Source organism: Sebastes umbrosus, chromosome 13 (assembly GCF_015220745.1).
Source record: "Sebastes umbrosus isolate fSebUmb1 chromosome 13, fSebUmb1.pri, whole genome shotgun sequence".
In the NCBI taxonomy this organism is placed as follows: Eukaryota; Metazoa; Chordata; class Actinopteri; order Perciformes; family Sebastidae; genus Sebastes; species Sebastes umbrosus.
The window spans coordinates 17,083,778-17,194,734 of record NC_051281.1 but is presented as its reverse complement, the minus strand read 5'-3'; the positions used below and the strand labels follow the sequence as shown (position 1 = coordinate 17,194,734).

The following is a 110,957-nucleotide window of genomic DNA, read 5'->3' as shown; positions in this document are numbered from 1 at the left end:
AAGAAATTGTTGACAGATATAGATCCATTTCTTTCATAAATACAAAGAAATTAGGCTTTTTTTTGGTAAATTTACACTTGTGAATGTGGAACTTCGCGAGAATTAAAATGAAATTAATAAGAAACAATGCATTACTGTCTTTGTCACTGTAATTATAGCAATCAAATATAATATTTCTATAGTACAGTGCAAAATCTGAGGAAATGTTAACAAGTATAAAATTATTGACATCTTTCCACAATTCACATGTAAATTTAAAGGACCAGAATAAATGAGAGCAAGTTTCAGGATGTGATTCGCAGAAGGAACAATTTACGTTTATGTCACTCTTTAACTTTTGTAAGAAATATTTCACTGGATAGAATCTGTGGATCAACTTAAATGACACCTTTTACCTTATTTGTTAGAAGGAACTTTTGCTGTAAGGACCAAACTTTCTTCCAGTCAATATCATAAAGACTGGAGCATGTTTCATTCATTCATTCATTCATTCATTCATTCATTCATTCTCACTGTGCAATATCATTTTCCACTCGTGCAATTTTGTTAATAGTCTGTTTATTGTCAATACTGTATATACTGCTCCTATTTTTTATACTTCCTTCTATTTAAATGGTTCATATTTTGTTACACTTTGTTTAGCTCTTTTTTACTGTGTTAGCTGATGCATCTTGTTTTTTGCAATATCCCCTTTGATGCTGTACACTGCAAATTTCCCCATTGTGGGACTAATAAAGGAATATCTTATCTTATCTTATCTTATCTTATCTTATGATGTGCTAATGTTGAGATAGCACATGCAGAGTGTTGTAATTTAACAACTGATAGGCCCTAATAATAATAATAACATTAATTATAATAGTTATTATAGATGAAACAATTTCTATATCAATCTATCAGTCAATCATCAGAATATTAAAGGGGGTTGTGCAGCAATTTAGTATCAGACTCCCATTGGTGTATTTGTGTGAGGGAAAAGGTCTAAATAAATGCATTAGATGCTGAGATATTCTGATTTATTATCTGTATGGCTTAAAAATGCTGGATCCTACTATTTTCAATCCAGGCAACTCTTATAGTATCTTTCATTAGACCCTCACTACCTGGTAAAAGCTCACTTCTTTGGATCTCCATGCACCCAGCTTGTGAAGCAGGCTTTTACAAAACCTTAAGTTTTCCAAACCCAAGCCAAGATAACACCAATAACATCATAGGGTAATTTTGGAAAGATCCCTCCAAAGCCACACTCCTTTAAATTTAATTTTGGTGTCATTTTGTAAAAACATTCTCTATTTCATATCAATTGAAACTTTTTGCAGTTGGCCGCTATGAAATGACAAAACAATATGAAAATAAATGCAAAAATAATTGGTACTGCTTAATTAACCAAAGAAGCTGTAATGACAGAAGACCATATGACATAAAAAATAAATTAATTTAAAAAAAGATAGGTAGATAGATATGCCAGTAAGGCAATACACCAATATGTTATGGTTCCAATGGATGTGTGACTACTGCAAAAAGGATAAAGACCAAAAAACAAAGTTAAATGAAATAAAGAAAAAGAAAATAAGATTTAAAAAAATAAATTAAAATTAAATAAATAATAATAAATAAAGTACACATTGACAGTAATGATAATTATAGGATAAATCCCAAACTAAAGATAAAATAGGTTTACAAGCTTTAGCAAATGGACAATTTAACTGTTAGTGGTCGTTTCTGTTTACATAAATCAAACTTTATGATGTCATACAATTGAGCTGAGGGAGAGAAATAGTGAGTAGCCGTAAAGTGGGACACCGCCTAATGTGGGACACCCAAGCTCCAGTGGGTGTAGGTCTTCCTTAAACAAATAAAAGTCAATAAAACTATTGATATTTGATGTCTTTCTATATGCCTAAATACTTCAAAACTATTATAATCTTTATTTATTTATTATTATTTATAGTCTTATTGTTTGTTTGATGTTGTTCGATTCTCCATGTAACATCCACACATAAGCCTAGATTTTGTAGCAACAATAATATGCTAAGTGGTAAAATTACTGAACATGTGATTGAACATTTAGCCATGAATGTTTCCTACATTAACTAATGTGACTTAGGCCTTTTAACAGGGTGTCTTTTAACAGACTTTTTAGTGTCCTTCATTTCGGACATGACTGTCCCACATTAGGAAATAAAGATTTGTCTGAGAGAACTTACACTAAGAGTACTGATACCATTTCTTTTATGTGTGTGATATCTGCATTTTATTTTTTGGTTTGATTATGACACATCCTGAGGATGTTGGAGTGGTACTGGGTTTGTATTTGTATTGGCTTCATATTGCAAGAAGTCTGAAATGCAAAAAATGTCCCACATTAAAGGTCCCGTATCGTGCTCATTTTCAGGTTCATACTTGGATTTTGTGTTTCTATTAGAACATGTTTACATGATTTAATGTTAAAAAAAACTCTTTATTTTTGTCATACTGTTTGCCTGAATATGCTTGTATTTACCCTCTGTCTGAAACGCTCCATTTTAGTGCATTTCAACAGAATTGCAACGGAATTGCGTCGCTATGCAACAGTTTGTGTCCATGTTTACTTCCTGTCAGCTGATATTATTTACATACATTACAACAGGAAATAAATTGGGACACATTTAGAATGTTTATGTTTAAAACCGGGTAAGGGTCTATATATTGTATATTTGTGACATCACAAATGGACAGAAATTTCAAACGCACAATTTCTGAATACGGGCTGTGTGTGTTTCTCCGTATATTGAATGTTTTGATAGTTTAACAGTATTTATATAGCACTTAAACCTGCTTTATAATATAAAAAAACTCACTTTTTTACAATATGGGACCTTTAAGCTAATTCGCCCCTATCTCTTCAATCATCAAAGGTCACACTGGGATGAATGCACTTCAAAAAAGTTACAGGGGATTTGATATTTATATATATGGTTAATTGTCCATATTGTCTCTCAGTTCAGTGTCCGTGTGCATGCTTCTGGCTTTAAACAAGATTATAAGATAAGATAAGATAAGATATTCATTTATTAGTCCCCCAGTGGGGAAATTTGCAGTGTACAGCAGCAAAGGGGATAGTGCAAAAAAACAAGATGCATCAGCTAACACAGTAAAAAAAGAGCTAAACAAAGTGTAACAAAATATGAACCATTTAAATAGAAGGAAGTATAAAAATAGATAGATAGATAGATAGATAGATAGATAGATAGATAGATAGATAGATAGATAGATAGATAGTAACTTTATTGATCCCGAGGGAAATTCAAGTTTCCAGCATCACAGTTCCATAGTGCAAAACATGTTAGTAAAAAGGCAGTAAAAAAGTTAGTAGTGCAAAGTACAAAGTACAAAAAAAATATACCAGATATAAAAATACAGGGAGATGAAGAAAACTGTTAAAACTGAATATAGTGCAGGGTAACAGCTGTGATACACGACTATTAAGAAAAAAGTGAATATAGTGCAGAAGAGACTGTTAAAAATGAATATAGTGCATTATTATCTGTCCTGCAGACAGGAGAAGTATACACAGTATTGACAATAAACAGACTATTAACTAAATTGCAGCTGCAGTTACAGCTGCAACAGTACAGTAATGTACCCATTAATGTATCAATAATAAGATAAAATAAGCTAAGATAATATATTCCTTTATTAGTCCTGCAGTGGGGACATTTGCAGTGTACAGCAGCAAAGGGGATAGCGCAAAAAAAACCAAGATGCATCAGCTAACACAGTAAAAAAAGAGCTAAACAAAGTGTAACAAAATATGAACCATTTAAATAGAAGGAAGTATACAAATAGGAGCAGTATATACAGTATTGACAATAAACAGACTATTAACAAAAGTGGGAAATGATATTGCACAGTGAGAATGAATGAAATGAATGAATGAAATTCCACCTGAACATATCAGGTTATGGGATGGGATGTAGAGTTATCCAGCCCAACCAGGACGACGAAAGAGGTAACGCATATGTGTCGGCTGGGATGCAGCAGCATCAGCATCAGCATCCTCAGCATCAGTACCAGCAGCATCCTCCTCTCTAAAGCTGCTTCAGCACAGTCAGTCAGACCGAGGAGGATGTAGGATGCAGCCGGAGGAGGATCCAGCCCAGTCCAGTCCGAGCAGCGGCACATTTCTGCAGAATTACCACCGAAATGAACCACACTGCGATTTAAAATAGATAAAGAAGCTAAAAAACTATCATCAGCATCCTCATTTTGAACTTCAGACACCCGGACTATGGGAGTCGTCTGCGCGGATGCAGCAGCTCATCTACTGTACAACCGGCTCCAGAAGAAGTTGGGACAGCCACACATCTGAATGCCATGACTCTTGACTTTGGACTAGATTTCCAGCGCAGTGCAGAAAAGGTGGACTTCCACATTAAGTGCATTATCTGATCAACATGTGGGAGTCTTTCTGAGGCATGCATGGCTATTGATCCCATAGGGGTTATTTATTTATTCACAGTAATGGAATGAAGTGCACTATCTTGAAATAATGGATGATAGACCCAGTAAGCTCATCTTGGTGCCTATCTTAGCTGTCCTCTTTGTTATGATAGGTTACCAGTACATATGTCCAGCTGGCAGCAATTCGTGCTACTTTAAGGCTGGGGAGAAATTAAGTGGTGTGAGCTTACTCTACCAGGACAACAGCGATGATTTCTACAGAGATCAGGACCTGGAGGATGACAGCCCTCCTTACAAGCTGCCGTCCAAGTTCAACTTCACCGAGAGAGACCTGGACAGACACGTGGAGTTCAACATCAAAGGGGACGACGTGATCGTGTTTCTGCACATCCAGAAGACAGGAGGGACCACTTTCGGGAGGCACTTGGTGAGGAATATCCGCTTGGAGCAGCCGTGCGACTGCAAGCCCGGACAGAAGAAATGCACATGTCACCGGCCGGGCAAAGAGGAGTCCTGGCTCTTCTCTCGGTTCTCTACCGGCTGGAGCTGCGGACTGCATGCAGACTGGACCGAGCTAACGAACTGTGTGCCTGTCATTATGGATAAGAAGGAGGCCCAGAGGAATAAAAGGTATATGCATGTGATTCCACCTTGTTTGCATGTGTGTGTGAATGCAGATATGCTGAAATAAGCTCCAAACCACATCAATGTGGCATGCAAGACACATGCACTGCTGGAGTCCCCATGATACATTTCATTTTGTCCTGGTGTTAGTTGGCATAGCTTTCAGTCTTGAACAGTAAAAAGTGAGCTCAGTGATGGATGAGATCCCACTGGAGTGATATACTGTAGGGGAGACCGGGGGCAATGGTAACATCTCAAATTGCACCAATCAGAAACAAGACATGGTCTGTGATGATCACCTCTCTGCCTGCCAAAGAACAAACTTCATATAGGCGCAGTTTGAACTTTAAGGTTTATGATACATTTAATTTTGTCCTGGTGTTAGTTGGCATATAGCCTTCAGTCTTCTTGAACAGTAAAAAGTGAGCTGAGTGATGGATGAGATGGTGCTCCCACTGGAGTGATATACTGTAGGGGAGACCGGGGGCAAATGTAACATCTCAAATTCACAAAAAGCCCTTCTAGGGACAGGTGTTGCAAATTAGCATCCACTATGAGCACTATGATACTGGCATCAGATAGCTGTTTTTAAGTTGTCTATGTACATTGTATTGGTCCCTATTAAATAAACCATGAAAGAAAGAATTGCACCAATCAAGAAACAAGACATATATGCTCATGGTCTGTGATGATCACCTCTCTGCCTGCCAAAGAACAAACTTCATATAGGCACAGTTTGAACTTTAAGGGTTGGTGGTTCACGAAAAAAAAATCGAGAGGGAATGTGGGCATGTCACGGTGGTCGGTGTTACCGGTGTTACACGGTTGTCGGGCACACACCGATTATATTACGTGTTGGTTTGCTTTTTAACAGAAATAAAACCCATTTAGTTCATTTTGGAGTATCAGCGGCGTGATAACAATAGATAGTCAGATGACGGACGCTACAAAAGTGAAAGCGTATGCTCTGTACTGAGTCTCAGCTCAGAGTGGCAGGTGTCATATTTCTCACACGCGGGACGAGAGAGAGTTGACCGACCGAGAGATGGCGGAGGATTTGGTGTCGAAGCGAAAAGCAAAACGCATCTATTTTGCAATATTTCAGATTCAAACCTTATTCTGTCAAAGAAGAAGACACAAGAAAGGTTGATACTATTCATCATTACAATTATTTATTAGTTCTGTGTTATTTAAAAAAAAAATATATAGATAATATTTAAATCCCTACATGCATTTTTGGCTACTGCCACTAGGGGGTTCGGTGAGCCCCCTGAACCAACGCAAACTGTGCCTGTCACATTTATGTCTCATACTTATCAAAGTTTGTCTGAAAGAAATTCATTGTTCAATGGATTTTAAATAGTTTTATCTATATTCTTGGTAGTTTATTGTGGACTTTGGTATTTATATGAAGGTATTACGTGTGTTGTTACAATCGCCCCTGCATGTGGAGGCAGATGTAACATTTGACGTATAGTGTTTCAGTCAATATTGTGATTCTAACTAGGGATGCACCTATACCGATACCGGATCGGATATCGAGCTGATCGTTACTCAGATAGCTGGATTGAATATCGGTGACAATGGAGCCGATCGATTCAATTCAATTCTATGTTTATATACTGTATACATTATAGACTGGGAATTTTAATTCTAAGTTTTTACCAATTTGTTGCTGCATTAAAAGGTTTCCATTTGATGACTGTTAACAAGTAGAACAGAAATACAAGTTGCCTACATACATTTTTTTAATCCAAATAGTTCAAGAGGTTTTTGAGTAATGACATTAAAACCATAAATTGTTACAATTGCCTCCCCTAGTCAGGAAGTCAGGAATAATACTTACACTGATTGTAAGAAGGCAAATAATTGCAATCAATCACCCAGCATCAGCTCATTTTGTGGGAGTGCACACACAAGTGTGTTAGACTAGGGATAATGTAATAGTATGAACTGCCATAACAACATTTAAGAGTCTCTTACTTTGCTTGACGTTCAGACATGTAAATCGTCTGTATTTGTCCTTTGTGTTCACATCAGCTGCTCACAATGAACTTGTTCCTGCCCAGCTGTGCCAGTGCTGTGTGAGTTTTATGAAAGTGTGCATACTCTGAATCCATAAGCATAAGTTAAAGGGTTAGTGACTGATTTTTTTTTTTTTTGCTGAATTGTCATCCCTTTGATGAATGCATCTCTGTCGATTAAATTGTCCAAAGTTGGGGTGTATCGTACTCCATACACCAGTACACACTTCTCCCCCTGCATCCTTGGTAGGGTTGCCCCTTCTTAGTAAATTAGTCAATTCATTAGCCACTTTGGTCTTAGTTTACTAAGATTTCTTTCGTCTATTAGTTGTTTTTTATGATTTTTTCATGCCGAATGACTTATTTCAGGACACGTATTAGCACATCTCTGGTAAACACAAGATTTAAAGTGGTGCTTTTGAGTGATTCTTTGTGGAGAAACTCAGTTTCACAGATCTGTTGATTAAATCAATGAGTCGATTCGTCGTCAAAATCGTATGAGTGTCAGTGGACTAAGAATTTCTTTGGTCGAGGACAGCCCTAATCCTTGGCCTTGTGTCTTGTGTGATAAGTAGCTTTAAGGTGTTCTTGATGGCTTACAGAACAGATGCACTACAAACGTCTTTATATTTGATGCCATTTTATCCCAGGATGTACAGAAGTTATCTGAGAAGAACCGGTTAATTTAATATGCATTATCTCAACAATATGTTCCGTTCTAATTGCAGTAGAAAATACCTTTTACAATTGCTTGTATACTGTGACTAATGTGATAGAGATGCAGTACAATTACTAAAGGGAGGACACATTGTAATGAACTAGTCACTGCTTGAGCAATACTGTATGTGTGTGTTTCCACTCAGCAGAATGGATTTGTGTATTTTTAATGCAGTTTGTGATTCTTTAAATTGCATTACAGTTTAGGTTATTCATTAAATTAGCACATTAAAAGTTTATTACTCCGTTATATATATATATATATATATCCTCAAAAATACTTCCACATGTAGAAAAAGCATGCATTGACCAAATATCTTGTCACACAAGCACACAAGAGTTCCCTTCTCTGTTTTGAAAAATACAATCTTACACTGAAGCACATGATTTATTTCTGCTGTGCCAAGTGTTTCCGTTGCTCAGGAAAGTGCTCACTGGATGCGACAGCTCTTCATTTCACAGCTGCAGCATCTATTCTGCACTTACTAGTCCTCCCGTCCCTTGTTCTTTAGCGGGCTCCTCCCGCAGCATCTATTCTGAGATAAGTCTGCCTCGACCGAGACTGTTGGCAGACACACTACGTTAGACCCCCTTCACTAACCAGCCACTGCACAATGCATCATTTACTAAGTGAGATGACTGCTATGCAGATTTCATCCTCATAATCATTTTGTGTATGAACAATGCCTTAATTAAAATATCTTAAATAAGGATAAGGTCAAAGTAAAAAGCACCCTCGTATAGTACTTTTTTTAAAATAAATAATCCACTTGTTACAAAAAAAATCTTAACTCCTCCCTGAGGGTGCAATGGGGAATACCAATCGTTCATCACTGCCAAATTCAGATGGCATACCCTTGTTTTGCGGTTGAGAGCCTCTCAGATGGAGTGGCTGTCTCTCCGCAGTCCCAGGCATTCACCTTGCCAGCTCTTGAGATGGCAGTAAGGAGGGGTGCGAGGTGGGCCGCGATGGCAATGGCAGTGCCTGCGTGGCATTGTATGGCCTTTCCAGCCGGGGCAGGGCGCGCCGCACAGTGAGCCAGCCGTGCGGCCCAGGAAAGGTCAGGCGTGTCAGACTGGATCAGTGTGCGTGTCCCGCGGCGTGGCTCCTCTGGAGTGTGCTGTCAGTCAGGGGAGAAGTGGAGCGGGCGAGCATGCCTCTCTTCAGGGGATTTTTGGAGAAACATACCTCTAAGTGCTGTCCTCTCAAGTTGCTTTGTGGAGAGCACCATGGCATTACCTTGTCGGCTGCATGAAGATGGCTTGTTGAGCAGGTTGTTTTCCTCTCAGGCGATTTCAGAGGCCTGTGCTGCGGAGAGCTGCTAGAATTATTTCTGATTGTTACACGTTCATTAGCTAACTGTTTCGTCTGGAGGTACTCGGGTAAGATATATTCAATGTGACACTGGGGCACAAAACAAGGAGCTGATTTTTTCAAAATGTATACTTGCATAAAGCATGGGCTGAGTAAATTGCGTCTTCAGAATTGTTTTGCATGTGTAGTAAAAGGTCGTTGGTCAGTATCCGAGAAATATTTGATGTTGCTTTCCATCTAAATAAAAATGAGCTCATTCAGATTCTCACTTCAATATTATTTTCCATCGTGGTGCAGCCAGAATCTCTCTCACTGAGATTAAAAAAATAACAATATCACAGCTTTATTGTTACGGCTACAGGTCTGGGGTGAGGAAATTTGATTATCAAACATACAGCCTGAAGTCCTTACAGTGAAGCATACATTATACGCCCTGAATAAAGCAGCAGTGTTACACTATAAACGTATTATCATTTTACTTTTATCAGTTTTAATAACAGAATATTTGCTTATGAGCAAATACCATCCATCCATCCAACCATCATCTGTAACCGCTTATCCTATGGAGCTGATCCCAGCTGACATTGGGCGAAGGCGAGGTACACCCTGGACAGGTCGCCAGACTATCACAGGGCTGACACATAGAGACAGACAACCATTCACACTCACAGTCACACCTATGGGCAATTTAGAGTCTGAGCAAATACCAGCAACACTTATTTTAAAAGGGACATATCATGAAAAAATCACATTTTCAGCGCTTGTACACATACATTTGGGTATCTGGAGTGCCTACCAATTCACAAACCAGCCGATTCGACTGTTATCAGGCCATTAAATAGGCGTTATTGATCGCTATAAGCACCATAGATGTGGGTTATTAGGGGCTTACAGCGAAACTTAAAAGCAACACGTTCTAGCACGTTGTAAAACTGAATGAAACGTTAGGTTGTGAACACAAACAAGATGGCTTCTTTAGTTTTAGGCAACAAAACTACAACTGCTTTAGGTTCAGGCAACCAAAACACTTAGTTAGGTTTAGGGGAAACATTGTGTTTTGACTTAAAATAAAAAGTCAAAGTGAAACTTAAGGCATGTGATGCCTTTCAGATTTGATGCCATTCAGATTTGGCTCCCCTTCCTATGTCACATGCAGGCTCATTACAATATACCACCCTCCATCTGAGTATCTCCACCCACAGTTTGAAAACTACCTTTGCAAAAGTGCACCTAACTTTTCTCGCAAGCCAATCAAAGCAGACTGGGCTTTTTTCGGAAGGGGGTCTTAAAGAGACAGGCGCTAAAAAGGAGCGTTTCAGACTGACAGTATGAGACAAATAATGTGTTTTTTGAACGTTAAAAGCATGTAAACATGTTCTAGTAGAAACCAAAAATACAAGTATGAACCTGAATACGAGCATGAAATGTCCCCTTTAAACATCCCCAGCAGATGATATACCTGTAATATTGAATACTGATATGTCGCATTGTCATTCATACAACAGAAAGAGAGACTGCTTCTTCAGCTGAGGTGACAACTTACTCTTGGTGCCCAGAGTGTGAGCTTGGTTTGTTTTCAAGGAGAAGACAAATAATTCACTGCTGATTCCACCTGAGCATCTCATTTATTCCACATTCTTCTTCATAGTTTTAATTCTTCACGGCTCCCCTGAAAATGTGTTTTAATAGCAAATCAAAGCCTATATTTCATAGGTGGTTGACATGCATTGAAACACAGGGGTGGAAACTGGAAGTTTTGTTGAAGAAATGAGAAGAATTAATCAGGGTTATCCTTTTTGTAATGTGTTGCTGCTGTTGACAATGTCAGCATCTCTTTACAGTATGCAGAGCCGGCCATGACCAATTTGGTGCTCTAGGCAAGATATTAGCTGGTGCCCCCTGCATAGCAGCAAACCAATCACTGTGTTCATACACTCACACAGAAGCTGTGTAGATTTATGTCCTTGAAATTAAGCTATGCAGATCATACTTCAAAGAAAAACTGTATTTCTCAAAATGATGTTGTAGGTTATTCCCCAAACAACTGAATGCTTCTTCCAACGTTCCCTAATGAATTTAAGGTGGGAGTAACTGACGTTAACTCTAGCTATTTATTAGGTTGATGCTGCGGGCAACCCAGAAAATAGGACCTTAAGCTACACTGTTCGTAGCTATACATATGAAAAGTAATGAACTGTAATTTGTGTATATCCCACAAAATCAGTTTGTCACATAATCGTGAACCCAGAAATACAAAGAGCAGCGAACGCCACGTAGGGAGGAGGTTGGGGTGGGTCAAAAAATACAGGACTTTTGCCCAGGAGAGAGGCGTTCATGTCCCATGTGAAATCAGAAGTCAACGTTCATTTATTCATGATATGGTTATGTAACTTACGTAGTTAAGCAACGCCACTTCCAGAGGGTTTTTTTTTAAGCCAAACTACGATCTTTTCCTGAACCTAACTAAGTAGTTTTGTTACCTAAACCTAATTAAGTAATTTTGTTGCCTAAACCTAATGAAGTTGATCGTTTCCTAGACCTAACTGAGTAATTTTGTTGCCTAAACCTAACCAAGTCGATCGTTTCCTAAACCTAACTAAGTGGTTTTGTTGCCTAAACCTAATGAAGTCGATCGTTTCCTAAACCTAACTAAGTGGTTTTGTTGCCTAAACCTAATGAAGTTGATCGTTTCCTAGACCTAACTGAGTAGTTTTGTTGCCTAAGCCTAACCAAGTTGTTTCCTGTGAAGACGGAAGTTTATTTTTAAAAGACTGTGTGCATGTAACGAGCAGAAATTGACACGTGTTGCTGGACATTCGTAGTAAAACGAACGAAAATGGAGGAAGAACTTTTTTGTAAGATATCATACAAAGCGTTATATGAGAATACGTTCCATATTTATGTTATTGTGGGCTTTTTTGTAATATTTCTAAATAATAGTATTAAAATATTATTAGTAAAAAATAGTAAAAGTTATAAAAAAAAAATGTCTTCCCTCATTCGGGGTGCGCCTATGGATGGACGGTGTCCGTAGCATTCGCCAATACTGCCTAATGCCTGGGGCCGGCTCTGACAATATGTGTCTATAGAGGCTGGACGAGACAAGAATTGTTGGCTGAATTAAGAGTTTTTTTAGCTTACAACATTTCTAATGTGGTGTTTTGATGACTTAATACCACTGAAGTGGTGTTGAACTGATTTGAATTTTATTCATATATCTCTCCTCCTTTCACTGATTCCTTGAAATGTAGCAAAGCAATGTCTCACTTTGGTGGAACATCAATTATTTATATTTGTTTGAGTTCAAGAACGATCAAGAGCCAGCCCATTACTTATGAATTCACTACAGATATTCATATTTATTTTTAATTCATCAGAGTCTTGTTATTACCTCTGCCATGGAGGTTATGAGTCCAGCTCTGTTTGTTTATCTGCCTCTCTGTTAATTACGAGATATCTCAAATAGTACAAAACAGAGTTGGATGAAAATTTATGTCATGGGCCAAGGAAAAATGTTTTGGTGTGAATAGGGCCACCATGACTCATGAACTGTCAGGCATAAAGCCAAAATACCTTTTCCCCTTACCTGGATTCCTTAATTCTATTCAGTTCAATTCAATACAACTTTATTTATCCCTGCACACCACCCAGTTCAACAAATACACATGATAAATAAGGGGGAAACACTGTTAATCACAAAGCTAAACCAATCAAATGCTAATGGCTAAAAACTATTTGTGAAACTCTGGTAATAAGCACATATCTCTCTAAAAATGCTGCTCCTATTTCAGCCTGCATAATGTGCGTTTGTGCGAGAGTGCATACCTCTAGTTTTCTACAGTAGTTGCAAATCCTTGTTTCTGTGCCTTCAGCTTTATTCAAAAACACAGCTTGGCACATGTGTTGTTAGAAATTCAAGTTGGATTTGAAAATACAAAACAAAATTGACTTGAATTCATGAATCTGAGGCAGTCAACACTAAAACATGCTTATTTGTTTCCCCTGGAGTCTTGTTTCTTGCCTCATCCACTCTCTACATATTTAGCAGGTACATTCATTTATGATTTGGATAAAGGCTATAAACATTCAGACCAATACAATTGATATACATTTTTTAAGTCTTTAAAGTGTTGGACTGTACAGCTTTTTTCCCTGTTTCATTTCATGTTAGTTGTTCCCCTTTTAACTGTGGCCTCATGGTAATGTTATGCATATGCTGATGCTGCAGTTTTTATCAATTATAAAATCTTCATTAGCAGCTTTCTTGTTGCTTATGCATAATGAATGCTCAGTTCAGAAGTACAAAGAGACCAAAGCCAAAACACGAGTACAGTATGGGCGCTCTTTGATGAAGCGTAGAGAGACAGAGAGAGAGAGAGAGAGAGAGAGAGAGAGAGAGAGAGAGAGAGAGAGATGTGCCTACAGTATGTAGCAATGACAGAGGATGTCCTCTGCTGTGATTCTGGATAATGATGTTTAGATCACTGCGTCATCAAGGTTTTTATCTTAAGTTGTGTATATAGAACACAAATTGGCAACTACTGTAAACCCATAGTGTTTCCATACTTTACTGTATGTGTAGTGTTTACCACTTTGGATTTAAAATGTGAGGGCGTATCCACAAAGACCCTCCGCCGTTTTCTACTTTGTCGTTTTGGCCGGTTTGTTTTGGTTGACGGATACGGAACGGGTATGAGGTCACGTTAATCAGACTACAACAATAAAAGCGTTAACTTCCTTCTACCTCCGCCTGGTTATGTCCCAGTTTTTTTTGGATCACCAGTATCACCATTACTGGTTACTCTAGCTTAGTTGGAATAGTACCCAATGAATGGCGGGTATTACAAAACTATTAAAGCTAATTATGTTTTTTCTACCAGGCATAAAAAATAACATATTCACATTCCCTTAGTTTCTACACCAATCCTACGGGAGCGGTAATAGACTGTTATTACTTACATGGCACACCAATGACGTGCCCTAATCTTTTGCTGAATAACACCTCACATCATATTTTATTCATAATAAGTGATGCAGAGAGGGCTGCAATTACTGCGTGGTCGTTACCAGTTACAGCTCGGATCATTGAACCATGCATGTCTCACTCTATCTACTACACTCCTTAATAATACTTTATTGAGATCATACAAAGGGGAAGGGAGAAGTTATAATGAAATATAAAGGGGAGGCACACACTTCATGGTGAGACAATGCCCACAAAATACATCTCACAGACCTACAATTGATCAAGTGCCGAGGTGTGCATGATGTTCTTTGTCTGTTTGGTTCAGCTACAATTAGTTTGAACACCGCATCACTATGGTGACTTGGTGAAGGACCACTGCAAGCCTTGTCTGCCATATGGTTGTTACAACGGATATATATTATCATCCAATAATGCTGCAACTCTATCAACTACCTGCACATGACATCTCCCAATGTTGGGCATCTCCCTGTCTCGGCATGTGGGAGGGAGTCTTTGCCAGCCCAACACAGGTGACCTTGAACTTGCAGACAGCAGTTATATTTTACATTTTGCCAACACTGATGTAGATTCTTCATTTTATTACACAATATTTGGGCACTTAATGGGCACTCTTAGAATCTGCAAACATGTTTAATACATATTTAAAGGACCAGTGTGTAACATTTAGGGGGATCTATTGGCAGAAATGGAATATAATATTAATAACTATGTTTTCTTTAGTGTAAAATCACCTGAATTATATATAGAGTTATATCTACCTAGTGATCGCCATGTTTCTACAGTAGCCCAGAACGGACAAACCAAACTCTGTTAATTTTTCCTGCTTTGGCTGGAATCAATAACGTTACTCGCTCCCGCCGTCATCGCCGCCGCTCTCTCTCTCTTACTTCCCCACTCACTTCCCACATACACACACACTCTAATCACTGGCCAGTGTTTGGTTTGTCCGTTCTGGGCTACTGTAGAAACATGGAGGCCAGCTCCGCGGAGAGGACCCGCTCCCTATGTAGATATGAATGGCTCATTCTAAGGTAACGAAAACATGATTCTTATTATCAGGTGATTATACGCTAAAGAAAACATACTTATCAATATTATATTATATTTCTGCCAATAGATCCCCATAAATGTTACACATTGCTCCTTTAATATTTGTCTAATACATTTCTTTTCTGTTATTTCACATAACTAAGACTATAGAAGTGTAAAAAAATAGGCTACGTCAAATTAGCCGTGGGTGGGTCATTGGCACACAGGGCCCATGTGCTGCCACTGCTCAAGATATGTGAATGAAAATGGGTTCTATGGGTACCCACTAGTCTCCCCTTTATAGACATGCACACTTTATGATAATCACATGCAGTTTTTTGAATGCAGTGTAAATGTGTTATTTTCACCTTTTCTAAAATGGTGTATCTGAATATTTCTGCATACTGGGGTCTCTAAACAGTCTTGGAATTGCATAAATTGGGTATCACTGTAAAGCTGAGACTCTTGTGGATCCAATGAGACCAATTGTATTCATGTGTGATGATGTTAGTCCCCATAGGAGCCATTTCTTTTTTAAATTTGACCTCGATGTATAAAATGACCTGTGGTGACCTCTAGGATAATCACAGCCTCATGAAACTTTGGAGCCACAAACTAGAGACCTAGGGCATTCTGAGGATGGATGGCTTTCCTAGCCGGATGGACAATAAGGGGGTGTCTGAGCACTTTTTAGAAAAATAAAAGTGTTCGCCATCCAATCGCCGAAAAATGCTGTCAAAAGTTTTTGATAGCAAATCACAGCATGGCTTTTTCTATGGTGTTCCTCAAGGTCTTGGTGTCTTAATGTGGTATTTTGGAGTGATTTGACACAGTGCTGAGCTGCATCTCAGAGGGTTAAGACTATACGGTACTGTAGCTCACATTTTAAACTTTTAAATACAGTATTACCAGTAAATTGATAAATTCTCTTTATGGACTTTTTCTTCTGTGTACTCTGAAGCCTCTCGCTCAGTGAAAAAGAGAAAGCGCACAACCTCCATGAGACACAGTAAAGCAGCAGGGTAATGGATGCCCTCCAGACACAGATGAACTCGAAGGAGGAAAGTTGAGCAGATTTACAGTTCTGGTCGTATCTTCAGATATAGGAGGCAAAGTGCTCATCACAGTGATAGGGTGTTTATTATGTGTGGAGGTGTGGGTGCCCTGCAGGCCTTGGACTTCCAGGGCGCGGAGATTGCTTTTCATGTGTCATTAATTCAAGTCGTCATTGCTGGCAAGCCTGAGCAGTAATCCAGTTGGTTTGATAATTAAGTGTTACCTCTGCGGAGAGTGCAACAGCATATGTCAAGCACTTGTTCAGCGTCATGACAAAGAAAATGAAAATGGTCAAGGAAGTCATTAAATGTGATTCAAAAGACTATATGCAGAAGGAAAAGAGTGCTTTTTAATAGAATAGAAACTTTGAACAGTTTCCATGCAGAAAGACTTAGCTAACATTAAGACATTTCCAAGTAAAGCAGAGCAGCCAGTATTCCCTATTCATAACACAGTTGTCCATTTTCAGTTCATTAAATTGTACTCTTACATCCAATTAAAAATCTTGTTATTGTACTCTAAAGTTATTACATTTACTGATGCTGGTTGTCATCATGCAATACTGATATCATATTTCTGCAAAAGAGAGAGAGGTGATGCTTAACTTAACCACCTCAGATTGTTGGTTAGGGCTCAGAAGTTAATGCTTGACTAGATGATTGATACTATTAGTGGAGCATTTATCAGCTAAAGAGGAAGTTACTTCCCTCAAGAGAGTGAATATTGATCATACATTTATCAGGTGACCAGAACTATGTCTCCAAATAAATGCTTATGCTGCTCCATATCTGCTGGATGTGTAAGCAGCCAGCTGTTTGCAATCACATTTAGAGCTGCAACAATTAATTGATTAATCAATTGGTTGTCAACTATTAAATTAATCGCCAACAATTTTGATAATTGATTAACCAGTTTGAGTATTTATTTTTTTCTGTGTTGTTAAATTATTTCCAATAATAAATATATACATACATTTGCATAAAGCAAGCATATTTGTCCATTCCCATGTTGATAAGAGCATTAAATACTTGACAAATCTCCCTTTAAGGTACATTTTGCAAAATAAAAAATTAATTTGAAATTAATCGCGATTAATTATGGAGAATCGTGATTAATCGTGATTAAATATTTGAATCGATTGACAGCCCTAGTAAAAATGTTTGTTTCGTTCATGATCATTTTAGCTGTGCAAAGTGCCCTTAAGTTCTTGAAAAGCGCTATATAAATATATATATTTTTTTATATTAGAAGTAGTAGTAGTATTAGTATTATTATTATGTTTAATCATTTAAAGTCCTGCTTCCTGGCAATAATAAACTGACTATTATTATTAGTTACACTGTTTATTCAGTGTTGAAATGCCAAATAAACAACTTTAAAGTAATAATCTTGAAGATTTCGATTTAAATTACTGTCACTATCGGCGAATGAAGTAACACACTGGTGATTAAGCCTGTGGCCCACTGATTAAAGTATTGCAATATTAATATATTTTAGAGCTGAAATGATTAATTGTTTAGTTGTCAACTATTAAATTAATCATCAACTATTTTGATAATTGATTAATCAGTTTGAGTAATTTTTTAAGAAAAAAAAGTCTAAATTCTCTGATTCCAGCTTCTTAAATGTGAATATGTTCTGGTTTCTTTACTCCTCTATGAAAGTTAACTTGATTTGTGGACAAAACAAGACATGTGAGGACGTCGTCTTGGCCATTGAGAAACACTGATCAACAATTTTCACCATTTTATGACATTTTATAGACCAAACAACTAATCGAGTAATTGAAAAAAATCAACAGATTAATCGACAATGAAAATGATCATTAGTTGCAGCCCTAATCACATTCCTCATCTTAACTTTATAATGTCAATGCTGTGTTTACAGCTTGTTGTACGTCCTGCAAGTGGCCAAAAATGTATTATTGCAGGTTTAGATAAATAGTGATATGTTTAAGTTAAAAAAGGGTGTAATACAGAAAGTTGGCTGTAGAAGTTGAAAGTATAACATGGGTTAGATTTTTAGGATGAAATCATTTATTTTTTCACTGCTTACTTTAATACAGCTTGAAAAAGGAAGAAAAAAAGATGGAAGACATTATATTCCGATTATGTGACAAACTAGGACCTACGAGTTAAAATAATCTTTGCCACTGACTACAATCTCTGGGATCTTCTCTGCAATTCTTATTTTATCACACAATGCTTATCTTAGTAAAGATGTGTAGTACTTTGTGTGAGTGTGTACCCAGTTTTAAGAAGTTTTTAATCACTTTTAGGAAGATTATAATTTTTTTTTTTTGCCATGTGATGTCTCTTCTATTGGAAAGGGGATTAGTGTCCCAGTTCCATGCGGAAATCTGCAGCTTGATACATGATGCGCCAAACAGGGAGGCCCAAGTTGTCTTCACACATCATTGTTCAGTACACGTTGATTGAATAACTGAGCCCTTATAGGCCTCTGGAATTTTTGCATTTGGAGAAAAATGAAAAGCTTTGCATGTGTCTGTCTTGTTATGGATATTTGTCATTGTCCATTTGGCTTGGAGCTGTTCGAGATGTAGTATGGATGGAGCTTACCGGCGTTCTCTAAAAGCCACTCTAGGTAATGAAAGCCATGCGGCTTGCCAGAGCAGACTTGTAGCTTCTCTGATGCTGCTGTCAAATACTTGCTGGTCCGGCAAATATGAATCTCCAATTGTCTGATTCAGCTCTTATAGTGTGATTAAAGTGTGGCATTTGGTCGAGTGGCTGGCAAGGACCCTCGTGTCACCGTTTTCTGGAAGCTGGTTTGGGTAGACTTAGATCCTCCTGTGGAAAAGAAATGTGGAATCACTGCAATGTAGCACATTTGCTTTATTTTTACGGCACAATTTCCTCACTGAAAGGAATGGCACTGTGAAGATTCAGCCGTTAAACTGTTTCAGCTCGAGTCAGAAATGTTGATTTCTTAATTTGATCCATGCCATCGCATATGATGAATGCCTTGTTCTAGCGCTGAGCCGCGTGCCTTTATGAGCTCTCAGATCCCTGGCGTGCTGTCGCGGCGCTGAACTCCTACTTCCCAGTCAGCTTTTGATCAGTGTGAGATCACACCCCAGACTGAAGTAAAAAAGAAGAGAAGCAAAGCACCTCACACTGATTTAGTTAAATGCAGTCATCAGTGTGATGAGAATGAGTCAGCTGGTGCAGCGATTCAGAGATTCGGTGTTTAATGTCCCCAAGAGGCCTGCTCAAATGCTCCTATTATCAGAGGGGCAATTAACTTTGGCTCTGTTTTCACTCTAATTGAGAAAAGAACATTCTAGTTCTCTAGTATAAACAGTCCATAAAAAAAAGTAATTGTGCAAAACTTGAAGATTTTCACCATAAATTCTTTAGTGTTTGCTGATCAAGAGCTGCCTGATCAGCGAGTTCATGAATATTGCTTTGAAGACACTGGTTGTTGGCTTTATACAGCCTTTTTGTGCTGTGTTGCAAAAACATTTGGCTGGCTCTTTTAACCAGTTTAGCTTTAAGTGTCACCCAATAAGACCCAATAAAATGTGTGCTATATATTATGATTACAGCAAGAATCACTGCAAGAGAACATAGAAAATAATGAACAGAAACAAAATGTTCAACAATCATGTAAACAAGGCAGACCTGGAGGCTGTTTCACAAAACCTAGATAGCAGATTAAGCTGGGATTTTCCAGTTATTCTGACTCATTTTAGACGTAACTTGGTTTCATGAAAGCAGTGGCACATAAATTACCATGGAGATTTATTCTGTGCAGTTAGCCTGATCCAGACCAGGCTAACAGCCAGGCTTGATTAATCCTGGTGCGTTATCTTTTCAGTCACTCCGACCATGCACAATTCCTGCTGCGCTAATTGATATGTGTTTTACAGAATTCACAAACTGTTTAGATGTCTGTACAGCACATGTTTGCAGAAGTGAAAATCAAATATCAAATAAAAAAAGTCCATTCCCTTACACACTTATCACCTCTGCATTGATTTATTTAAAAAGAGTGGACCTTTAAAATCACATATGGAGATAAAAAGAAAGACATTGAGGAAATTAGAAAGATAAGTGTTTATTCCAATGCACACTGTAAGCATGTCTAACGCAATGTTATTATTTTATATATATATATAATGGTTGTAATATTCTAGCATTGTGGATTAGTGTTTGTAATTAATCTACATGCTAAATTTCCTGAAAAACATATTTCCTTCCACCACTCCACTTTTTAAAGCAGCAGTTGGTAGAAATGGAGCAAATATGATTAAAAAAACTAGGCAGCGCTGATCAAATATGAATCAATATTCTGTTACTGTAATGCTTATTTTTCACCTCAAATGTTTTCAGAAACATCTTGTAGTGTACTGTTTAGCTGTAAAATTAGAAAGTTTGTGACACACAGCCAATAGGAACGCTCTCTCTCTGAAGTGACCTGTGATTGGCCAAAGTCTCCCGTCACGGGTTAGATTTTTTAAAGCCTGAAAACAGAGCCATGAGGAGATGCAGAAGTCTAGTTTTTCTCTCAGAACACTTGAATTACAATATGCTCAAAGGTTATTATGGATTTTTTGCCAAATGATGCCAAAAGCATGCTGCCTACTGCAGCTTTAAGGCAAAGAGACAAGAAACTCCTTGAATGGTATAATTATGACGGTTTCAGTTTTATTACAGCAGCCGACGGCCGTGTCGCCTTTTTACATATTCATGCTTTACTTCGTCGAAATCTTCCATCAGTAGATGTTTTTCAATGGGTTTAAAGTACGCGGAACGCGGATCCATTTCAGCATCGGTAAATCTATGATCTACCTCGTGGTCTGTTGAAGAAAAGAGAGAACACGCATCTATCCGAATTACTTACACCTGGCTCAACTTAGTCGCACCTCCTCAGCCTGGCTTGGCTAACGTGAAACCTATTAAGACAGGATGCACTAACTAGACCAGCTCGCCTTCTCTGTTATCCTGGATTTCTTAAATCTGCTTTTGTGAAATAGCCCCCTGGTTAGCCTCATTGTCAATTCATATAAAAGGACGTCCTTGCCTGTGTGGGTGCATCGGTTTTGTTCATACCCGTGTCTTTACTTGACAGATTGACATGTCAAACATGTGGAAAATGGCAGCAGAGGAGGTGCCTGGCTGTGTTATTTCTCAATTGATACCTGTAAGGCCTGACGAGAGGGCCGCGCCAGGAATAACCGCCTCTGGAGATGATTTATTATAACAACCTGGAGAAAGGTCATCTGTCCTTATCTGGGGCGAGCCGGTGACAGGTAAGTTATACTGTGGGGAGGCTCGCTGAGGCCGCCCGCCTCACGCCGCTCGCCCAATTTGAATTCAGAGGTTGACTGAGCACCTGGCACACTTAAAAGTGTAAGCACAGGTAGAGTCACCTTCACACGGACTAATCTCCGCTTGCGAGGGTGTGCACCCCCAGCGTCTCTTGATGGGATAAAGCCCTCGATGTTTGGGTGTTGTTGTGGGCTGTGTTGGCTGGCGATGTGGGGAAAAATATCAAAATTAAACACTTCAGAATGGCTTCCCTACAGGGAGCATTGAGGTAAAGATATACCAAAATCAGCGACGACATGTATGTATATAATAAACTGGTAATCCATAGAATATATTCAATCACTAAAATCTTTACTGCTGGTGTCCTCTGCATCTTCCCCGTGCTGCAGCATCAGTCAGACTTGCTGCGAGAGAGATTTGAATAATCTCACTGAACAGATTGCAGTCCAGATTGCCTCTTAAATTCCTGCATTTATAAATAGGTGCTTGGTTCTGTTTTATTTTACAAAATCATTATAGATATTTGATCAGCAGTGTACATGATTAACATCAGACAGACACTTGTCTTCATTAATGTTCAATATATAATTTAATATAAAACAATCCAGAGCTGCAACAATTAATCGAGTAGTTGTAGAACTATTGAATTAATCGCAAACTGTTTTGATAATCGATTAATCGGTTTGGGAAATGTTTTGAATTTTTGAACTTAAATGTTAATATTTTCTGGTTTCTTTACTCCTGTATGACAGTAAAATTAATATCTTTGAGTTGTGGACAAAACAAGACATTTGAGGACATCATCTTGGGCTTTGGGAAACACTGATCAAAATTTTTCACCATTTTCTGACATTTTATAGTATAAATAATCTATTTATCGAAGAAAATAATAGACATATTTATTCGATAATGAAAATAATCGTTAGTTGCAGCCTTAAATCTAATGAAACAATATTAATTACATAACAAAACAACTCTTTAGAATTTAGGAATTCACATCTATCGTTAATTACAGGGCTGTCAAAGTTAACGCAAATTTGATTAACGCCACTAATGCATTACCATTACATCACATTTATGCTCAGTTTTAAAGCTGGGTGACGATACTGGTATCATATGAAACTAGGAAAACCTAAGGAATCCATTGGTACCTACCATGTGATACCAACTTGTCAGGAAGGAGGATATATAACGCTCCAAACTTGCACTAAATTTTGGGGAGGAAAAACTGGCATGGCCATTTTCAAAGGGGTCCCTTGACCTCTGACCTCAAGATATGTGATGAAAATGGGTTCTATGGGTACCCACAAGACTCCCCTTTACAGACATGCCCACTTTGTGATAATCACATGCAGTTTTGAAGTCAAAGTCAAGACACAATGACACTCTGACAGCTGTTGTTGCCTGTTAGACCTGAGTTTGCCATGTTATGATTTGAGCATATTTATTATGCTAAATGCAGTACCTGTGAGGGTTTCTGGACAATATTTGTTATTGTTGTGTTGTTAATTGATTTCCACTAATAAATATATACATACATTTGCATAAAGCAGCATATTTGTCCACTCCCATGCTGATAAGAGTATTAAATACTTGATAAATCTCCCTTAAAGGTACATTTTGAACAAATAAAAAATCTGTATTAATTTGCGATTAATCGTGATTAGATATTTTCATTGATTGACAGCCCAAATATTTTAACACCCTCTATATTTTGTGATTAGTATAAAGGCAGAGAACATCAGACATGATGTGTTTTGTTGTACGTTAAGCCGACTGAACAATCGTTTATTTCCCACTGGAAAAGGATTTCCCTCTTTAGATCAATTTCTGTTCACCACCACCTACAATATATTGCAGTATAAATTGGGTCCCAGGCCTCAGTATAATAAGTATGGATTGAAAATCTGTCCTAACAACGGCACGGCACTAGAGAGTAGAGTAACATCTTGTGGCATCACAGAGTGCTGGTGTGGAACAAATAGCATTATGTCCCAGCACGTGTTGCGATACAGCACATCAACCTCATCATAGGAATCCGATGTCCCTCAATGCGAGTCGGCCCTCTCGAGGTGCCAGACGAATGGCTACAACACAGAGCTCTGAATCCCACTTGCAAATCCAGGGATCACTTAACTTCTCATCAGTCCCCATTCTGCTACGGACGCTGGACTTTGCTTCATTCATCATTCTGTGTAAGCCTCCCCTCTCATGTAGGGAATCGGAGCTGCGGATTTATTTACTTTCTTCTCGAGGCCGGTGAGAGAAGAGGAAATCGTCCCAACACTGGAGGCATTTTGTTTTGCTTTTAATGCAAGGCATGTCTGTGAATCATAACGAGTTACGGAGGGAGGAACAATGTGAAGTGTCTTTGAGTGCTTCCTTTTGAACACTACGTATGAATTATCAGCAAATGGCTTTTCCCTCTCGCTAGTCATCAAGAAGCAGATTATGCCTTTGTTAAATATTTCAAGATGGAGCATAAACCAATGCATATTAATGCCATGTGACATACATTACACACCTATAAAAGCCAGTGTGCTGCGAAAAGCCAATTTGTGAGCTTTTAGCAACAACGTGCAGAGAAGTTGCAGGGTCGTTTCTGGCCCGGGAATGCAATGCAGGGTGCCAACATGACTAATGGGCCTAACCTGTATCCTCTATCGACTTGCACAGAAATACTCAGGGATTGATTTGACTGCTTATGCCACTGCCATAATCTCCCCTCCAATGATACGGTTTCACGGCTATTTGTAAAACTGCTGTCGCAGCCTTTTTTTAATGTCGGCCGTAATATCAAATCTGATCATGCAGGGCTGCTCAGTGTGGAGCCATGTGTCGAGTTTTAAATTCAACCTGCCTTGTCACCTCAGCGTTACAAGAGTGGACGGATGTATTCGTTCTCTGGATGGTTTGGAAGTGGGTGGAACAAAGGTCTATAGGTTTATAGGGATTTAATTGTTTTTACTGATATAACAAAACATGCATATAAGATATGATGATTATTGAGGATGCAGCGTTATTTGATAAATTTCTCTAGTGTTCTTCTTTCACATGGCTAAGACTATAGATGTGTAACGAACAGGCTACGTCAAATTATTCCACGGGACATACATGACGGGGTCCCCTGTATATTCTCTCTCTTGTAAGGGCAAAAAAAAATGTCTGTCCTAAAGAGTGAAAGGAGAGAGCTGAGCTCTAAGCAGCTGTTCCAGACTGTGGCCTTTCCATGTAGATGATTGATTCAGGTGCGGTGAGGAAGGAGAGGAGGGATCAGGCTTTGGGCTGTGTCCGTTAATCACACTGTATTACCACACAGGAGGCATTTATCACCAAACACCAAAGGCTTCAGTCCACGGGGAACACTGAAACCAATCTCATCGCTTACATGCAATCCATCCAGGTCCACGAAAAGCAGCCTTGTTGAGCGCTACCACATCCATTTTCTCTGTAAGAGGGGGGATGTTCCACAGAAAAAAGTAAGAGGCAAAGAATAAAGAGGAAAGGAGGGGTTTGAAGAGACTTTGGGATAAGTCCTTCGGAAGCCCTTTGTGGGCTTTTTTTGTTGTTGTTTTTACCTCATCCAATGTCACTGCCTTGTGTGGTGTTGGTGTCACATCATGGAGTGCAAGCATCTAGCTCCTAAAACAGCACTGCGTTAAAACAAGTGGCTACGTTGGTGCTGGTTTGTTGTTTCAGACACAGGTGAGACGATAAAATACATTTCATTTTATCTTTCGATGCAACAAAGGTAGAAAACGTTGTTCACGTTCAGTTGATTGGACTGCTATCAGGCCATTAAATGTGTGTTATCAGTCATTATAGGCCTCATAGATGTGGGTCAGAAGGGGCCTGCTACACCCACTAGTAGGTTATTATCATCAATTCACATGGTCGATCACCGAACAACTGAATAAAAGAAGACGACAGCAACCGTAGTAAGTGGTCTTGTTGCCTAAACCTAAACATGTTGTTTTTTACTTTCACTTTGACGACTTAATAAGCCCCTAATGATCCACATCTATGAGGCTTACATTTAATGATAACAGTCAAATCGGGTGCCACGTTGCAGAGTAATCTACCAGGAATGTGTGCTTGCACTCCTCTCTTGATCGGCCAATGAAGTGCCTTGGTGCCGCAAGATGGGTACCCCATGCGTCGGTCTGCGATACCGAGGGGCACCGACCCAGCGGCGGTATTTTTGACGAGTTGGTAGTGCGAATGCGTTGCTCTTTTGACAAATGATTTTTGATGATTTAAATCATACTCCATGGGGGATGACACTTACTCTGACTCTTTAAAGAGATAACCTTGTGTGAACTAGAAAGGAAGGTTACAAGATGAATCGATGCTCAAAGCTCGTGCTTCTTTATACTTCCACAGGCGTCTTGTTTCTTCTTGGCCGTGATCACGAAGCCCCCATCCCGAGTTAACTAAAGAGCAATTTTTCTAGACTGTGCACAAGGTTTTTAAACTTTTAAATTCCACATAACATTCTCCCTGATTACCGGCTCCCAGGATCCACATGCACAGGCTGCACTCACACCCTCTAACAACTGACATTAGCCTTGATAATGGTTTTCCCAGCAGGGGGTTGTGTTTAAAGGCTGTGAAATAATGTGCCTTTGTGCAAGCGGGGCTCTCCTGTTGTCCTGAGTGAAAGCTAAAGTAAAAGCTTAATATACACTGAAAGCTACAATTATTGAAGAGATGATAAGTTGGAGAACGTTCAGCAGCATATGAGATTTGTATAATTGCAGGTGCATTTGAGTGTGTGCAGGTATGTGTTGATTCACAGCTTCATTTTGGATCAGTTTGTGTGAGCTCAGCTGGGGAAGGAGCTTCCTCTCGGATGGAGCCATAAGGAGGTTATTATATATAGTCTGTTAATTAACATCACTTTATGCCTGTTATTCTCTTTGAATCTAATCTGTCGCCACTGTATGAATGGAACGTGAAAATCTGCGCTCTGGAGTTTGTCCAAGGGGAGTCTTTGCACAAGATGTATCCGTCTGACATTTACATTGAAATGGAAAGTGTGACCGAGCGAGGTTACATGTCTGACTCCTGGTATAATTGTTTAAAAGCGAAGGCACACAACCACACTCTCCCTCAGGACCTTAGCGCCGATGCTTGATAAGTTAGAGCAAACAGACGCCTGTTTATACGCGGCTTTGATGAGCGGCTGTGTTTTGTCACATTAAGAAGACAAACAACGTCTAAGCGAGGGTAACCACTGCTGTTTTTAATTAACGCACCACACTTGCAATCACAGCAATAAATTTGTCTGCTTTGTTGTCTGGCGAAGTAGATCAAAGTCAAAGCTGTGCCAGCAGTGTGTTATTTGAGGTGTGCTTCTTTTTTTTTTTTCTTCCTTTTTTCTTTTTAAAGTGAGAGCTACAGGGAAATATACAGTTGCAAGCTTTTTAATGTCACCCAGCATTTGGAGGCCTCAGCTCAGTGGAACGGTAGCAGAATGAAATTCCCCCTTGTGTTGATGAGAGTGGCAGGACGTCCAGAAATTTATATTCATGGCTGCAAATGGAAAGGGAACAACCGAGAGGGGTGTCCGTCGGCAGTGCCAGGGCCAGTTATTGATGTGCAGTGGAGGGGAGAGAGTGACATTTAACAGCGAGAGGATGAGCGGCCTCTGACCAGCTTGAATACTCTGCAGCAGATGACCTTGCACATATGCACTAGAATCAGGCAACAGTATGGCTTGTCTTTATAGGGGACTGAGGCGAGCTGAGAGGAATGGGCCTCAGAGCGGAGGGAGTCATTTCAGCTAGCCTCCACCTTGCCGCAGTCAGGGGAGACAAACAGGAAAATCAATACTCGCACTCAGGACAGTTCACTACAAGGGCCTTTCTCAACGCCGCTATCTGTCAGAGTCAGTCCCTCAAGCGGGGTGGGATGGGAACTGCTGACAAGGAAGGTGTCAGGGCACACTGATCACACTGTTAGAGAGCGACTGAAGTCTTGTTCAGCACCGCGGACAGCTCTGGATAGACAGTGACAGAGGGCGAGGGCAAAATGTCGGCCCCAGGTTTGTCTGCCCTTCTTCTTCACTCCTTTAAAACTTGCTCTCATCAAATTCCTGGCAGCATGAATTTAGCAAGTGTACAACAGCACCTTTGTCATATAACATCTTCTCTCTGTGTGATTGATAAAACAAATCTTTCACTAAATAGCCTTAGTACGTTAGGACCGTAGAATTATTAGATTCAATCTAAATTTCAATCAATAACACTTTATAATAACAATAGTATTGTAATATAATAATAATGATAGTTAATTAAAATGTATGTTATTTCACTGTTAACAAACTATGAAATTATAACTAATAATGTTTACTAATTATTAGTAATGCTAGTTATTTTAACAGTTTATTGTTGTACACATTTTAATCTTTTTATATACTATACATATCATTATTTTATTAGTGTTTATGAAATGATTCGTAAACCTTTAAGAAATTGTTGGTAAAACATCTATAGACATTACATAGACACTTGTAACACATTGTTAATGGTTAATAACTGGTTTGTGAACCGTCTATAATCATTATTTGGCTGACTATTATTATAAAGTTACAACTGATGATTATAATACCTGTTAAACGGTGAATAAATACTTTGTAAAGCATCTATAAACATTATTTCAATAGATACAGTATGTAATACTTTGTCAATGGTTAATTATTGGTTTCTGGTCTATCTGTAATGTTTATAGATGTTTTACAAACAATTTCTTAAATGTTAATTATTTAATAATTATTAACAAACATTTTATATGGTATATAAAATGTTACAATGTGTGCAATAATAAACAGTTAAATAGTTTACTAATGTAATCAGAATGTAATTGTTATTGTCTTTTATCAGCTATGATACAATATTTAATTTATAAACTAATTATTTCATATTACACAAACTGATAAAATAACAGAAATAACAGAACAGGTGTCCCTCTGATATAGTTTTTTATTTAATTATTTATTTAATAATTCCTTATTTATTTACTTTATATGATATCGAACCCTTTTATATGGATGTTTTTGGAAAAGAATCATTTTCAACAGGGGCCAAGTTATTGACGCTCAAAAGACGAAGACGACACCAGATAGAGCATTGGGAATCCAAGCACACAACTAGCAGTGCACTTTTTTTGATACGTCCATCCATTCCAGTAATAGCCCTGTAAATGTGTGGGAGACAGACCCACTGTCACGTTTTATCCTCAATACTGCTTTCTGTGTGTGTGTGGAGAATGAGAGGGGCAATCAGTGAGTGCTGCCAATGGTAATGAAGCCACCACTATAAATGGGCTAGTCATTCATGATTAACTGGCGTGTCATGCCTGAAGTAATTGCCTTAATTAGCTATTGAACAGGTTTCAGGGTTAATGGGACAACAGGTTGGCACTGAACCTGATTTACTGTTGGAAGTTAATGATTTTACTCTCATCTTCCCCTCATTCCTCGAAATGATTTGATTAACAGTATGGGAGAAACAGATCCCCTTGTTTGTTAATACAAAATCAATTTCATGGCTGGCTGAGCTATCTCTGACAGTGTTTTTGTTGGGCGAGCAAGGTCTTCAGTCAGCCACTGGAGACAGGACAAACACAGCGAGGCCTGTAGAGGAGCGCAGACGGTAAATCTGCCTCTCTGAGTGCAGTGCGTGTTTGGAAGCTGGCAGCTCTCCCAACCCACAAATTTACCTCCACTAAGCTTTTCTGTCATGACTAGCGGCCAATCCGGTGTGTTTTCCCTCAGACTGTGTCAGAGGAATAAGCCTATGCGAGTAATTGGTAAGCAGGTACCATAAAGTCTCCCCTGTGAGGCAAGATCAATCTGTTTGGGAGTGTGTTTCGTGCGAAAATGCCAGAGGGGAGAAAGTGTAAAGATATTGTCCTCAAATCCTCATATGCCAAGGCCACTTAATTGGCAAAACCTCGGCCCCGTTATCGAATAGAGGTCAAATTATAACAGCCTTTTTACTGTTACCCTCCATTCTTCTCACTGAAAACAGTTTAGATAAACAATTTGGCTCTGCTTCTTCGTGGCATATTGTGCCTGCAGCATGGCTCGGGTAGTTTGGCAGAGCTCGCACGCTGGTTTCAGAGCAGTAGCAGGACTATTACAGCCTTTGATTTTCTTTTCTTTCTGTGTCACAGATTGCTTTAGCTTATAAATACCCGTGATTAGAATAGGTTGGTAGCCGCAGTATGCATCCTAGCCAGCTGTGGTTTAAACAGTGATGCAGCAAATCAGTTCACTTTGTCTCACCGTTATACAGATCACGATGAAAACATAAAGTGCATGGAAACAGCCGTTTGTACCGACTGTATTGAAGTGTGTAAACCTCCTTGTTATTTCTTCTGTGAGCCGTGAAATTATTTTAGTGAGGGCCGTGTTTCTACAAACACTTTATAAGTTGCTCAATTTCTCTATGCATGTGTTGTAGTGCTATGATCATTTTCATTTAGAGGTGCAACAATTAGTTGAATAATCAATTAATCAACATAAAATTAACTATTTAGATAATCAATTCATTATTTATTAAGTCATTTTTCAAGTAAAAATGACCCAAAATACCCTCTACCTTTTCAAATGTGATGATTTGTTCCCTTTCTCTGTTTCATATCATATAGTGAATTGAATCTTTGCGCTGGTTTAATGACATCATCTTGGGCTTAAAGTAATTATGAGTACTGATTATGATTTCACAATTTTCGCGCAGTCCATAGACCAAATGCTTAATTGATTAATAAAGAAAAAAATCACAATAATAAATTATAAAAAAAATAAGCTTTAGTTTCAGTCCTTTTCCATCATCAATTAATCTAAAAATTATATTTTTTAAATAATTGTTTGGTCTATAAATTGTCAGAATAAAATGGTGTATAAAATGTTCAGTCTATGTAATGTCTGAAAATAATTAAAATACAGTTTCCTATAGAGTCCAAAGCTGACTCTTGGAAACTCTTCAAGTGTCTTGTTTTGTCCGACTGTCCAAAGATATTCAGTTTACAATGATATGAAACCCAGAAAAGCAGCAAATCCTCCTGTTAGAGAAGCTGATACTGGAGTTCTTGCTTGAAAAATCACTTAAAGGATTCATCGATTCGCAACATAGTTGCAGACTAATTCTATGTCAATCAACTAATCGATTAATTGACTATTAATTGACCTAAAATGTTTTTAGAAACACATTTCGGTGAATTATTTTTGTAATATGCAAGAAAAAAGTTTCCAAACAAGCCGCCATGTTGGTTCCTGTTTGAAAGCTAGGAGCAGCAGCCCACAAATGAAAGTGTTCATCCAATCAGGTGCCTAGTGCATCCAATCAAGCGTGCAATGCTGGGAAGCGAGGGAAACCCTCCAAAAACGCCAATGTGAACATGTACCATAATTCCCAGCTAATCTAAAAATGGGCAAAGTGGTGGATCGTCGGTGGAGTTGAGGCGGGCGCTGGTGACAGCTAGCAGCTAGCGACCTGCAGTTTTTGGCACTTCCGCGTCGGCCTCATATCTCAGCACCAGAGGTTGCCGCTTGATTTGCACTAGTGAAATTGCCTTTTGCAGTTTTGAGTATTCTAATTCATAAACTCGTTCAGAAATCCTTGCTGTGGTGACTTTGACGTTTGCTGATACAGCCCTGGTACATATGGATTAAAGGCATATAGAGGAGCAGTAAAAAATGTAGGGAAGTTTCTGCTGAGCTGCAAAAAAGCAACTTTTGCACTTCCCCATGAGAGTCACAAAGGCGCAGCCACAGTAGAGTAAATGAAGTGTATTCCGTGGCTTTACTCGGGGTTGGAGATGAACAAGGGAGGAATAGGGAGGACGAGGAGTCATTTCCGTGTTGTGTTTCCTCATGTGAAGTGTCACGAGAACAGCAACAAAGATTATTTCATGCCCCCTTCACAATATTATATCTATCAGCCCGGCTGTTTGTTCAGCACTCTTGAACAGTTACGACTCCGCACACGGCCGACTTTGAGCAGTATTCGCTTCACAAGAACTGAATGAGAGGTTTGCAGCGGTGACGTGCAGCATAATTGAGACAGCAGTGTGACGGAGAGGAGGGTTTTCCTCACGGGGGAACGGATATAACCAGAGTGTCAGTGTTCCCCAGTTGCTCCGAAGATGGCAAGTCCTGCATTATTTGCAGCTGACGAAGTTTCATCATCTGCAGAGCAACAGCGAGAGGATCAGACACTAGTGAGCAACAAAGATACTATACAGACATGTCAGTCTCCTTCTCTCACTCTCTCTTTGTTTCTTTCTCTGTCTCTTCCTGTCTTTTCTTCTCCCTGCAGCCCTGTGATCAGCTTGCCACCGCTGCCGACGCCTTTGTTCATTGCGCAAGTCGTTCGGCTCAGATTGTCAATGAAACTTTGTGTCTGTGAGCCAGCTAAGCACTCAAAGTCCCGCTCATCTGTCAGACACAGCAGTTACACTCTGCCGTCTGATGATAGCGAGGCGGCTACAGCCATTCATGAGTAATTCATTGTGAAATATTTGATGTGTGTTGAGCAGATAGAGCAGTACAAATATTTGGGCGTACGTTTTGACCTGAACTTTAATTGAACCGGCCGTGTCGGTATATATGCCCACGAATCAAAGCCTACCTTGTTATTGAACAGAAATGCGCGAGGGTTTGGTTATTAACTGGTATTGATGTAACTGGCAAAGTTTGCAGCACGACTGAAGTAGCAGATATTAAAGAGCAAGACATATTAAATTGCAGGTGTTGGCCTTTGCGTACTTGCAATACTGAAATACAGTCTTTTACTGATGTGTGAAACTGTTCTCCAAGGTGGCAAACGAAGCAGGGATTGTTTGTGAGGCTTCGGGTTTTATTAAGCGGTGTAAAAAAATAGTGTAGTGAGTTGTTGTAGGGTAATTACTGTTAATTTGTGTGATGCTTTCTTATTTTAGATTCTGTATATTTTTCGAGTTTGTTTGTGGTTAGTATACAGGGTAGAGCAGCTATGTGTCTGTTGCTCCACCACTCTGGCCCAGACTGAAATATTTACCCGATTGCCATGAAATTTAGTACAGGCATTCATGATCCCCAGAGGATGAGCCCTACTGACTTTGATAATCCCCTGACTTTTCCTCTAGCGTCACCATGAGGTAAACATTTGACATCTTTCTCTCTTTCTTTCCAACTATTGGATGGGTCACCATGAAATTTGGTTCAGATATGCATGTCCCCCGTGGGTTAGGTGGTTTTAAACTGTTGAATGCTTTGGTTTATGACCAAATACCTTTAAAACAAATGACATTCCCATCAGCATTACTTTGTGTTTAGTGTTAACTAGCAAATGTTAGCATTAGGGCTGTCAATTGATTAAAATATTTTATCGTAATTAATAAACTAAGATGGTGAACGTTATAAACATTATACCTGCTGAACACCAGCATATTAGTATTGTCATAGAGTTGCAAAGTGGAAGGTGGTATTTCGGATGCCCCTAATTCCCTAAATTCCATTTATTTTTTTACCATAGACAATGTTACATAACTCACAGTTGGAGCGTTTGTACCATAGACCACATGTATATAAAGATGGACGACATGACAGCAAAAGCGAAGCCAAAGCATCTTGATCGCCCCCTGGTGGCTGGCTGCAGTGTAGGTCATAAAGCCCGCCTCCTCCATGTTGGTGGAATGGGACGTGGGCCAAACTAAAAAGTCAAAGTAAACGTCAAAAAATGTTTCCCCAAAGATGGTTTATGTCATTTTAGGTAGTTCTTTTCATGCTGATGTATGTTTAAGTGTTCACCCTATGATAAGTTTGGTTTGAATGACATATTTGATGCTAAAAAAAAAGGGTGTGAGACGTCATGATTGACACCTGTGGCCTCAGCTGCACTGAGTGAAGTAGTTGGGCAGCCGGAGGCTCGGAAATTGTACGAGAGAGGAGATGTAACTTTAACTTTCGAGTCAGGAGTCTATGTAATAGAACATGTGTCAATTTGATCCTAAATTAGTTGGCTCGTGATCGGCTCGGGCGGGTGTGTGGGCGGGACCTCGATACCGCGGCTCCAGCCCCCCGATCCTTTCTGCGCAGACTCTGGCTCCAAATGACGTCAAAATCTCAAGATTGCAGCTCCCATATCCGGGATATTTTGGCTTCACTTTTGTACAGTGAGAGGAAGTGGAGACGCGTCGTTCATCTATATATACATTCTATGGTTTGTACAGTTTAGATGGGCATGAAACTCTCCTGGTGTAATCATCAGTCCAAAATGTGAACAACTGCGTTAGAAAATATCGGGTTCTTTGATAAAAACTCAAAGCCTGTGTACATAAAAACACCAGAGAACAAGTTAACTACGACTCCCCCAGTGCATTTTGACAAGAAACATCCTATCACAGAGCTTAATGTTTTGTTATGTGCTCCATTAACTCATGGCTGAAACTGATGGACAGTGAAAGTATTAACCCCTTTCATACACCGCAATGTTGCTATTTTTCTTTTTTAGTAGCATAGTGTGAATATTTAAATAGACTAAGATCAAGATTTACATTTAACTTCTCCAACTCGTGGCACTCCATGCTATCCTCTCTTTGCCAGTACAGTATAGGTTACATGTCTGGGATGCTCTTTGAAGCTCACCCTGTAATCAGAGCTGATCGGGCTGCAACAAAAGCCAAATGAGCTGTGGGGCTGTCAGCTCAGGGCATGGCTGCTGTCTCCCACTAGACTTTATTTTAGCAGCATGACATGAAGAGGATAAATCATGGATGTTATCAGGTTAAGATCCGGGGCTACGCCGGTGCTCCTTTGCTCCCTAGGTGATCGGGAAAGTTGAATTGCTCTGCTCCTCAGAGATGCCCTAAGCTGATATCTATAAACGCTAAGGAGCACCAAGCAAAAGCAGCTATCAAATGCCGCTACGCAAGACTGAGCCCTGGCTACATTTGTCTGATAATAATGGTCAGAAAGCTCCTATCTCTCCAGTCATTCTCTCGGCGGATGCCAACTGTCCACGGCAGAGCGGGAGGCAGGAGGAGGATCTGACACCGGCATCACTCCAAATAGTAAGAGCTGTGAGAGAGAGATTCGCCTGACCCTGTCAGAGCCCCCGACATACTCCACAGCTCCACTACACTAACAAGCATCACAGCCCTCAAAACAAAACAGGATCCATTTGTGGCCGTGCTGGAGGTGTCAGACATCTGCTGAGCGTCACAGCACGCGCTGCCTCTTTCAGTTTTATTGTTTGTCATATGTGAGATGGCGACGAATCTGTGATTTACAGGCAACTAAAAATCTAATTCTGGGATTTGGAGGGAGAGATATGATAGACCGAAGCATGACGCGCTGGCTGCCGACTGAGCCGATGGACTAATAGAACGTCGCTGTGTCCATCTGTGGGTCCATCTGGTGTGACGGCGAACGAAAGCAGAGCTAAGAGCGGCCGTCTAATTGAGGACGCCGAACCCAAAATCAAGATTATGCACACGACATGACCTGACACACGAGATAACACAGAAAAGCACACAATGGAATAGCTGATCTGGATGTGTGACAGATTTAATTTCAGGACAGTTTAAGGAGCATTATCTGTGGTAGATATGCAGTTTCTCAGTCTGTCTTTGAAGTAAATGCCTGGCGAACTGGCTACAGTGCAGAAGCCCAATATCTCCCCAACTCTATTTCTGTGGATAAAATGTCAGTATTGATTGAACGGTTGAGGAGAAGCTTCACTATTTGTGAAGTATGACCTTTCTTATAGTGTTGCATGATGGGATCGATTATAGCTATACACATTATATCCATTAAGCACACCGTTTATTTTCCTCCTTTGGTATTGATCTTGTATCGTTTCAAGAGAAAGTAGTGAAATAAACCGGCATGAGGATTTTTATCTTCAAGACATTACGCGGGTCGATGAAGAGCAACTTACAATATTATATTTCATCTTTAACCAGACGTTTCAGAATACCTTTCTTTTGTTGTTGTCTTTTTTATGAAATGGCAACATAGCAGCACACAGGAGAACATTTTTGTTTGCCTCGGTTGATAACAATAAAAAGTGCCAATTAGAGCAGTCCCTGTGAGTCGTGGGGAAAGGTCATTTTGACAGTCTCATATTTTCACTTCACACAGTGCGGGGCGCAAGCAGGAGACCGAATCTTCTCACAGCAAGGGCAAAAGCATAATGACATTTTAGTGCAGTCCAAGGGCATGAAATGATGGTTGTCAGTATCAAACAAACCTGCACTGATAACAACACGAGCTGTTGAGCAGCAGATTGTATATTGGTTAGATTTTTGTGTGTGAACATTCACAAGAATAACGGTGTAATTAGCACCAGACACAACAACAAAGCAAGACAGCAGGTGCCCAACGGGCAGGTGTGTGATGAATTACACCTTTTTGTACAAAGAAATTAACACGCTGCTATATGGGCTTGTATGTCAGAGTTTCTGAAACCTTTTTTATGTCACATAAATGGACCGACCTCGTGGCTGACTATGCCATCCCTTGAGCCACGCAACTAGAAAATGATGCACCAATAAGTAGAAGAACATTTCATCTTTCTCTGGCCTTTCACCTCAACAGCTTTGCATTTGTATTAGAGGTTGTACCTGGAAACGTCATGCTCTTAACAATAAGAAATGGATCTGACAGTCTCATTGTCTACCACTTTGCTGGTGACGGCAGGAACTTAACTACGCACTGCCCGAAGGAAAATATTTTACTATTCATCAGTGTTTTTTCATTTCTCTTATTCTATTACATTTCATTTTCTCCCTTTTGTGTTTTTCTATATTTATTTTCATTCAACTCACGGTTAAAAAGACCACATTTGCATAGATGTTGATAAAGAGAAATAACAGATACACAACAAAAGCACCGGTTCAAAGGGATTTCAACCCAAATAAAAACCTGCCCAAAAAGAACTCAGGACATTTTTGCTTTTACTTGGCAATTGAAATATCAAAAAACAAACATTGCTCCCATACGTACTGCATTCAGTTCAAAGTTTCCTCACGCAGAAATGGTTTTACTGTAGCTGGACACCGAAAAATCCATGAAGAAGCATCCGGTGAGTATATGATCGAAAATCAATTATTTATCAAGTTCCAAAAAAATGAAAGTAACACTTTGGATTGAGTCGACATCTCTGCTGTAAGCTTACAGTATAATGGCTGTTTTATGATCTCTTATGCCAAAAGTCATAAAGCGTGATCATACTTTACATAGTTAAGTACCACAGTCGCCCATCACTCCACCCATTTAGCATAAAAGGTCATAAGGTTTTATTTCAGTAATGGTCCTCCCTGTTGCTGTAATGAAGGGAAAATGTGCTGGCCATAACACGTTCGTGGCAGCTCACTGACTGCTTCAAGTGGAGTAAGGGTCTATTGATATACATTGAACGCACCGTAGAGCTCAGACATACCACCATTATACTGTTTGTTGATTCCACCTTCACAATCCTTCAGAGAGCTCAGCAGACATTCATATTGGTGTCGCAGCACAGAGCGAAGAAGAACTGCTGCAGCTTTGTTGATGGAACATCTTCAATTGAGTTGGAATAATGTCTCAGCTGACCCCAGACACAACATTTTATATGTTTCATGTTTCATATCAGATTTCCACACACGATTATCATGGCCAAAAGAATTCACAATCATGATATTATCGCAATATCTATAAATTTGATCAGTCAAATTCATCTTTACCTTTGTTTATTGTGCATTTTGTCTCTTTTTGGCAAATTAATTACACTCAAAATATGGGTGTAGGGAGGTGGAGAGAGAGTCTCTAACCATAACTGTATATATAAAATGACTCAAAAGGCGCTGGATTATTTACATAATATTATAATATGTGTATTATTAACATAATATCAATATTTTATTTTTTAAATATCACGGTTATCGTCAATACCGGCATATTGCGACACCCCTATTTCATGTAGTACCCTGCCAATTTTGTTTACATATTGTTTCTTTGATATGTATGTCCGTTAACAAATATATAGTATCTCAAAATATGGGCTGGTTCAATTATCGCTGGTGTGTAACGTTTGTACAAAGAACATATATTGCTAAGAAGTAAAAGTCAATTATACGCTCCATTGCAACGCCAGGGCCCAGCAGCAGACCTTCTCTTCCGTCATTTTGGACGCCAGTAAAACCTCCGCCAACAAAGTGCATTACAAAAGTAAAACAAAATAATTTCTCTGCTAATGTCATAATTTTAATGTCTCGACCATAATGGCCTGTGTTGAACAATACAAACGAGTATAAATATACATACTAGCATAATTATTTACTTACTTACTTGTTTGTTCATTAAACTTTTTTGCCCCGGCCGCGTCCCAGAGGAGCATTAAGTGAGCGATGGACATAAATGGAAGTTAGAGAAATCCAGCACACAGATTTTGAGATCAATCTCAAACGTTTACATGTCAAGGACATCCAAAATAGATGTCCAATAAATCACAGACCATGGATGTAAAATAGGATGTATCCTGTGCTTTTGCCCTGCATGTAAGTGAATAACCTAAAACTACATTAAGTTCTGTTTATGTCATTCTACTAGCACTACTAGCTACTGGCCGATAGCCGGTTGTTTGGAAACAGACACGTTAATACATCCACCACGGTACAGGCTTACAGCACACAGCCCATGAGTGTATTATAAGATAATAAAAGTGATGAATTACAGCCAATATATCCATTATTACAGCCACATACAGCTAGCAGGAAGCTGGCAGAACCGGATATGTCATATGAACGTGCAGGGCGGTGCAATCCTGTAGTTCATTATGCCGAGGAAAATAACTCTGGATTCAGCTATTATAATTTTACAACTTTTAAGACATAATGATTTAAATGAGGGCTATTTAAGTGTTTGTACTGGGAAGTTGGTTTTACCTAAAAAAAATAATATTCTCTGATTTACAGACATCTCTTTATACATTCATGGCTTTGGACTCATTGGCGACATGGAAGTGAAAGTTGTTGCCATAAAATAATCCTCTACCGATGTGATTGTGTTGAATATCATTTTGCAGCTCAGTGGTGCTTTAATGACAATGTGAATTGCAGCTGGACTGAGAGAGATGAGCTGAAGCCCAGCTGCTGCTCACAGCTATGTGTGAGGCTTTTGACAAAAGTTCAATACCGAATAGAAATTTGTTGAGTCAGAAAAATACAAATAGGGACAAATCTCTGGGTTGCGATTATCCTGGCCATTAATCTGCCTTTTGTTTGTATTGTATTTTGGTGCTTCGCACCATGGCTCGCTCTGTTCCCATGCAGAGTGTATTGAGCCCTGCAGAGGGACCAGTGGACCACATCCAGTGTGCTGAGCACAGGCAGGGGTTATCCCTGCTGAAGTTCAGCTCCTTCCCAGCTAGCTGTGACAGGGTCCATGTGGGTCAAAAGAAACCCAAACTCATTTTTTCCACTCAAACAGAGAGCCAAAACAACAGGACATTTTGCATTCATTCAGTCAATAAGCAATAAAAGTGACATTGCATTGAAATATTGAACACACAGCAGCAGAATTGCAGCATCAGCGAATATTCCACTATAATACATAATGATCTCTTTGTTTTACATTAGTGAATGTGTTTTATTTTGCTCCGATCCCCGGCTCTAAGGCCCAGTTTTTACTATAATGTGCTGCAGAGCTTGTAGGCCAAGCTGGTGAAATCCTCTACACAGAGCTCTCCCCAGACTCAATCAGCACTGCTCTCCTCCACAGTGGTAGGGGTTCATGGCAGTAGCATATCAGCGATTGGCATTTGATATCGCCGCTGCAGAACAGAGTCACATAATCCAGTTTGTGGCCAAAAAAAGAATAAAAATGTTAATTCAACTGCGGCCGAATAATCCCCTGAAATAACAAGCTTAAAAGCTAAAACCCTCCATAATTTTATCTGGAATCTTCCAAACACTGACACCACAATGACATCAAAGCAGGACAGGAAATGCATGGCAAACAAATCAATAGACAGAAGAGTCGCATTAAGGCTTAATTCGTGGCAAAGTGGAGCTTTAGGAAAGCTGTGGGGTTCAGCTTGGCTCGAGTACGATGCAGAGAGAGACTGAATCAGAGAGATCTAGCCTGCTGTGCCACTCATCCCATTGTGGTCTGGGGCCTGAAGCTGCATGTCAGAGAAAAAGTAGTTTTACACTTCAACTGTTTCTGTTTTATTTCCTCTTTATAGAGAAAATGTTAGGAGTCAGAGAGAGTATGCTTAACAAAAAATGCATGCGAACACACTAAACCTAAGACGAAAACACAAACTGTATTGAAAGGACAACCAGTATACCACACATACTGAATTATAAATACTTCATCCCTCTAGCTCATTTTTCACATCTCTGCTCACTCAACATTATATATGATATCATGAAATCTCCCAAGTGACTTAACATAGTGGCCTTTCTGCTCATACCGTCCTCACATAAATATAATATGTAATACCTCCACACACACATCTCTTTACACGTTCATGCTCACAACATGATGAACCACTCTAAGACTGCAAAGACCTTCATTTCGATACAATCCTCTGGTCAGTTACTACTTCACTTCACTATGACTGCTACATGTATACAGTAGATAAAAACTACTTTTGTAGGCTATCTCAACTTGTATTTAAAATATTTTATATTTCAACAGTTTGCTTTTTCTTTTTTTTAACAATGATTATTATAGCCTCACTATACAGACAAAATCTTGTTTTCAAGTAAAGTAAGTGTTACATTTCTTATACCACATGCAAGTTTTAAGAAAGTGTTATTACGTTAAGGGAAATATCATGGTTTTGGATGAGAAGATCAATACCACTCTCGTGGCTTGGGCTGCAACTAACATCTATTATCACTGTCGATTAATCTGTCGATTATTTTCTCAATTGATCGATTGGTTGTTTGGTCATTAAAATGACAGAAAATGTTGAAAAATGTTGATCAGTGTTTCCCAAAGCCCGAGATGACGTCCTCAAATGTCTTGTTTTGTCCACAACTCAAAGATATTCAGTTCACTGTCATATAGAAGTAAAGAAACCAGAAAATATTCACATTTAAGACGTTGGAATCAGGGAATTCTTACTTTTTTTTTTCCTTAAAAAATTACTCCAACCGATAAATTGATTATAAAAATAGTTGGCAATTAATTTGATAGTTGACAACTAATCAATTAAAGGGACTATTTGTAACTTTCAGAAATGCTTCTTAACAGCGACACCAGTGGCCGTGAAATCAACGAAAGTCAGCGTTGGGCTCGCGCTTGCTCGCTCTAAATATACCTGAACGAGCATCGCTCAAAACAGTGAGGCGACACACGTCAGCTAAAACCACAATATCACTCTATATTTCAGCTGCTTGGCAGTAATGTTAGCTGACCATATGAAGGTCTCTCCATGAATCACTGCTGATCCTAGTGTTGGCTTTTACTGCCTCAGCGCAGGCTGATGCAGCGGGGCTCTGCAGCGTGTCTCCCTGCTCTCTCCGCCCGCAGCCGGAGAGAGCAGGGAGACACCGGCACCCGGTCGGTAACGAGACGGTAACGTTACTAGCTGAGGAGCTCCGTCACTTCAAAAGACACGGGAAACCTCTGTTGGTCTGGAGGAGCTGCAGCAGTTATTTCTGCAAAAACGTCAACTGTACATTCACTAGATATTCTCAGAGCTAAACTAACTCTTCTGCAGTGTGGAGTGAGCGCGCGTTCACGTCTAGAGGTGGAGCGAGCTGAGAACGCGCGCGCTCTCTGAGTGAAGGCGAGCAGGCAGAGGAGGAAAGGCAGCGGCCACACGCGAACGCGCATATGCGAGCGCGCATGTGTGACGACCCGCTACATTTATGCGCGTACAAAGTTACAAATAGTCCCTTTAACCAATTAATTGTTGCAGCTCTACTTGTGTCCATGCACTAAATATGAAGCTACAGCCAACAGCCATGTAGCTAGTTTAGCATTAATCTTTGAAACTGGGGGGAATGGACAGGAATACACAAACAAAATATTAATATGTTAATTAGTCAGCTTTAGAGGTCTTAGTTTATGATGTTGTTTACTTTGTGACAGAGTCAGGCTAGCTGTTTCCCCCTGGTTCCAGTCTTTATGCTAAGCTAAGCTAACCAGCAGCTGCCAGCTGTAACTGTATACAGTATTTACCGGACAGATATAATATAACGGAGGTATCAATTTTTTTATCTCACTCTCGGCAAGAAAGTGAATAACTGTATTTCCTAAAATGTTGAAGAACTATTATTTTAAACGAGTGCCAAAACATAACGATAAAAAAATGTGCTAGTAATCATGCTTTAGCTGCTATACGAGCAGATATTGTCGGGAAAACAAATGAAATACATTGACAATAAACATTTAGTTACAGATACATTTAGTATCAAAGTTTTGTGATTTGCTTCATTGATTAACATTTCCTCATTAAGTTTATAATAAATAGTGGCGTAACGGACCGTAGTTGATCTGTGATCTGTACGGATCCCCCCCCATGGTTCAGTACACATGTGAACCGCTGATTGATTACACAGGTTAACCGTCATAGTGTGAAATAAAGTTTTACTGCCAATCATTATTGGACAATATTCAGTAAAAAATATGCGATCGGGAGATTGGCATTAATGCTTTCTGGTCGCTGATCCCTGATAATGCGACATTATGAACAACAAATCCGTGTTGAAATCAGCAGGAGGAGAGCTATAGTTCACATTGGCAGCACCGGAGCAGCTAACGTACAGAAGTTACATTATGGTGCGTTCATGCGCTTATTCAGTAAAAATTAGTATTGGGTGAAGGTAAATTGGTAATGTTATCATGATGTGTTCAAATGCAATCTTGTAAAATGTAGTTTTTGGCGAGAAACTTGAATAAAACCAGTTGTTTGAAGGAGATTTTTTCACAGCAATATAAAATAGATAATAGAGAGGGTATTATGACCTGTTTAACTTCCTAACGCTAGCTCTAAGCAGCTTATAATACATCATTTGAACTACTATTGCCAAGATTCCTTTTATCAATAAAAATACAATCTTTTCTTATCATTTGAATTGTGTGTTTTTATGCAAATAACCACTATTTTTGACTATAACAAAGTAAAAAGATAACATTTAAATTGAAAAACAACAACGAAAACGATCCGTATCGGCTCACTGACGATCGGCAATCTGTATCTACGGCAAAAAAAACGTGATCGGGGCATCTCTAAAAGTTATATTTGCTCCCTTTTTATTCTGCTGATCCGATCTTTGACTCAAAACCGTGATACGATCTGAACCGTGAGTTTTGTGATCCATTGCACCTCTAATAATAAACCTAATCCCTGCAGTATCCCTCAAAATGCAGTAATATAGTAGCCTATATAATCATAATTTCTAGGTGACGGGTTTGGCAAAAGACATTAACCTTGCTGTTGAAGACACAATCTCACTGAAACAACTTGTTCCCTGGGTAATTTATTGCCCAGGTTTTTCTGACAATAGTGGTATTTTTACCTTTTGAATGTGTCAGTGCTCGTGTTGATACCTCAGCATTTTGCAGAGAGAAGTGTCAAACAGAGCTACATGGTCTCAATGTGGTAATTAGCGATGGAGGGCTGTAACCCTGCCTCACTCAAGGACACAACACCCACAGTATCACCAGCTCTCTCTCTTTCCACCTTTATAAAACGCCTCCATTGCTCTCCCTGAATGTTGCCTGGGGGACATTGTTGTGAAATGGAGCTTCATTATTTGATTTTTATCTGAATGCTACATCGGTCCATATTGGATCTGTCTCCATGTAGGCGCTGCAGCAGCACAGAGGAAATGAGTGATACATTACAGTAGGTCATTTCATCCTTCACCTCAACCCTCCTTATGGCCCGTTATGCTTTACATACATATTCAAAGCACATGCTGAAATGGCTTTTGAGGCTGAAAACAAGAAAACTGAGGGAGATAGTAGAAGATTAATGTGAAGAAATCCATGCATTCTCATGAATACGGTGACAACCTTTTTCTCCAGGACGGTGAGATACGGTGTGCAGCACATACATCAAAAAAAAGGATCCGAATTTTGCTCATTTTGCATCTGGTCCCTCAGAGGACTGCTCTAATAAGACTGAGCGTTCGGCACTTTGAGCTCCGTGTAGTCTGAGGAGAAGATGAGGCATGAGGAGATGGATTAGCTGGATGTTTGGCTACACAAGAAAGCCTTGTCATCCTGAGCCACGGCTGGCAGAGACCTCACATCCTCCCAGAGACTGCAGTGGTATACAGTACAAGTAGTAATTGGCTGAGGAGTCTCAGATGCTAGATGGCAGGGCGGGCTGAGGTGAAAGGAGAGGCAAACATGGTAATAAGTCAAAGCTATTATTCCAATCTCATTACTCCCTTACCTCCAGTCCTGCGGAGTCAATTTAAGAGTCAAAGAGAATATGTCGACAATTGATTTAAATATAGCTTTGCTCATTATGCCTCAGCTTCCAAGTGTCATGTTGTTGCTTGAATATATTTTGTCAAGCAAAAATATTCTGCTTTTTCTGCAAGAGGTTGAATTTAATGTAATTGTTGTGATGTATTTTGTGAGAGACACGAAAGACCCACTTTTGAGAACAATTGACAGAAACATCAAAACTGCATTTCAAGTTTGCAAAAGCATGCTCCAAATTGTGTAGTGTACTCAAAGCTCTCAATACAATCAACACAAATCACATTGTGGTGTCTACAAAGAAAATGGCCTCACAAAAAAAACTATTAATTCAAGACAAAAAAATAATAATAATAAATAAATAAATAATAAATGAAAATAAAACAGTACATCAAATTGTGAGAAATAGAATATTTCTTTCTTTCCAAATATTTGTTATTGTTTTTTTTTATTTTTGCAGACATAGCAAAGGTCATCAAATCAAATGCAAAACATAACTGAGTGTCTGTGATAAATAAAAACCCTCCCCTCTACACACCCCAGGTTGGTCTTGGTCACACGACAGAAACGAAAATAAAAAATAACAGAATAAAATAATTTTAAAAATTAAAAAAAAAATAATAAGAATAATAAAAGAGAGAAAAAATATATTAAATGAAATAATAGATTTAGCTAAAAAAAAGAGGAAATAAAATTAAGTTAAGTGTAATGTTTAGTAAGAGTAAAATAGTAAAGACAATAGTATTGGTTGGAATTAAGGTAAGTGAGCTGGAGAGAGACAGTGTTAGTGTTAGGCCATAATTAAAAAGTTGGAAAGGAGTAGTGAAGATCCTTCTCTCCTCTCTCGTCTTTCTGTTTCTGTGAGGGAGAGTAATTCCCTTTGGTGGGAACTTTGGGCTTTGTAACTTTGCAGACCTTGTACATGCAGAAAAAACTATATAAAACACTAAAGGAAAGGGAGAAAGCACAAAAGCATAAAAGGTCCTCTTTAAGATTATCAAGCTAATATATCCAGGGTCAAGAATGAACTTTTAAGCTCAATTCAGAGGGGGTCCAAAAATAAAAACTAATTTTCAGATGCACTTATGCCAACTGTGCGCCAACTCGACAAATAAAGTGAGACTTCAAATGCTTTCACTCGACATCTGTTGATTTCTGGTTTTCCTCACTTAATCTGGAAACATTTACTGTACGACAAGTGAAGGCAGTGAGTGCAGTAGACTTCTGCTCATAATCTTGTAATGAAGAGAAATCTGCTCCGACCTGCTCTATTGGCTCATTCACTGTGTGAAAATATGCAGAGGCACTGCATAATCAGGATGAAGTGTCATGTGAGCAGACACACAAGGTTGGTTACCGTTATCACTGTGTCTCATAGAAAGGGAGCAGGGAGGGAGAAAATGCAACTGTGAAGCATAGGGGTGTGTGAATACATGCACATAACTTTGTTATATTGGAAAATATGAGGCTTCATCATACTGTAGTGCAGCAGCTGACATTCATCCACAAATACCTCATGTCTATCTGCATTCATTAAAGTGAGGAAATTGATGAAAATAGCGTGGTGATGGAAGGTAGACAGTTATTATTTATAGTTTCTGGTGTGTTCAGGGATGTAACAGTATACTGGTATCAAGGTATATCATGAAAGTTGACAATTATCATACCGTGTACATTTGCTTAAGGTATTGATTATAACTGACATACAGTAAGTGAGTATGTGAGTTGAATATACAGACAGGAGTAGTCTTGCTGCGCTGTCGCACACTTACGGTATATGTTAAGTTTTAATGATCATAGGACATTATCTTAAAAGGTCACAGCTGATGTTATTTTTCATTTAGCAGTTTATTAAATGCTATAGCACTGCTGACATGTAAACTAACATGCTTCAGTTATATAACATATTATAGTTGCATACTATTTTTTTATCAGGTTTATAATTATGTTTATTATAATTCTGTTATCATATTTTAAGGGTCATTGTAACTGATAATAATAATAATAATAAGAAGAAGAAGAATAAGAATAAGAAGAAGAAGAAGAAGAAGAAGAAGAAGAAGAAGAAGAAGAAGAAGAAGAAGAAGAAATAGAACAATATATATATATATATTTTAATTATTCATTATTAATTATGAATAATTATTACTGAGCCTTTTGTTTCTAAAAATCCAAACAATAGAAGATTTTAGACAGTCTATTTACAGCACTATATGTAGCCGGCTCGGGCCGTGGTCTAATTTAGCTTGGAGCTTTGAGTTGCAGTGATCGTCTATGTTCGAACAACCAATACAACTGTACAAAACAATTTAAAATGGGCAGTGATTTACTTTAAATCTGTTATATATATATATTTCAGATGCCCTCATACACACTGCAACAAGAAAGAAGAGAGGGGTATCAATTGTTAAAAAAAAAAGTGCAAAACAACCACACACAGACACAATTATGGGGCTGTGAATTACAGGTGAGGGGAACCTATCACAGCCGAAACCCCGACTCGTAGCGTGGCCGTTCGCACCGCTTGGACTGCAGTTCTCGGGAAACAAAGGAAAATGTGGTCAGTTCGCAGCATCGATTAGTACTTTCACCACAGGGCACAAAGTACCATTAATGATGTCACTATCACATAGACTAAACAATAAAACTCTATAAAGGGAAGATGTCAATGAAACCAAGACAATGTGGTTACTTATATACTGTATTATAACAACTATGGTGGCTTAAGAGGGACATTTTCACTACTGGCCACATACAGTATATCTCGTCTGTCACTTATATCAAGGCATTGATTTCTCCCTGATCAAACACCTACAGTATCAAACTAACAGGATGTCATAAAGTCAGCCTTTACATTAGTGCTTTCATTGAGGAATGGCAAGTATGTCAGAAAATAAACCATAGATAGTCTGAACCCGCTGCACAGGTAACCAGCCTGGTACATGTACGTCTCCTTCGCATGGGACTTCATACTGTTTACGGAGTCAAGCGTTTTGTAACTCTGCATATTTTCACACTGAGAACGAGCTGACACAGCAGGAGCAGATTTCTCATCACTGTGATAAAACTTGAGAATATTGTCTCCAGATGACTCAATTTAAAATCTCCACTTGTCTGTACTTGAGGTAAATGCTCTGCAAACTGTGACTTTCTTTGTAATCGTTCTGTCGAAAGAAAAAACGAATGCATCTGAAGTTTTTAATATTGCATTTGTAGGATTAGAACAAAGCTGAACAATGAAGAAAATGTGGCTTTCTACAAATTAGTATCCAAAGAACAGGATCAGGGCACAGTGTCTATGTTAGGGTTGCTGCTAATGAAACATTATCCATCGACTAATCTATCAACTATTTTATCAATTTATCGATTAATGTAAACGATTAATTTTCCTCCCCGAAAAATCTAATTGAACATTTAATTTAAGTTAATTTATTTTGCCAAACTGTATGTCATTGTGTAATACAGCACAAAACAAAATGTAATCAAAGGTTAACTTATTAAAGTCCAAAACTGTAGGTTGATATGCGACATGCAAAAAAATATGTTCCCCATATTCTTACAGTATGAAGTGAGTAGTGGTGCAATATAAAATTATTCTGTAGTGAGAGCATTATTTGATATTGGTCTATCAAAATACGCTACCCCTGTTATCTTAGATAAATATATTATAATAGAATATCAAAATATGCTCCCCATATTCTTACAGTACACCCCTGATCAAAATCAATAGACTCTGCTATCGATTCGCGCTACGGTAGCATGGCAGCATAAATCGTGAGAACATGCCGGCAGAGATTTGGGCGGCAATTTAATGTAGTATAATAATTTTCTAAGGTAGGAGGCAGACCACTTTATGGCGTTATGAGTGTATTTATCTCATAAAGCCATAAATATTCCGTATTTCGGTTTAGGATATTGATGTCAACGCATTTTCAGTGTCAACATCATCGATTACAACGGCAAATCGCGGCAGCCTTAGTTTATGTTTTACAGTGTCCCTTGCAGTGCAATGCCCCCGCAGCAATATGCCTTGCTCAATGGCATTCATTGTGGCTAAATAATCCTACCCAGTAAACAAGTTTACAGCAGGATTAGTGCCTGCTGTGGAGTTTCAGGATTAAGAAAACCGCTCTTGTCAGTGGTCAGCTTTGCTACTTCTACACCAAACCAGAGGGAGATAATTTAACAAGCCTTGAAGTAACCCAAAAGGCATATTTCCTAGGGGTGTAACGATACAGTACGTTTTTACAACGATATGACACACATTACTTTCCATGGTTCTGATACGATTCAAGGGCGATATTTGGCTCATCTAGAGCGATACGATACGATTCAATGACTTGAAATCGATTTAGTAACTTTTTTTTGGGCCAAAGATTCAATCAGTGTGACTATGAAATAAACACCTTGATACTGGACAGTGCAGGTCAGGATTCCTCAAAGATTTTCTTGTAAGGGAATCAGGGATGAATTAATTATGGATATAAACAAGTAAACACAACGATCAATGGCAAATACATACACCTTTCATTTGAAAATAATAAAAAGTGCAACTTCAGGACCCGCTGCTTCACTTCTCAAGATACAAGGCAGTGCAATATTTAACAAGAAATATAATAAACCAACTTCTGTTCAAGTAAAATGAATGGTGGTTTAACCTGCTGCTTCAGTTCTCATTTTCAAAATAAACGATAGAGCAATACCAAAACCGAATAGTGGGTGCGTAGAAAGACTGGTCGTGTTGCCGTTGTATTTTATCTGGCCTTTGCATACTCTGCAAACAGCGAGCGATTTATCAAGGCCCTTTTTACAAAAGCCAAAATGTGAAGGACAATTTGCCGAGTACCTGTCGATGTAGTTGGATCGTGAGAATATAAATCGACACATCGATGTAGTAGATGAATTGTTACACCCCTAATATTTCCTGCTAAATAGTCCATCCATAACGGATCTGTTTGTTATGATGTATTCCATAGCGCTGAGCAGAGGGGGAAATATCCTTGAACACAATTTAAGGTAAAGAGCTGGAAGAAAATAACGCTATACGCAGACATTAAATATGCATCCTGTCATTCATCCTAGCTCATCAGTCTCACTGCAATGCAATAAAGACAGAACAATCTTCATTTCACCATGATGAGCCTAAATAATTGAAACAGTAGCGATTTGTTTCAATCTGGCTTCTACTTTCTCAATTTAAGTCTGGGAAATGTGCTGTGACAGATACGTAGCTCACATCTCCTGTTAACTGATAGCACAGCAGAGCTATATTTGTAACATCAATAATACAGCTAGAAACTGGTCTTCAAAGGCTTATTGGACTCATTAACTCTGATATTGAAATGTAATGGAAAATCGTGTACCAAGGTTGCTCTCTCATTCTTAATGTCTCCATACCTGCTGTGATATATTTGGAGAGACACGGGGGGAAGTTTCCAAAGTTTAACAGTAATTTCAAGATATTATTTTGATGATGATTTATATGCAGATTGGAGTTGTGGCGGGATATTTTATTATTATTTTTTTCCTGTTAAACTGAGCTTTTCATGGCATCCAGTCTTCACTACTGTTGTAGTCCAGTCATGAAACAACTCTCTGCACCTTTATATGGGCTGAAGCTAGCACCTCTAATAGTTTTTGTAAGTGCTTCCACTCTGATTTACAGTACAGTATGTCCAAGACCAGTGTGTCAACATACTGTTGAAACTCTCAAAGACAGAGCAGTTCCACTCCTGCGGCATTTGACCGTGCTTCGGACATGTTCCCCTGCACCCTGACCCACGCTGACACCCCTAGAAAAAATACAGCAACAACAACAGTGACAGCAGAGTCAACCCAATGATGAGGAGTTTAGCACAACAGAGGGTTTATCGCCTGAAAAACAACCCTGTCTCCTAAAAAAATATGTTCCCATACAACGAAACTGCATTAGGAATTATGTTTCAAAAAAAATATATTTTGTCGCAGATTACGTTTGTTTTAAATTTCCATGTGTAGCTTGATAATGTAACAAACACAGCCCTTTAAAGCCAAACCATGATGTTCTTTTATTAAACCTAACCGAGTAGTTTTGTTGCTGTTTGTTTCGTTTCAATTTCATAGTCATTTTAAAGGACCAGTGTGTAACAATTAGGGGGATCTATTGGCAGAAATGGAATATAATAATGAGTATGTTTTCTTTTGTGTATAATCACCTGAAGTCAGCACACTGACACACTGACAGCTGTGTGTTGCCTGTTGGGTTTGAGTTTGCCATGTTATGATTTGAGCATATTTTTTATGCTAAATGCAGTACCTGTGAGGGTTTCTGGACAATATTTGTCATTGTTTTATGTTATTAATTGATTTAAAATAATAAATATATCCATACATTTGCGTAAAACAAGCATATTTGTCCACTCCCATGTTGATAAAAGTATTAACTACTTGACAAATCTCCCTTTAAGGTACATTTTGAACAGATAAAAAAAGTGCAATTAATTTGCGAATATCGCAATTAACTATGGAAAATCATGCGATTCATTGCAATTCATATTTTGATTGATTGACAGCCCTGGTGTATATATACTTTATACACACATACTAATTAGGTTATGCACATAAACAGTCTCGTGTACACACCTCATCTCATCTACATTTAAAAGTCAGTTCAGCCACATCACAAAAACATATTTTCCCACTTACTGTAGCTTCAGTGGTTTTTGCTGTTTGAGATTTGGGTTTTCTGCTTCCAACCCAACATAATGGAGGTGAGTGGAATTTCGTTAGTGGTGCTCACAGCATTGAAAAATTATATTTAGAAAAAAAAAAACATTTTAATTGGAACTTCTTTCTACTGAAGAGACGGTTCAGATGAAAACTGTTGACAGCACGTTCTGTTTATTATCCAGAGTAATGGGGGAAATATGATTTTTCTCATTTCGGTTTGAAATCATTCATCTTGCATCTTTATTATTTTCTTAAATTCATTGGAATAGCAATTCCGTATTTGCACATTTGAAATACAATAAATCTGTGCAGAGGAAGTCTCTCTCTTTGGAAACATTTATACGACAGACTGAGATTAATTCCTCTCATTTACTCTCATTTGACCATGGGCATTCATATCCGAAAAGACCTTGTGTGTTAATTATGAGTTGAACACAGCTACAATGTGCTACTCCTGTATTTGTTGATGAAGGCATTTTCCTGGTATTGACTCCTAATAATACCCGGGATCTTGATGATAATGAGTAAAAATTGATTGTGGCACATATTGATTTCAGAGGCTTCATTTCACAATTGCGGAGTCTTGAAAAAGCTGTGAGACGTGGGAACAGATAGAGAAGCCATTTAAAGCCCTGATAACACTTCTTACAATCAATAGAATTCCATTTACAAAACAAGAGATCGGTGCCGCAGTTAATTTCATCATGAAAATACAATCTACAGTTGTCAGTCAATGTGACAAAATCAACCTATGTGGTTATAATACCCCAAAAGAATACCTAAACTCTACACACAGGATTGAATGCACATTACAGCCTCAAAAACTGATGTTCCTCGATCCTGTTTCTGTTTAAAGATAGTGTTAGCACAGTCGCACTAGTAACACTGATCATTATGACCATGTTTATTCATGTAATATTAATTATAAACCAAAACCAACAAACAGAAAGCAGGCAGAATATAGTTCAAAATGCTGGAACATTAGCATGTGATGCTACAAAGTCACAGATTACTGTGAGCGGGGAACTAACGCAGTTATTTATTTAAGAGCAGTTTAACAGTCTGACTTTCATTTCTAATGATACACACTTTCCACTATGAATGAAACAAGCAGCACTGCAGGGGACGAGGCTCATTAAAGATACAGAAATGTCTGCAGGCCAAACTATTTTTCTCTTTTGCAAAGGAGTTGTACATGAGTACAAACTCACTGCAGCATTATTGGAACAGCAAGAGTCTGTAAAAATACTTTATTCTTGGTTTGAGTATGTTGATATAGTTTTCACTTTGCCCAAGCAGCCTTAAAGGGATAGTTTGGGTGTTTTTACGCCCCCAGTTTGGAGAAGCAGGCAGGAGTTACCGCACAGGAGCAAAGCAATGTACCGCTGTGGACGGGGGCATCAGCAAAACATATTTTAGCCACCTAAAAAAAATCGATATCAGTTTAAGTGTACGCTATATTTAGAATATTTTCACTGCTTTATCTTGCCGTCAGACAGCTCTTTCGGACGGGGAACTGAACTGAAAGTGAAACTCATCTATACTCTTTTCAAAGCCACCAGACTCCGTTGACAAAAACAATATCGATAGTTTCACTTTCAGTTCAGTTTCCCGTCAGAAAACATTCTAAATATAGCGTACACTTAAAGCTGCAGTAGGTAGAAATGGAGCAAATATGATTAAAGAAAGTTATTTTTATAAAACGGTCACTATATCCTGACAGTAGTGCATGAGACAGGTAATCTGAAAAAAATCATGTGCGTCCGGTGTCCTCCGATTTCACAGACCGGAGACAAACAACCAATCAGAGCCGAGCTGGAGTCTGCCGTCTATCAGCAACTGTCAATCACTTGTGAACTCACAGAAACATCTTGTAGTGTACTGTTTAGCTGTGAAATGGTAAAGTTTGCTCTGGCTGGTGGGCGGTGCTTGGTATTTCCTCAACTGATCTCAACATGGCTGCCGGGTTACAAACTTTCTCATTTTACAGCTAAACAGTACACTACAGGATGTTTCTGAACACATTTTATGCGAGAAATAGGCATTACAGTACAGAATATTGATTCATATTTGATCAACGCTGCCTAGTTTAACTGTTTGATCAGAGTTCGCGAGTGATTTACAGCTGTCTCTGTTGAATGAACAGCAAATAGGAACGCTCTCTCTCAGAAATTACCTGTGATTGGTCAAAGTCTCCCGTGAAAAACACCCAAATCATCCCTTTAACATCAACAATTACCTCCTTTTGTGTGCTCAAAAAATAAGTAGGCCTACCCAAAATCTAATTGTTACTGAAACCTTTTATGATCTCTTCTGAAAAGCAACTCTTTGGAGTTTGCTGTCAGAATGTCAGAGTTAGTCATGCTAAGTTTGCGAATAAGTACTAAACACAAAGTACGGCTTTGGTCCTAAACCAAAGTTATTGAACACATTTAGTTTTGACCTGATGATGGCGCTAGATCTAAAAGTCAAAGCATCACCAAAGTGATTACGATTCATCCTGAGGAGCACATGACTGTGTGTATCAAATGTCATGGCAATCCATCCAACAGTTGGTTTAATATGTGTTTGTATGCTAACATGATGCGGGTCAGTCACAAGACAATGTTCTCAAATAATGAGAAGTGATCTGCATGTAATAGAGTCTTAAAAAGAAAAGCTACGTCCATATTAGATGTTTCCCACGTGACAAAGAAAGTGAAACATTCAGGCTTAATAAGTAGAGCGGTATTCTACCTGTGAGTTGTAAAGGATTGACAGTAAGATGGGTGGTGAACTTGTGCGGAGCTATGGTCCACTGAAGCTCGGTGGTTTTTGGCTGATGGAGTCAGTGGAGCAAAGAGGAGCGTTGAGTCTGCCCGGCCGTCAGTCTTGACACCGCACATCAAAGCCTGTATGAATAATTGCTTAATGTGGCAGAACCGCACTACTGTCAAACACGCTGTCTTCCAGACAAGATCAGTGTTTTCTGCCTTTACCGGCATCATTTAATAATGAACAAATCAGCGAAAGAAATAGTCAAAACGGTACTTTCACTTCACCGCTTAAGAGTTTCTCTGCGAAAAATGCTGATATGATGATTTTTTTTTTACTCACAGTCAGAGGCCAAGTGTATCGAAAAACCCCTCGGACCTCACTGAAGTAAACCTGTTGAATATTTCATTAGATAACAGACAGTTATTTCCACTTGAGATCCTCTTGCTTTTCCATTTCATTCAGTGCTTTGCATATTGCAATGATGATATTCTCATCACTGTGATGTGCATTACAGGATGTTGCTGTTCTTTGGTGTTTTATGTGTTTTATTGCTCTCTAAGAGCAGGCTGCTATAAACAGTAAGCACTGAGATGTCTTCAGGCTTTCAGAAATCTTGAGCTTGTAATTCTAAGATTTCGAGTTTGGTTAAAGGTGCTCTATACGATATCCAGAGAATTCATAAAGCAGCAATCAACTATTCGCTATGTAAGGATATACAGTAGAGGAGTAATGTCTACCTGAGCAGAGAATTAAGTCGCTCTCTGTATGTGTGTTGTAATCCGAACTTCTCCATGCTTTGTCGACATAGTCGGGCCAGCTGCGCGTGCCTTTTAGTGCATGTTGGTGCATCTGCACTGCACTCATATGGCGGTTACAGCTGATAACGCCGTCCTGACCAACGGCACTGTAGCTGCTAGCTGCCGGCTCAGCCGTGATTATGTTGAGAGCCGTGCGGAGGCAATAGATCCCAATCTCACATTTAGCACCTTTAAAAAGGAAAGTATTCATCATAGAAAGTTTCTTTAGTCTTATCTGTTTGTTTGATAATATTTCTGGGGTTTATGTGTGCTGCAAGAAATGAATAATGCTCACATAAGGCACTGCCCTTGTACAAATAGCTTCTCAAATCTACTTTAGACAATCACACTGCCCTTTAGAACCCTTTCTGCTGATAACTCAAGAGGACTTTTGAGTATAATGATTAAAATTAATGAACTTAATTCCAACCAGAGAAGAAACATATTTTCCATCCCATTGAAGAGACACACGGCAACTTTCAAGCCGACACACACACCATGCCACCACCTTGATCTCTAACACTGCCAGCTCTCTTCAGAAAGTCTGTCACTGTTGTGAATAATTTATTCTTCTCTATCTCAGATCCAAATAACTGTCTGTTGTTTGATTAACCCGCTGATCTGACGGACTGAAGAGGAGTTCTCTGTCTTGTGTCTGTAAATACAGGCCTAAGGCCGCTGCTTTTGCACAGGATGGGAGTCTCAGCTTGCACATCCTGCTCGTTCAGTGCCAGAAAGAACTCAAGAGGGCAGCTGGGCACGAAGCCATAACCAAGCTTTTGTAGATTTTTGTGTCACTATACAATACTGATTTAATTAATCCCTGGTGTTGAATTCAGAAAAGTGGTTTAATCTGCAGAGTAATGTGAAGAGTTTGAACGGGGAATTATCACTATCATGGTGGTTGCTACTCATAATTTCAATTAGAAATATGATGACGATTGATTGGCAAACAAATATGTAGAAGCTTGTTTGAGTTGTAGATCTTGTAAACTAACATTGTGCAGTAATGCATTACTTAGTAACACGTTACTTTTTTTCAGTAAGGGATTACAGTTTGAAATTTAATAACATTACAATACTAAGTAAGGGATAATGTACAGAGAGCTGGTCATTGTTGTTAAATAAACCACGACAGGGCGATGCGGTTTATTTCACAACAATGACCCGCTAGCTGTACATTATCCCGCTTATTACACGCCTACTTACTTAAGAAATCAATAATTTGACACAAAAACGGTCCGCAAGAGTCCGACATCAGAACTGTACCCATAGCAACGGTCTGTTACACATTGCAACAGTCTGCTATAAAGAAATAACAGACCATTGAACGCTGTGATTGACCAATCAGAATCGAGTATTCAACAAAGCTGTGTAATGGTTCCATTTAATGCTGCGTTGTTGTTATTTTGGGGGTCAGTTCGCTGTGTATGATGGAGGGTATGATATGAGCTTTGTCTTTGAGCCTTCAGGGGACAGACGACTTGTCACCAACATATTAGCTTTGTGCAAATGTGGTGAGTACGCCATTAGCCTCCGTAAAGACAAAAGGTAACGCCAGCACTCCATGTCACAATATTTTTATTGACTACGTTTCAATCCTACTTGGACCTTCATCAGGTCAAAGTGTTTGAAAAGTGGAAACCCCACCCATACTTATACATACAGCACACCAATAGGCAAACAAGCTCTGTGATGGCAGGTTTGGTTCGTCCAAAACTACAGCGTAATAAAACATCCACAAACAATTAACAAGTTAACAATTTGATAAAGTACCTAAAAAAATACATAAAATCAGTAATACAGAAGCCATACTTCTAAATGTTATACTTAGGGGAATATACATGGGTGAATCAACCCCTAATTGATCTTGTTTGTTGTAATTTACAATCAGAAAATTCAGAGAGATTTTCAAATGCATATGTCAAAATTACAAAGAATTAATGAAAAGCTGCAATGTTAAGATAATATGTTTTACAATATGACGTTTGTATATTTGTGACTACAAATCAGTAATTACACCTTATTAAGTATCTCAGCTGTTGGGAATGCAAGTTCCACCATGAATTGTACCTTCATAGGAAGTGAAGGAGGACCCACGCAGAGCCACAATCTGCATGTACAGTTCATAGTTAAACCCATCTCATGCCTGTTTCAAGTTTTCATGTCACGATAATACCGGCCGTTGAGATGATGGAACAAATGTGTTTACATGCGTTTCCTCGTCGGAATGATCAAAAGCTTTTACAGAGTTGGCTGACAGAAACAGTCACTATTTGATCATAGCTATGGTTCCTTAAACACGAGAGCAGCGATCGCTCCATGAATAATTTACTCTGCAGTTATCATATTAATGATAAAAGCAAGATCTGAACCATGAATCTAAATCCTGAGAGTCTGTGATAGAATTGCACAGACACAACGGCGGGTATGCAGCCTCACTACATCACCGAATACAGTCCTCATTAGACTAATAAGTAGCTATAGCGATGTGTGCTGAACAAAGCAGGCAGAGCTTCTGTCTTATCTATCTTATCTATCCGTGCAGTAATTAGTACAGTAACACTTTATTCCCCTATTTAGCATTAAGAAGCAGTATACAAACGTTTAGTTCAATTATTCATTTGTAAACATTTGTAAGTGTTTATTAATGTATAGTATACTTCTCCTATGAAGACATTTTATATTATTACAACTGTGTTTTACCATATTGTCATTTATTATCTGTTTACACACCAGTCTCCATTTATGAATGCCCACATTACAGCTACATTACAGTGTGTTATAAACCATTTATTAAAGGTTCATATACTGCTTATAAATGCTAAATGGGGGGATTTAAAGTAAAGAGTTGCAGATTAATGTATGGATTATTTTCATCACAATAGAAAGGCAAAGTCACGCCCCTTCTGGTAGACCGCCATGCGACCTAACTTAAGAAAAAATATAAATGGTAGTCAACGGCGAGAGACAAATATTATTTTTTATCTCGTTTGAATTGTGCCATGAATCACACACATTGGTGTTTGTCAATTTAAAACATAATTTTGCAAGTCAAGAAAGTCTGTTTGTTGTAAAACCGTTGAAGTATAAGACTTTGAAAATACGTAATTAGAAAGACTACATACCCAACAAGTCATGTAAGTGACGTCTCTCTCTCTGAAGCTATGATGCCTGTGTGTTTCCTACTGGGATGTACTCACACCAGCAATGAGTCTCGCTTGTTCTTTTGCTTCCCGGCTGATAAAAAGACCAGGAGTCGCTGGATAAAACACATCAGGTAAGATGATGTTTCATTTGTGCGTGGTCATAGCTAAGTTAGTTAGCTAGATAGTTTCGGTGACGTATATTGTGCGAGACGAGAGTTGTAGTTCACTGAGCGGTTACACGCAAAATTAAATGATACTACAACAAACAGGCACTTTCTTGACTTGCAAAAATATGTTTTAAATTGACAAACATCATATGTGTGATTCATGGGATCAAAAAATTATTTGTCTCTCGCCCTTGACTACCGTACATATTTTTTTACGAAATAAGATCCCATGGTGGTCCACCGGAAGGGGCGGGACTTCGCCTCTCTATACCCCCGCAAACCTGAAGTGATGTCTTCAAATTGCATGTTATGTCCAAGCAATAGCCCAAAAATGATCAGTTTACTGTCACAGCCAAATAAAAAATGCACATTTGAGAAGTTTTATAAACATTAAATAAATAATTAAAATAAGAACGTTCGGTATTTTTACTTAAAAACTGACTTATTAATCCATTCTCAACATAGTGGTCGGTTCATTTTTCTGTGGATCGACTCATCGATTAATCAACTAATGGTTTCAGCTCTAAATCTATCTGAATTAACAACAGAACCAGTGTTTTACACCTTTAACGTTTACTACGTCTTCTCATTCTCTATTTCCATTATTTTTATTTAATATTTTTCTACCCAGCATCCTTTCCTCTCTAGCCCTCCTTGTTTTTCAGTCTGGCATTCACACACATACACACACACACACACATTCTCTCTCTCTCTCTCTCTCTCAGCAGGGCAGGGATTATAGCCGTGGTTAAAACCTTTCCAGTGCTGCTGGCTTGATCCTCTGTGCCAAGCAGAGACTAAAATGAGCTTCAGAAAATGAGATAATCGGCTTCATCTACATGACTCTCTCTCAGCTATACTAATATTATTTAAGCGGCACTCACTTCATTATACTGTACAACTTCAGGAACCACCTGGATGGATGTTTAAGGAGACCAAATCTTCATTTAAACACTGAAAATCAGTAGTTTTATAAGTACAGTGTCCAAAGTAGTAGCTTGTGGGAGATGCAAATATCCGTTCCTGGATAACGTGGAAGAATCAAGCAAAAGTAGACCCAATTCAATATCAGGCCTCTTTAGTGCCGGGAAATGTTTCCACATCAATTTCCCTTTAATTTGCTCAACATGGCCGTCAGCTAAATTGGCAGAGGAGTCCGTCCATTAGAAATGTGCATTAAAGGAAATTAAAACTTTTATGTATCATGATTACAGCCACTCTATAATTTGGAAGAACCACATAAAAGTAATTATTGAAAGAGCAAGTTTTATTGATCGTAACATTATGGTATTTGCGAGAATAACATGGAAATATTTATTAGTCGTATTGCAGTCTCCTCCTCACAGAGGTCGTAAGCTCTCGGCCGGCGCAGCTCAAAGAAAGCACAGCACCCCAGTCTCTTAGGGTAAAATAATATGTTCGTAAAATCAATGCCGGCTCCATTGTTCTCTGATTAAATACATTCATTATAACTTATTCTGGCTCAATAAGCAGGAACAGTAAAAGCGCTTCAGATTGTGGAAGTTACTCATGAAAAGTCAAGGGATAATCAAAGTTATTGCTGAGTACGACATGAATGTCGGAACCAATTTTCATGGCAATCCATCCCGTAGTTGTCGAAACGTTTCACTAAAAAGCTAAAGTGTCAACCTCGTGGTGGCGCCTGAGGAAAGGTCAGGGGATCACCAAAGTCCTCTGGGGGCCTGTACCAAATTTCATAGCAGTTGAGATATTTCAGAAGTAGAGGTGTAAAGGCCTCTGCACACCAAGTCTGTATTTTTCGTATGCGTCTTTTTTAATCCGTCATCCGATAAAAAAACGTTACTCACAGAAACCTTGCACCCTGAATCCAATGCATTTCATTATTCTATTCATTGTGAAAATTCACAATCAATACACTTCTACAATCACCTGCCACAATCTATCTTTAAATTTTGCATCTCTGTATTCTTTTATTTCTTTATTGTAAGGTGCTTTGTGCTGGGAGACAAAGCGAATGTTTATTATGCCATTGTGGATGATGACGTTTGCACGGACGGTGGCTCTGAGTGGTCAAACAACCCTCTTTTGCCTATCGATGGATGCGAAAAAACGCAGAAAATCGAACCTGCTCCGAAAACTTTAATGACAGATAAAGGTTTTTGAGTCGGTGTGTAAATGTGAGTGGCACAACGTGAGGTTGTATATTTTTTTTTACATGATAAATATGAACTTGGTGTGCAAGGAGTACCTAACAATTCTGTTCTCTTCTAGCTGTCTCCTCAGTGGACAGCCTGTGTGCTAATTTACTTATTACTTAAATTACTGTCGCTGTTTTACTTGTTGGATTTTTTCACTGTGAAATATTACCAAATGGTTGACCTTTTCCTCGCTCTCACTGCACCGTTGTTGTTTGCTGTCGTCACATGACAAACTACCTGCAATCAGTCCTTCTTCGCTGCTCTAAAACAGCAGTTGCCAGTGACAGCCATGATACATCCAGGGCGACAGCACAGTGAAGGCTACTGTTTTGGAGCGGCGGAGAAGAATCGATTTCCGGTTGAACAAGTTTATTTTTTTCTGGGTTAATAAATTATGGTATCGGATCAATTCATAAACTGACGTACTTGCCGATACCAAATTATGGGCAGTATCGGACGCATTTCCGATACTGGGATCGGAATAAATCGAATCGCAATATATTAAAATATATTGAATCGTAATCCCTGTACCATGATACATATCACATCACCAGATTCTTGCCAATACGCAGCCCTATTCAGAAGTGGTGGACCGACAGAATGACATTAATTCCTGCCTAAAAACTCTGTGCAGAGATACAATAACAGGAGCAAACAAGACGTAGTATCACTAGATAGTATTTGTATGTTGGTGCTTGTGGATAGTTGCTGATATCATTGATAATTCCCTCATCCCTATTTCTTTTCACTCATCCAGAGGGAGATAGCTACCTCAGCATTTATTGTATTGCTCCTGCAATGATGATGGTGATGATAATAAAATTCCATAATGAGGATAAAAACTATTACTGCTTGAATTTAGATGATTTTTTGGGCGACATTATAAAGTAATGACTGAACCGAGAGGATAAAAAAGTTGTGTGTGCGTAAAAGTATCGGAGACACTCTCATGGCAGCATGCAAAGCTCTCAGTGTCTCCGGCTCTGTGTTATGTGATGTGACATGTGCTGTGGTTTCCACTGCCAGCCTGTGTACTTGCGTCTCTCCTCTGGCTGTATTATTAATTCATAGACCATGCGAGTACACGCCTTGTCTCCTCCTCCTCCGCTGTCTCTTGGAAAGATCTTTGAAAGAGAAAGATTAAAAGGAGGGCATAATTAGACAGTAGGATTTTCACTATCAATGTAATTGAAGCAGTGCTGTCATATTATAATGTCTAATTGGTCTCAAATTACAGAAAAGCAATTACGACAGCAGGGAGCCGCTTACCAATGTAAAGGGACATTCAGATTTCCTGTCCAACCTATACGTCTTGTTCAGTTATTGTGCAGTCATTTCCCCTGTAGAGACACTTGTACCCAAGCACCGCACTTAGAAGTGGCAGTAAATAAGAGTTGCATTTGTGCATTTCAACTATATCGTGTCATTAGGAGGTATCATGTGAGATCTATTGTGATTGTTGCACAGTTATGGAGCTGCATCAACACTGCTTAAGTGCCACTTAAATCTTTGTTCTCTGCTGCCTGAGAAGCAGAGGAGGTCAAACAGGTGTCGTCCCAGCAGCTGAAACGAGATGACAGATCTGATTAAAGATACACAGCCGTTCAGATTTGAGTGAAGACGGTGCCGTCCCGGAGCTGCATCCTCAGCTGATTCCTCTAGAGGTGCATTCATCCTTCCCAAAGCTTACAGCTTGTAATTTAGGTCTTGCCCCTGGTAAAGATGTTTTTTTCCCTCCCTACTCTTATATGCTGCTGCTCATTGCGGCAAGGTTACATTTTGTGTTTGTGAATCAGAACTTCGTGTCAGACTGCGGGGCGCGTGAACATCACAGAGAGCATAAAAGGCAGGAAGGCCTGCTATGACCCGGCTTGCAGTGTATTTCATATCTAAACAGTGATTTCACCTCCAACGACATTTTATTTCGGATAAAGCAGTCGGTTACCCGAGACTTCAGTCCACACTCACTCACTGTGTTCAGGCGGTACATGGCTCTGTTTATCTTCGCAGCCAGCCATGAAGTGGTTTCTTGTGTCTTAGCTCAGGGAGATTTTTCTGTGAGCTGCAGCGTAGTTGTCTTAGCAGAAGGAAATGTTCAGTTTGCATTAGCAGTAACTTAATACAGCATTTTTTCGGGGGGGATGTCGCCACAGACACCCAGTTTGTTATATTGTAAATATATTATTGCTGAAACTAACGATTATTTTCATCGTCGATTAATCTGTTAATTATTTTCTCAATTAATTGATTAGTTGTTTGGTTTATAAAATGTCAGAAAATGGTGAAAAATGGCGATCAGAGTTTCCCAAAGCCCAAGATGACGTCCAAAATGTTTTGTTTTGTCCACAACTCAAAGATATTCAGTTTACTATCATAGAGGAGTAAAGAAAATATTCACATTTTATCAATTATCAAAATAGTTGGTGATTAATTTAATAGTTGACAACTAATCGATTAATTGGTGCAGCTCTAAAATATATCAATATTTAAATACTTTAATCAGTGGGCCATAGGCTTAATCACCAGTGTGTTACTTCAATCGCCGATAGTGTCTTAACAGATAATTATTTAAATCAAAATCTTTGCAATTATTACTTTAAAGTTGTTTATTTGGCAGCCATTTGCTACACTGAACAAACAATGTAACTAATAATAATATTCAGTTTATTATTGCCAGGAAGCAGGACTTTAAATGATTAATCATACATATTTTAACGAGGGCTGTCAATCGATTAAAATATTTAATCGCGAGTAATCCCGATTGTCCGTGATCAATCGCGATTAATTGCAAATTGCAGCTGACTTCACCGTGACTTACCCCAAACTGCATGTGATTATCATAAAGTGGGCATGTCTGTAAAGGGGAGACTCGTGGGTACCCATAGAACCCATTTTCATTCTCATATCTTGAGGTCAGAGGTCAATGGACCCCTTTGAAAATGGCCATGCCAGATGTTCCTCGCCAAAATTTAGCGTAACTTTTGAGCGTTATTTAACCTCCTTCCGTGATAACATCAGTATCATCATGGTAGCTTTAAAACTGAGTCCGCTACAACCTCCGAAAGATCGATTGCGTTAATGCCTTAAAGAAATTAGTGGTGTTAAAACAATTTTGCGTTAAGGTGTTATTATTGCATTAACTTTGACGGCCCTAATTTTTACTAATTTTACAAATGTGCCCCCCTTCTTTAAGATTGTGCCCCAGTCTGGTTGGTCCCCCTATTCAAAAGTTTTCTAAACTCGCCCCTGGCCTCAAGCAGAGAGGAGGAGCAGTGCTGGTAAGCTCACGTATTTTTAACTCCACACCCCCGGATTTAATTTTTTATTTTCAAACTTGTAGTCTTCAGCTCCAACTGACGTCACTTGACTTTGCGCAGCTCCCTCTGGAGCCACAAAAAGCTTGCAGCAGCACTCTCCCAAACCTGTAAACAGATTCTGATGTGTAAAATTGGCACTATTTCCTCTTTAAATAGTGTTTCAGGGTCTTTAATGACCATTTGTGTGAGAAATGTTTACAGTTATTGTATAAGTGAGCCATTCCCTTAGATATGTGACGTTTTCCTTTTATCCGGTTTCCGTGGTATGAAAGAGATTGAAATGTTTCCCGTTTTGAAGGGCAATTTCTCCCCTTGTTGTTATCTGCCACTCCTGGCACAAGCACTCTCTGTATGCACATCATGTCAAGTGCTAGCAATGCCAGCTTCCTGACAAGTAAATGAAAGGTCCCATCGTTCTTCTTGTTTCTTCCCAGGTGACACCCACTGTCCCCATTCCGTCACCATCAAAAAGTCGAACAAGATGCCGAGAACCTCAAAAACGGTCCATTATGGGCTGCCGGGGGGAGCGCAGACACCATTAAGGAATGGTATCGGTTACAAATAATGCATGTCTCCAGTCTCATTCTCATCTTGTCTGAGAGAAACGGGACAGCGCCGAGATGTACAGATGCACCGCAGAGACCTTGCATGCTGAGTAACGCGCTCGCTCTCACAGACCAAGGACATCTTCTCACCAGAGAGATGGTGGAGAGAGGATGCAGGCAGGAGCTGGCCACATAATCCCACTCTAAAGCCATTACACAACTGTATGAACAACTGAAACAAACCCACGGTATTGACGTTCAAAGCACATCACACCGCGTGTTCCCCGTTTATTATTAGCATATGTATGATTGTTTTTATTTTCCTGCTTTTGGGAATGTTACCGTTGATAAAGGAGAGTCCTCATGAATCTCAATCCCTCTTTTCGTGACTGCTGAAATTATAACCCTAGCGATGGAGGAAGTCATTGCCTAGAGAAGTCATTGCCTATTTAAACATCTTATCACATGGTGTATGGTGCAGCACTCAGGGTTTTTTTTCCACAAGGTTAAGCACATAGCACTTACTGTAGCATCTCTAAAGTGGTAAAAGATGCACTAATCAAGATGAATTATAATCAAAATGCAGTTGTTAAAGCTTCTTGTACACCGTGAGAGGCCAACCTGTTCAGAAAATTCTCCCCACAAAGCTTCACTACGCTGCATTATCTCCCTGTGATAGATTTTATAATGAAAGGTGCAGATAACAAAACACAACATGCTGCTTTGTGGTTGATTAAGATCACAATCACTGATACGGGTTCACCTCCTATCGCCCTTACATTATATCTTTGCAGACACAATTAAAAGTTAAAAGTAATGCCAAACACCTCACACAATGTCTGAGTACCGCAGAGCTGCACGGATAAAAAGCTGGATGACAGCGAGCTTGTATTGTTGGCCGTTTTCATTCAAACGGCGATGAGAGTCGACGCTGAGCCGATACCAGCCCGTCCGCTTTTATGCGCGCGACAATCTCAAGATGTAATCTCAAAACTGTAAAGGCTCACTCCTCTACTGTGAGATGCCATTAAGTTCTAAGGCGTTTATGTCTTTTTAATGAGAGAGCTAAATTGCCTTCATACGCAGTGATTTTTGTGCAAATGAAAGCCTTGCAGACTATGAATGTCAAGTAGATAACTAAATGTTCCTGTGCACATTGTGGGGCCACGGGCTGCAGCATCAGGATTCACACTGACGACCACGTGATGAAGCCAAGCAGTACTCTCTGCTGGAAAATATTTAAAATGTAATGAACAAGATGCAGAAGTGCGTGTCACAGAAATGATCTGGATGGCAAAAAAAAATTTGCTTCAGTGCAAGCCTAGAAAATATTCATACTGGTGTTTTCTCTTGATCAAGAATGACTAGACAACTGCTGAAGATGTCTGATGATTCCGTCGGTGCGAGTAATATCAGAAACTTCTTCAGACGCAGCAAGGATTGTGACAGTTACTGCAGAGCGTAGCAGTTATTTAACACTGGTGCATATCCCCAAATCACCTCTCTACACTTTTCACAGCTATATGTAGCTACATCTATTTGTCTGATAGCAACAACATGTACTGTAGGGCTGGAACGATACACCTATCTCCCAATTCGATACTATCACAATACTTGGGTGCCGATTCGATATGTATTAGGATTTTGATATATTGCGATTCTACAAGAATTGAGATACGATACTACTATTTATTGCGGTTCAAGGCAATTTTTTAACGCTAGACCATGAGAAAAAGTTCAATCATACACTTCTAGGGACTTTTACTTTGGAAAATATCTAAATTGATACAGTAAAAATGTTTGATATTCAGCATGTATGTAGTCAGAGATGTCCTGAAGTCAAATATATCAGTAATTGTCAGGAATTATAATTTTTTTTCCAGCAACGCAAAATCAAAGACTAAAGACATTTCCCTCACAAATTAGTGGTATTTTCGCTTTAATTTATAAGGCACATGTAATGTTTTATACTTCTGGTGAATATAATCCAATCAATCTTATTTCCATATATGTATTTTACATGTACAGACTCTGTTTTTCCTGGCAATTAGTATACTTTACTGTATTTGTAGGGTTTACCACTTTGGATTTAAAATGTGAGAGAACAGGTGGTGTCCATGCCGACCCTCCTCCGTTTTCGGCTTTTTTGTTTCGGCTCGCTTCGGCCGACTGCTGTTTGTTTTGGTTGACGGATACGGAACGGATATGATGTCACGTTACTCAGGCTACAACAATAAAAGCGTTAACCTCCTTCTACCTCCGCATAGACTCTAATGAAGCAAATATTTATATATCAATTCTGGCATTAAAAAATTCCTTTTGATATCATCACCGTAAGTGTTTAATGAAGTCGGTGCCGTTTCTTCATCGTTTCGTCGTAGTCATGGAAAAAAAAGGTCGTTGACAAACCTATTTCGTCAGAGTTTTTGTTAACAAAATTAACACTGGTTCAGGGGGCGTACAATTCCATCTCGCTGGTACAAAAGACATAACATGCAAGATCTATTGTTTGCATACAGCAGGTGTAAACCGGTTGGGTATGATGTGCTGGTCTTCACACAAAGCAAAGCTTCCACCTCAGCAATGTAGAAGTCCACAAAAGATTTTAGAGGCACAAAAGCTAAACCTCACATTCATTTAAAAGCGCACAGGAGAAAGGCAGCTTCAAACACTTTCTTTTTCACACTAAATGGGGCGTCATAATTAGCCGCTAAATAGATTAGAAACATTCATCTATTCAAAAGTGTTTTCCTTTCTCTTCTACGTGTAGGCCCGGGAGCTTCTGTCAAAACTATAGAAACCAAGGTCAATCTTTGTCAGAGCTCATAATTACCATGAGGTTTGCTTTCCATTTACATCGGGGCCATATTGGCTACAGTAAGCGTCATGGTGTGTAGGGTTTTCAATTAATTTACAGCAATACTTGCTGAGTGTGGGAAAAAGGGAGTGAAAGGAAATGATCAAGAAAGGGGGAGAGGAGTCCATATGCAGCCAGATATTTTCAAAATAAATTAAATGCATCAGTCAAGCATCCAAAAAGTGAAGCCAAAACATCTCGATCGCCCCCTCTGGTAGCTGACTGTTAGTTTAGGAAGCGCTTGATTTGATATGCAGCGGAGTTTTCTATGAACGGAGCACGCATTTTAAACGTCAACATCGGAGTCGATCATGTTCATTTAATTGTGGGAAGCCAAAATCGTGATCACGAACACTATTTGATTAATTGTGCAGCCCTATGTTGTATCTTTCGTAAAAGAAAAAAATTCTTACAAGACCTTGAATATTATATAAACACGAAGCAAACAAAGTTCTGTTTTGTTATTTTGTAGACATTTTCAGATGTGAACAAGATAAACAGCTTAGTCTGATCATTTGTCCTTGGCACTACAGTGGGCAGAAATGAATGATGAATAAAATACAATAAAGGATTGCAGCATCTGGTAGGTAACACATGACTTTTAAAGGTTATCCTTTCTTTCTCGGGAGGCTGTAAATTGAAACTTCCTCTAGAGTGCCGTGATCTGATTGTTTCCTTTGGTCTGACTGGTTCTGCTTTTCCCTACGGAACAAAAGGGTTCAGTGCCATGGCTGTATTAGATCTTAAAATACACAATCAGATGTGGGTGTTCGCCATTTTGGAAGGTGTTTCAGCTATTTGAGCTAATGTAAGAAATGGTTATGGCTGTTTGGCATGAAGGTGAATGTAACCATTATTCTCGGTCTGCTCATTATTTGCACTTGCTGATTCAGAATAGGAGGCAGGAGAGTATATTCATAGTGCCTCACCCCCGGTAACATGGTCACACTGATGGTAAAACTACACCATAAATACCCTTCAATACTGGCAGAGCAAAAAGCACTAGAGAAAGTATTTATGTTCTTGTAACATAAAGCTGTAGCGGTAAGTCAAAACATCATGCAGTCACACCTGCTGTGGAACAAATTTCTTCTTCATGATTCAACCTGTGTGTTACGTAAGACTAGAACAGTTTGTCCTACACCACCCTTTGAAGCTTCTGCTTCAATGATGAGTGCTAATAGATAGTGTACATCTATATATACATATATATAGATATATACAGTATATACCTGTGTACAGTTGTTTATCGGTTAAAGGAGAGCACTGGGGCATCTCTCTGAGAGCTGAGGTAGTTTAGCTGAGGGCAGTGCCACTGGCATACCCATATTCCTGCTCTGTCCTGCTGTTGGCTGCTAACAGTCGACTCTGATCAGATGTACAGCTCAGATCATGTTTGAGGGCTGTGGGGCAACATAACCAGATACTACCTGTTGGATATTTTTAGCTTTGTGTAGAAGGTTTAACCGTGTCTACTGGAAATTACATTTATATAGCACTAGACTGTTTTCACAACTACATTGTGGTAACAAACGTAATCGCTGCATGGATTTTGTTTATAGACAACATTATGAAACGCTACATTTATCTACCGCATCACAGTTGCATTAGGGGTGTGAAGTAAAAATTGATTCACCAATGCATCACGATTTTTATTTTTAATGCCAGAATTGATATATTTGTTTCATTTGAGTCTACTTGGATGTAGAAGGAAGTAATCGCTTTTATTGTTGTAGTCTGAGTAACGTGACGTCATATCTGTTCCGTATCGTCAACCAAAACAAACGATCAGCATTGGAAGTGGACTTCCTTTCATTCCTATAAGAGTTGCTCAGTGGCGCATGAAGCCAAAATGGCTCGAATGCCGAGTGATAAACTACCCGGATCTTCCGGCGATCTTCCGCATCCATTGGGCCCATAAAGCAGATGCAGTAGCGTTTCCATAAACTCCGCCTCCCAGCCCGCGGTCTAGCCTCGGTCTGGGGCTCATTCACATGAACGGAGGAAGGAAAATAACTCTGGATTTGGCTGTTAGTGCATTTTACAACTTTTAGGACCTAATGATTTAAATAAGAGCTATTCAAGTGTTCAAACTGGGTAGGTGATTTACCTCAAAAAAGAAATATCCACTGAGTTACAGACATCTCTTTCCCAATGTAAGTCTATGTGAAACAGTCTTTTTTTGGCTCAATGGCATCACATGACAGAAACAAAGGTTGTAGTACCTCCGTTTGGGCACTATGAAAATTTGTATCAAAGCTCGGCGCTCTTCCTGGGGGCTTGACTTGAATAGGATGAAATAATTGAATCATGTGGCTCTTGTAGACTTTCCAAATGTTATCGGACTGAATGGATCAAATTCTGATAGTGAAACAAGTAATTTCACAAGGGTTGTTGTGACGCAAAAAAAAAAAGTGTCCACTGTTTAACAGCCACTCCTTCTCTCGTGCAACCCGAGTCAGACCTTCAGAAGCAGTTCGCACTAGCAGGTAGGAGAGTCAACTCAGCCAACGAGTTAGTGGAGATGGAGATGTCAGTAAAAAGAATCGTTCATTTTATAGGATTCACTCATGACTCGCACATCACTATTACCCAAGTGCTATTTCAAGATTGGATATTTCGTTGGAAAAGAAATTAAATATGTTGTCAGTACAGATGGACATGCTTGCGTCTTGCCAGATAACGTTAATGAACAACATTCCCTCATTATATTGATAGAAACCTTGCTGTTGCAAATTAGTTGTATAAACATACTTACATAGACAGGGTTGATATCGTTTTATAAACTGTCGCTGTGCACTCAGTAGCCCTGTTTTGTAATACACTTCATGGTCACCATGGTTTTTAATAAAAAACTGTTTTCCTCAGCAGCAGCTTGCATCATGTTCCAATCTTTGATTTCATATCTTAAAATACAAAACTATACCAGCCTGAAATTGTTTGTTGAGATACAATCAGACATCACCATGTTGCCTTCCTCTCTCATAAACTTTTATCATTACCATGATTTACCTGAATGAGGAGTCTCTTGGAAAAGGCTGTAAAAAACAAAGAGTGAAGAAGGAGAGCGATGGTTGTTTATTATGCAGTGTCTCAAGTGGAGGGCAGCGAGGAGAGATGATGCACAGCATAGCGAGAGATAAACACAGGAGATGCAGAGGGAGATTGACGAGTGAAATCAGCAGCGTGATTAATGTGACAACCTTTAAGAAAAGGTTATGGATCCGGAGGGAACACTAATGTCTAACACTTATGTAGGACATGGAGGAGAAGCAGAGTGGAGAAAAGGTCAGGAGTCAAGTGAGGTGCAAAATTACAGGAATGCTCTCAGTACTCATTCTCCATGCGTACTGTGCTCTGTGCTCCTACAAACCTTTGGTATATATTGCCTCTTATGTGATGATACTGAATGTATGAACTACAATTCATTTAAATAACATTCAGTCATAGTATGTTGTAACCAGTGTGATATAACATACTATACTGCATACTGACTTGTGCGTAGGTGCACTAAGTTTTGTCAGATATCAAACAGTAAAGTGGCCCTGGAGAAATGTAATTAACGATGGCAGCATTTAACAGTAATAGTTGTGAAGATGGACTTGTTTAACATATAAGGATGACAGTTTTTCTCTTTAAAGCCTTTGAAAACTTTGTATCAAGTCATTAAGTATTCCTCTATAACATTAAATATGTATTACTCAAAGTGCAATAATCAAGGTTAAAGTGTGGGTGAAAAACATCCTAAGGCATTTATTGTTAAAGGTCAACTCCTTCTGCGTGACGTCACCCATTGGTTTGTGGACTATGATCGTGAAGCCTCAAGTTCGGCATTTTGTCCGTTGCCATCTTGGTTTTTGTCCGTTGCCATCTTGGTTTTTGTCCGTTGCCATCTTGGTTTTTGTCCGTTGCCATCTTGGTTTTTTGCAACCAGAAGTGACACGAGAGGGTGGAGCTAAGTACAACCGAATGCTGAACATTGATGACAATGTCAAAGACAAATTGATGTGTGAACAAGACATTTTTTGGCGACCAAAGTGTTACAATTAACTTTCATGAGCTGAAAACACCCTGTGAAAGAGTTACGGATGAAAACGCTGACAACTCCCAGACCGGACAACGGTCAATCACAAGGTAGCCACACCCTAAAGCATATCCTGCTTCATGGTTTATTTGACTCTAAATGGGACCATAATTGACTAAATGAACATCATGCTGTATTGAAGAAGACTTGAAACTAGCAATTGAGACCATAAACTCATGTTTACAATGTTTACTGAGGTAATAAATCAAGTGAGAAGTAGGATCATTTTCTCATAGACTTCTATACAATCAGACTTCTTTTTGTTTAAGGCGCTTCCACACTGGCTTCACTTTTCAGACACGGAAATTGCCGACTGGTTGACACAGAAACTACGATGGTGGTTGGATCAGTTCACGTTTTTCACATAGCTATAAGAAATAGGATTTTTATTTTTGTAAGTCAACTTGAACAACTGCGTCAATCTCATCCACAATTTTTCTGTTGCTACAGTAGTTGGTTAGCTTGCTATGTAGGAAGATGACATCCCCGTAATTAATCATGCCTACTATCTGATCGGTTGACTGTTTCTCTAACCAGTGAAAACAGCCGCCAACGAGTGAAACACCAAACCTATTTGGTTCGCTGAACAAATCAGAGATGTGGGCGGTGATTCAGAGGTCTGGGACCCTAACCCACAATTGTCATCACATTTTTTATGCCTCTGTTCCGATGACAGCTGTGGCCAGAGGCATTATATTTTTGGGTTGCCAGTCCATCCGTACGTCCGGTCCATTCTTATCTCAGGAACGCCTTGAGGGAATTTCTTAAAATTTGCCACAAAAGTCCACTTAGAACTGATTAGATTTTGGTGGTCAAAAGTCAAGGTCACTGTGACCTTACGTCCGTCCCATTCTCATGATATCTCAGGAATGCCTTGAGTGAATTTCTTCAAATTTTGCACAAACGTCCACTTGGATTCAAGGACGACCTGATTCGAATTCTGAATTCTAGTTGATTTAAATGTTGCTAAATCATGATTGAGTTATACGTATGTGTGGCAAAAGCAGTGAGACGAGCACAGACAAAACAGCATGTGAAATACCAAAAACTCTGTTTTAGCTGAAAATTGTGTGTCCATGTAGCACTCCATTGCCCGTAGTAAGAAGATGATTGAGAACATTTGTTTTCAGTGCCTGTAATGATTCTTAATTGAATTAATAGTAGAATCCTGGGGCGTTACGGTGGCTAAGTGGTCTAAGACGCATAACCCGTAACTGTAATGTCTCTTGTTTGAATCTGACCAGGGGACCTCTGTTGCATGTTACGCCGCAAAAATGGCAAATCAAATCTCTTTTAAAAAGAAGAAAAACAAAGGAATGTATAATGCTGAGTCTCAAAATGCCAGTGGGGAAATAAACAACACAGAGTATACTGTAAAGAAAGCAGTTAGACCTTTAGCATAAATATAAAGAATAAACAGCAACAACAGAACATAATTAAAAATACCTTAATTTCTATACACTCATTTATAGTCCTTACAGCTTCCTTTGAATAGATTCACATGAATATACTGCGTATGAATCACAACGTGATTCTAGTTGTTTAGCAGCCATATAACTGTGATGTTATATGTCATCCGCAGTCACGCCTGTCTCTCTCGACTGTGACTGTTGTACTGTATAAAGGCAATAAGCCCAGAAAATGACAGTAAAAGGTGTTTAAAAAATGTTTTTCTTAATGCCTCTGAGCTGCAGAGGAGCAATGGAGAGAGATCAAGGCTGTTACATTGTGAGGATAAATCAGAGAAGTCGGCAGACTGTAAACAGGTCGAAATTTTACACGATACAAAAGCAGCTGCTTCAAACTCCGACTCCACACACACACACACACACAATGTCTACCACACTACATCCCAACAACATCAGTCAGTCCCATTGTTGTACTGGGACATGGTCTGTCTTTACTTATTTACTGCTCACTGTGTTAGCCTTTGCTCTCAACAACTTTCTGCCCAGCTCACAGAGATATATTGTTTTGCTTTTCCCTATTGTGTAGCCCACCCGCGAGCACCTGCAACGATATCCAACTCCCACACATGAAAGTGTTGATGAGTGAATTCAGTACATCTGCTTCAAAACGCCATGCACCCAGGCTGAAAGTACAATGTCCCTTATAGCAGCCTTGCAATCAGGGTGAAGCAGTGGGCTGGAATTGTGTCATTGAGGCTAATAACAGGCAATTAAAAGCGAGTTGTCTGTTGCTCTGACATTGGCTGAGGATAAAGCTGTCCCTTCGCGGGTTTAGGGGCTGTTTTGGTGTCGGTATTCACAGGGAGCTGGCTGTTTTTTAGTGATAGAAGTGGCGTGGCTCTAGGGATTGAAATGTCAGTCTGTCTATCGTAGTATTTTTTCAATGAGCAAATGAAGACACAGATTTCTTGAGTTCCTTGTCTGTTTATTGAGAGAATGAAGCTCCCCAGTCTGCAGAGTGAGAGTAACCTAACCCTTGCATTTTACATGCTCTTTTTAAACACTTTTGACATTGTCTTATCTATTCTTTCACTCCTTAACCTTGAACCATCAGAGACCCATTCAAATGGTTATTTTCTTCACACAAAACAGACAGAAGCCCATGAATGGAGCTTATAATTGAAAAATATACTTGTTGTTTTAAATGAATATCATATCTCTTTCTCAGCCGTTGCTGTTTTTCAAATGTATCAGTCAAAAATAGCTTTCGGGCATGCTGTATTTATCAAACTCTTTCCAAACGACATCTATTTACTGTAAATTACACTATAGCCTTCAGTATTACGCTTCAGTATAGTCTGCAGCAGCTCCGTTCCTCTGCTCCCCCTCATCATTCCTTGATTTATTTTCCATTTTTATCCACACTTTTGAATTCCTCTTCGATCTCTGCTCAATGGCCCCTATTTAGTTTGTGTTCCAGTGAAGTCGGGCTGCTGGTGCTGCTGCTTTAGAGATGAGTATTCTGGGGTGGAATGAGTTGCAATATGCCTCCTATCCATTATTGATCCATGATTAACTAGAGTTCAACAGGGTTCTTGACTCCAACCAAGCGTGTAATTGCAGTGGGGTACAGGGGTCAACCCCCCCCCCCCAAATATTTATAATGACCAGTCACCAAATGCCTCCAAATGGTAAAAGAAAGCTTTTGTCCCTCCACCCGCTGCATGTTTGGTATTTCCTGTCAACTAGTGAGCACAACAGCTTTGCACGACTCGCGAGCCAAAGTTCCTCCACACACCACGCAAAATCGCAGCATCACTGATGGACATGTTCAATATAAACCTGGTGTTGATAAACACATCTGGTCAGGTGTTTTCAACAGGGTGGAGGATGATCCCAAATTGTGTCTGTAGTCGATTTGTCACTGAACTGTGTATTAACCGACCAGATTATCATGTGTTGTTGGTCAAAGCGCACACACTCACGTGTCGCAATTCTGAAAAGTGTGTGTGAATTGTCTGTGGCACACGGCCCTTATCGCTCTGTATGCGTGTGTTCAGCGTTGCCAGACATCTCTATAGAAACAAGCACAAAAGACGCAAATCCCCCCCCCCAAAAAAAGCCCAGAACAAGCAACCTTACCTAACCACCACAATATGAGAGAGAGAGAGGCGGCTGCTTAATCACTTCATATATATATGTATGAATTTATTTTGGATTGCATGCATTTTATTTCTTTTTTGCACTATATTGCATTTTTTATCCATTTTTAGCTTGTAACTTTAAATTTTTCTTGTTAAGAAGTTGAACATTTTATTTCATTTTGTATTTTATTTTTAGCTTGTAACATTTTAGCATTGTAAGTTTTCTTGTTTTTTCTTATCTAACCAGATCGGCATGATATGCTCATAAATCACACTTACAAAAACAGCAAACTGCCTTTGAATCGTCCCCCACTTGAGGGAGAAACCAATCTAAAAGTCCTCTTTTTCCCAGTCTTTGTTATACTTTTTGCCATATTTCGCCCACTTACTATCTGCCATTGTAAGCTAAACCCCATCAACCTCGCAAAGATTTGTCTCACAACAACACTCTGAGTGGCTTGACAAACTAGACCAGTATAGAGGAGCGAGACAGGAGCAAGCTACACTTTAGAAACAAGCTCAAAAAACTGCAACCCGCGACTACCAATATTTGTACGCTACTTTTCAGGAAAACGAGCCCAAAGTCGCTTATAATAAGCAAACTTGTCAAATCTGCACGTGTTCTGTGTTTTACTGACACATCTAACATTTAGCTACTGGTTAAAGACTTGATATTGAAAATACAGAGAAATAGTGTTTGATCGCTTTACAAAACTTGCTTTTTCTTTGAAGATTTTGCTGACGATCTCACCCGATTTAACGACTCCAACGCACTAGAATATTTTTGGGGAAATGTTGGGATGTGGCTGTCACAGCGCTGCCATACGAGACAGTATATTATCAACATGTCTAATTCTAGCTTCTTCCTACAGTATGTGCTGTGCTTTAACTTTTCACAGTACTTTTGAAAGTGATTGTGAATTGACTGTAAGAGTGACATTGATGATAACGCAGGCCAGAGGTAAGAGAAGCCTTATAGCTCGCCCCCTCCCCCATCGACAGCCATCTGTATCACTCAGGGAAAGCCTCCTCTCGACAGCTCTGCAGACCCGCTGATCCTGATGCATTTTGACACTGATGGTGCACACAACTGACCTTTGGGCTGTCGAGTGCACTCAAACAACACTTGCTGCATGTGTTTATGTCCCAGAGACAGTCTAATGAGGATGTATCTGCAGCCAGCCAACTCCAGGAGCAAGTGCCACCAGGGCTGTAATCACAGCTTCTTGCCTGACTCCTATCGTCTAACTTTATCAGCGGTGGCATTGCTATAGCCCTGTTAGGACAAATCTTCCCCAGATAAACTCAAGACATATTTTTGGCAATCTTGTTCAGTCAGATACAGTAATGTTGCTATTTGTGAACTTGAATACACTCAAAATGTTTTCCTGTTTTTCAGTTTGCATTCATCTCAAACCATGTTTGTGTGATATCAGCCCAGCACGGCAGGGATTTGCATCTCCATTAAAACAGGGATGTATATTGAGGGTGTACCATGAAAGAAAAGGAGCAGCAGCAAAACGATGGTTAAATACCTTTCATTTCCTGTATACTTCACAATAAAAGTCCCGTTATTTTTGCTACTTGTTCCCTTACACTGCTCTCTGCAGTATTAGACCTGTTTTTATTAAGAATAGCCACTAAAGATAAACATTTAATTTCCTATACATTTTTCACAATAGAAGTCCCTGTTATTTTATTTGAAACAGCAAAGTCACAAAATGGTTTTCATCAGCAGTTAATTAGCGTTGCCTTCAAATGAAACTCGTGAGCTTGTGTTTACAACATGGGAAACGGCAATATTAACGTTACTGTCGGCGTCTAGAAGCCACAGAGGCTAACAATTAAGCGAGCTAGTAAGTGGGTAACATAATGCAGGAAATGCAAAGGCATAATGACAAAGGACAAAGATGAGACCGTTGGGAATATCAACATTTTCCTCAGACATATTATAAAATTTCAAAGAAAAACAATATACGACTAAAATTACAATATATTAACTTATTATGCACCGAAAAATGAACTTCCGTGGCCTCCGCCATTTCTGACAACGTCAACAAACACGTCACAACTCGTGAACTCAGAGCTTTCAGAAACTTTACACTTGTCGAGATTGTGAATACGACAAGAGGGGGGCGTTCATATGGACTCTTCTCGTGAACATGGTAAACACGACCCCATTTGAAGGCACAATAACACAACTCCTATACAGCTGAGAGCGAAACAGTAAAATGAAGGAGATATAAGTACAAACAGGGACGCAGGAAAGAAACATTCCCATTCTCTATTGAACCTGGTATGCCAGAATTGAAAGTATGTTTCCATATTTCACCTCAACATCCCATCCACAGTGTTACTTTACACCTCATTGTCAAACTGTTTCACTTAATTCACACGATTGGTATGAGAGCAGGTTCACTCTTTGCAATTAACACCACATACAGCATGATTTCTGCAGTGAGGAAGTGTCCTTGTTGATATCTGACAGCCATGTCTTCACCACCTGACATGGCAGCCATAAAACATAAATGTGCTTGATTTTTTTTAAACATTTAATAAAATATTCCTTTATCTCTTGGAACTGTTGGAACTGACTGCAACTAACAATTGTTTTCATTAACAGTTAATCTGATTGTATTTTTGATTAACCAATTACTTGTTTAGTTTATCTGACATCCTCCAATGTCTTGTTTTGTCTGACCAACAATAGAGCTGAGCAATATATCGATATTATATTGATATCGATATGAGACTAGATATTGTCTTAGATTTTGGATATCGTATTGCATAAGTGTTATCTTTTCCTGCTTTTACAGTAAAGTGATGTCATTTTCTCAACTTACCAGACTGTAATAGCTGTTCACATTACTGATAATCATTTATTTGGGATGCACCGATCCAACTTTTTCAGTGCCGATACAGATAGCGATACCGAGTACCGAACCGATACCAATGTTTAATTAATAATCTGTATGCCTCACTGTGTGGAAGTGCCTGGGATCATTCTTTTATGTGTAAGGCAACATAAGGCTTAACATAAACATTGCTTTCCAAACAAAATGTAAGAAATAAATACAAAAAATTCTGAATTGTTATTCATTATTAAAATAATAAATCGTACTCCAGCAACTTGATAAAAAATCTTCAAAATCAACAGGAATTACAATTCAAGTGTGAACTTTGTTAATGCAGCAACACATTGATAAAAACTTAAAAAGGAATTAAAATTCCAGTATATAATGCATATAGTATATAAACATATGAATTGAATAGATCGGCCCCATTGTCACCGATATCCAATCCAGCTAATTGAGTCAGTATCGGCCCGTATCGGTATTGGTGCAACCCTATTATTTATCAAAGATCTCATTGTGTAAATATTTTGTAAAATCAATAGTCAATCCTACAATATCGTTGCAATATCGATATTGATGTATTTTGGCAAAAATATCGTGATATTTGATTTTCTCCATATCGCCCAGCCCTAACCAACAGTCTAACACCCAAAGATATTCAGTTTACAACAATATACAACACAAATAAATCCTCATATTGGAGAAGCTAGAGCAAGAGAATGTTTGGAAAAATGATTAATCCATTATCAAAAAAGTTGCCGATTAAATCAACAAATCGATTAAGTCTAATTGTTTCAGCTGTAGAGCAGACTCCTGGCGTCATCCCCCTCCATCCTGATCAGTGAAGCAGACTCCGAGTCTGGTAATGGCCGTGATGTAATCTCAGTGTTAGAGCTGATTTAACAGAACTGGTAAGGACAAAAATGGAACAAGTTGTTGTTAAAAAAAAAAAAAATGAGCAAAAGTTTGGCCAAAATATTCCGCTGTGAATCCAACCCTGAAGGACAAGGAGGTGTAAGCACAGACAGGAGAAGGTTTGTGTAGCTCTTTTATTTCCACTCCTGGGCGAGGCTGTGTGTTGAATGTTTGTTGTGCTGAAAGAAGTGAAGCAGCACCGAGAACAGCTTTGGAGTCGGTGTGAAATCTCAGCGCCGCACTCCACTTTATCTGCCCTGACTGTTCTCTGGGGAATGGGTTGCATCATTAAATATTCACATGGCACTCACAGGACATCACCTTAGGAGAGGTTTAGCTGGCCAACACCTGTCCAATCTTTGTCTTCTATCAGAGTGCGCTTTGACAGGTTCAGCAGAGTAGAAGGTCTCCTTGGAGGTCGTCAACCTTGGCATGAAGGGCAGATGAAACCCCCTGTGTGTGGCCTGTCACTCTCAAGCAAAATACCAACTTCACAATCAAATGTGATTGTACCCATGCAGTTCTATTTGACATTTTTGCTTTTTTTATTTTTTTATTTTTTTTAAAGAAACTGACTCCTCTCTTTGTACAGTACAGTGTTGACACTGCAGAAAACTTATGAATCCATATTAAAGGGCGAGTCCACTATTTTTGAGTTTTTTTAGGTTTTTGTATCATTCTGTAGCTTCGCAGTTGCATTTTCAGTTGCATGTATTCAAATCCAAACATTCAAATTTTGGTCGAAATATGTATGTTTTAGTGTCAAAATGCTGTTTTTCCAAGCCCTTCTAAAAGCGTTTTCCCACGTGACCTGACATAGGTTTCTATACGATGTCGCTGCTACATATACAGTATCTATACATCCTTACAGTCAGCATATTAACGAAATATACTTTAACTTAGATGGCGGTTGGCACGCTCCCAGTTTGGTGAAGCAGACAGGAGTACCGACACGGAAGCTAAGCAATGTACTGCTGTGGACGCCACGTTAGTTCGGATGCGAAAGTCACAGAATAACACAAACAAACTCACCGATCCAAGCAGCGGTAGACCTGCAACTCCCATGTTCTGTGAGGTGAAATTACTGTGTTTGTGAATGGAGTCTGGTCTGGTCTTGGAAAGGGCTGTCTGATGGCAAGGTAAAGCTGTGAAAATATTCTAAATATAGCATACAATTAAACTGATATAGATGTTTTTTTTAGGTGGGTAAAATACGTTTTTCTGCTGCTTTACCTCGCCTCCAGACAGCCCGTTCCGACAGTAACTGAAGTTGTTATAATGTGGCCACAAATTTTAGTGAATTCAGTCATTTTAGCTCGGAGAACGCGGGAGTATACATACGACCCCACTTCAAAAAATCCAAACCAACCCTTTCAGTTATTTCCAAACTTAGCACAGCTAACTTTGACTCAGCGAGTGCTAGCGTTCACATTATTCATAACCTTATTGATTAGCTTACTTTGGAAACCTACATCACTGCTTTTTGCAACAGCTGGGTGGCCGTTTCCATTTGAAAAACAGAACAGATGCTTCCTCGTTCAGTGACTTGTCCTTTTTGCAATGATTGAGGACATAGTCACTCTCTCGGGGAGAAGTTTGTTTAAAAAAAGAACAGCACTCATTTACCAGTTTCTCACCACCAAAATGCCAGCCGATTGTGTTTTCTCCTGTAAAATGCCCTGCTGATTGGGTGACAAATGATTGGTAGGACACCCAGTTAAAAGTGCAACACATATGAGGTACCAACACTGAAACCTCATTATTCTGTAACAGTGACATGTTTGGAATTTAGTTGGGTCAGTTTTACTCACTTTCTGTATGTCCATGGATTACCATTATGTCTTGATTCCCAATTATTCTCCATGTTGGCAGGTGGGAGAAATCTGTGGAGTGGAAACGGTTCTAGCTCAATTTTGTTAAATCATTACTCTGGTGCAATTTCCAAGGGCAATATATAGAAACTCTAATAATGTCATTAGTGGGACTTTCAGTTTGCCAATTAGCATTCAACCTTGAAGTTTCATACACTGACAAAAAGTCACCATCTGTCAGCACAATGCAGGGCAGCCCTCTGTGATGATGATGCGCTCACAGCTCTCTAACTGTGTTTGTTTTGGCTGCAGGAACTTCTACTACATCACCATGCTGCGAGACCCAGTCTCCCGCTACCTGAGCGAGTGGAAGCACGTCCAGCGCGGAGCCACGTGGAAGACCGCCCTCCATATGTGTGACGGACGCTCGCCCACCCAGGACGAGCTGCCCACCTGCTACAGCGGGGATGACTGGTCCGGTGTCACCCTGACAGAGTTCATGAACTGCCCGTCCAACTTGGCCAACAACCGACAGGTCCGCATGCTGGCCGACCTCAGCCTGGTGGGCTGCTACAACCTGTCCTCTATGAACGAGAGCCAGCGCAACCACATCCTTTTGAGCAGCGCCATGAGCAACCTGAAGAACATGGCTTTCTACGGCCTGACCGAGTTCCAACGCAAGACGCAGTACCTGTTTGAGCGGACGTTCAGCCTGCGCTTCATCTCGGCGTTCACGCAGATCAACAGCACGCGAGCCGCCAACGTGGACCTGAGCGAGGCCGTGCGCAGACGCATCGAGGAGCTCAACTATTTGGACGTGCAGTTGTACGAGTACGCGAAGGACCTGTTCCTCCAGCGTTTCCAGTTCACCCGCCAGAGGGAGCACCAGGAGGTGCGCTTGAAGAGACGCGAGGAGAGGCGTTGGCTGAGGGAGCAAAAAGAGCAGGGAAGGCCGTGGCCGCCCAAACACAGAGGGGGAGGAAATGGAGGCGGGAGAAGGGGAGGCGGGTTGGAGAAAGGGACTGACGGTGACTTCCCCACCACCACTGAGGACTACACAAGCCAAGTGGCCCGTTGGTGAGGCTTTGGTCTTAAGAGAGAGGAGCAAGAGAGAGATTCCTCACAGACTTGTTTAAACCTTTGACTCTCTCTCTCGCACATCCTATGTCTCTCTCTTTTTGCCTCACCATTAATCTGTCTCCTGCATCTGTCTGTTTTCTCAGCTTCAGTGTGATCCGAGCGCTCTGCTGTTTCTTTATGAAAACTGCCAAGTCTGCGAGTCTCACAGCAGCTCTGCCTTGGAGTGCCCTTTGGTGTCTTAAATCTTTAAATGCTGTTTATACATTATTTTTTTTTTTGGTCATTTGATTTTCGCCTTGGTTATTTCAATGTGTTGAATAAGACAGTAAACTGAGGTGAAAAAAGAGAAAAAAAAAAAAGAAAAAAAATCAAAAGAAGCTGCCATAGACTGCATTGCTTTTAATTTTGACATTCAAAGCAAAATTGTTGAATGTCATTGAAGTCTTTGTTGCAACTGGTAGAAAACCATTTGAAAGATGTAGTTATAGAAGATGGTTGCATGTCACACGTCCACATTATACTGACAATTGGGGAGAGTGAGTTTCCAAGATATGCAGTACTGTAAGCCAAAGTCAATAAAAAACACAATGTATTTATTGTATTTAATGACAATGAGACCTTCTCTAAAGACCATGCTGTATGCATGCAATACCCATGTTTTACACCAAATTATAGAAGACTATATCTCATTCTTATATTTTAGTTACAGTCCAATATGTATTATTTTCTCAAGTGCAATACCTTGCCGACTTTAACACGTCTCCCAAAGATAACATGTACACACAAAACCAGTCACAAAGAGGACATCTTGCTGAGCAAAATAATTTCAGTCTTTCCCCGTACTTTGGGTAGAACATTTTGTTTTTTACATCAGAAAAAGGAAACAAGTTGTCTGTGATGAGAAAAGCATATTTTGCGAGTAATTCATTTTTTGAAGTAGTGGGTTGCGGAGATAAAAAAAAAAAAAAAGTTGGTAAATAGTACAGGTGATGAAATGTGTCAGTGGCTGGTGTGTGGTCCGACTGTGAATGAGATGATCAGCATTCAGCTCTCACGCCCCTCCCCGTCACACTGGCTGCTTTTACATGTTTGTAGAGCTGACGGCAACTGCACTGTGGGCAGCGAGAGCACTTTAATGCCAGCAGAGCGCCAGCCCACAAAGACCGGCCTCAAAGCAGATATAGTCGAAAAATAAAACATGTCTATCATTTCTTCTGCCCGACAGTTTCCAGTCCCTCAAATCCAATCAGCGTGGCAATACGTGAAGATGAAAGAGGGGCTTGTTTTTATCTGCTTAAATAGGCTTCAGTGATGCTTTTTATGCCTCTTATCTCACATTCACTCCAAATCCCCTCTTATCAAATTAAATGTTCACTAAATGTCAACATTGAAGTGTAACGTCTGCTGCTAATTTAACATTTCTCATGTTTCCTCTCTGATTGCAGTTACTTATGAAATACCTCAGATGGCACCGTTTTGTTCCATTTTTAAAGAATCACCTGTGTTTCGCCTTGTTTGAGTGATTCATCCAGCTCGTGCAGTGAATGTGTTGAATGAATACAGGTTTGAGCTGTCAGGAGTTGTATGGGTGCGCTTGTCTGTACGGATGCACTTAGTCTGAATTGAGTGAGTGTGTGGACGGATGGATGGAAGAGAACAAAGACGAGGTGTATAGCACATTGATAACACTCCCATCAAATGGAGCTACAGCTCTGAATATTGAATCATTCTGTGTAGAATATATAACTGAATTTGTGAAGTTTGTGTTGAAATAGATTGGTGACAAAAGTTTATTTCATGTCAAATGATTGATAAACTGGTACTTTATACATTTCAATGGCACTTTTAAACTCCGCTACATTTATACGACAGCTATAGCTGCTAATTACATTTCACACTGTACATGCAACATGAAAACATTGCTTATGTATCATGTAGAATAATCCAATTATATAAAATAACTTTTTATATGTTCTGCATAATGCCTAATTATGTAATATAACATGAAATATTCATGACTAGATAAACAAAAATCCAAATTTAGGGGGAAATACACATTTTTGGATATATTTATTAAGAATTTAACCCTCAAAAGATCTGCTTTATCAAGACTGTGTAGGTGTGGTTTGATACATCAATGCAAAAATAAGCCATGGAAGTAACTCAATTACTTAATTATATTTAAAATCCTAAGTAAAATAAATAAATACAGTCATTCATGTATAGGACCCCATTGCTCATAGTAAATAAGCCGATATAGAAAATATGTTTTAGGGTCCTTTAATTAAATTTTGAATGCAGGATCATTATTTTTTCAGTAAAGGCATTTTGACATTTCATAGTAGGAAAAGCACAGGTGTAAATAATAAAATGAATAATGTCTGTATTCCATATAGCTACTGCATTTTCAGTGTCCTGGTATTGTCATTAATTTATAATATTAGTAACTCCTTTCATATTGTCTTCTGTGGAAAAGGTGTTATTGTTGTTATTGAGTATTTCTTTAACCACAGACAGAATATATGCATTAACTGCTAATTCTACTGCTATTAGACCAGGAGGATTTTGTTTTTAAATTGTTAATTGCCAAAAGCACGTTTATTTTGGAAATTTCTTTTAATAAACCAACATGCAGCACTGCTGTGTGACAAGCTGTAGGAATTACAATGTTCCCCAGTGACAGATGGTATGAGGACTGCATGAGCAGTAGAAGTGCTGTTTAGCTATTAATGAAACCCCAATGAAACACTTGTTGTAAATGTGCTATATACCTCAATGTGCTATATATATATATATATATATATGTGTGTGTGTGTGTGTATATATATATGTATATATATATATACATATATATATGTGTGTGTGTGTGTGTATATATATTTATATATAAACTACAGAATGCAATTTTTGTAGAAACTGCGCTGGGATTGCTGTTTGCTGATGCAGAGGTGAGGTGTCTGTGTGTTATTATCATTAACACCTGTGTTGCGCTGCCTTAAAGCCTTCAGTGAGATGCAGTATACAGACTGATCACCTAGAGCTTATATATATATATATATAGAGAGAGAGAGAGAGAGAGAGAGAGAGAGAGAGAGAGAGAGAGAGGGAGACAGAGAGCAACAAACGGAACTGTAATAGTTAAAAATGTTAAAATGTAAATAACACCTGTGTTTCTGTGTAATAAAGCTACTGTGACACCACACATCAGAGATCAGAGAAAAAGTCTAATTAGCACATCAGCTGTGTTTTCCCACCTGCAATTAATGGTTGCTATGGAGATGGTAACTGCTGAGTGACTCCTGGGTCAGTTAACTTAATAGAGAGAGGCACCACTCAAACTCTAGTTTAGTACTCAAAACATAATTCCTATTGCTAGATTTTTTAATTGTGAGAGAGAGTGGACTCTGCTAAACACACTGTGGGAAGAGCAAGCTAAAAAAATAAATAAAAAGGTCCCTTTTTCTGTTTTGCTTTTGAAATTTCTGGTCTCAGTTAACATTGCAGTCAATGGGGCAGTTGGATGGCACTCCTGTCACTTAGAGGCTCATAGCACAAAATGTGTAAGTCTGTTTGCTTAGATAGATACCTTATTTGAAAGAAGGCACGTTCTTCTACATGTTGATTCAATATTATGTATGAAGAGTTAACATTTTGGGAGTAAAGTGATGTTGAAGATACATTTTCCATGTTTAACAGCCATTCTGCATGTGATGTCCCACATTCCATCCGTCCATATGAATGAAAATAATTCACAGAAAAATTAATAATTCAAAAAGTATGAAAGATGCAAACGCTTAAAGTACTTCCTGATAATGTCCTCAATGAGCTAGTGTTGATGTAAAAAACAATGAAGAACATTGCTGTTGACCAGTAATCCCACCAATTAAATCTGTGCATCCATTGGCTTAGCATAATCAACAACATATGTAGATAGAAAACTCACATTTAAAGGCTGAGATCTCATCAACTCATGAACAAAACGTTAACAGAGTTCTTTCTTTCTCAGTCACAGTTGCCACACTGAACACTGAAAATATAAAACAGCTGAATAATTATAAATAAAACCAGAGTACACTGTTAAATTTTAAGCTCATTATTTCTGTGACTTCTTGATATTTGTTTTTCCCCAAATGATGTCCTAAAAGACTTTCCACCAATTTTGAAATATGACATATGAAAAGTGAAAACTCTCAGACTATGGTGTAAATAAAGTGATGGGGTGGGAAAAAGCCAACATGGATTTTCACTCTAAATTTAACTGACATTTCCAGAAAAGTGTGACATGCCGCTTTGTTAAAGGAGCATTTTAATGAACTTGTACTGCCACTCCATATCTCTGAGAAGCTGATTTATCTGTATTTATTTGTTTGTTTATATAATTTCAACTGTTGCTAAAGAATGGCTTTGCCTGGTGGAATATATCAGTATTACCAACACCTCAGTGATAATGGAGAGAGAGCTTTCTTAGTGTAAGAATTTCTATGTACATGTTAAAAGTCTTGTGATGAAATGAACAGTCTAAAAGCCTTTTGGCGTGTAATATTTAATCTGCCATTTTGTCAGACCTGAAAAAAAATGAGTGAATTCTGCTTAAGATATCAGAAATAAATGCATCGAATGGCCATGATATCATGATGTGTGTTGCCTTTCATATTCTCAACCTAGATATATGAATATATAGTATGTTTGTAGGTGTTTTGCTTCTCTCTTCCCAAAGAAATGTTCAAAATTGGTTCCAGAAAATTTCTTTGTGAACCATCTCAAAGCAACTTTGAGAGTACCTAAAAGCCACACTGTATAAAGGACCAGTGTGCAACAATTAGGGGGATCTATTGGCAGAAATGGAATATAATATTAAGAATCGTTGTGTTCATTACCTCAGAATGAGCCATTACTATCTACATAGGGAGCGGGTCCCATCCATGGATGTATAAAGATAACTGGATACAGTGTTGGAGGCGGGCTCCCGTTCATTCCTATGAGAGTTGCTCAGTGGCGCATGAAGCCAAAATGGCTCGACTGCTGAGTGATAACATACCCGGATCATCCGGCGATCTTCCGCATCCATTGAGCCCAGAGAGAACGCGCAGTACGGCTTCCCTTAACCACGCCTCCCAGCCCTCGGTCCAGCCTCAGTCTGGGTCTCATTCACATGAACGGAGGAAGGGAAATAACTCTGGATTAGTAAGTTACTATTATTACACGGTTGTGTTGAGTACTCTATTCTGATTGGTCAATCACGGCGTTCTACGGTCTGTTATTTCTTTATAACAGACCATTGCTATGTATAACAGACCGTTGCTATGGGCGCAGTTCTGATGTCGGACTCTGGCGGACCATTTTTTGGGTCAAATTATTGATTTCTTAAGTAAGTAGCCGTGTAATAAGCGGGATAATGGACAGCTAGCGGGTCATTGTTGTTTCTTTCACAGCTCGCTGTGCATTATCCTTTACTTAGTGCATTTTACAACTTTTAGGACCTAATGATTTAAATAAGGGCTATTCAAGTGTTCATGGGGGGAAGTTGATTCACCTCTAAAAAATGATCCACCGAGTTACAGACGTCTCTTTCCCAATATAGGGAAAAAGTTGTAGTACCGCCATTTGGCCACTACGAAGATTTGTTTCACAGCCCGTCACTCTTCCTGGAGGCTTGGTCCCCTCTCCACAGAGTCCGCCATGTTGCATCACCATGTTTATACAGTAGCCCAGAACGGAGAAACCAACTGTTAACTTTTCCTGCTTGGGCCAGAGTCAATCACGTTACTGGCTCCCGTCGCCGCCGCTCTCTCTCTCTTGCTTCACCACTCACTTCCCACGTACACACACACACATTCTACGCACTGGCTCTGCTCCAGATGACCTACTCTTACAACAACTGGCTCTAAAGAGGGACATTGGTGTTTTCGCGTCGGCCACAATAGCACTGCAACATGTTTGGCACCTCACTGCTAGATACCGCCAGATCCTACACACTGGACGTTTACACATCACAAATAGTTTTTCTGATATTAAATGTACTAAAAATGTAGAAAAAGTACAAGTAAATGTTAATAAAGCAAGCATACAGATTTTTTAGATTTATGAAGTTTATTCCTCTTAATAACATGTACATCACCTTAAAAATGGAGGCTACATTACACTTCTTCAAGTCTAAAAGGATTTAAAGAACAGCCTGCAGCCTGCCTGGACTTGAGCCGAAATCGAAACTACAGCTTTGAGCACACTTTGTTTATATTAGCCATCACATGAATGATGTAACATGCAAGCTAGAACCACTGATTTGCCAAACCTGCTTGCTTGAAAGAGTAACAAGTAATGAAGATGCTCAAGGGAAATGTATCGGAGTAAAAGTACACATTTTATTTAGGAAGTGTAGAGAAGTAAAAGTGAAACTTGACAGAAATATAAAAACTCAAATAAAGCACAGATACTCCCATAAAACACTTAAGTACAGTAATGAAGTATTATTACTTTGTTACATTACGCCACTGCAGTTCAACTATATTTTTAGCTCATAATGTGATGCATAGACAGAGAGATTTATTCGTTAATTGTGTTGACTGTAATTTACTTAGCGTCTGTCAACCAATTAAAAGAAAAATGTAGAACATTGTCTTATGCAGACAGAACCAACTGCTTTGCTGAAATTTATCATCTTGCAAAAGGTCAAGAAGGAATTACACAGACTGTATGTTCAGACTCAGAATAGCCTGCTCTACACAATTACACAGTGCATATTCGTATGAATATTTTCATTTCTTCGGATGTGAAGAAGTAACAAGGTAAGCATGTGTCTGGTTTTTATACGGTCTTATTAAAGATAAGCACGTCCAGTGCTTTTCTTAGGAACTGGCTTAATATTTTCTCTTATTTCTATTTATTTCAATTCAAATAAGCAACAGACTATTACATTCCTTATAGGCCAGATAACAATTAATTTAAGGGAAGTTTATATCTGCATATACAGTGATAACATGACATATTTATATTAGCAAAGCACTTTGAATTATTAAAGCAGGGTTTGATAAATGGCACCCCTCCAAGGACTATGAGGTACCTTTTATTTTATTTTGTGTAATTATTCATTTATTTAGATGCCTTTTGCTTTTACGTAATCTATATTTATATGCTAATGAGCCACTGGACACCTGAATTTCCCCAAGGGGAATGAACAAAGTATCTTCTATCTATTCTATGTAAAAGCAGCATGAAATGTAATAAAAATTATGCTTTTATTGTTATTAGATCACTGAATTGGTGTTAGCAAGTGTAAGAATATTGCCAACAAAAATACACTTACTTCACCATTAAAACAAAGTGCCTCAGTGCTTACAGTATATCGAGTTAACTTGGTGTTTTCCAAGGCACACTTCACATTATTGCTCTGTATCCTACTGACATACAGAAACTTCTGCTTCCCTCCAGGTTGCACTGTATGGATGGCTGGCTCAGCATTTCAGCCCATGACTGCAGCAAGTCATTTCCACCCAGATGGCATAACTGTATTATTTTCTATGTTTAACCGTAGGAAGTGTGTAATGACTTGAAAAAAAAAGAAGAAGAAAAAAAAAGCACCGTTGCTCGAAGACATTTGCTCTACTTTCTGAGCTTTTATAGTCAGCACAAAACCCTGGTGCCTGATAGGCTACTGATATGAAAACATTTACAATGAACATCTTTATCAACAGTAGCATTTAACACTTTATTCAGATGGGGAACCAAACAAGAAGAGTTTTTACTGGTTAATAACATAATAAAACAAAATAAAACTAGATCAGATCCACTGTAAAATTATCTTAGAAGCATAATGTCAGCACAAATTATATCCCAAAAAAGACAAACTATGTTCTTGGTGTGAAAAAACAAAAACAAAATGAAAAGAAAATGATGTTTTAACCAAAATAAAAGTTAATTTGGTTTTCTTTGGTTTCTACTAAAGTTCATTCACATTCATTTGGTCCATCAGCTGGCCTGGTGTAACTTTCATATGGTCAGATCAGAGAACAGTACTAACAAGACTCTGAATATTGATATATATCGATCCTCGCTTTAACATGCAGGTCGTCTATTTACCCACATTGCACACCCTCAGTGAGCACAGGATGTGATACAGCTTGCATCACAAAACCAACACCTCACAGTTGGGTTTGTGAACTAGCTGCGCCCCCCCATGTTGAGCCTGTCAATTTGTGAAAATATATTTTAGAGAAGACTGACATCTACAGGCCGTACAATACAATTGCTGCTTATCTTGTGTTCTACAGGCTGTTAATTCATACAAACGTTCCAGAAACCCCCCAGTTTTCCTTATGATGTTTTTAGAACAATAATAAATGGAATGAAAGGAAGAAGAAATTAGCCTGTCTCCTATTCAAATATGTCTGTTTCTCAAACACAGCTCTGCTTTGCTTCTTTTACTTTCTTACACTAGATGGGAGTGTTGCTCTCAACAATTAAATGAGCTGCAAGTACAGTATACTGTATTCACAGTACAACCCAATGCTTTACATTTTCATCCAATATTCTACTTGAGATTAATTAATAAAATGTTTAAAAGCAAAGGACAGCAGAAAGATTAAGTTCATATATCAGTGATTAACGTTGTTTTGAAAGAGACAAAGATGTGACTGAGAAAAACTAGATTTGTTTTATTTGTAGTAGAAGAGATCTTTAGTAGATATAGTATCTTTCGTATGTCAGGACAATAAATACATAAAATACAAGTATTTTCCCCTGAAAAGCAGTCTTTTCAGGTAATAACTACAAGAAACATCTTGTAGTGTACTGTTTTACAGCTGAACAGTACACTACAAGATGTTTCTGAAAACATTTGAGGCGAGAAATAGGCATTACAGTAACAGAATATTGATTCATATTTGATCAGCGCTGCCTAGTTTGACCATTTGATCAGAGTTCACGAGTGATTGACAGCTGCCTCCACTGAGTGAACAGCCAATAGGAACGCTCTCTCTCTGAAGTGACCTGTGATTGGTCAAAGTCTCCCATCACGCTAGATTTTTTAAAGCCTGAAAACAGAGCCATGAGGAGGTGCAGAAGTCTAGTTTTCTCTCAGAACACTTGAATTACAATATGCTGAAAGGTAATTATGGATATTTGTGCCCAATGATGCCAAAAATATTCTGCCGACTGCCACTTTAATGAAAGTGCATGTGAAATCAGAATGAAAAGAATGTGACACCTATCAAAGCCACAAAGAAATATTATATGGAGTGTAAATAACTAAATATGTGCACAACAAACAGGGTTAAGGTCAAAGAAATGAAAGCAGGGATTGCTGCCTTCTCTTTGTTCTTATATCTGACTGTCTTTGACAGTGACATTTTCCTCAAAGGGAGCAATATGGTGACCTTTCCCTGTGGCACTTGATGCCACATCTCCAGTTTGTTGAAGTGATCTGTCAGTATGACAGGTCAGATTAAACTCTTCTGCTGCTTCAAGAAGCCTGGAGGAATATAAAAGGGAGGCAATCAATCAATTAGTGGTAACTAGTTTGTGTGTTTAAGTATTTAGGTAGAGCATAACCATCCCAAACAAATACATCTATTGGTATAATAAGAAGGGTTAGTCCTCTTGTCACCACAAACTGTCTCCTTACTCTTTATTATAGTCTAATTTATTCCTATCTTTCATATTGTAATATAATTTGGGTGAGTACTTTTCCTACAAACCTTCATAAAATTTGAGTTCTCCAAAAAACGTTTGCAACTCGATCAGAGACACACATCTCCTCTGCTCCTCTATTTAAGAAACTGCAGATTCTTACTATTTATGATATCAATATTTCTCAAATAGTGTTTTTATTTATAAGATACTTTCTGGTGGGAATGTTCCTGAGCAAGACCTATTTTAAAACAAATTCTCAGGTCCATTCTTACTCAAACCGTCAGTCTCTAGATCTTCATCCTCCTAAACTCCTCACTAGTAGAGGTCAATTTTCAATAAGATTTAGAGGAACCACATTACGTAGTAGCCTTTCATATCTATCAATAAACTGTTCATCTGTCAAATGTTTCAAATGTCGCTTAAAGGGTCATTTAATTGCTGTTTTGTGATTGCTTTTGCCCATGTTGTCCATGTATCTGTTTTTAAGTTTTTTATTTTTTCCCACTCACAATGTTGTTTGGTTACGATTGTCCAGAAGTCTTTATAGATATTTAAATCAATATCCTCCTCACAAACACTAACAATACACTTCCACGCAACACACACACACACACTTGTCTTTTTTTTAATATATTTACTGTATTGTTATTGTTGTTATTATATATATCTTGTCCTAATTGTTTGTTATCACTATTACATAGTCATATTATTTATTTATATTAATCTTGTCTCTGGGTGGAGGCTTCAGATAAGCCCAGTGGGTTTTTTGCCTCTTCCTGCACTGTATATTATTCATTTATTTATTTTTGTTATGTTAATGTTATGTAATCTTAAATTGTGCAAAATAAATAAACAAAATAAACAATCACTGCCAGTGTATGAAATTACAGGCTGCTGATGTTTTTGTATGTTCTGATGTATTCAGAGAAGCAGGTTCATCCTTTCATTTAAATCTACATGGAAACAAAGAGGTGCTGTCTATAAATATGTTCCTACAGTCGTACCAATTTGTTAGAAAATGAATAACAGGAAGTTAGCTGTATAGTCCACAACTGAGGCACATATATAGGCAACTTTGTAAAGTCTATAAGTGACACTGACAGAAAGTTATTTTTGTCTTTATTGCAGAAATATGTTGTTAACATAAAAGCAAAATCTTCCCTGAATCCCTCCCTCTGCACGCTCCCTGGTTGATCTGGGTTAGCATCCATCTTATTTGACCTTGAGCAGGCCTGTAAGGCTGGGCTACTGCTTTGCCTCTTATTCTGATTATACAAGGCAAATGCGTTTCATTATAACTCTTTTAAAAGCCATTCATTATCATCATTTCTTATACAAATATATTGGATTCACAACTCTTTAGGGTACACATGGGGCTATTTCATTACTACTTACTACAAATGATTGTGCAGAATTTTGACCTCACACTATTTTTGTTTGATAAATTCATATTAATATATTTCGTTGATTAGCCTAGATATTCATATTTCTGCGTGAAAGCGTGTTCTCATTAAACTGATCCAGAAAAACTCACATGGTTTTATTGCTGTTCCCTTGGTAACAAGCAAACCCTTGCCCTTATACTGGCTTTAAATCACAATATATATCAGAAATTTGAAATGCAAAACCAACATTAGGCTAATTGAACCTAAGTTGTGCAACAGGAGGTTAACCTCTGCTAAATTTTTAGAAAAATACTGAAAATGTTTTAAATATCAGTAATAAAGTAATGATGTGTCAGAGTTTTAAATGAACTGCTCTGGCTAAATAGTTCATCATACCATTATGCCACAAACTCATATTTTACTGCAATAGCGTTCTCTATTATACACAGCAAGCCTTGTGGTCAATATTGAGAATTTATCTCCTCAATCCTGGGATTTGTCAAACTGGATTTCACATGAAATCCCTTTTTGAGTGAGAAGTTACATATCAAAAGTCACTACGCAAGGGAAGTTAATGAATTATGTATGCATAATTTTGCAAAATCTAGGTGTTTCTTTTCTGCAAACCCCCAAAATAATGGGGGTTTGCAGAATTTTGGGCATGAAGGTGCTACACAAAAGTGTATTACGAACTACAATATTACCATATCATATAAGTTACATTACACTATCTATACACTTCTTCAGAAACAAATCTCATCCATCTTATTTGACCTTGAGCAGGCCTGTAAGGCTGGGCTACTGCTTTGCCTCTTATTCTGATTATACAAGGCAAATGCTTTTCATTATACCTCTTTAAAAAAGCCTTTCATTTTCATTATTTCTTATACAAATATATTGGATTCACAACTCTTTAAGATACACATGGGGCTATTTCATTACTATAATTACAAAACATTATAATAAATTAAATATTGGGCAGAATTTTGACCTCACACTATTTTTGTTTGTCAAATTCATATTAATATACTTCATTAATTAGCCTTAGATATTCATATTTCTGATTAAAAACTAATCCAGAAAAACTCACATGGTTTTATTGCTGTTCCCTTGGTAACAAGCAAACCCTTGCCCTTAGCCTTACTGGCATTCGTGTGGACCGTACCACTTTGTGGTGGTGGAAGGGGAGGGGGGTGTTGGAAGATATAAGTTATAGAATTACCTCTTTTTGCCTAAAAAATATCACGTTAAATTCAACTTAACGCATTTAACATTGTGACATAACATGTTGTTTGCTATTATTTATCTCAAACGTTGTATATTCAATTATGAATAGCATTTATGTTTATCTGTACACCCCCCTGGGAGAACCCTCGTCATCACATTAAAACTGACGATCAGTACAGTAAGCTGTCAAAAGCTTGTTGCTTAAATCTGTGCAGTGCTACAGTAAAGTAATGGAAGAAATGAGGTCGAAATAACGGGCTTGTTCAACAGACATTTTCGGGAGCACTTGACATCTTGTTTATCGTGAGTTCAGCTGGACTGTCGTGTCGTCTGTCGTCCTAGCTGCTGCGTGATTTCCTCTGGTGAGAGCGGTTGATGATGATGAGGTAAGCAGGTGCACTCCTCAGCTAGCTAACGGAAGCTAACGGACGTTAACGGTAATGTTAACGGTCATTTATACCGTTAGCAACCATGACAACGGTGTAACCATGCTAACCGTTACCTCGTTACTGTATCAGCTGTCAGGTAACGGTTAGCTGACAGTCATTATAGTGGCATGGTGTGCTTGTTAATGGAGAGACATGACTGTGTATATACAGTAACGTGGTATGGGTGGGACGTCCATTATCAGAAATATGGAACCTTCACAAACAATTTAAAGTATTTTTCTAAAGGCTTTCAACATAATTATAATCGCACAAGATGCTTTTAGTTGTGCTTTTAACCTGCACTCCAAGTAACAGTACAATGTGTGTGTTGTTTATTTGTTTGTTTATTTGTTTTGCATAATTTAAGACTATACAACATAACAAAATAAATAAATGAATAATATACAGTGCAGGAAGAGGCAAACAAAACCACCACCTATAGAGACAAGATTAATATAAATAAATAATATGACTACATAATAGTGATAACAAACAATTAGAACAAGATATATATATATGATAACAACAATAACAATATAGTAAATATAGCAAAAAAGATAAGTGTGTTGCGTGGAAGTGTATGGTTAGTGTTTGTGAGGAGGATATTGATTTAAATATCTATAATGTGCATTTTATCATCGTTAAAGGTCCCATATTATGCTCATTGTCAGGTTCATACTTGTATTTTGTGTTACTACTAGAACACGTTTACATGCTGTAATGTTAAAAAAAAACGTTATCTTCCTCATACTGTCAGCCTGAATATGCCTGTATTTACCCCTCTGTCTGAAACGCACCGTTTTAGTGCATTTCAACGGACTTGCAACAGAGTGCATTGCTTGGCAACAGTTTTTGGTCCATGTGTACTTCCTGTCAGCTGATGACATTCACATACACTGCAACCAGAAATAAACTGGGACACATTAAGAATGTTTACGTTTAAAACCGTGTAATGCTCTAAATGTTGTGTATTTGTGACATCACAAATGGACAGAAATCCTGACGGCTTATTTCAAATTTCTGAATACAGGCTATGTGTATTTCTCCGTATATTGAACGTTTCAATACTTTCACAGTATTTATATGGCACTTAAACCTGCTTTATAACAGACATGACAATCTCACTTTTTACAATATGGGACCTTTAATACTGGACTGAATACGGCAGCATGTGTCAGAAATAAACATTTACCTACTATTTCAAACTGGAAAATGTTATCACCAAGAATAATACCATTCATTCAACAAAAAGTAGGATGAGTTCCTGTAAAGTGAGGACACTGTCTAATGTGGGACACCCAAGCTCCAGTGGGTGTAGGTCTTCCTCAAACAAATAAATCTCCAAAACTATTGATATTTAATGTCTTTCTAATATGCCTAAATGCTTCAAAACTATTCAGATTCAGATTCAGACAACTTTATTGAGCCCAAGAAAGGCAATTCAATTCACAGCTTGCATTTTCTTGCAATTTTGGTTTGATTAGGACACATTCTGGGGATTTTGGAGTGGTACTGGGTTTGGATTTAATGTATTGGCTTCATATCACAATATATTCCAGAAATCTGAAATGCAAAAAAATGGCCAACATTAGGCTAATTGAACCTAAGTTGTGAAACAGGAGGTTAACCTCTGCTAAATTTTTAGAAAAATACAGAAAATGTTTTAAATATCAGTTCTAAAAAGTAATGATGTGTCAGTGTTTTAAATGAACTGCTCTGGCTAAACAGTTCATCATACCATCATGCCATGAACTCATATTTTTACTGCAATAGCGTTCTCTATTAAACACAGCAACCCTTGTGGTCAATATTGAGAATTTATCTCGTCAATCTTGGGATTTGTCATTTTGGATTTCACATGAAATCCCTTTTTGAGTGAGAAGTTACATATCAGAAGTCACTACGCAAGGGAAGTTAATGAATTATGTATGCATATTTCTGCAAAATCTAGGTGTAAAATCTTGACTTTACTCTGAATTATTTGGGGGGTTTGCAGGGGCATGAAGGTGCTACACAAAAGTGTATTACGAACTACAATATTAAGTAAGTTACATTACACTATCTATACACTTCTTAAGAAAAAAATCTCTGATGTACTCTGATCAATATTGAAACCAAGTTGAAAACCTGGCTTATTAAGGAGTTGTAATTACACAAAATTGAAATAGAAACACTAGGGATGCACTGAACCGACTTTTTCAGTCCATTCGGGCGAAATGTTTGTACAGTGTTAGTAGGTATATCATTTCCTGTGTCTATGTGTTGAATCCAGTCTCCTCTTAAATAATCAATATATATTCATAGATATAGGGTCAACTGCCAGCAGCGTCTTGCTCCAAGCTGTGCACAAACAGTGCATCAGCTCCTGGTTTCCTATTGGCCAATTTCTGACTGGGAGGGTTTTCCTGGGGGCTGGCACCCAGACAGGAAGGGGGGGTGGCTAGAAATGTTTCAGCAGAGTTGGACAGGCAATTTTTACTGTTGTGAAGAGAAAATCTTTGGTTACTGAATCCGTGGGACAGAGAGGGGGTTAAAAGCTTGTTGTGGTCATTATATTAACAAGTTAGCCGCTCAAAAGTTGTATCTCTAACCTAGATCCTCGGTCGGGGGACAGAAGTTCTTTAGTGCCACATGAAGTGAGAGAGGTAGGTTTTCTTGCTCTGTTTCCTGACTTGCGCCCAAAGGAATTTGCTGCAGTATGCTGTGGGATAGCATGCAGTAAAGCTGAGCGGCTGTTATAGCAGAAGATCTGGGTTAACAACAGCAGAGTTTATTCTGAATCTGTGCCTTTTGAGTTTGTGTACACTTTTAGACCATGTTACTTGCTCTCAGTGGAGAAACCTCTCAACTCTTATTCAGCTCACGAGTTAGCCACCTTTTCTGCCTGCTCAGCAACTTCCTGTGTGTTTTACCAGTTAGACTATCCCGTCCTGTGTTTGACTCCCAACATGATGTGTGTATAAGCTTTGTCTTGCTTTCCTTCTATTCTGTATGTGGGCTTTGGTGGAACAAGAGTCAGCATATCTGACGGTAGCAATTTGGCACCAAGTGCTCGTGTCATCCTGTGAGTGTTAGCAAATAAATAGAGAGCAACCATATAATAGCAAAAAGGTTAAAGTGAGCAGAGAGAAAGTACAGAATTTATGTGTGATTTAAGATGAAATCTAGTCTGTTTTAGTGGATACTGATCCACAAAATGTGTTACAAATGTAGCACAGCACCCCTCTTATGGCTCTATGGATTTGAGCTTTGGAAATGTTCACGTACTGTTATTGATTGATTGATTAGCATGAAACCACCCAGCCGCACATCCCAGACTAGCACAACAACTGTGACTGTGTGTCGAACATGGTTAACATTGTTCAGTTTTATTGAAGAGGCATGGCTGGGAGAAATCGCATGTGAAATGTGCCGATATACTACTATTGCATGTACAACAACCAACACAACATTTATGAAGTTTGGAATGGTCTGTCGAAATAATCTGTATTCTCTGATAACTAGCTACCATTACCAACATTAGGCTGGAAAACATCTAGATGTTCATCTTGAGATGTTTGTGCAGACACAGGGCAAAAAAAAACAGTGACTGAGAGAGGAATTATTGTGGAGTAAAGCACAAAATCGCAAAAGTAATACAAAAAGTGGAAATGTTCAATTTACCAAGAGGGAAACATGCCATCTTCTGTAGAGTAGATACACAGTTTTATTGATATAGTGACCTGGTCAGATTTAATTTTGTTGTTTAGAGTTTCAATGTTCGATCCAGTGACATATTGTATATTGTACTTCCTTGTTCCTAATCCATGCTTCTTTTTTTTTTTGCTGGAGCCCTGTGCCTTGTGCTTAAGAACAGATGAACGGTCTCTAGTGAATAGTACAAAGCACTTGAGATGCTATCAGTGTTTATGGTAGCTCTAAATGTGCCAACTGTAGACTGATGGCACCATAATTGTAGTGTTGTTTATTTGGATACAGATTCTATAATATACATGCTTTTTGTCTTTCAGATCACCAACAGAAAGTGCCTTTGAGAAAATATCCCCGACTTGAAGTTGGTCCGTGTGCATTGCCAGCCTGTGTCTTCTTTAAGGCCAGACTCGAACACCATCCCAGGATACCTCATCTGCAAGCCCTTTGCCACCACTTTGCACAACTTCAGCACCTAAAGATGCTAAAATAGAGCCATAATATAAAAGGACGGAGACTAATGACCTGAGAATGTATGACTAAAGTGACAAGTCTGCATTAAATTTCCCTCACTTGTCTGATATTTACGGGCACCATCATTTGTGGAATATACACTTGAATGTGTCAGAGGAAACAAAAATCACATCTGCAGTTGTTTCTTTCTGATGGGTGATTTCTCAGTGATTGACCAGCCATCTGATCGTTCTGCTCCAGCTGATGAAGGACTCACCACGGTGTTTTAAAAGAGGAATTTGCACGTAGAGCCAACCTACAGCTTTTGGTGTATGAGGCACAATAAGATTGACTTAAAAGAAGATTTAAATATATGATTATAACCTTTGGTCATGGCGTTGAACATTTCTTCATCAAGAGACACAAAATGGCTAACTCTGGAAGTCTGTCGACAGTTTCAGCGGGGAAACTGTTCACGTAGTGACGAGGAATGCAAATTTGCTCATCCACCGAAGAGCTGCCAAGTTGACAATGGGAGAGTAGTTGCCTGCTTTGACTCACTGAAGGTAAGAACTACTGCACACCCTCATATAAAAGGATTTTATACCATATGAAATGAAACATTTTAGAGGTTACCTGAGTGAATTGTTTCTCTGTGCCAAATCAAAAATGCATTTTTACATTTTTGCTCCTCTTTAAAAGAATTTAAAATGTTTTGGATTACTCAAAGTGCTCTTGGGGGTGCGGGTTACATCTAGCTAGCCTGTCCCATCAAATACATTTAAACCATAGACTATATATAAAGATGACTTTCACTTTACAAAAGTGAAACCAAAATATCCGGGATACGGGAGCTGCCATCTTGAGATTTTGGTGACATTTGGAGCCAGAGTCTGCGCAGTAGTGATCGGGGGCCTGGAGCTGCGGTATCGAGGTCCCGCTCACACACTTGCTCGAGCCAATCACGAGCCAAGCAGCTGGCGGCCGCAGCTTGTTAGCGTGAGCCACATAGATACCTGTCTTTTGACTTTTTAGTTTGGCCCTTGTCCCATCCGCTAACATGAAATGGGACCTATACTGCAGCCAGCCACCAGGGGGAAATCGAGATGTTTTGGCTTCTCTTTTGGGGAGCTGTCACGTCGTCCATCTTTATACGATCTATGATTCAAACCTGCAGGTCTACCAAGCTAACCAGTGATAACAACAGGACATGGCTTGGAGTATGAGTTTGGAAAAACATCCCTCCCTGATATAATTCATAGTTGTGTACACGGCAATGTTCTAACATATACTGTATAGAAAAATGATAAACCACAATCTCAAAGCTTTATCTTCCATCATGTATAGCTCCAGTGTTTGTTCAACCGTATTTAATGAGACACCTTTCCAAAAATAGAGTGAAATACCTGTCAGATGTTACCCTCATCACTTATCTAATGTAGACTATACAAACAGCCAGTTGGATTACAGCCTGTTTATTCTCCTGTTTGCTCAGTTGCCCTGAATGAGACCAAGGCTGCTATATTCACTCTCGCACACTCACTATCACCACACAATACAGCTTTGCCCCTAGGATTATTCTCATGTTGAGTCATCGTCTTATCTCCTTACTGTAGGCAGTTTATACACAGCTTGTGTGGACAGAGGGCCTTCTCTCTGCCCATGTGGTCAATGGCCTGGACCAAAGGCTTTAGCTCTAAGTAACTACCTCATTCCTTTATCTAAAAACTGACCTGCATCATTTTTGCCTACAAAATATATAGATGAAGACAGCATTGTTTGGAAATATACATATACAACTTTGTAATGTTGTATGTCACAGCTAGACTAAATTGTGGACTTCATTTTGGTGTATTTCCATAAATAAACAGTAAACAATAGAACAATTAGGGCGCCTTCACAAGCCAACATTAAATCCGTTTTAGTCAAACTGCAGGGTGGTTCTTTTGGGCAGTTGTGAATGCAGTAATCTTATTCTGGTGCAGACCAAAATAACCATAGTGCGGTTCGATTGCAGGGAGAACATTATCCAACCCAATTGCAGGTAGTGAACCAAAACACATGTGATTATATGGTGCCTGAGTGGGCATTTGTTGAGATGGACACAGCGACAGGTTAGCTCTGGTGTAGGTAGAATTTGAGCAAATATGATAAAAAAATAAGTTGTTTTTATAAAACGGTCACCATATCCTGACAGTAGTGCATGAGACAGGTAATCTGAGAAAAAATCATGTGCCCTCCGGTGCTCCTAATGGCGTCTGCGAGATTTCACAGACTGGAGGAAAACAACCAATCAGAGCCGAGCTGGAGCCTGCCATCTATAAGCAGCTGTCAATCACTCTCGAGCTCCGATCAAATGGTCAAACTATGGATAGGTTATTATGGATTTTTATGCCCAATGATGACAAAAATATTCAGCCTACTGCATATTTAACATGAGCAGGAGAGTACAACTGACCTCGACTTCTGCAGAAGTCTGATGTTTGCTTGACATCTGGGCTGAAGAGAACATACAGAATATGCTAAATAAAGTCCACAAAAATATTGATGTAGTTCTCCGCTGAGTCAAAGTGAAAAAACTTTGAGAGCAATATTTCAAGGTCCGTGATTCCCTGCATAGAAGTGGCAGCTCTAGACGAAAAAGATAAATTTGCTCCTTCGTACACGCCCCTCAGCATGAAGTCTTTTATTTGGTCCACATTAATTTATGCAGTGTGAGACCAACCAGACTAAATAGAAAACAAACCAAAAGTATCAATTTCACTCTGATTCGGACCAGCCAAACGGACTATGGCTTGTAAAAGTGCCCATAATAGAGATGTTTAATCCCTATTAGGATTAAGTGAGTGAATTAAGATAAATATCAAGCCTAGTTTTATCTTATTTTAAGTCTTAACCTAGAATATCTGTTGCGAGGATGGGAATGAGAGGTCAGCTAAAAGTCATGTGATGATGTCACATGAATCTTTATGAATAGGCTTTTGTCTGAGGAGTCCTCAAAAGTCTCTTAACAATATGACTACTGGTATAACGTCAACTGGGACTCTAGCTGTTGCTTACCCTCAGCCTTTATTTATTAAAGGACAGAATAGAGCTGGCTGCCCAAGTTGTGTTTGTTTTCCTCTTACTTCACTGTTTTGGCTCTTCCACAGATGGCAATTTCTTGACATGTGATTCATTTCAGGTCAAAACTGTTTTACCCATTCATCAATTACCCCTAACAGAATGTGCACATGCTTTGCTATTGTAACTAGTATCTCATGACTTCCATTAAAGCAGTTGAGAGTCTTGTTGATAAACAAACTTGAACTGTTTCCTGTGGCTAGCTCTCACGACTGTTAGATGTTAGAGGATTACTCTCAGACAGCAGAGAAGTGAGCATACCCATTTAGAGCTACAACGGTTAATTGATTAGTTGTCGACTATGAAATTAATCGGCATCTATTTTGATAATCGGTTTGAGTAATTTTTGAAAGAGGACTGCTCTGATTGGTCAGCTGGCCCACTGTTGTGATTGGTCAACCGAACCAAACTCTAACTAGCTTTGTTTGAGGGTGTGCCAAACTAGCTGCTAGGCAGGTATTATGCAAATGTGTTACGTGTTGACATCACCACGTTACGGATGAAATGCGGGACTTCAATCAAGGCGTTTCAGGCAGTTCAGGAGCAGGGTTCTGTGGGGAGAGTAATTCCTTTTTAACACACTAAAGGAAAGAGAAAAAGCACAAAAGCATAAAAGGTCCTCTTTAAGAAAAAAAAAAGTCTAAATTCTCTGATACCAGCTTTTTAAACGTGAATATTTTCTGGTTTCTTTACTCCTCTATGACAGTAAACAGAATTTCTTTGAGTTGTGGACAAAACAAGACATTTGATGACGTCATCTTAGGCTTTGGGAAGCACTGATCAACATTTATCACCATTTTCTGACATTTTATAGACCGAGCAACTAATCGATTAATCGAGAAAATAATAAACAGATTAATCAACAATGAAAATAATTGTTAGTTGCAGCCATATACCCGTTCATCATTTCATGCTACTTTACATATTGTCAAGGCAGAGTAGTCAATGAGCAACAGCTTCCTCGTCTTGGTCCTCAGTTTAACTAAACCCTCCGTAGCTGTGACGCAGGAACCTTTATGCCAGTGTAATATGCAAGGCATACTTTCATTTCATACTTTCAAGCAACTAGTTGTACAAAGTTGTATAACAATAAAATCTTAGACATTAAAAGGGGGTGAATACTTTCTAATGGCACTGCATTTTCTCAGAGCTATATCTAGACTAATGAAACATTGATGACAGTTAAACCTACATGGATATTCACTAAATTAATTAATATAAACCTCTTGGGAGAAATGCAAATGATGTGAAATTAGTTAACTTGATTTGAATGTGAAGGGCAGGGAAAGCTAAGCTCTCATTAGGCTAATACAGATGCTTGATTGACAGAAATTTGATTGGTAGGCTCATTTTAAAGTCTAAAAGGAGGTAGAAATGCTTAAGCTTAATAACCGTTGGATTCCCATTGGACCATCATGCTCCTTACAGCCCTGTCTATTACATTTATATTGGCACATCATCTACATCCAAAGCTCACATTCAATGCCAATGTGGGAAATGGTGTTTCCTTCATGTAGCAAGGTGAGAGATACAGTAGATCGAGGTGATGGATTGTTGTGTAACACATCTGACTTTCATGCTGGAGGAGGATGTTTGCAACTCAGTTTAGACCAATGATTAAAGCATCTGTTTCAAAGAATTTCATGATAAGAGACAATAAGATTATTTAGAGGAATATTATTAGGATCAACGGCCTGCAATCTTGATCGTTCTTTATGCCTTTTCTATTTTCTCTGAATACAGGGCCGATGCTCAAGAGAAAACTGCAAGTATCTTCATCCACCTTCACACTTAAAAACCCAGTTAGAGATAAATGGGCGCAACAATCTCATCCAGCAGAAGACAGCAGCAGCTGTGCTCGCCCAACAGATGCAGCTCATGATCCCAGGACCCAGCCTACAGTCTATGGTAAGGTCCTTGTAGGAACTCCTATTTGTGTAATGGAGCTTGTCTCACTCTCCTCATAGCCAACATTTCATGTTACACAGGGACTGGGCACAAATACTGGTCTTGGTTATGGTTCATACATGACACCTATGAGCCATGGAATGAGCCATGGAATGAGCCATGGAATGAGCCTCATCCCAACAGACAACCTCTCCAGCACCCAAGTTCTTCTTTCCGGGAGCCCACCCATCACGGCCCAGAGCTCCTCCTCCTCTTCTTCTTCTTCTTCTTCGTCTCCCTCACAGAAGCTGCAGCGTGCAGACAAACTAGAGGTATTCATGCACCACAAGGAGTGATTTGAACATGAAAAAAATACATCGGTAGTTCTGTGGGTTGACATAATCTGGCTCCATGCCGAAATGCTGAATTGTTGTCACCGTCTTTATAATTGCTCCTCTCTCAGGTGTGCCGCGAGTTTCAGCGGGGAAACTGTGCGAGAGGGGAGACAGATTGCCGCTTCGCTCACCCCAGTGACAGCCCAATGATTGACACCACAGATAACACTGTCACTGTTTGCATGGACTACATCAAGAGCCGCTGCTCCAGGGAGAAGTGCAAGTATTTTCACCCGCCTGCACACTTGCAGGCCAAAATCAAATCCAGTCAACAGCAAGTCAGTCACACAGCCGTGGCAGCCCAGGCCGCAGCTGCAGCCATGGTAAGACAGAGCCTTTATTTAGTTTGCACAAAACATATATTATCATGCCAATAATATGTTGGTTTTTGTTGGAATTGTGTTTGCCATGACATCACTGAATGTGGAGCACTATATATTTATATGTAGAAAAAAAAAAGTATCTGATGTCTAAGTGTTAAACAAAGCAGGAAATCAGCAACATCGAGACAACTGAAAACTTCTCTCTGGGACTATATCAATTAAATTAAAAAGAGATTTAGTCATAAATGGAAAAATCTGCACTTTGTCTGTTTCTCTTCTGATAATTAAGAGCATATGCCAGTTTTTAATTCTGATGTAAACAGGTTTTTTATGACATCAGAAAATATTACAAAGAAGGATGAGATGAGATTAGATTCATGGTAGTTGTTGTCAAGGTTTAGTCCTTGGATTACAAGGCCTGTCAATCAAATTGAGAGCAATAGCAGGTTGGAACCTGCTACTGCTATTGCTCCATTATAAAAACTCGAAATACAAGATTGAGTTTTGAGTTTTTATAATGGAGCTGTGCTTTTTGCTGACATTTCAAAGCTTTTGCCTTTAAGCTTTGGCCCAATCAAAAGATGAACATTTTCTATGCTGGCACATGCACCAGACGCTTCATAGACAGAACCGGTGCTATATTGCAGTTAACTGACGAATGGCTTGTCAGAACAGTTTATGTGCTATACAGTATGAATCATTGTAATGGCTAAGCTTTGTTATAACTGCCTGCATGGAAAAGTGCACAAAAGAGCAAAGTCATCTGTTCTAAACTTGACAGTTTTCCGCTTCATCATTTCTGCCATTTCTTTAAATGTTTCTTGGTTTCAGTTTTAACATTAACTTACTTTACTTAAAGCAGCAGTGGGTAGAAATGGAGCAAATATGATTTAAAAAAAATATTTTTATAAAACAGTCAATATATCCTGACAGTAGTGCATATGAGACAGGTAATCTGAAAAAAGGCAGCGCTGAAAATATCAATCAATATTCTGTTACCATAATGCCTATTTCTCGCATAAAATGTTTTCAGAAATATCTTGTAGTGTACTGTTTAGCTGGAAAATGAGAAAGTTTGTGACCCAGCAGCCATGTTGAGATAAGTTGAGGAAATACCAAGCACCGCCCACCAGCCGGAGCACAGCCAATAGGAAGGCTCTCTCTCTGAAATGACCTGTGATTGGCCAAAGTCTCCTGTCAATGGCTAGATTTTGTCAAGCGTGAAAACAGAGCCATGAGGAGGTGCAGAAGTCTAGTTATCTCTCAGAACACTTGAATTACAATATGCTGAAATTATGGAATTTTTTGCTCAATGATGCCAAAAATATTCTGCCTACTGCAGGTTTAAGTTGCTTTAAAGTTGCACTTTCAGTTCTTGCCATATGTCATGTGGCTTCAGTAAAATGTGCTTCCTTGCCCTCCCTACATGTAGACCATCTACTTTTCATTAACATCATCTTTTATGGTTACCTACATTTACATAATATTTGTGTTGCATGAAATTTAAGTTGAATTTTAAGCTCACAGAAGCAATCATGATGTAGAGGAGGCATCTACCCTTCCACCAAAAGCCTTAGTGTGAATGTAGTAAATGGAGCTCCACATTCTGTGTTTTATGACATCGCATACATGGTTATTTCAGCTGTTTATTTGTGATGTAGCCTTTGGCTATCTCTCACAAAACCACACATTTTTTTTAATTTAACTATAAAAATGTTCAGTGCTTGATGTGCATTACATTGTTAGCCTTATCGAAATCTGATCAAGTAGTAGTGATCAATATTCAGTGTCAAAAATTACAGATTAAGATATAAGATATAAGATTGTGCCCTATCATTGTAAATCTGTGTTGCCAAAGCTATTGATTAACTGTACATGTTGACCTACTAATGAAGGAGTCTTTAGTTAGTGTCTTTTAATCAGTTATTTTGGTTACTGTGCATGCATATTGTGTTTTATGTTGTATACTACATTCAGATTATTTTGTTTTTGTTTTCCCCTTCTCACCTATCCACAATGCTGTCCCCCATGACGCACCTCTGCTTGCTGTTACCTGTATGTTAAACGCTTGAATCCCATTGGCCCACTGCCATCATGTGCTCGCTGCCTGCTATTAAAAGACTCAGTCGACTGCCAAAGCAATGAAGCGATCCCTCGAGGCAACTGTAGACCTGGTATTTTCACCTTTTGCTTTGGTTGTAGCTATTAATTGAACTGTAATAACTTTTCATTTTTTGTCATTGTGCTACATATAGTCTTTGTGTACACAGTCATCATCAGTAGCTTTAAGTGCTAGATATGTTTTAAAATCTTTTGTTATTCCATTCATGTTTGTATCCTAAAACATGCTCGATTTGATGTGATGTGATAACAGTCACCTTTATTTTTGTAGTCGTGTTTGCCGCTTTTCCATATTTTTGTAAATGAATACTAAAATATTAAGTAGATGCTCAGAGAGAAGAGAAAGTTTTGGTGTGTCATGTCTCCTCTGGTTTCCTTTCAGGCCTATCCCTACAGTATACCCCTACCAAAGAGACAAGCTTTTGAGAAGAGCAGCTGGGCCAGCTCTCTCCTCAGCCCCAGTTTTTTGCACTACCAACAGGCTCTGGCCAACTCACAGCTGCAGCAGCACACTGCTGCATTTTATCCCACAGGTGAGCTTCTAAACTCGATCTTGAGTCAAGGCTAAACAGGAATTTTATACACTTCACACTTTCTTAATTCTTTTTTTCTGGGGATATTGCCCACAAATATACACACGTTTGTTGTCACTTGACTTAAAGTTACTGAGAGGAACTTTTAACTGGTTATGAAACAGTCCCACCATGGGGTTGCCAAAACTTCACGGGGGGTCGCAAGGCCTTCTTGATTTTAAGAGGTGTAAGACAACCTTTTTTTAAAAAAAAAATATACAGTTGATCTCAGCTTTTCATTCATTTCTGTGAAGAAAACTCAATGAACTTGTTGTTTAAGAAATAAATGTAAAAATTAGAAAAGTATGCATTAAGGAGCTAATGGAACAATGGCTAAGCATTAGGTAGAAGAAAACACTGAATTTATATTAAAAAAAAGAAGCCTATTAAGTATGTACAGTATAATTGTTAAAAATCCAAAATACTTACACAATAACAGACAGAGAATTGTATTAAAAGTTCCTAAAAATAACAGGAAAACTCATCTCTGATGCAATATTCACAGAAAATAATCTGCTCAAAACTCATGAATACTCACTGATAGAAAAGGGGTCCCTTAAGGAAAAAGGTTGGGAACCACTGCTCTATATGACCTACATAAGGAAACGAGACCACCAGCGAGAAGATTGGCTATTTCTGTATAGTTATTCTTAATGCTTGTCATCAGTAGCACCGGGTCGGATTCCGCACAGGCCGTATTGCTGGGCCCGCTGAAGCAAAGGGAGGCACAGGGGAACCAGAACCAGGGTTGCGCGGGGCAGACTGTCAGACCCTGCTGCAGTTAAATGAGAGGTTTTCTAAAGGGAATCTGGTGCTTGGAAACACCACGGCTTTTGTCCACAGGGACCACCAAAATCAAAACAAAATTAAAGTTCCTCGTAGTAGCTTTAAGAACCAAGATGTAGTATTTTACTTAATTTAATCTGCACATCTGTTAAATCTTTACCATCTAAACACTATGGGTCTTATTTGTGTATGTTTTCTACACTAAAGATGTATTCATGTGGGCTCATGCCAGTGTTGACCATACTGATATGTGTCAGCCACGCTAAAATACAGTCTCTCTTTCCATTTGATGATCACACAGGTTCTGTCTTCTGCATGGCTCCCGGTAACGGCATGGGTAGGTCCCTTCTCTATTTATTATAAACTCTGCCTTATTATCAATGAAGAGCACGAGTGAAGCTTTCATATTGATCTGGCTGTTTTTGTTATTCCAGCATAGGAAAGGAAACCTTTGAATCAGGATCAATCAGGAACCACATTAAAATCGCATCTCAAATTGATCAGAGGATAGTTTTATTGTTGTCATTTTGTTTTTTGTAGTGCATATTTGTGGGGGTTTTTTTTATAATCAAGTCTTGTGATACATACTTTCTTGTAATATATCAATAATCCTTTCTCAAACATCACTTCAGGTAGTCAAACAGAATATTTAAATGTAAGCATTTTGGTGGATTTTGTTTGTGGAATAACCACGCACCATGGATTAGGAAATTTGATCAGCATCTCTTAGTTTCACTTCAATGTTTTATAGTCTTTAAATTAGGGCTGTCAAAGTTAATAATAATGAGATAATAACGCAAATTTGTTTTAACGCCACTAATTTCTTTAACGCATTAACGCAACTTGCGATTTTTAGGTTGTAGCGGTCTCAGTTTTAAAGCTAGAGTGATGATATTGGCATGAAACTAGAAAACCGAAGGAATCCATGTCAACCATGTCATACTAGCTTTTCGCAAAGGAGGCTAAATAACTCTCTAAACTTGCGCTAAATTTTGGCGCAAGTTTTGGCTGAAAATGGATTCTATGGATACCCACGAGTCTCCCCTTTATAGACATGCCCACTTTATGATAATCACATGCAGTTTTTGGCAAGTCATAGTCAAGTCAGCACACTGACACACTGACAGCTGTTGTTGTCTGTTGGGCTGCAGTTTGCCATGTTATGATTTGAGCATATTTTTTATGCTAAATGCAGTACCTCTGAGGGTTTCTGAACAATATTTGTCATTGTTTTGTGTTGTTAATTGACTTCCAATTATACATTTATACATACAATTGCATAAAGCAAGCATATTTGCCCACTCCCATGTTAATAAGAGTATTGCAATTAATCGTGATTAACTATGGAACATCATGCAATTAATCGCGATTTAATATTTAAATCGATTGACAGCCCTATCTAAAATGTTACATCATTAAAACTCCTCAAATTTCTTATTAAAAAACACTTTGATCATGTCTGGTGGCATTGCTGTAAATGCCGTCTCTTTTGGGATGTCAGATTATGGACAGATTTCCTAATTTTATCTCTTATCAGCTCTCCTTTTATGTTCTCCCCTGCTGTCTCGCTTTGCTGTGTGATCACATGCCATCTGCTGGTCTAACCCGATGATGGCTCGCTGCTAATGTCATATTGTATTTGCCTGGCAAGAAAGAGAAAAACATTGCTATGGTTACCATAATGCTCCACCTCCGTTTTCATTGCTTTCATGGTTCCTTTCCTGAAAAAGTCCCCATGATGTACAGTGCTGCGCCTGCTACTGTCTCTGCAGCAACTACTCCCGCCACAAGTGTCACCTACGCAGCAACAGCACCAGCCAATCAGGTTTGCTCCTTTTTAAAGCTTTCTGTCATAAATCCTTGAGCTCTGAATGAGTGCTTCATCTTTAAATCAGGGGAGTTGCTTTGTCAGCATAGCATTGCCCTGCTTGCATTGCCTGTCATCAAGCTTCATCATTCATGTAGACCTTCAGTTGAACTACAGTAGGTTGCATCTCACCCCTTTCCCTGATGACAGACGTCACTTACAGTACATGTATTTCGAGGTCTTCCATCTGCAAACAGTGATGTTGCATATATTCTTTACTGCATGTTATTTTGCTGTGTTCCATGTCAGTGTCTGTTTCATTACTCAATATGCAGTTCAAAATGTTCCCTGAATACTTAAAACACAATAGTAGCTTAGGTACTTGTCATACTGGTTGTATTAATTAGTTAATATTTGCATTAATTGTATTATTATCATCTTTGAAAATATGCTGTCCTGAATAGGATTTTATTTTTATACACTTTATAATAACCATCATTTGTAAATGGTAAATTGATAGATAATTAAACTTAGTTAATACTTTTACTTTTTACTATGAACAAACCATGAAATGAGAATTAATAATGTTTACTAATTATTAGTAATGCTATAATATATAAAAAAAAAAGACTGTTTCTATGGACGCAGTTCTGATGTCGGACTGTGGTGGACCGTTTTTGTGTCAAATCGTTGATTTCTTAAGTTAGTAGCTGTGTAATAAGCGGGATAATGTACAGCTAGCAGGTCATTGTTGTGAAATAAACCCCTTCAGGACGATGCAAGACCCTCGCGCCGCCCTGTTGGGGTTTATTTCACAACAATGACCGGCTCGCTGTACATTATCCCTTACATAGTATTTCAATTTGAAGTAATGGCACAGCCATGAAAAATTGTCATAAGTTGTTTACAGTTTAAAGACCTAAGGGAAAAATAAGACCAATATCAAGTGTTTAAGGGTTTAAGGTATTTGTTTCATTTCATTTTATCAATTTTATATCCATCACAATGATGATTCTTGATGGGCCCTTTTGTCATGTAACATTTGGACCAAGTATATTTTTTCTATTTTTTTGCAACCACTAAGTGACTGTGTTTTGTCCCTGAAACAGATCATCCTCAAGTAACCACCAGAGACAGAAGTCAGTGCCGTGTTGCTGCTGTTAAAGACGCCAAACAACTGCTCTGTAAATACCCTGTTAACACCACACACAACTTACAACAAGCTGCATGCTGATAACATCACTGACGAAAAAGTTGTAGACATCACTTTGATCGCTCATAATAAATTACACAGCTCAATTACTAGGATTATACTGTGTTAGATAAGTGTCACAGAAGATTATTGTATGCACGCGCCTTTGCACCCGTATTACCATGCATCCTCAGTAATGTGCATAATATCCTGGTTTCTATTCTCTAAACCAATCCTGACAAGTTCAGAGGTGCATTTAGCCTCTTAATCAGCTGCAGTGTGTCTCCAGTTCACATGTAGGAGCCTCATAAATCAAAGTTAACTTTTCTGAACACCAGGAAACACATTGGAATAACACAGAAACAGGCAGTACAGACACAGTAGTAAAACCTTATATTAACTGATATGGAAACAAACACTGACAGTTTTAAATGATGTAAATATTACAAGAGGAACAGATGAGCATGACAGATATAATCTGAAAACAGTACATGTTAAGAGCAGGTGTAAAAGGGTCCTATATTGGTGATTGTTAAAATCGTATCAAGATATTTAGCAACAAATATTTTTTTTTCCTTTCTTAAATGTGTTATGTAAACTAAAAGTTTTTTTTCACATTAATGATTGTTTATATAGTGCCAGCTTTAATTATTTCAAACAGTAAAACACATTTATTTTAACTTTAAAGTCCTCAAAGTTAAGGAAGTTTCCTTTCAAATGTTCTGAGGTTAGTCCATCTATATGGTTTAGCCTGTCATCCCCACAGAACAGGATCAGTGCTCCACCTCCTGGTGTGCCTTTGCATTGCATATACAGTATGTTTGCTGAGAGAAAATACTGTTTATTCCATTTGCTGCAGATACTTTTTTTTTTAAGGCAGCGAAGCAACAATGATTCAAACATTTAGATTTCCCCCTCTTTATCTTAAAAAATATTGGATCAGTCACAGTGATTGTTGACTTGTTGATGTATCTGTAAGTGGTTTTCACTTCTGGAGACAGTTTCACAAAGATAGACTATGGCTTTAGTCAAACTAATATTCAGATTTCAGATGTTTGAAATAATCTGTTTCACAAAATTGTAAAGTAAGACTAATGGCTGACCGAGTAACCACATCAATTCGCTCAGCAGAAAATGTTTCGATTCAACAGTTGCAAGGACATTTGGCTGGTAGGGCTGCAACTAACGATTATTTTCACTGTTGATTAATGTGTAGATTATTTACTCAATTAATTGATAGTTGCTTGGTCTATA

At 38.8% G+C, this 110,957-nt stretch overlaps 2 protein-coding genes across 8 annotated transcripts; both read left to right on the top strand.

Moving 5' to 3' along the window:
- Positions 1 to 3,887: 3,887 nt before the first annotated feature.
- hs6st3b (heparan sulfate 6-O-sulfotransferase 3b) lies at positions 3,888 to 81,040 on the top strand. Its single transcript, XM_037790740.1, has 2 exons — positions 3,888 to 5,073; positions 79,920 to 81,040. The coding sequence occupies exons 1-2, from the start codon at positions 4,532 to 4,534 to the stop codon at positions 80,686 to 80,688; spliced, it is 1,311 nt and encodes a 436-aa protein (XP_037646668.1). The 5' UTR covers positions 3,888 to 4,531; the 3' UTR covers positions 80,689 to 81,040.
- Positions 81,041 to 93,087: 12,047 nt separating this feature from the next.
- On the top strand, positions 93,088 to 109,838 carry LOC119500458 (muscleblind-like protein 2a). Of its 7 annotated transcripts, XM_037790175.1 has the most exons (10): positions 93,089 to 93,312; positions 97,365 to 98,063; positions 102,364 to 102,528; positions 102,588 to 102,839; positions 102,971 to 103,225; positions 105,346 to 105,399; positions 105,729 to 105,879; positions 107,006 to 107,041; positions 108,435 to 108,529; positions 109,621 to 109,838. In XM_037790175.1, exons 2-10 carry the CDS (start codon positions 97,890 to 97,892, stop codon positions 109,633 to 109,635), a joined length of 1,197 nt encoding a protein of 398 aa, XP_037646103.1. In that variant the 5' UTR covers positions 93,089 to 93,312; positions 97,365 to 97,889; the 3' UTR covers positions 109,636 to 109,838. The 7 variants fall into 7 exon arrangements, with proteins under 7 accessions (XP_037646106.1, XP_037646101.1, XP_037646105.1 ...); XM_037790178.1 differs by lacking the exon at positions 105,346 to 105,399 and having other exon boundaries at positions 93,088 to 93,312; XM_037790173.1 differs by lacking the exon at positions 108,435 to 108,529 and having other exon boundaries at positions 93,088 to 93,312.
- The last annotated feature ends 1,119 nt before the right edge of the window (positions 109,839 to 110,957 follow it).

Excerpts from the sequence above, each read along its gene's own strand:
- hs6st3b (XM_037790740.1), top strand. The coding sequence starts at position 4,532 with ATGGATGATAGACCCAGTAAGCTCATCTTGGTGCCTATCTTAGCTGTC. Across the intron at positions 5,074-79,919 it reads GAGGCCCAGAGGAATAAAAG|GAACTTCTACTACATCACCA; the intron begins GTATATGCATGT and ends TTTTGGCTGCAG.
- LOC119500458 (XM_037790173.1), top strand. The coding sequence starts at position 97,890 with ATGGCGTTGAACATTTCTTCATCAAGAGACACAAAATGGCTAACTCTG. Across the intron at positions 102,529-102,587 it reads GACCCAGCCTACAGTCTATG|CCAACATTTCATGTTACACA; the intron begins GTAAGGTCCTTG and ends CTCTCCTCATAG. Across the intron at positions 107,042-109,620 it reads GGCTCCCGGTAACGGCATGG|ATCATCCTCAAGTAACCACC; the intron begins GTAGGTCCCTTC and ends TCCCTGAAACAG.